We start from the raw sequence: 143,686 nt of genomic DNA, 5'->3' as shown, positions 1-143,686 counted from the left end.
GGTTGTTTGCTTTACCTATCCCAAATCATAATACAATTATTGTTCTAAACTTAACTTTATTAATTAGACATTGAGATATAACATTTTTCAATCTCATCTCAATTCGCAGGGGGCCCATTTTCCTTTTAGGCAGCCCTGTGCGACCATGTGGCATATTTAAAAGTGAGCATGTCAATTGTTCCATTCTGTTACAAAATACACAATCCATCTGTACCTCTGCTTAGCAAACCTATACCATACTTACCTACTTTCTTCAGCTCCCTTCCGGGAGCCAGCCAGTGGAGGGGGGCGTGAAGGGGCGGGGTGGCCGAAATCGCGTCATTTCGGCCCCGCCCCCTGTGACGTCATGACGCAAATTGCGTCATTTGACAGCGGGGGCGGGGCCAAACGCCGCGATTCACCGGGAATCGCGGCGTTTGGGATCTAATTCTGCCCACTTCACTAGGAAGTGGGGCACTTCCTAGTGAAGTGGGCAGAATTCGGGAGATTGCCACACTCGCCCGGGAGTCCGGGAGACTCTCACAAAATGCGGGAGTCTCCCGGACATTCCGGGAGAGTTGGCAAGTATGACCTATACATTTTAGATTACATGCGTTTCCTGGAGAAACGGAGTAGTAATAGCCTGAGCTGATATTAAAAATATGTAAGGTCCAGAAAGAGTTAATGTCCTGGAAGGCAGACAGGAAATGGAAAATGTTGTTTTCTGCTTTTAGATAAATTGTGTGTTTGCATGTGTTTTTTTTATATGTATACAGTATGTAGTATGTCCATACTTGCCAACTTATGGCAAGTATGATCCGGGGGCAGGGCTCCAGATATCACGTTATTTTGACCCCGCCCCTGTGACGTAATGATGCAAATGCGGGGGTGGGGCCAAATGCCGCGATTCCCGGAGAATCGCGGGATTTTGGATTTATTTCTGCCCACTTCACTAAGAAGTGGGAGGATGCGGGAGACTGTCATACTCTCCCGGGAGTCCAGAAGACCCACCCAGAATTCGGGAGTCTCATTTGCCAACTCTCCCGGACATTTCGGGAGAGTTGGCAAGTATGAGTATGTCTTATATGCAAATATTAATATTTAAGAGAAAATTAGAAACCTGAATAACAACTTGAGAACAATATTCATAGAAGAGTTGAGGAAATCTAGAAAGCTCAGTCTTCAATAAATATATTCAAAGCATATTTTCTGGTGTATCATTGCAAGTTTGTATTTGTATGCAAAAAAAAAAAAAAAAAAAAGATTATTTTACTTTTAGACTTAATATACTCAAACAAGCATGCATGACTTATGTCAATGAGGAAATATTCTCTGTAAAGCGATAAATAATTTTTAATAAATAAAATCGGATTAATGAATAATAGTGCGATGTCAGAAGTGAAATCAAATGCAATTGTTTAGTGCAAAACAACTAAAGAGCAATATTGCCACCTGGTGGCCATAGTCATCTTTGTGCAACAAATTAAACTTCCACTATTATGTACATTGATAACAGGCTGAAGTAAAGGCATTTTTGGTTAACAAAACAATCACTTGTTTAAAGCAAACAGTATTTTTTACTTAGGCAATTCAATATCAGTATTTTGAAATAAATGGCCTCCTAATAACACCTGCATTATGGGACACTGACCTACTGTGGAAAAGTCTGTCTGCTACTGTGATAACTTTAAGGCTTTAACAGCCTAAAGGCCCATACCCACTGGCATTTTAAATTCATTTTACATTTGGGGAAAAAGGATCATCAAGCCCCACCACCTCAGAAGACTGTAAAACTCATTGTTGGACTGGGGCATGAAGGGCCCACCAGGGGAATGCAATGGTAGGGGCCCATGAAATATAGTGTGCACCATAGCAAAGCCTGAAGGGTGTGTTCAGCCAAAAGATGGGTGGAAGGAAAGTAATATAACTGCCCCAGTCACCTTACCTGAGTGATTCTTCTCCTTCTGGCACAGTGTCAGAAAGCAAAGATCATCACTCAGGTGACTGGGACATGATTCTTATTTCCTTCCAATGCATGGGACTCATGGCGAGTTGGAGGAAGGCCAGTGGAAAGTGCAGGATTTTTACAGGGGATTTCCATGCCATACTACCAGAGTCGACATGACCTAGCATCGCTGGATATCATCCCGAGCCAGGTACAGTGGACAGAGAGAGAGTTGTCTTTCTGGAATCCCCCAACAAACAATTTTGCAGCATTGACTCACTAGGGGAAGGTAGCAGTATGTGTGGAGTACATGTCAGTTGAATTACTGTATACAAAATATATAATATTTAAAATTTGCTTTTGGTTAAAGCATCGTTACCAGCAGGAGAGACTAAAATCCCGGGTCTAAAAACCCGGGTCTTCAACCCAGGATTTATCGAGGGGTAATACCCGGGTCGGACCTGGGTTGCCTGCACTATGAATGGTGCAACCCGGGTTTTTCAACCCGGGTTGCACAGAAAACAAGCTGATTGGCTGTCTGCCCGTCTCTGGAGGATGATGTCATCGGTGGGAGCCCATGGAAGATTCAAGAAGGAGTTTAGGAGAAATGGTGGAGTGCAGATCAAGCTGAAGCAGAATCGGAGTTTGTTGGAGAAAATTGCTTTTATTTCACTGAAAAAGTGTGTATTAACAGCAATTATGACACACTGGATGGAGGAAGAGGTGCGTGAGCTGCTGAATGTCAGAGGGGAGGAAGAAATTTGAAGGCAAGTGACTGGGACTGCCACAGTGTACTACAACATCGCCAAAATACTCACACAACGTGGCATAAAGAGGACACAGCAACAAGTCCTGAACAAATTGAAGTCCCTGAGGAAGCAGTACACTAAAGTCCATGACCACAACAGGCGCAAAAGTGGCGCTGCAAGAATGGACTGGCCCTTTTATGACCAGTGCAATATGGTCTTTGGACATTCTCCTCTGACAAATCCAATTGCACTGTCATCTTCTAGCAATGTGGATGCGGCTATACCAACACCACCAGAGAGCACACAGACAAGCGAGGCCGCAACGGTAATAATAGAAGATTCTATAGAAGACACCCCAGAACTGGAGTGCTCTGCCACAACAGATGACACCAACATTTCTTTGGAGGAACTGAACGATTCACAGCCATTCCCTGCTGCGCAAGTCGTTACAGATACTTTGCAAGAAACGCAGCCAGAACCAGTGCCGGTGTCAAAGTCTACGCCAGGTCCCAGTTTACGCTCCAACAGTAAGTATCTTTAATAATCTCACATAATAACCAACTATATATACATACCAATATCTACTATATAAATGCCTAGTGGCGTGTGTGAAAAAAAAACAACAAGCTGCAGCGCCACCTGCTGGGCAGAGTTATACACTGACCTATATATTTCTTGAAGGAGAAGTGACAGTTGGGAGTGGTTGGTGGTTGCCGGGGGTGACAGTGGGGAGTTTTTAACAACTTAAGTAGCTTGATGAAGGATGTGGCGATGAAGATGAAGGATGAGGTGATGGAGAAAAATGACGTTAAAAAAGGGCGCTTGCGTCGGGAAGTAACGCTTTCCCCTGAGGAGGCCTGGGCTAGGCCCAAATGCATGACAAGAACCTTTTTAACACCTTAAGTAGCTTGATTTGACTATAATGCATGAGTATCATGCACGGGTTAACTTGTATCTACATAATTGACAAAAAAAAATTATAAACTATATCAACAGAAATGCAAGCTAAATACCAATATATCTACATAACTTAAAAAAGAGAACTATATCAACAAAAAGCCCAAAAGACAAATATAATACACTCCAAAGTATTAAAACATTAACACGCATATGTTGCAGTGCAAAACTACTGGGCAAGAGGGAGGAGGCCTCAAGCACATATCAGCTTACAACACTGCTTTTTTGTTCTGCCACATTATATATATTCTAATGTATGTTTTACTGTGTTTTTTTTCTACGTACAGTTTGTAACGTTCCTAAAAAACGCAAAAGGCCCAACAAAATGGAGCAAGCAACTAAAACAATGACAACTGTCATGATGAATCAACTGCGGGAGATGGACAGCACCATGAGGGAACACGAGAATACACAACTGCAGCGTTTCATGGACAATGAGCGGGATCTCCAGGACTCTTTCCTCATGCAAATCATGAACATGCAGGAACGCGTGTTACGCGAAAATCGTGACTGTATGATGGGATTCATGGACAGACTCCTCTCACGGGTGCAGGCACCTCCTCCAAGTCCTTACTATTATGACGGACATTATCCTATGTACCAGCGGGGGCAACCCATGTTAGGCAACAATAACCCTCCAAACCCGGTACAGAATACATAACATGCTCAACCTATGGGTAACCCCAACATAGAATACCCACCTGGTAACCAAACCACTCCACAACCAGAAATGCCACAATATCGGCAATTGTAATAATCATGTTTTATGGACAAATGTTTAACAGTTAATTGTTATCATGTATGTTATGTGTGATCTGGAATCACGCCGTTAGCTTCACATATTACGTGAAAAGCAAATTTGCACTTACTGTTTGGGCACATTTGTGTTTTCTGTTTACTACTTGTGTATATATTATTTTTTTTTCTACATGCAAGTAAGCACTTTTGTATTGTGTCATTTTATATTTTTGTGAAGAGACATATGAGGAAATATGTACAAAACAAAATACAATATGTGAAATAAACATTTTTTTTTTTACTTTTACATTTGTGTGGTACATTCAAACAATTGAGGTCAAATTGGCAGTGAGGGTGGTCCTAATAAGTTCAGCAGAGGTATTGGTGCGCTCTCCTTCAAAAGTACTGGAGTCCACTGACAGCACTGGCATTTCAGATTCCTGCACATTCCACTCAGGTAGAAATTGGTCTTTTTGTATTTCGCAAATGTTATGTAAAATACAGCAAGCAGCAACCACGTGGGGCACAAGCTTGGTGTCAATGTCATTGCGCTTCAATAGACAGCGCCAACGTCCTTTCAAGCGCCCAAAAGCATTTTCCACCACCATCCGAGCCGAGCTGAGGGTATGTGTAAACCGGGTCTGTTCCTGAGACAGGTGATGTTGCTGAGTGAACCCCTTCATCAGCCAGCGCCTCAAAGGGTAAGCAGCATCCCCAATGATGTGTACCGGTATCTCCACACCATCAACAAACGTAGATTTCTGTAAATAAAAACATGCAGTTTCACGTCACCATGTTAAAAATATTGGTCACATAACGCAGTACACTTGGTACTATATGGTGAAAATGCATTTTGCAAGTGGTACATCTATATATAAAAAGGGGCAGTAAATACATACAATATTGATAGCAAACAATAGTATATAAGCTTCAATTACAAAAACATCATACAACATTACACCTCTATTTACCTCTCTAGGGAACAGCCAGCCATCTTGTCTTTCCTCAGCAATTTGGTAAAGGTCTGAATTTGCTAGAACTCTGGCGTCATGGGAACGTCCAGGCCAGCCGATGAAAACATCTGTGAAACTGACATAAAAAAATACATATAGCAATGTTTTACAATACGCATTACACATGGCACAGTCACATAAAAAAACCCATAAAAAATGCTTACCAATAGTTGTGGTCAACCACAGCCTGCAGAATGATGGAATGCCAGCCTTTGCGGTTGTAGTAATCCGCATGGTTGTCTGTGGGGGCAATGATGGGGATGTGTGTCCCGTCTATGGCTCCAGCACACTGTGGAAACCCACGCTTCAGGAATCCTGCAATTGTATCATCCAGGCGCTGACCTTGCGGTAAGGAGATGAAGCGATGATACAGGGCTTCCAGCAATGCCGTGGTGACTTCATGCACTAGAGTGCACACCGTGGATATCCCCACTCCAAACAAGCAGGAGATTGTCCGGTATTCTCCAGGGGTAGCATACCACCACAACACAATATAAAGGCGCCTACATGGTGGAATAGGTTTCCCAAAGTTAGTGGCCTTCATTTGCTGCATAAAACAGCAAAAACACACTAGTAAACATGAACTCTGGGCTACACAAAAGTGAGTCGTCGGCCATGATGAAAAGTAATGTGGTAAACAATCACCACCCACTTTTGCATCATCTTTATGCGTCAAAGAAACAGTCACCTTTCAATGACATCACCATTTTTCAGCCAATGAAAACTGCTCTGGTGATGACTCCCACAAATTGCCAGGGCACAGACTTGTGCAGTATGAATGGGGTCAACCTGGGAAATTCCCGGGTCCGAGGTGCAGTATGAATGGTGTTTCTGAGCTGGGATGCTCCGAGCCCCGGCAAAAACCCGGCTTGAAAAACCCGGGATATTGCCGGGGCGGCAGTATGAAAGCGGTATGACTGAGAGAGTGAACGAGAGACATCCTGAGAGAGTGACCGTGAGAGCAGTAGCACAGAGTGAGAAATAGACTGAGAGAGACACTTCCACATGTTGAGAAATCCTCAGATTGACAAAAATTCTGAGAGAGACAGCAGCCGTAAATTGAGAAACTTTTGCCTCAGATATACTAAAGGACAGCAGCAGGATAGACAGTGACCACAGGCTCACAGTCATCCTGAGAGAGACAGTGGCCACAGGCTCACGGTCATCCTGAGAGAGACAGTGGCCACAGGCTCACAGTCATCCTGAGAGAGACAGTGGCCACAGGCTCACAGTCATCCTGAGAGGGACCGATCCTGAGAGAGAGACAGTGGACACAGGTTGAGATATAGTCGGAGAGGCTTTGGGTCCAGAATGTGGGACATCCTGTGAGACAGCAGCAGAAGAGACAATGGCCACAGACTGAGTCATCCTGGGAGAGAGAGAGTGGCCATAGGGTGAGAGCGACAGATTGCTTGTGTTGTATACAACCTGAGACTGTCTAAGGCACCATACACAGACTGCTTTAGATACTGTTCCGTGGAGATATCCGTGAGGATGTCCATCTGATTGCAGACTATTGAAGGTACAGTAAGAGGGAATGGAGAGAACCTGAGGAGTTGACGAATCTACTATATGGTGAACATTTAACATGCTGTTTCCAGTTATCACTACACTGCCACCCCCACCCTCAGTGTCTCTCTCTAATAGCAGAGTTAGTTTACTTACTTGTCAGCTTCATCTCTGCTCTGCTGATACACATGTGACCCATCGAATCACACTGCCGCACCGTCGCGGTTAGAATTAAGGGTGCAGGAAGCAATACACAGTCTGTTTCCCACTCACAATGGGCAGGTGAGGGACCCTCAGGAACTGGGGCCATCTGGGATTTCCCGGGCACCCCAGTGGGCCAGTCCGACACTGTGTAAAACTCAGTGTTTCCTGAGGTGGTTGGACTGAGAGTGCAATTCTCATCATGTTGCAGCAGGTAAATACATCACTAGGAGAATTGCCTGCTCTCTCGGTTGTCTGGGAGGTCTCTGGCAAATATAGTACTCTCCCAGTCATTGCAGAATAGTAGACAACTATAACTGCACCTTTCCAGAAATTTTAATTCAACATGTCTCCATGTTAAATTAAACTAATTAAGCAAATTAAGCAACATTGTAGCTAATAGAAACCTGCCACATACATTTTCAAGTTATGTTAACCTTTCAGTCTACCAGCTCTTTTATATCCACTACATGATTCGCTGCCTACCCAGGGTTGCATTTGCCTTGTGTGTAGAAAGAAGGGTGTGTGCGTGCCTAGCATGGGCGCTACAGAGGCTGGCACCAAAAGCAGGCGTTTTATATTTTTTGGTAGTATTGTATTTTTAATATATGTTGCCCATCTCCCAAGTAACTAGTGAGGAAGGTGGTTAACTCAGGATGCTGCATCCTAAAACAGAGAGCTGAGCTCTGCAGTGTATGGCTGTTAGGACTCTGTCCTTCATTCTGTACTAGGTTTTGTTATTGAAACAAAATGTGTTTATTATAGGGGGAAATCAATAGGTGCAGTCAATTGGTAAACAGCAACTCAGTCCATGGAAGCAGCAGGTTCTAACAGCAAAAATAACAAGTATGCACAGTTTACATAGAAAGCTACCAATGCAGTGAATGGTTATTGGGAAACTTAGTTCATAGAGGCAGCAGATTCACAATAGCAGAAATAGGTATAATAGTAAATGCAGATTCCTAGACAAGGGGTGAACTGCAGCACAGGGAAGCAGGATTACCAGGTTTGGCTCTGAGGCTGGAGATGCAGGGTCCCAGGCACAATGAATGAACAGGTTTAGTCAGTGGATCAGGTAAGAATGGTGTCCACTGGAGGATCAGGTAAAAGAAGGGTCAGACAAGCCAGGGATCAGAAGCCGGAAATCCACAAAGGAAATCCACCAGGAAAATAGGCAGGAACAAGGTCAAAACAAATCCGGGATCTGGGTCACAAGAGGAGATGCAAAACGTAGAAGAAGCAGGAGTCTGTTACCAAGGAGTCAGTCAGGATCAGAACACAGGAGTACACTGAGGAACCAGACACAGGTGAGAATGATCCAGCTCAGATAATAAGGGCTTAACCCCTAGCAGGCAAAGAGAACTGTCCAGGTACAACAGCAGCACCTCTGGAAGCACAGAGGCACTGCAGGCTTAATACAGACTGAAGGACAGAGTCATAACAATGGCCACAATATATCTGAGACCTGCATTGTAAAACCACCAGATATTTGGAGGTGCTAATGCCTCCATGAACTGCTTTCAACTGAAACTGAACCCTGCCAGGCAGCATGCCGCCTATGGTGAGCCGACTTTTACCCAATCAGTAATGATAGATATGTAGACTCTCTGTATTTTGGTAAACACCAATAATACTGTCATCCACTGTCATGACAGCTTCCCAGCCAGCCACAGGAAGATAGACCAGGATCTCAGTAGTATACTATTGGGATCTGGTTCTGAAGTGTAAAGTTTCCAGGGGCAAACACAGGATTATTAATGGTGGGAAGGGGGATTCCGAATTTTCCCCAAAACAATGATGTATGTATGATGAACATGTGGTTTGTGTATTTTTATATATATATATATATATATATATATATATATATATATATATATATATATATATATATATATAAAAATGTGTGTGTATATATATATATATATATATATATATATATATATATGTGTTTGTGTGTATATATATATATATATATATATATATATATATATATATACACATACACATGAGATACATTTTAATAAGGATTGTTCTATTAATGAGAGAGAGAGAGAGATGGATGCAATCAGTTATTGACCGCTAACAAAAACAGAAAGAAACTGTGCTTACTGCATAAGACAGATAATATATCAATAGTTGTTTAAGGGAAATGAAGAGACCAGCACCAGCACCATCATATAAAAGGTCAAAATTTTAATAGAAACCTACATAAAAGAAAAAGAGTAGTACATTGCTAAACATTTCCTGCCCAACAATCGTTTCAGTTCCCATTGCTTTCATTAGGAGCAATGGTTCACCACTACTACTAACAATTTATACAGTTCTCAGCCCCTCATTGCTTAGTGCCCATCACACTGTGCCCCTCATGTAAAAAATATATAATTTATTGCATGTCCAGTGTCATATCCAAGCCTCTCTTTCACTTTTAAATACATATAAGTCCTGAAAGAGTGCTCTTCACCACCACATACCATTAAATTGAATCAGATTAGTAGACTATAAATGTAATGTTGCAGCTGCTCCCTTCTTATTCCTCAACATGTTTTTTGTATTGTCATGCCTTAGTTTGTAATAGCCATCTGTACGTTATAAATACATTTGTACAGCTCAAATACATACTATCACATCTCACACACACCGTGTAATAGGGTACCTCTAGATAAGATAAGGAGACTTACCATTACTTGCCATACATTTGTCTTATAACTACAGTCTTTACCTTTGTTACCTCTGTTCAATGGGCATATTTTTGCTTGATAAAGGTACATTTTGAGCATGGTTTCTTTTTGCAAGTTGTGTCTTTCCATAATATAAGACTGGGACTCCTCTTGACCTGCTCCCCTTGTTATGAATGATCTTATTACAGATGAGCAACTCCCTATTTGGTTGGCAAGTAAAGATAAGTATACTTGCTGGACTCTGACATCGCCATTTTTGTTTACCGCTTGACAAAAAGTTTATAGTTAACTTCCTAGCAAAACACTGTCCTTTGAAGTTGAATAGGAAATTGTTAAATTGGGCAGTGGTTAGCACTTCTGCCTCACAGCACTCGGGTCATCAGTTTAATTACCGTACATGACCTTGTTGTGGGGAGTTTGTATGTTCTCTCCGTGTTTGCGTGGGTTTCCTCCGGGTGCTCCGGTTTCCTTCCACACTCCAAAAACATACTATCATCATCATTTATTTATATAGCGCCGCTAATATTGCAAGGCTGTACAGAGAACTCATTCACATCAGTCCCTGCCTCATTGGAGCTTACAGTCTAAATTCCTTAATATAGACACACACTCACACAGACAGACAGAGAGGGAGAGACTAGGGTCAGTTAGATAGCAGCCAATTAACCTACCAGTATGTTTTTGGATTGTGGGAGGAAACCCGAAGCACCCGGAGGAAACCCATGCAAACACGGGGAGAACATACAAACTCCACACAGATAAGGCCATGGTCGGGAATTGAAATCATTACCCCAGTGCTGTGAAGCAGAAGTGCTAACCACTAGGCCACTGTGCTGCCCTATACTAGTAGGTTAATTGGCTGCTATCAAATTGACCTTTGTCAGTGTGTGTGTGTGTCTAGAGAATTTAGACTGGGGTAGGGACTGATGTGAGTGAGCACTGCAGAATTATTGGCGCTATATTAATAGATGATGATGATGAAACCTCAAATAGCTAAAGGCCATATCTTCTGATTCAACACACTTTTTTTTTAACTCAAAAGAATTTTTATAACATTTTCCAGAGAAAATTGTGTATACAGACAGTCACAGTGCAAATGACAGGTAAACACATCAGGTATCAAATACAAATACACATCAAACCAAAAATACAAAGACAAGGGTAATTACAACCTACAGGGAAGAAGAATGTAGGGGATGGAGAGGGAAAAAGGGGGAGATGTCACCGGGAGCTGCTCTGTATACGGAGTCAATGGAGTACACGGAGGAGCCTGTAAGTGTGGAGTGTGGAAAGTCATTTCAGAGATTGTTGACAAAGGACAGGTATTGTTTCCAACATCCGCTCTTTCACCTCAAGTGGCAGCGGTCAGTTAACATTTTATATTTTGATGCCTGATTAATAAACAGATGGGAAGGCTGTTTTCCCAAGTACTATCAGGATGCTTTCAGCATATAGACTCCCCTCTACAAATTTGATGGAGTTTCCCAAGAGTGCAAACTATGGAGAATGACTCATAGGCTTTATTATTCTTTCCTGGATCCTATACACCCTCTTCATCTTTTATTTCGTCTGTCCTTGTTGAACCTATTTGATAATAGACCAAAACCCGACTGCATTCCTGTATCTTTACAGTATACCTCATTCTAAGTGGAATCACTTATTTAGTCCTTGTCTGCTGTCTTCCAGAGAACTAATCATTTTGTGTTATGATGTGCCTGGTAGTCCAGGATGCTGTCGTCAAGCAAAGATGAATATATGACTTTGTTATACCCTGATTACAGTGTTCAAAACTCATCAAAGCCTATTTGTTTTCTATGGGAATAATAACACATTTGTTTTTAAAAATATATTTTGTTGAAGTTTTTCCAAGGTAGGAGGTACTGAAAGAAAAAGAAGGGACCAAATCCTAGCATCTAAGATAAGTATATTGGACACATTACAGATAAGTAATAATAACAACTTTTACTGACCAACATCAAGAATGTCTACCACCTTATCGTTAGCAATGTGCCACTCAATGTGGGCAATCACTTTTCATTCCACATGGGATCATGACATAGTTGCATGTCTTATAGTATCTACTTTTTTAATGCAGTTTTGATTACAATGATCCCACTGTTAATAAACATTGATGAAAACAGTCTCTGTTGCAACAATAGCCAGTTATCAAACAATACTGGGCCTCTTTGGAGTTGCACCTCGATTCATGCAAATGTTTCTAGACTTCTGGCAAAATATATGGGTTTACTAAGTAAGATTATGCTATTTGCAGAGGAGCAGCAGCTTGCACCAGCCGAAGGGATTAGTTGGTCGTAGTGAGGCTGTTTCTTGCAAAGTAAACGTTTCGTGTCTGGTTTTATGGAGTAGTACAAAAACATAACTTCAGTTTAAGTAATAAAATCACTGAAATGAGTTAAAGAGGCAGAAGGAGTGTTTTTAGGGGCATTCCTTGCTGTTCAGAGGGATGCACTGCACTTTGGTGCAAAAGCACAATTCCAGGAACATTTTAACCACTGTAAAACAGAGCTTCACACACTTCAGTGCCGCATGTAAGAAGACCGTCTTATTGTCCACTCACTCTCATGATTGATTTAACTTAAAAATAAGGCTAACTCCAGCAGTATTTGTTCAGAAAACCACAATTTTTAATTTACGGAAGTGGTGGTTCTAAGGTGATAGGAGGTTGTACTTCTGGGGGTAAATGTATCAAGCTGAGAGTTTTCCGGCAGATTTGAAAAGTAGAGATGTTGCCTATAGCAACCAATCAGATTCTAGCTATCATTTTGTAGAATGTAGTAAATGATAGCTAGAATCTGATTGGTTTTTCAAACCCGCCGGAAAACTCTCAGCTTGATACATTTACCCCCCTGATGTGATTATTACACTTTTGCACAATGCGACTCCTGAGATTTTTCCACCCCTCCGCACACCTAGATGCACGTTTGTGGAAGCATGTTCCGAGAGCAGCGAGTAGGCGTGCATCTTGATATGAGCAGGGAGGACTATATAGGCACACAAGTACAAAAGCGCTTTCCACTGCACATCATAAATGAGGTCTACTGACTTTGATCTTAGTCTGTTTTATCATCTCTTTCGTCTGAACATATCTGAACATATCATATCATCCCAGTGAAATTCATTTTCACATCCAAACCCGAATGAAACGAAATACATATTAATTTCCCCTTTACTGTCCTCCCATGTAAATCTCCCACAATGTATTTGCATAATTTTTTGCTTTGTAGACAATTACATATTTCCTTGGCCATAGTCCATCCCCAACTCTACCCTGAAAACCTCTGTATGGGATTAATGGATTCCTTCAGCGGTGGAAGAAGGAATGACTTCACAGCAAGATCATTTGTCCAGTCACTATTATATGATTAAGCGTTTAACTCCTCCAATGCAAGGAATACTTAAATGGCAACTCTAAGACAGGCAAATAATGGTACAGATCTATCCTTCATGTAGAAGAGCATGTATTGTGCTTATACCTGGGTTACTGTGCAGTATACTTGAATGTAATGTATTGTATATTCTTTGTATCTTTATACAAAATAAAGATACTTTTTCAATCAGAAATGCAGAATGGTTTAAAAATCTAAATCATTTAAAAGTATTATATGGCAAAATTGGACCAAGGATCAGCTGTTGCATTTTAATTCAGTGCTATTAGACAGCAGGTTCTGCCTGGCAACATAAACTGAAATTAAATAGAACTAATGCAATTTAAAACTGTAGCTTCAAATATTTAATATTAATAAAAGAAAAGTGATTCCTCTTTTTGTCAATAATCTACTAAAGAATAGGCCACCATAACTTCCATATCTGGATATTATGGAGCTGTCTTTGGACTTTTCTTACCTAATTACCATTAGGGCTTTTCCATACTAATGGCTAAATGTATCAAGCATTCTAAAAAGAAAAAGCGGAGATGTTGCAACCAATCAGATTCTATCATTTCCTCGAATGTACTAAATAAAGGGTAGCTAGAATCTGATTGGTTGACAACTATCATCTTTGCAACGTCCACTTAGATGCCTGTGTACTATTTCAATTCCTAAAGGTTAAGTTATGGTGTTACAAATATGTTTTGAATTTTATTTCAATACCATTTTACCATTTTTATTTGCACAGGTTCAATAGCATATGCTGTGTTTTTACAAACTATTGTATTAGAGGAACAGTTTAAATTTTGATATTAACTCCTTGGCTTTCTTTCCAAAATGTTTGTTATACCTGGGAACATTCCCTACTGATAAACACTGGTGACCAGGCTCTTCCCCCATAGCAGCCATATTTGCCTTACAGTGAGATGTATCTACTGGTACTCAATTGCCCCCAGTACTAATGCATGAGTTAGAAGGGTCAGTAAAGGAGGATACCTGACAAAATGAGACAAAAGTCTAAATCATAGTTGCCTACTCTCCTGGAATGTCCAGGAGACTCCCAAATTCTAGAAGTCCTCCTGCATTACCAAGAGAGCAGGGCAAGCTCCAGGATTCTGGCCATTTCGTTAGTGAAGTGGGTGGGGACGGGGCTTAGTGACGCAAGTCAAGCGTCATAGTGGCCTCACCATCTGTTGTAATAGGCTAACATGGTGATGCCATTTTAGTGGGTGAGGCCAAAATGATGCGATTCTTCAAGCCACGCCTCCACACACCCACCTCCCCCGGGATCTACAGGAGGCCAGCACACAAAAGTTGGTAAGGATGGTCGATGAAGAGACAAAGAAAGCAATGTCAAGGACAGCTTGGCGTCAGCAGCAATCATACAGATGCAGTTCAAAATCAATATACAGAAGCAAGGTTTGGGTCAAGCCACTGTCGGCAACAGTCAAAGAAATACACTACTGATGCAAAATCCACAAGGAATATATATCACCAGTAAGGATTACCTTCTCAGTGTCTGGGTTATGTTCGACGGTTGTAATATGCTTAGCTATCAGAATGGCCTCTCCCTTCCTCTTATGGTTGAGATCACAAAAGTGGTGGGTGATAGGAAGCAGTGAAATGTGTCTGTTATAAAACATTCTACAAGCACCCTTTAATTTGTTTTAGGGTATAGAGATGTTTGGACCACTTTTGGGACAGTTCAGGACTTTCATATTTAACCAAATAAAGAAAATGGAGATTCAGGAAAGGTTTGAAATGTGAAACCTTGAATATAAATCTGTTTCACTGGCTAGGGAGTCACCTACAGGAGATGCCTTTAACTAAAATGACTAAAGAAAACCCCCCACCTGTCATGACAGGGATAAAATCTGCTAGCCCTCTCTATAAATTCTAGAGTTTTTTTGATCAATAAGAATTGTAATAAAGTTTACTGTACCCTCCAGTCATTATCTCCATTCATCAGTTGCTAATTTTATTGAGTTATCAATGTTACAATTGGCTTTAACTGGAGAAAATATATGCAACAATATATATTATTGGACGCAGACTAACCTTGTGAACAAATTGCTTCCACTTCTGAGGAATCAAATTATACAATAAAGGGCATTTGGGGAGGTATATGAACACGAATTGGAGCTAAAATAAAGGCCTCTTTTAGTGTCTGAAATGTCTTAACAGCTTCACAAGACAAATTTCTAGGACTTGCTCCCTTTTAGCTATGATTAAATGACAATAATTATTAAAAAACCTAGAAATCTGTAAATTGATTTAAAATTCACTAGGAGAGTCCAGTCTAGGATAGCTTGCACATACATAGAAAACCCATCCTTTGAAATATTGTAACCAAGAATTTGGAAGTTATCAACCTCAAAAATATATTTTTCCAGCTTGGCATATAAACAGTTTACTCTGATTTTTTAAGAACTAAATAGACATGCTGTTACGGCTCCCACTGGAAACCCGATAAACTCTTAGAACACGGCAAGAGTGAGGTCATCACCTATAACAATCCACCTTTCCCATAGAGAGCGAGGAAGTACTCAGATGCCCCTAAAACATATGCAGAGTAGTAAGAGTTTATTTAGACACCAGATTAACAGGTAGTGATGAGAATGGAAGTTGTAGTTCACCAGGGGGTATACAGAAGGAAAGTCACAAAAGATGGTCAGGGGCAGGCAGCGAGCAGGTATAACCAGATACAAGCCAAAAGGTCAAGGTGGGCAGCAAACAGTGATTGTCCAGAAACAAACCAATGGTCAAGACGGGCAGCAGACAAAGAATATCCAGAAACGGGGAGAAGGTCAGCAATAGGTAATCAATATGCAAAACAGCAGGTAAACGAGGTGCAAACGCATTGCTATAAACAGCAGGGAGGCTAAGCCCTCATTGCTATTTAAAGGAATGAAACCCAATAAGAACGCCTCCCCTCCGCCCGCAATCTAACTGCCAGTTACAGTCATGTGGCCATCAAACTAAAGCTAAGCAACAGCCGGTACTGAGAATCAATGTGTGAGTAGCTTGGCAGCTCACAACACATGCTTCCTATCACCAGTGATTAGAAGAAACAATTAGGAGCTAATTCAGGTAAACTATGATAAATTTGCCTAAATATAAATAAGATGTCTATAACAATATCTTGAAAGACAGCTGTAGTGTTACATGACCCAAAGGGCATCACTATATATTCATAATGCTCATTGGAAGTGTTGAATGGTATCTTCCATTCATCTTTTCACAGATTTCTATTCAAATATAAGCTTATCAGATGTCCAGTTATGTAAAGCTAATGCACCTTTTAAGGTAAAGGATATTTGTTTCTAAATTTTAATTTATTGAATCCCTTGTAGTAGCTTGCACCTAGTTGTCTAGGTGAGTCTGTTAGAGCTCACCTAGGCACTGAGGTTCCCAGGCTTCTTATTGCAAATGCAAGAAAAGTGTTAGAGACAGAGACGCAGAGTTCGCTGCATATTATTTTTCTCCAGAGACAATTTTGAAGGACCACTTTGTATTGGCTCGTTAGTGCCTCCTGAAAATCATGCAGGTATCCAGAAGCCCAGAGAAATAAACTATTAATGGTTTCAGACGACCAAAAGTGAGATTGGCATCTCAGAACTGCATTGGTTCCGTACAGTATCATCTGACCAGTGACCAGTGATTTCTGAGAGGTGCTCTTCAATTCATCTATACCCTTGTCTAAGCAATCATTCTCAGTGACAATCAGAACCATTGTAATGAAGATCAAGGAAATCAAAAAAGTCTGTCACTGATGCCTGGTCTGTAGTTTGCAGATCTAGACCAAAAGCCCATGTTTGCAGATTTACACATAATATAATTATGGAAAACATTTGTTCTCCATAAAAACATTCAGTCAGATTAATTTTTATTCAGGCTCATCACTGGGGTGGGGCCAAATGATGCGATTCGCTGAGCCCCGCCCAACCATTGTCACACTAATCTAGAATTTTGAGCATGCTGTAAGTAGGTAAAAGTGAGAGCCAGAGTAGAATAGGGCATAGTACACTGCCCTGATCTATGCTAATCCCTCCCATTGTGGGTGTATCTGTATCCCCTCTGTTCCATTCTTTCTACACCTTTTTGTATCTCTGTTTCATGTGTGTTTCACACTACCTGCGCCCCCCATGCGCCTCAGTCTTGGAATCGTTATTTCTCCCGCTTTGTGTGTATGTCTGTATACCTTTGTCCTCTCATCCACCCATGTGGATGTACTTCTAGTTGACCAACCCCCTCCCTACACTTCACCCTCTCCTGATATCACCAACTGCACAAGTGCAGATTACATTTCTTTATTATTTTTTTAAAACTATTTAGAAGACTTCATCATAAAATAAATGATTCAAATAATAAAAGTATATTTTTAATTAAATTAATGTGTTACTGCCATCCAGAGACGGCAGTATTAGGACAGTGCATGAAACTTGTTAAATAGGCTTCCCAATGCAAGTATTTGGAAACCCCTCTCTATAATTACTGCATTCAGCACTGGAGCCATTTGAGTTAAGATTTCAAGCTGGTGTGCCAAAGTTTGCGTCGGGGGCAGATCTACGGGGAGGGGGAGCAATTGGTGCAATCGTCCCCGCTAGCACACTCCAGTGCAATGGCACAGCGCCTTCTGGATTCTAAAGTCGGAACGGAAAAGAACCGGAAGTGACGTCAATCTAAAACTCCTCTATACAACTAATAGAGGTCTGTTACAAATTTGAGATGATTGGTTTCTGCTGAAAAATTAAAAAAAGAAACATGAATAAGAAAAAGATCTATAATCTAATAAACAATAAGAAAGGGAATAAGAGAAAAAGAATATAAGAGAAGAAACAGATAAATAGAATAAAAAAAATAAAATATAAAAGATAAAAAGAATAAGAGACAATAAATAAAGAATAAATAAATAGAACACATATTAGTGCTATTTAATTATACAATAAGGATTATATTTTACATTACTCTACATTACATTACTTTAATAAACTGGTCACTATATAATTTGCACTAGCTCACAACTGGTCCATATGTTTCAAGATTTCATTTATTTATTTATTTATCTATTCACCATTAATATTTTTAGATTAATTTCCAACACTTTTTATCTCCATTTCTTCACCTTATATTTTATACTTCTATATACCAAGATCCTAGGTTCACAATAATTGACACACAAGGATCACTTATACAATGACTTTTGGTCCATCACACACGACCATATATTGATTGTCAGTCACGTAAAGAAGGTTATATTGATTAAATACAGATCACAAAACGTTATTATTTTTTTCATGTTGTATAATTAATATCATATAATTTAATAATTTTTTTTTTTTTTTTTTTAAATATAACTAATTAATTTTTAAGTAAGTTTAAATATTGTAGAGATTAATAATATTTTGAGGTAACATATAAATACATAGGAAGGTTATTTTAATATATGAGTTCACACAAGTGATAGTGTATAGATCAGGGGTCAGGGAACTTTTTTGCCTTTTACCCCCAAATATATTTAAATACGCCGACGTTACCCCCTTGATTTGAAAGGAAGGAAATCATATATTATTAATTATTGGAATTCAACATTTTATTGAATCTATTCAAAATTTCTTTGAAAGCTTCAACTTCAAAACTTCAGGTTTTGGAGAAATAATGTTGCTTCATTTTTGACACGAGAGCATCAATATTGGGGCATTTTGATGTCAGAGCAATTTGGATACAGTCTTCAGCGTCCAATCGATTTTTCTGCTTTGTTTTTATGTTCGTTAGAGTGCAAAATCCTTGTTCGCAAAGGTAGGTTATTGCAAAAGGCAGCAGCTTTTTGACTGCCTCATGTGCAATTTTGATGCCTTTGCAGCTGTTGACATCCAAAAATATAACAGATCTACATTGTTTTCAAATGCAACACGTGCTTCATTATTACATCGAAGCTCAAGAAGTGCCTCTGCCAACCCTTGAGGTTCTGGTACAACAGCAATTTCACATTTAAAGGGATTTACAATCCAAATGACAGCATGTGCATTGGCAGCATTACCCCCAGGAATTTCATTTTTACCCCATTTGGGGTAATTTACCCCTGTTCCCTGACCACTGGTATAGATTAAACAAACTGTGCCATGGTCCCTGGGTTGCTGCGGCGATCTCACAGGGGTGTCGCGGCCAGGGCTGGTGATAAGCAAGGCGAGGGCTACTTAAAATTATTTTGGCTTAGGAGTGCCTTGAAAAAATTATGGAGACCCTAAGGGTGCCTGGAACTGTAAAAGTTTGGGATCCACTGGTTTAGTCCCTAGAATGGTGGAGTAATTCTAAGTTATTATTATTGTTGTTTTATTCATTCTTTCACCCTTCTTTTATGGTGATTTACAATTAAATGGTTATTTACAGTAGTGATCAATGAGATACAAATCCATCTTTAGTATCATATACTGTTCTGGGAGTGCAGCTTCATAATATAGATTGAGGTACATATACCAGTATCAGTGAAATAATGACAAAAAGACATATTTGGTGCTGATATCTTTATTATTAGACTAAACATAAGGTGCAAGCATCTTTCTTTACCTTCCCAACTGCACACTAGGCATTTAGTAGCAATGCTACCATAAACAGACAATCCCATCATTCACAATTTTGGTTGAATGACTTGACATTAAAATATGAGACAGCTGTGACAGGAAGGTGTGGGCAGTGATGTAGTACTTCTCATTGGTTTATGGACTGTCTGGGTCACATTGTCAGAGGAACATTTACTGATCAATGCGCAGAGACTACATCTGGCTCTTGCCCCAAGAAGCGCAGTCATCCCAACCTCATATTCCAATGAATACAATAGCTAGGAACATTTTTTTTTCAAGGGATTGGTGGGGAGGGTTATAATGATATGGCATGTGATCTACCTTGCCTACAGGGGATGACTGGGCTGAGCGGCAGGGGACATCAGGCCTATAGTGTGCTACTTTGGAATGATAGGGACCCAGTGTGATGAAAGGGACCAAGTGTGAAGAGAGGCACAGTGGGAAAAGGGGCACAGTGTTATAAGAGGGTCCAGTGGGATAAAAAGGGAGCAGTGTGATGAAAATTCTGTAGTGTGATGAAGGGGGAGCAGTGTGATGATGAAAGGGGTGCAATGTGAAATAGGCCCAGTGTGATGAAAAGGGAGAGTGTGATGAGGGGGGGGGGGCAACAGTGTGTTGAAGGGGGAGCAGTGTGATGAAACTTGCATAGAGTGATGAAACGGGCGCTGTGGGATGAAAATGGCTCAGTGTGATGAAGATGGCGCAATGTGATGATGAGGCAGACATATCTGTTTGTTGCTCTTATTATTGTGATTTTATAGCTATATAGTGTTTTACAGAAGCAAAGAACAAGCCTGACCGACTTGTATATCTAAAATACATGAATTTGTGAGACACATAGTAGTAAGGCTTAGGACCTAAAGGAGTCTGGACTGCAGAGGGGGAGGAGCTGTGACTTGAGAGGGGGTGGGGCCAGGGTTAATCTATAAACTGCCCCCCTCAAAAGCAAAGTCTAGATCCGCCCCTGGTTTGTGCAAAACTGTGATCCATATTGTTTAATTTTATGAGCCTGCGATTATGTAATATCTGGAGAAACAACAGTGACCAGGCTAGCATGCACTTCGCCTGTAGTAGCCCCCTTTCTATTAAAGTCAGTTTTGTTTACTGGTGCTCTGCTGCCCCTGGACTTATGCACAAGTCAGAGGTGTACCAGTCAACAATCAGATGGCAAATTAAACAGTCCAAGATTATCAACAATCAACAGATTCAAGGGTCTATGCAGCAACCTTTTTTGATACTTAAAAGATGCGGAAACTACTGTTTTTGCATCTTTTAAGTATAGTTGCAATACATTAACTGCCTATCGGAGGAAACTTCTGTGAAATCTCCTCTGTGTAGGCAAATACTAGATTTGGGACGGCGATGTTCTGCAATGCATCAAGCTCTGATAAACTTTGCATTGCGCAGACAGGTAATGCCATCTCAGGATGGCGTTACCTGTCTTTTCCTATGGGATTCTGCTGAAGCCTCTCTGGCTTTGCAGAATCCGATATAGTGAAAGTGCTGTGCGCATGCGCACAACACTTCCTCCTGTCACTGCCAGCGCTAAACTGCCGGTGATAAGATCACAGGAGAAGGGTCACTTTGCCGGGGCTCCCAGAGTAGCCCTGGCATAGTTCATCTTAGCGTTGCATAAAAATGCAGGTTTGCAGCGAGGAACACCAGCACTGGAATGGGACAGTTGACGTTCTATTTAACAGAAGAAGGGGAGTTAAAATGCCTTATGTTTGCACTTCATATAACAGCAGAACGTGAAGTGACTGCAAAATGTATGGCAGGTTTTATGTTTCTTTTTATAAATATTAAACTATCAATAATCTGTTTCAGAAGAGTAACCTGTCGTTACTGAGCTTGAGGCAAAGGTTGCCTAGAAACACTGTTTTACTTTTGCATTGACTGTGAACAATGGTATTGTCTTATTTTAGAAAACATGTTTTCAAATGAGTCAGTTGACCTTTATTATTGGATACACAGATAGCATAACTGAAACACACACTTTCTTTCATGTTTGGCTTCATTTACAAGGGCTCAAGTTGTAGAACATTGGACATATCTTTTAACAATGTCAGGGTTGGGTCTTCCTATAGTTCCATCGACTAGTTAAATAAGTAAGGGGGATTATAGTTTTGCTATTTTACCTTGTCATTTTGATTGACATGCTTCAATAAAATGTTTTACCTGACTCTACTGCACTTTATGACTCATTAACTCATGTTTACGGTGGTAATTGCTCCCCACATCTTCTACATACTTGCCCACTCTACTGGAGTGTCTGGGTATGTCTCCTGGACTCTATGGAGAGCAGGCAATTTTTCCACATTCTGCCCACTTCATAGTGAAGAGGATAGGATAGGATAGGGGCCTTGGTGGCACAATTCCTAGCTAAACAAGTCATTTTTGCCCCTCCTCATGACAAAATTACCACTTCAAATTGCAGCTATTCACGCTGCCTTCCACACTGCCAATTCATATCTTACAAACTTACAAGCCTGCTCTCCTCTCTTGAGAGACATCTCCACAAACTAGAAGTTCAGTCCAGCGTAGTACCAAGCTCTAAACCACATTAATCACAGTATACTTTTCAAAAATCAAACACTGATACACTAGCCTGCGCCTGTAGTAAAGTGGATGTATGCTAATATGATTGGCTGAATATTGCAGGTGTTGCGGCCAAGGATAAATAGCAGTACACCATTATACAGTTTGTACTTTATAATATAAATTGTATTTCATATACAATTTTCCCTATGAAACGTAATTTGCGCAATATATTTCACTGCAACGTCACTCACCTCTAGAAAACACTAAAATAGTTTATATGGCTTGTACATATTCCTCAGTCCCACTTTTTATAAATTTCTTCCACCACCTACTTTTTCACTATATGGACTGTTGCAGTTTTTCACATTCATACTAGAATTTCCTTTTAAGGTACATGATGCACAATGGAGTTTGAGCCATTCATACCTCTCTGCTTTTCTTGTGCTGTTCACACTGGAATAAATGCATGAAAAGTGCAATGTCTATTCTGCATTCTTCCTCCTCCAGGAAGATATAACTGTAACTTATCAAGAACTGACACCAACATTTGTGCGAATGCAACTTGGCCCCAGCATTTATTGATGACATAAGTGGAGAAAGCAACTAGCATCACCGTAATTGTAGATCAATAAATATAGTACTCTGCAACTCTATAAATAGCAATAACTCTGACTTACATAAACACTTTTTAACATAATTTAAATATTTTTCTCTCAGTGCTATTTGCAACTACCCCAAGGAAAGGGCCAGAAGAAACCCCAGAACACGGCTCTGAATGCGGTACAGAGCTTGTAGGGGTAGGAGGAGTGTGGTGATGACGGACTAAGAAGTACCGGCAGCCTTGATTGCTGGGAACATTCTGAGGGATCAGGACTGTCCCAAGATCTTTTTTAAAAATTGGTGAAAAAAAAAAAAAAAGAGGCAATGACTATATTCACCATTGCGTCATAAATATTCCAATTTTAAAATTTTACAACCTATTTGACATGCAATAACATGTGCTGCAGGTACAATATATTTTTTGGTAAAAGAGCAACATATGAAAAGAAAAAGCTCCTGTAAAACCATTAACATCATCATTGTTTATTCATAAGGTGCAGGTCTGCTGTGTCTACTTCCCAAGACATTGCATGATACGTCCAATACCTATGTTGATTATAAACTCTCACAGGAAATTAAAACAAATAAAGAATTAATGTCACTTGCTAAGAATAAAGGCATTAATGATAAATAACAGTGAAAAAAAATAGAGTGTTTTTTTGTAACTTTTTTCCCATGAAATACATTTATTAGAATGCTGTTAATGTCTACTGAACATAAAAATAAATTTTACAGTTGCTTGTGATTGCAAAATCACGTTACAGCATTGTAACCGGTCACACAAAATGACGGCTGAAACTCCATTTTGACTTTTCTACTTCTTATGTGTGTATTACTTTAAATGTTTTAGTAAACAAGGCAGAGTCGAGGCAATGCCAACATATCTTGCCAGGGCGCTGTCTCAGGGCTTATCAGCACCTGTGCTTATCTCTATTTTACCAATTCATTTATATAATCAGTGATTTCGCAATGCTGATATAATCAAGGCCTTTCTAGAAACGTCTTCACATATTCTAGTTAGGGGGTTGCCTCTGTGCCTACTGCACATGCTCAAGCTTCTTATCAGTATTAAACCAATAGAAAGTCCAAAAATCATGTTTATACTTTATATGCAAATGATTTCAGGGTCCTGGTCAATAAAAGCAAAATAACTGTGACATAACCCCTCCTCAGCTTCAATCACTTTAGGGATGCCAAGTACTCTGTTTGTTACTAGTTTGTTCATCCTAGCTTTCGAGACAACTTGCCGTCAGAAGCACAGAGAAAGATGAGGTCCTAGGATAATCTGTGATTAAACATATTTACTGGGATAATCTATTTTCAGCAGATAAGTAACAGTTTTATTTACTTTTTGTACTAATTTCACTTTCTTTTTGTATTATACTTACTCTTTTTACTATATTTTTTCTCAAAATAAACAATACACTTGTTTGACAGCTTTAGTGGTCGTGTGATTTTTAATTCATTGTCTGCTTTTTCTATTGGAAACAAGGATGTATACGAGACTGTCATCACTACTGATCGGGACTAAGACTAGCCCCAGAGCTGATGCAAGTTATACGGCAGAAAATCAAGTAACAATCACGGCCATACAGCTTGATACGGCCATGGCTGCGTGCGCTCAAGTTTAGCACGCCCCTTTTGAGGATGGAATTTCACTCCCCAAAGTTGGAAGTTGTAGTAAGTGCTCCTTCCGCTCATGATCGCATGAACATTGCTTACGTGCACATCCGTGTCTCTCTGTTTCTTGTCCGTATCTGTCGGCTCTCCAGTCTGGGAGTGTGGAGCTTGGCTGCAGCATCATAGCCAAGTGCCCCACACCCAGTGAGACACTGAGATGGAAAAGCAGCAGCCAGTAGCTTTACATGTAAAAAGCTGCTGGCTTCTTCTCCTTCATGTCATTCTCCTTTATGTTTCATGGCACCATGGGGGCAGTGAAACCATCGGATAAGTGACATGATGTCATTCAGTGCCCCCTAACCTTTGGTGTCCTGATTAAAAATGCTTCATTTAAGTATGTGTTCACGTTTTCGCATTTTTAACCATTTTCCCATATATGTGATCAAACCCTCTGCTCAGTGTCACTGTTTGTCCAGCAGGAGGTAGCATCTTTTTTTGGGCAGAGTAAGAATATATTTATTTTCTGCTCACTGTAATAAGATTACTATAGGACTTTATTTATTAGCTAAATTCTCTGTGAGTTTTGCTCAACTCTACTATTACAGTTTGCATATTTCATTAATGTTTTTTTTGTTAAGTAAAACAAGCAAAACATACACACGTGGCTTTTCTTTAATTCAATTCTACGCTATGAGAACAGAATTTATTTCTAGATTGGATCAATCTGTGTTTTAAACCTGTATTAATCATTTATCTTGAACAAGCATAGCAACTCCTTGGGGTAAACGCATCAATTGGTGGTTATTTAAAACCGCAGATTCTCTGCAGTTTGCTGTCATTATTTAAAAAGGAAATCTTATTCAAGGTAAAACCAGATGGGCTTTGTTTTTAATAAAATTATCATAAATTTACCCCCTTATGTGCGTGGACTGTAAATGCACTGAACACTGTCAGATTCTAAATAAAACCTTCATCATTTATAGGAAACAAAACATTAACAACTGATAATCACACAGGCCACTTGTGTCCCATCACTAATATTAATGTTTTGTTACATAACAAAATGTACAACAACATTTTTGGATGTGAAATACCGAACTACAATAATAAACTTATGAAAACAGGTGTAACTCAATTTGTGTAGAGTAGGAGAGCCACTCTCTTTGATGATAACGGGCCTGAATGTCTAAGGAAAGCAAAGCAAAAAGGATGGGTAACTTTGCATCTTGGCAAAACCATGTTGCTTTTCAGTGCAGATAAATGTAAACTGTGAAGACAAATATAAAGTTGGAGTAGGGCATGTCCTAGTTCCACTTCAAATTTCAGTGTAAAAATAAAGTTATCAAGTATTTGTGTGTTACATGAAAAAGCAATCAGTATTTTCTTTCCATGCAAAATAAGAAACTAAGTTGCAGCTCTTGTCCTGGATAAAAGTTACTCCTTTTTTTTTTCTTTGTAGCCCTTAATGACTCAGGCCCAACATCTGTTGAAATATATCAAAATGTAATTGATAGAGGATGAGATTACACATAGCCAACAAATTGTCATCTACACTGATTAATATATTGCATATGCACAGATCGAGAGTTGTGAAAAAATATTACATTGGTAAGAGATTGTTACAATTCTGTTCCACAAACTAGCTCCTTGTAATTACAGCCAAGGAGCCAGACATATGTTGAAAACATTAAACTGTTTATTGCAATGAAAACACAGTTCAGATGATGCAATATAAACACAGACCAGGTCAGAGAATAATTAGACTTCCAGGTATTGCAGAATAATAGGTGTAATGCAGATATCAGGTTTACCTCCAGGAGACAAGGATTTCCACAGGAATACAGAAAGCAAGGCAGTTAGTACAAGGGTAACAACAATTAACAGGCACAGAAACAGCAATGACCAGCAAAGGATACTAGGAGAGGCAAACTTATATAGGAGACAATCAGGTGCGGATGCTTAACTAGCTTTGCTAGTTAACGCCTGGTAGTGGGAAAAGACTGAATAACAGCATCTGGTGGTTCAAAGGTACTGCAGGGTAACATAAACAATAGTGTCCAAAATAGTCTCAGAGGCAAGAGCTGCTGAGATGAAACATTTTCCTGAGGTAATGCTGCAAATGACGAGAGGCAGATCCTGACAGAGATATAAAGGAGATGCACTCTATTGACAGGATCATTAGTTTAATTCCAAATAAATGAAGCAGAACTTTATTTTATAGAAGGATCTTTTGTTTACATGTTATGTTCTAGTTTCTATAGAAAGCCACCTATGGGTGTCTGAAAACACTCATTAAATTACTGATGAGATTGAGGGGATGTTGGGACTGTATTTACCTTATGCGCCAGTATCATACATTTGAAGGATTTAGTATATTACTAGAACTGCATTTTCCTGTATAAAGTTTGTCAAAGATGAGGAGGGTGTCTCACCAAGCAATTCCTTTTGCTGGGGAAAAGGCATATAAATGTACGTATTGTAGAAACAAATGGCTTAATATTAGCAGTGTTGGTGACTGAATTTCTTATAAAAAAAATAATAATATATAGTTTACTTTGTTATAGATTCTGAAGTTACTCATGTTCTAGACAGGAAAATATCAAATTACATGACAGTCAAAAGACATAACCTGTCTATAAATTATTCTACTGCCTAAAGGCAACATGGTTAATAAGTTAATGTATGTCTAGTTGTTCTTGGAAGTGCTAAGACCACGCCTGGGTTCCTGCCGAGAATGATTACTGGATGACTTCCCTGTGTATTTCCTGGCAGAGATTTGCAAGATTCTCATTAGAACATTAAGCTACATTGATCAGTTTGCTCAGTCTCGTTCAGCAGCTCCCTGCTGTTCTAGATCTACCTCCTGCTACACTGCCCTCCAGCACATTAATGGCTTCTGCCCAGCTCTACAGAACTTGTTCGCTTGTGCTGTTTATCTAGGGTACAATGAAAGACATGCAATGCACCCGCTAAGTGTCTTCTAGATGTGATCAAGCAGTGGAACTGGCAGAGCAGGTAACAACATGTAGCCACAGGTCTGCTATTCATGCTGGTGACTAATAGATTTTGATTATACAAGAAGGAAAATAAGCATAGCACAAAAACTGCAGATCACGGTCCTGGTGACCCCTCTAATCTGCTCATTTACACAAAGAAAGTTCACACAGTATTTACACTTGTATTATCATTCATATGGTAACACCAGGGGGTAAATGTATCAAGCTGAGAGTTTTCCGGCGGGTTTGCAAAGTGGAGATGTTGCCTATAGCAACCAATCAGATTCTATCTATCATTTTGTAGAATGTTCTAAATAAATGATAGCTAGAATCTGATTGATTTTTCAAAGCCACCGGAAAACTCTCAGCTTGATACATTTACCCCCAGATCTACTACTTTATCAGCAATACAGTATTTTCTAACAGTACACATCTAAACTCCACATTACGTTCTTAAATTGATCTTATATTGTTAAATAGTATCCTCTGTGTCTCCATAATAGTCTTTTTTAACTATTATTCCATTTTAGTTCAATATATTGCTTTAAGATGTACTTCTCAAGTTGGGCTTCATTCATTAAGGAAAATAAGGCAAAAAAATAAGTAAGTTTTCTCCTGGACATAACCATGTTACAATGCAAGGGGTGCAGATTTGTTTATTATTTTGCACATAAGTTAAATACTGCCTGATTTTTCATGTAGCACACAAATACTTGATAGCTTTATTTGTACACTGAAATTTAAAGTTGTTCTAGGACACATCCTACCACAACTATAAATCTGCCTGTTAGGCTGCCGGTCTGATAATAAACTTGCGGAAGAGGTCTTCGCCTGTAGCAGCCGCCTTTCCCATAGAGCTTTATGCGCTCATAGGTGCTCGGATGCCCCCAGGACTTAACTCTAGACTTAGTGCAAGTTTATTAACAACACCGCAGCGGCAGGGCTGGAGGAGGCTGCACAGACAGTAATGGATGGTCAGACGTAAGCCAAGGTCAGGGGTCTGAAGCAAACAGGGTAGTCAAATAACACAACAAAAGGTCAGGGTCACCAGCACAGAAGCAGAGTCCAGAAACAGAGTAAATGGTCACAACAGGAGGTCCAATAGCAGAGGGGCAGAGTATCCACAGGAACACTGGGACAAACAGAAACAGAACAGGGGCAGGTCAGCAACAGACAGTATCCACACTATAACCAGCAGGGAGGCTAAGCTCTCCTTGCCTTAAATACTTAAGACAGCCAATTAGGAGCTGAGAATGAAATGGCCTAATAAGCTTCCGTTGTGTGGCTTAATGAATGTAGTAATTGGTTAATAGCCCACAGGCTTAGTAGAGGTCTTGGCACACGCGCCCGGCTGCCCTGTGTTGCCGGGACTTGAAAATCTGACATCTCTGCGTCTGGCTGTTGCCCTAGCAATGGTCAGGCAGAGAACCAGAAGTGACGTCTCAGTCGTCATGGAGATGGCCGGGACGCTAGGAACAGAGGAGAGTGAGTCGCGTCGGTGCAAGTTGCGCAGTTACTCCTTTTTTTGCTTTCCTTTCCTTTCTGTGTCCAAGAAGTATGTAAATTCCCTACTGGAGAACTAAATGAATATTTTATTGGCTATTTTAGGTCATGATGAATAGTCACAAGCACTAACAAAATTCTACAGAGTGTGCAGGTAATTAAGAATAACCTTTCTTTGATTTTTAAAGTAATTAATCATACCTGTTTGGACTGTGATTGTTTCCTTGTATTGATTCATAATAGTTATTAGATAGTATTAGTGAAAACCAGCCGCACTGATCAATCCCAGTGCTGAAAGACAGCATCAGTGTCCCAGCTTGCTACATATGGCTGAGCTGGCAGGTCACATTATTGCAGTGGACCGGTGACTGTGTGGACAAATAAAATAGCAGTCATCCTAATTTACGAATATGTCTGAGAGTGATGCAATCAATTTCAATTGGGTAATTTTTGACTATGCAGACTGTTTGAGGAGCAAAAATGCACAGATATCATACCAAATTGACCTGCTCTTACAGAGGATGCACAGAACTTCCAGGCTATCTGCCCGAGATCACATGACCGCCCCTAGAGGCGGTATTTTCATCATGTCTGGCTATTCACCTGGCTGCTATCTAGTGGTTGAGTTCCCAGCAGCGAAACCCATCCCGCTTTGCTGCAGTTCTTGGTGAAAACCAGGGGGCTCATTAGACTCCGCACCTCGAGTATTTTGTGACAGTTTACTCTGAACCCCCTATGGATTCCGCTGACAAACCCTGGCCTAGGGACCTTCTACAACATCTTGTGGGAGAATTGAAAAGGAGGAGATGAATCGGTCATGTATACTCATTGTCCATTCCTGAGACCAATGCCATGGCAGAATACATTCAAGAAAATCTGAAGCGGGGCTTCATTCTGAAGTCATCATTACATGTCGAGGCTGACTTCTTCTTTGTCAAAAAGAAAGACAATGGGCTTTGCCCCCTGCATTTACTATGGGGCTTAAATGTCATCATCGTGAAGAACAGACACCTGTTACTTTTTATCACTGAGCCTTTTGACTGTATTAAGGGAGCCACCATTTCTATAAGCCTTCGAGGAGCATATAATCTCATCTGTATCAAAGAGGGGGATGATTGGAAAACTGCCTTTAACACCCATCAAATATCTGTTTATGCAATGCACCTGCAGTTTTTCAGAGTTTTATCAACAAGATAAAATGGAACATACTTTGTCAGTTTGTGGTAATATACCTGAACGATATCCTCATCTTCTCCCAAGATCTGAAATCCCATTGGAGACATGTAATAGACGTCCTCACCCACCTCAGGTCTGATCATTTATTTTGCAAATTAGAAAATTGCATAGTTGAGCAAACTCAGTTGCCGTCTCTAGGTTATATTATTCCCTGTACTGGACTTCTAAAGGATCCTGCAAAAAACTCAAAGCCATCACCGAGTGGCCTCAACTCTCTGGACCAAAGGTTACCCAGCGTTTTTTAGGGATTGCTAATTATTATCGCCAGTTTATTAAAAATGAGTCTACTGTGGTCACTCCCATCAGGTTCTTGATGTGGAAGATGGTGCATTCTCCCTTGCGCCCATCTTATCTATCTCCTTTCTTCCTGGAAGTAGATGCATCTTCTTATGGAACTGGAGCCATTCTGTCTCAACGGGCCTTCAGTGGAAAGCTTCATACTTATGGCTTTTTCTCTCACAAGCTGCTACCTGCAGAGAGGAGTTATGGAATAGGGAAAAAGAAACTGTTGCCCATCAAGTTAGCTCATGCAGAATAGAGGCATCTTCTGGAGGGAGCCTTATTTCCCATGACAGTTTATACCGACCACAATAATTTTTTTCTCTCAGTTCAATCTTATTATTACTTAGGGCTACCAGGCTCCATAAACAAAAGGGCTGATCCCCTTTCACAAGATTTTGATTCTTCTGACATGGAACCCCTACAAGGAGAATAAATTAATCTTAAATTCCAAATGCATTATGGCAACTACTCCTGCTTTGTTTACTAATTGTCAAAACTTTTATCCTTCCAAAGTTACATGTCAAGTTATTACATTGGGCTCATGGTCCCAAATATCTTGAAGGATTTCATTACTGATCTACCATTTTCCAATGTTTGCACTGTCATCTGGGTCATCACAGATTGCTTTTCCATGGTTTCTCTACTTTAATAAATTCTTTATTTTCAAACCATATAAAAGATGCATTACAACATAAGATCCCATTGTAAAAAAGAAAACATTTTCCACATCGTATGTGGTTCAGATACATAAACAACAGGTATACATTCTATGGTGAATAGGATGGATAAGCAGTGTCCCGTTGTCACAATGTATATGCAACAACTGATGGCTACTTGCTGGTATTGACACAACTCTAAATGGAAGTGCGGAGTCTAATGCTCTTCTGGTCTTCGCCTGGGACCCCCGCAAGGGATTTTGCTGTGAGAGACGCGCAGGTTGTGGTCATCCTAAAGAGTTGCCAGTGAAGCAACTAGATGGTAGAGAGTGGTCAGGCAAGCCGGGTTGATACCGTCAGAGCACACAGGAATGATCCAAAAGAGAAGTCAGGCAGCTAAAGACAAGAAACAAGCCGAAGGGAGAATCCAAAAGCCAGGTCAAAAAGAAGCCAAGGTCATACACAGGAGAGTAAGAATAGAGTTTGCTGGGGCATTGGGGACCTAATACTTTGGCACCCTCATGGTGCTAGAGTCTGCTTAGTATAGAAGAGACAAAGGACAAAGACCTTAACTACCGGCAGCATGGCATCACAGAACGCCATTGGAACTTTGCAATAAATTCTCGCTGCCTAGCAATGGGACACGCATGAGCCATATGGTCGGTGCTGAGACCGGAAGAGACGCTTCTGGTTGCTAAGTGACCAGACGCATCAGAGCCTCTCCCTACGTGGAGGAGGAAAAGCAGGGACGACTTCTGTCCAGATGGGTCTTTATGTGTTGGTTATAAAATCTCTCCAGAAGCTGAGGAGCATGAAGGTCTTGCTTGTTCACCCATGATCTTTTCTCAGGACCGAATCCCTTCCAATGAACTAGGTATTGAAGATGTACATGAAAGTTGCGAGAGTCCAGAATCTGACTAATCTCATATTTGTTGCCTGAAGATGTCTGGGTGGGAGCAGAATGAGGAGGAAGATGAAAAAACTCATTGCATACAAACGGTTTCAAGAGAGAGATATGAAAGGTGTCTTGAAACTTAAGGGAAGAAGGCAAACAGAGGTTGCAGGTGACGGGATTAATGACGTGAACAATGCTGAATGGCCCAATGAAGCATGGGGCCAACTTCATAGAAGGGACTCTGAGTCTCAGATATCGGATAGACAGCCAGATTTTGTTACAAACGTGAAGAATGGGAAAAAACTTCCGATGTCGATCTGTGAAGCGTTTGTAATGTTGGGAGGATTCCAAAAGTCTAGTCTTGGTCTGAGTCCAGATACAGGAAAAATTCTATACCAAAGAATCTGCAACAGGAACAGAAGAACCTGTACTGGAAGAAAAGTCTGGTAGGATGGGATGAGCACCTAAAACATTGAAAAATGGGTAGAGCCCGGTAGATTCGTGGATATAATAGTATAGAAGATTACACCAGTCTGTTTGTTTTTTTGAAAAGAAACAATGTAGAAAAACCTCAAGATATTGATATACGCCTCCGTTTTACCGTTGGTTTGAGGATGGTAACCCAAAGAAGATTTTAGATCCAGACCCAAATTTTTGCAAAAGCATCTCCAAAAACGGGACCCAAACTGTAAACCACGGTTAGAAAAGATTTCCAGAGGAAATCCATGGAGTCTAAAAATTTCCTTAATGAAAATGAGAGCTAACTGAGAGGCAGTAGGTAGACCATCTGGAGGAACCTGATGAGCCATCTTCGAAAATCGGTCAACAACAACCCAAATAGTATTAAACCCACCACTGAAGGGAAGATCCGTGACAAAATTCATAGATATGCTAATCCACGGAGAATCAGGAACAGGATGAGGGTGACCTAAAGGTGCATGTCTGGGGCTCTTGTGCGGAGCACAAACCAAACACAAATTTGCAGATGTCCAGAAGGCCACCAATAGCATTGGCTCAGGAGAGCATAGGTCTTTTTGACTCCAGCATGACCTATTTGATGCTATTTTGGAAGAGTGAGCCCATTGTATGGCTTTAGGCCGTAAATGTGGTTCCACATAAGAGCATCCCAGGGTTAGAGTTCTGGAGTCGGTCTTGGTCAAGGCCACAATGTTGGTTTGGTCAACCATGGGTCGTGGCTCAAAAACGAAGGAAGGTCTGAATTATCAAATAAGTTAGATACTGCATCAGCCGGGAAATTCTTAGACCCTGAAGTGTAGGTGAGTATTAGATCAAAGCGAGAGTAAAATGATACCCAGCGAGCCTGGCGTGGGTTTAAGCAGCAGGCCTCTCGTATGAAAATTAGGTTTTTATGGTTGGTAAAAACTCTTAACTGAATGAATAGCTCCCTCAAGAAGATGATGCCATTCTTCTAAGGCAGATTTAATGGCTAGGAGCTCTTTGTCACAGATTCAATATTTTTTTTTGCTGGGAGAGAATCTCCTAGAAAAAAATCCACAGGGAAGACGACTACCGGAAGAAGAAATTTGGAATAGTTATGCCCCTATTCCAACAGAGGAGGCGTTAACCCCTAAGAAAATTGCTCTTTGCTGATCAGATTGTAAGAGAACAGGGGCAGAGAAGAAAGTCTCTTTCACGGCATCGAAAGCTGCCACAGCCTCTAGAGGCCAATTCTTGGGATTAGTTGATATCTGAGTGATGACAGTGATGGGCACTATGATGGTGGCGAACCCCTTGATAAACTACCAATAGAAATTGGCAAAGCCTATAAATCTCGGGATAGCTTTTAGACCCTGGAGCTGTGGCCAATTAGTAATTGAGGTACCTTCTCAGGGTCCATCTGTAACCCGGAACCGGACACCAGATAGCCAAGAAACGGAAATTGACCTCGAAAATACACTTCTCCAGCTTGCAGTACAACCGATGTCTATGAATACAAGCGAGTACATCCTTGACATGAACACGATGGGAAGAAAGTTCCTGAGAAAAGATCAAAATGTTGTTCAGGTAATCAACCACTGAGACATACAGAAGATCCTGAAAAATCTTGTTGATAAAAGATTGAAAAACCACTGGGGCATTACAAATTCCAAAAGGCATTAGAAGTATTCGTAATGTCCATCACGGGTGTTAAAGGGGGTCTTCAATTCATCCTCTTCTCGCATACGGATTAAGTTAAAGGCCCCACAAGGGTCCAATTTGGTAAAGACTTGGAGCTGAGGGGTACAAGGTAACTTTTTTTTTGTTGTTGTTTTTCTTTCATTCTAGGATGGTTTCTGTCAGCGAAATTAATTACCTATGACCACAAATGCAATGAGAGAAAATGATTAATAAAATGTACAGAAATTATCTTTAAAACTTCAAAAACTGGACTCTTCGCAGAAAGACTGCAGGACTGGTCAAACGTTCGTTCTATAAAAGGTAAAATCTATAGTGAAGGTTTTCTAGGAGGAATAAAACCACATTTCATAATTTGCCCGCTGGTATGATCTACTGTGGAATAAATTAGCACAAAAATGGAAGAGGTGGAGTCTTATAACTATTCACTGTTGCAGACATAATCCACAAGATCAGTTACTCTCAATAGTTCATCCTCATCTTCCTCTGGTACTACCACTTCCTGACTGCTCCCTGTCCCATTGGAAGCCTGGCTGACTGTGGCTGAAGTGTCCTTAGATGTTTGAGTCTTTTCACTTGGTTTCCCAAATAAATTTTTAATAGTTTCCTCTGAGCTTTTTCCGGTAGTGGAAGGCAAATCCACCAAGCTGTAGTCCAATGGGCTCCCATCTTTTGTAACATTTTCAAAGTAATCATCATCGTCACTCTCTATCCGATAACAAGACTTTTTAGGGCTTTCTGGTATGGTGATCATTGCCAGTGGCTTATCCTCTGTGCAAGGCTTTTTGCTGCTGTAATCCTTGGCGTCTCCTTCCTCATCTTCATCTGCCTCAATGTGATTCAACCGCTTTCTGACATGTTTCTCCTCTTCCTCCAAAATTTGATCATCTGAACTTCGAATGCGTTTCCTCAGCAAAGGTGTCATAGTTTTAACACCGTAGGAGCCACTGGCTGGTGTTTTCGCAACTAAACAGGGAGGCATAGAGTCTAACGCACCCCAGTCTTTGCCAGGGACCCCCACTATGAGGTATAGACATCACTGCGTAGGATGCGCAGGTCACGGCTCTCTAAGTTATTCACCAGCGCAGTGGGACGTTGAACAGGAATTATCAAAGAATCCGGGTCAAAGCCAAGCAGTAGCGCAGTACACAGGGATTATCAGAAGGAGCGTCAGGAACAAGCAGACGGTCAAACCAAAAAGACTGTGCAGTAAATCGTAATCCAGCAGAATAAGCCAAGGAACAAGCCAAAAGTCAGCAAACACTAGGATACAGGTGAATCAATGGAAGTGCTGGAGTGAACCAATACTCTGACACCCTAATGGTGCCAGTGTTCCTTATATAGGGGAGAGTAGGAGCTGATACGGCAGTCAGAAGACAGCTTACCAACGACAGGAAGCCACAGAAGAGCATCCCGCATTCGTCACTGTGCATGTGCAAGCAGCGAGCCGACACAGGGCTGGAAGAGCGTCCTGTTGCTAGGCATCGGACATGAAAAGCAGGGCAAGAGAGGCAACTGTCCCCTGTACCTAGGGGATGTGCGGGGACAGCGCCTGACAAAAGGCTACCTTGCATTCCGAGGTTTTTCATCATCACTGTCTTTGCATTAAGAGCTGGAGAATCTACATTTGAGTACACGTGTCATCTCTTTCCTACATCGCCTCTTCATTTGCCTGCTTTACCTCATCGGCCTCCTGTAGTGTCGTTATGGGCGGCGAGCGCCAAAGTCACTGTTATTAGACTGCTGGTTATTGTTTTCATATTGATTTTCTTCAGATACAACAAATTCATCCTGAGAGCCTTCACTAATCTGGAACTCATCTTCACTCTCCTCTCCATCCACATTGCTGTCACTTCCCAGGTAATTTAATTGCCTGCGTTTTGCCTGCCATGTGACAGCCCTTTGAGGCTGTTTTCCCTCTGTTCTTTCTCCTTCCAAGATTGTGGATACGTCTTTCCCACTGTGGTCAGTGATGTTGGCCATGTCGTTTCCTCGGCTGCCACCTCCACCTCCATCTGCATCTCTGATGATATCTTCTATTGCTTCATTGATCGCATTGTCAAATCCATCAAACCTGTAACTGATTAATTTTCTGGTCCTCGTTGAACGCCTTTCCAATGGCTTAGGCTTTTTCTTCTTCTCTTCCTCCGTTTCTTAAACTTCTGGCACATCCTCGGCTTCTTGAGTAGGAATAATGTTCTCAATACTGATTCCAACCTAAACCAATCATTCTTTCCTTGCTCCGCCCACACTTTCTTCTTCAAAACAAATCTAAATTCTGTAACTGCTCCTCAAGCTTCTCGCATAGTAATTTATGTTGGCAAGGAGGACAAAACCATTCTAAATCAGGAATCAACATCAGTGATGATCGGAGACAGGCTGTATGATATCTACTATCACACGAGTCACACAGCAAAATCAGCTCCGGGTGGTTGGGGAGGCTACACTTCTTGAACGGTTTATCATCTTCCCCTGAGGCATCGTCCTCTTTTTCCTCCTTTTCCGAACCCTCCTCTGAATCCTCACTATCTGACTCCTCCGTTTCCTGCTCACTAGATGATTTAAGCCTACTTCGCGATCGGAAGTTGGTCCAGCGTTTAGCTTTCACATTTGCATGGGTTTCTTCTTTATTTTCTGACATGGCCCCCTTTCAGATTTCCTCTCTTTTTCCAGTTTTGGTGGAGCAGACATTTCCTCTTCATCACTCTCCTTATTCTCAGGCTTACATTCTTTGATTTCCGCTACTTTCGCTGAAGGTGTGGAAATTCAAGGAGATTGCCTCAGTCTCCGTCCAATGTTTTCCTCTGTCTTCGCATCCTCTGCATCCTCCTCAGTGGTATTCTCCACAGGCAATTCAGGGCTTTTCCTCTTGCTGGAGATTCAGATTGTCAGTTTAATGCCATCTTTCTTTCTCTCAGAGGTCATCTACTTGCTCTCTGGTCCGCTATTCTCGTCTTCTGGGGCCAACTTTAATTTGTGTTTATTTTTGGAAACTAGAGATGGCTTTTTTGAAGTCTTCTCCTATTGTATTCCCATCAACTTTGTAATCTTTCACCCTTTTAGAGTCAGACGTCACACTGATGTCACCTTCCATTGCAGATGACTTATCCTTACGTTTGCACCTTAAACTAAAGCCTTTCTTCCCCAATACATCTCTTGCAGGTTATTCATTTTCCACAACTTTATCAGTAAACGCCTCAGGCTCCTCTTTTCCTTCATTTTCTTCTCTTTCTTTATCTTCAATGGGTTTTTCAGGCTTCAGTGTTGAGTTCTTTGTGGAAGTTGTTTTAGAGAGAAGTAATTTTCTTCTTGCAATTGCATTTCCTTTAGCTTTTACATATTATGTCTTTGATTCAGACTCCTCTTTCCTCCTTGCTCTTCAGTGTTACAGTGTTTTTCAGTGATGCACTCCTCTGGTTTTCCTGATACTTTCTCAACGTCAATGCTTTCTGTGGGTGATACCTTGGCAGGCTTCTTTGCAGACTCTGAACTACTAACATTTTTCTTAGAGTCTCCCTTGACCTGAATCTGCTTTTCTTTACCACAGTCTGAAACAGATTCTTCTTTTTTCTTTTCTCCTACATTGACTTCTGCACTATTTTTCTCTTAATTCAGCCTCGCAAGGACGGACCTTCACAGAGGCCTTCAGAGAAGATTCTTCTAACGATGTGGTGGTGAGATTACTGCTTAGTCCCATTACACCTTCCTTGATGTTCTCTTTAAGCTCTTGTAAACTTTTTTTTTTTTTTAACTTTTTATTTGTAACAGCAGATAGATATCAATATAAGGCACAACCGTACATGTCATTGACATTAAACAAGAACCAAGGTTCCACAGTATAAAAATTGGAGAGAAAGCAAAAATACAAATGAGTATATAAATATAGATTATACATTATGGTACATTCCAAGTGGTAGTTGGGAATTAAAGGCCTACGTGGTGAGTATACAAGTAAGGATTTTTCCTGTATCAAAGATAGACCATGTAAGGTTGGATATATATATAACGAATAGAGCAAACTGCTGGGTTTTTTAAAAAAAATTATGTTGAGGGGAAGAAAGGAGAGGGACTGGGGTGGAGGGAGAGGGATTTTCCAAATTGGAAATACATCTCTAGCCTAGAATCCTATACGCCAGGATGCTAGTGAAAAAGAAAGGGGTAGACAGAAGGGGGTAAACAGAGAATAGAGAAAGTAGAGAGACTCAGAAACAGGTAGATAGTAAATTAAAAAAGAAAAGAAATAGAGAAAGAGACAGAAGGGGTGAGCATTTAAGGCTTACAAAAAGCCTGGCATAGTGCTATTATTAAAACTGTACCAAGGACCCCACACTTTGTGGAAATTGGGAACTGTGTCATAAAGAAGACTTGTCACATATTCCATGGAAGCAGTATGCAAAGTTCTATTTATAACAGCTTCTCTAGAGGGTTGTGAAGCTTTCTTCCACTCACTAGCTATCTGTATTTTAGCTGCATTATATATATATATATCAAACAAGTTTATCCGATGACTTAGAGATCCCTTTGATAGGCTGATACAGTAGCACCGATAGCGGGTTCTTAGGCACGTTGATTGAGGTAACCTGTCGTATAAGTAACATTACTTCGTCCCAAAATCTAGGTACTAGAGGACAGTCCCACCAAATATGGAGGAAAGAACCCACATAACCACAATTGCACCAACAAAGATCTGAGGTGTGGGGGAAGATAGAGTGTAATCTCGCAGGGACCATGAACCATCTAGTGTAAATCTTGTATGAGTTTTCTCGAATAGCTGTATTAATGGAAGACCTTGATATCTTTTCTCGAATGAGCGACCATCTCTCCTCGTCCACAGTTATTCCAAGATCCTGTTCCCATGCCCATTCAAACGGTTCCGTGGAAGGGGATGAGGAGGACACGAGAGAACTGTACAGGATCGATATATAGCTACGACGACCCAGGTTATAACTGCAATGATTTTTAAAGGGTGTTGGGGAGCGCGGCTTAGACGTTTGTGTCTGGGCTTGTATAAAGCTTTTTATTTGCATATAGTGAAAATATAAATTGCTTGGAAGCGCATGTCTCTCACTCAGGTCTGTGAAGGAACGTGGTGCATGCTCACCCATCAGGTGGAAGAATCAATCTAGTCCCACTTTCCTCCAAGGGTAAGCAAAAGCCTTAATGCAACACTGTGGGAAACGAGGTTGTCTCCACAGCTGGGTGAGAGGCGAGGGGTAGGGGGATAGTGCGTATTTTTTATTAATTTTGTTCCCTATCTCCAATGGATGGAGGGGGTAACAGAGGCTGAGGCTGGTCTGATACTCCCAGGGATCCAGGGTAAAAAGCACACTCCTACATCTGGGGACAACAATTCTTCAATATCCACCCATTTTTTAAATCCTACAGACGAAAGCCAATAAATGAGATGAGTCAATTTTGTGGCCTGATAATATTTGTCAAATAAGGGAAGGCCCAGGCCACCTGTCACACGCTGCTCATTCGGCTTCCATAGACAAAGGCTGAGACATTCACCTGTGTCTCATTAGCAGGCCTCAAACCTCTGAGTTCTGATCTGCGCATTACCTGTCTACTTCTAATTAAAATTCCTATTGGTTCCTGTTTTGGCTCCAGACTTGAAAAGGCACTTCCTCCCTTTCCTCTGGGCCTGTGTGGTTACCTGTAGTTACCTGTCTGGTTAGGTTTCTACCCATTTTATGAGCTCTCACCTGCTCGTCAGTGCCTCTGCTGTGTCGCTACTCCACGGGCTATACCGCTCAAGCTGCACCTGCCTCTGCTGTGTCGCTACTCCACGGACTATACCGCTCAAGCTGCACCTTCCTCTGCTGTGCCGCTACTCCAAGGGCTATACTGCTCAAGCTGCAACTGCCTCTGCTGTGTCACTACTCCACGGGCTATACCGCTCAAGCTGCACCTGCCTCTGCTGTGTCGCTACTCCACGGGCTATACCGTTAAAGTTGCACCTGCCTCTGCTGTGTTGCTACTCCACAGGCTATGCCGCTCAAGCTGCACCTGCCGCTGCTGTGTTGCTACTCCACAGGCTATGCCGCTCAAGCTGCACCTGCCGCTGCTGTGTGCTACTCCACAGGCTGTACCGCTCAAGCTGCACCTGTCTCCGCTGTGTGCTACTCCACGGGCTATACCACTCAAGCTGCACCTGTCTCCGCTGTGTGCTATTCCACAGGCTATTCCGCTCAAGCTGCACCTGCCGCTGCTGTGTGCTACACCACGGGCTATACCGCTCAAGCTGCACCTGTCTCCGCTGTGTACTACTCCACGGGCTATACCGCTCAAGCTGCACCTGTCTCCACTGTGTGCTACTCCACAGGCTACACCGCTCAAGCTGCACCTGCCTCCGCTGTGTCGCTGATCCTAGGACTGGACTGCCTAAGCCACACCTGACTCGTCAAGCTGCTGTCCCACTTTCTCAAGTAATCTCTCTGAGCTGTCCTGTTCAAGCTTCATATACTCCGCATTTGCCTCTGTGGCTTAGTGGCACTACAGGTCGTATCATCAAACCGCATGTTGTTACCTTTTCTGGCTGAACTGTTCCTGTAGCTACTAAAGCACATTAAGGCATTGTATAGTACCTCGTTCCTGCCGCATCTGACTATAATACTGCCTGGACTGTTACTCTCTCCTCTGATGTGCACTGCCCTATTGTGATACCATATACCTGCTGCCTTATCTTCTCCACCCTATTGCTGGACTGTTCATTCTATGCCATATTCAATTACATGCTGATTGTTCACATTGCATGTGATATTGCCGGTGGCTCTGCTCACCATGTACTACACTCTTAGTGTATATATATATATATATATATATATATATATATATATATATATATATTGAGACTTTCTTGTTATATTCATCCAGTCATCATTAAACCGCTGATTGTACTTTTATCCTGCATCTGTCATCTATTTACCCTCTGGATACTACTACCACTTGCCAGTGTGTTACAATACTCTCACTCCCCAAGGATCCGTTCCTATAACATCTATTGAACGGATCCAGAGTCCAGAATACCAAACCGTGACACCACCGTTATATTTGGATTTAGCTAGACAAACTTTACTACGTCTGGGTCTCCCCTGCCACACAAACTTGCCACAGAGAGTTTGAATAGAGCTCAGGAAAGAATCTGGTACTTTGACCGGGAGAGTTTGAAATAAGTATAACAACCTAGGTAAGATATTCATTTTAATAGTATTGATTCTCCCAAACCACGAGATGCAAAGAGAGCTCCAGGTCAATAAATCCTGCTTTATTATAGATAGCAAAGGGGGATAGTTAGCCTGAAACAAAGTTTCATAAGAAGTTGTGATAAAGACTCCCAGATAACGAATTGCTCGGGGCGCCACTGAAACTCAAAGTTAAGTTCCAGTAACTTCTTTGTGTGTGGTGAAAGATGTAATGCGAGCGCCTCCGATCTGGAGTTATTCACTTTATATCCAGAGAGAGAACCAAAATTCTGCAACTCTAGGAATAGATTAGGAAGGGAGGTTTGAGGTGAGGATAGAGTGAGGAGGACATTGTCTGCAAACAACAAAATCTTATATTGTCTACTATTAACCTGAATTCCCTTCACATCTGGGTTCAGTCGGATCAGAGCAGCAAGTGGTTCAATACATAGCGCGTAAATAAGAGTGGAGAGAGGGCATCCTTGTCTTCTCCCATTGTTAATACCAAACACGGATGAACTCAAGCCATTTGTCGACACAGAGGAGGACGGGTTATAATATAGAGCTTGAATACCTTGCAGAACATGACCAAAGAATCCAAAGAATTGAAGGGTTTGAAACATAAATGGCCAAGATAGCCTATCGAAGGCTTTCTCTGCATGTAACGCTAATATTACAGAAGGAAGTTTGGTTTGATTTATTTAGGAGATCAAGTCTATGGTCCTCCTGGTGTTGCCCAAGGCATGTCTGTTAGGGACAAACCCGACTTGATCTGGGTCTATAAGCTGTTACAGGTGGTTGTTCAACCTGTTTTCCAGGATCTTAGCAAATAGCTTAATATCCGTGTTTAGCAGAGAAATGGGTCGATAATTGGCGCAAATTGTGGGATCTTTGTTGCGCTTGGGTATAACTATAATATTGGAGCGTGTGGTTTCTCTATGAAACTGCTCCCTTCGGAGGATCGAGTTGAAAGTAGAAAGTAAGTGCGGGGTCAGAATATGTGCAAAAGTTTTATAATATGAAGTGGTAAATCCATCAGGACCAGGAGCCTTAGATGCCTTTTGAGACTTAAGGGCTACTTTAATCTGCTCCCCACTGATATCCTCATTCAATTTAGAAGCTGTAGTCCTATCTAATTTTGGTAGGTTACAGGTCTTTAAAAATTGTTGGATAATAGACGGTGAGGGAGGTAAAGGGACCCCCAATTTGTTTAGGTTATATAAGGATTCATAAAACCTATGAAAAGAGTCGTTGATGACTTTTGGGTCATAATTCAACGTACCCTTTTTGTCTCTTATTGCCATAATTGCCCATGCTGCTCGTTTGGCTTTTAGTTTATTTGCTAACATAATGTCAGCCTTGTTGCTTTTCTCATAAAATTTTTGGTTGAGCCAGTGAAGGGCTCGTTCAGTCCTTTCCACTAGCAAAGATTGAATTTCACCCCTAGTGGATACCCTCGAGCCATTTCAATTGGGCAGTAAGAGAGTTTAGTTTTAGAGTTTGTTGTTTTTTGCGAAAGGAAGCAAACTTAATAATAGCCCCTCTAATGACTGATTTGTGCGCCTCCCACACCGTGGAAAGAGAGGAATCAGGAGTCAGATTAAGGTCAAAATATTCTTGACGGTGAGAGCCCATCTGCTCTTTAAACAAGGACAGTTTAAGCAAAGATTTGTTTAAACTCCAAGCCGAGCTACTTTTAGATCTGTTCATGAGATCAAACGAAGCTGTAACTACTGAGTGATCGGACCAAGGATTGGGGAGTATTTCAGTATGAGTGAGAAGTTGTATAACCTTACTACAACCCATTATCATGTCAATTCTGGAGTAGGAATTGTGTGGATGTGAGTAGAAGGTATAGTCATGAGAGGAGAGATTGTGGGCCCTCCAGGAGTCAAACAGACCAGCCCCAGCCATATGTTTAATTAACGTTTTTGATTAAATAGTAGGTGGGGAGGGGGGGGGGCGTGTCACACACCAGACCTGTCCAGTTCCTCTGACAGAATAGTGTTAAAGTCCCCTCCTATCAAAAGAAAGCCCCTATGTATTTTACTTAGCTCAAGAAAAAAATTGTTAAAGAAGCTAGTCTGCCCTGTATTGGGAGCATACAAATTCACCACAGTAATAGTTTGGTGTCCTACGTGACCCACCAATATAATGAAGCGGCCCTCACAATCTAGACTAGACACTGTAAGCTGAAAAGGCACGGAGTTTCTGATTATGACGGGAGCTCCACATCTCTGGACGGGCAGGGAGGCATATTTCACGGTGGGGAATCTACGAGAGGACAAGGAGGGATGGTCGCCTTTTTTAAAATGCGTTTCCTGTAGAAATACAAAATCTGCTTTCAAATCCTTTACAGTTCTGTGTAGAAGTGACTTCTTTTGTAGGGTGTTAAGCCCTTTAACATTAATGGATACAAAAGTAAGAGACATGGTCCTCTGCGGGAGCACTGAGAGACGTACTAGAGTGAGAGAAGAGAGCAAGGGGAAACAAGAAAAGCTTAAGTAACAGAGAAAAAAGAAAAAGAAAGGAGAAGGGGAGTGGGTAGTGGTAAGGGGGTAAGGATAAGTAGTGGTCGACCACTCCTCCCAAAAAAGAATGGGGGGGAGAAGTGAGTACTGAGGTTGAGCCCATGGAAAGGTGTGAATTCAAACCATCTTGGATGGGATGGGCTCAGGGATTGGGTTTCAAGTATTTAAAATTAAAGTACTGTAAATAAGGAAATTATGAGGACTCTACTGTCCGCACACTCCTAAGACCCAAAATGTATGGGGTACAAGGTTGGGCAGACAACCCCAGCCCGACCCACCCAGAAACACACAATATAATTATAGATATAAATCCTATAGAATGTAACAATAGAACTACGCAATAAATGTAAGAACATTTTAAACACTATTAAAGACCTAAAATATAAACAGTAATTCTAGGGAACCTTAGGTTTCCACATAACTCTTGGTGTTGAGAGGCGATCACGTCCTGTGAGCAATCCACCAGAGCCCCAGGTCCTGCATCTAAACAGGACTACAGAGACCATCGACCCACGGTAACCAAGCTGGGTGGAGCAACAGGAGGGGCCAGAGGACGCGGCCACCGCTCAAGCTGTAAATGGTTATCCCAGGGAACAAGTTAAAAAACAAAATGTAAACAAAGCATGGAGACACTAGATATGCGGCAACGAAAATAACTAGTGGATATGTGACCGGCATATTATGCATGTCAAACTTATAATACTAATTAACTGGTTTGTAACATGTAAGATTAGACTCTGCAAGTTAACTACAAAGATTTCCTCGCAACGAAAGTACTAGGTCCAAAAGTACTTGCCCGGGATGTCACAGTGCGGGTGAAGGAACCGCAACAGGTACCAGGAAATCGCAGAAGCTCGGGCCCCACTCCAGGGGGCTGAGGTTTAGAAAGGTCTCCTAAGCTCTTGTAAACTTTTGATGATGCTAGGATTTCTCTCAATTGTTATACGATGTTCATCCTTGGTTGAACCGATAACCGATTTTCTCATGGAGGTGGAACATTTCTCTGCATGATTGTCACTCACCGGACCGTGAGTGCCTCTTCCCGGACATTTAGGAACCGTGGCCGTCCACCATCCTGAGGGTCTGCGCATGCGCAGCCCTTTTCTATACTTCAGTGTATACCCCTTTAACTTAATTGGCAGATCAGGCAACCTCCCTATATTAAGCACCTGTGGTCACTACCACGTTGCCTGATCTTGGAGTCTCATTCCTCATGAGTCTCTGAAGGTGTTCCTGTATTACTTGTGTATTCAGTGCTGCTGATTCCTGTGGTTTCCAAACCACTTCTACTACTGTGGTTCCATACCACTTCTACCATCAACTGTATCATCATGACTGTTTGCTGATTCCTATCCGCTGCCTCCGTGCACTACAGTCTTCTACACCACTTCAACGTTATTTTATATCAATGTGACTGTTTGCTCATTGTTATCCGCTGCCTCCGTGCACTCCAGCTTTACCTCACTCACCTGCTTCTCATCAAGTCTGTTTGCTGATTACTATCCGCTGCCTCTGTGCACTACAGTCTCCTGCTTGCAACTCGCCTGTGTTCAACATCGTGACTGCCAGCTGACTACTATCCGCTGCCTCTGTGCACTACAGTCTCCTGCTTGCAACTCGCCTGTGTTCAACATCGTGACTGCCAGCTGACTACTATCCGCTGCCTCTGTGCACTACAGTCTCCTGCTTGCAACTCGCCTGTGTTTAACATCGTGACTGCCAGCTGATTACTATCCGCTGCCTCCGTGCACTACACTCTCATCTCATCTTTGCTGTGACTTCCTCGAGACTGCCGCTTTTCATTACCATCTGCTACACTTCGTGATCTACAGCTCCTGCCCTGCGCTGCACTCCTGTTTCCCATCGCTGTTGGTTCCTGTGGTTGCTACTGGTTACCTCCGTGTGCCGCTGAGTCCTGCCGCTGTGGTCAGCGCTATCGTCCATCTCCTGCTGATCCACTCTCCACGCCTTCACGTGTTCCACTGGCCTCTACCCTCCTGTCAGCATTGGATTTGTATCTCTTCTACTACCCTCTGCTGGATCATCTCCATTCTCCTGGGTTTCCTATGAGTCCAGTTCCACGTGTTGCTGACTCCTGTGGATTCGTGTCCCTGTCGGTCTACTCACCTGTGCGCTGCACCTGCTAGACCGCTGCTTCTCCTATCCAGGGACTTCCTATCCAGTCGGCCTCCAGCCGCTCAGGTACCGCTGCAATCCCATCTGACTGCTACTGCTGAACCACGGTATGCATACTTCTCATTGACTGTGCTGTGTATTGCATATCTTGCTGGACTGTGTTTGGTTCTCTCTGGAGTCTGCTATCCGCTGAGTCTATTGCCATCATTGACTGTGTTATCATTGTGCTGGACTACTTCAAGAGACTTTCTAGATTGCAGACCTGATCAGTCATTTACATATATATATACCTATATTGTGCATATTACTGTGGATCGTGTATAAGGTGCCTGTGTATATCCTGTGTTGCAGTCTTCCCCCGTGCACCTCCTCACATATATATGCAGTGGTACAACTTGCTGATGTCAGACCACTGATCCCTGTTTCCGGTATCACCTGTTCCATTATCCTCTCACATAGCAGTGGTACAACTTGCTACCGCAGACCACTGACTACCTGGATACCTCCACTTGGATTCCATTCCTTCACTCAGACAGCGGTACAACTTGCTACCCGCAGACCGCTGACTCTCATCACCTCCTTGTTTCTGTTGGACATTCCTCCTCACTATAGCAGTGGTACAACTTGCTATCGCAGACCACTGACTACCTTCACGTGTCCTTGTCCATACAGTTCCTTGTGTATCATTACCTCAGTATTACCAGTGTTGCTAGTCATAGACTTTCCTGAGCATCTCATCGGTCATCATTTCATGTTCCGTGATCACCCAGCTACCAGAGTACCCTATTACCATCTACATTGCTCTGGTAAGCCTAAGATCTGGTGATCCCTGGGTAAAGACTCCTAGTGCCCGTGACAGTAAGATCAGGCCATGACAGACCCAGATGTGGAACCTACCGCCAAAGAGATGCTGCAACATCTGGTTAGCCGTGTGGAGCAACAGGATGCCCGCCAACAGCTGTTACTTCAGTGTTATCAGTCATTAACCTCCCAAGGAACATCTGGACAGACTGTGACAGCTACTACTGAAGCTCCTGTGCTTTCCTCCGTTTCCCCATTGCCATCCCAGGTGTCTATAGCTTCCACGCTTCACCTGCCTACTCCGTCAAAGTACGATGGAGACCCCAAAACTTGTAGGGGTTTCCTTAACCAATGTTCAGTCCATTTTGAGCTCCAACCTCAAAATTTTTCTACCCATCGTTCCAGAGTGGCCTATCTTATCTCTTTGTTTTCAGGACAAGCCCTGGCTTGGGCCTCCCCTCTGTGGGAGAGGAACGATCCAATATTACAAGATAGTGCCAAATTCATTTCTACATTCCGAAGTGTGTTCGATGAACCAGGTCGTGTGACCTCCGCTGCTTCCAGCATCCTCCGTCTGCGACAAGGATCTCATACTGTAGGCCAGTACGTCATTCAATTTAGGATCTTAGCCTCTGAACTTCAGTGGAACACTGAAGCCCTAGTTGCCGCCTTCTGGCAGGGGCTTTCCGATAAAATTAAAGATGCACTGACTACCCAAGAGCTTCCTTCGTCACTTGAAGATTTGATCTCTCTATGCCATCGTGTTGATATGAGATTTCGTGAAAGAGAGGCTGAGAAAACGACTTCTGCTAAAGCACCTTTTCGCTCTAACCCTCAATTTCGTCCAGTGTCACCCGCTGTGATTCCCATGGAGATTGGACGTTCCAAGTTATCTTCTGAGGAGAGGAAACGAAGAGTCAAGAATAGACTCTGTATCTATTGTGCTGATTCCACTCATGTCCTCAGCTCCTGCCCTAAGAGATCGGGAAATGCCAGGCCCTAACTAGTTCTGGAGAGGTGAAGTTAGGGTCCCTGGAGTCCTCTCCATCGTCTATGAAATCTAAAGTCTGCGCTTTTGATGTGACTATTTCCTTTGCTACCAAGACCTTTGAGTCACAGGCATTGATTGATTCCGGAGCAGCAGGAAATTTTATTTCCAAATCGTTAGTTAATCAATGGTCTCTACCAATGATTACCTTAAAAACTCCCATTACTGTGACAGCTATCGATGGATCACGTCTCATCAACGGTCTCATCACCCAGAGTACGTCTCCAGTAACCCTTCAGATTGGTGCTCTGCATCATGAAGAGATATCGTTTTTAATTCTTCCTGTTACGACAAGTCCGATTGTCCTAGGCCTTCCATGGCTTCAGTGTCACTCTCCCCAGATTGACTGGCGCACCCCTCAAGTCACGTCTTGGGGGCCTGAATGTCACCATCATTGCCTTTCCCAAGTCATTCCTCTCAAGGTACAGCAAGCTTCCATTTCAGCTATTTCACCGGGACTCCCTCCTCAATATGCTTCATTTACCGATGTTTTTGATAAAGCTCAGTCTGAACGTCTTCCTCCTCATCGTTCTTGGGATTGTCCGATTGATCTTCTTCCTGGCAAGACTCCTCCCAGAGGCCGGGTCTATCCACTCTCGTTACCTGAAACTCAAGCTACATCTGAATATATACGGGAGAACCTCCAGCGTGGGTTCATTCGACCTTCCACCTCGCCCGCTGGAGCTGGGTTCTTCTTTGTCAAAAAGAAGGATGGATCATTACGCCCTTGTATAGATTTTCGTGGACTCAATGCCATTACTATCAAGAACCGGTATCCCATTCCGTTGATCACTGAGCTATTTGACCGCATTAAGGGAGCCCGTATTTTTACTAAGTTGGATCTTCGTGGTGCTTACAATTTAATCAGAATCCGTTCCGGTGACGAATGGAAGACGGCGTTTAACACCAGAGACGGGCATTACGAATATCTGGTAATGCCTTTCGGGCTATGTAATGCCCCCGCTGTTTTTCAGGGCTTCATCAATGAGATTTTTCGGGACTTATTATATGTATGTGTCGTCGTCTACCTGGACGACATATTGATTTTTTCACAGGACCTGCCTTCTCACCACCAACATGTGGCAGAAGTCCTCTCCAGGCTACGGAAAAATTCATTGTTCTGTAAATTAGAAAAATGTTCATTCGAATTACCCCAGATTCCATTCTTGGGGTATATTGTTTCCGGAGTTGGTCTGAAGATGGATCCTGACAAAGTAAATGCTGTACTACATTGGCCCCAGCCAACTACTCTTCGTGCTATCCAGCGTTTTTTAGGTTTTGCCAATTACTATAGACGCTTCATTCAAGACTTTTCTTCCATTGCATCTCCTATTGTGGCCCTGACTCGTAAAGGGGCTAATCCTAAGCAATGGTCTACTGAGGCTATTCAAGCCTTTCAAACATTAAAAGAGTCCTTCTCTTCGGCTCCAATCCTTCGTCAGCCTGATGTGACACTCCCTTTTTTCCTAGAAGTAGATGCCTCTAATGTGGGCTTAGGAGCTATTCTCTCCCAACGCTCGGAACAGCAAAAATTCCACCCTTGTGCCTTCTATTCTCGGGGTCTCCTACCCGCAGAGGAAAATTATACCATCGGAGACAAGGAATTACTGGCTATCAAAGCCGCATTAGAGGAATGGAGATACTTGTTGGAGGGAGCTCGCCATCCGGTGACGATCTTCACGGATCATAAGAACTTGTCATATCTCCAGTCTGCCCAATGCTTGAACCCTCGTCAAGCAAGATGGTCTCTTTTCTTTTCCCGTTTTGAATTAATAATTACCTTCAAACCAGCTGCCAAGAACAAAAAAGCTGATGCCTTATCTAGAGCCTTTGCTACGTCCTCTGATATAGAAGAGGTTTCCAACCATACCATTCTAGACCCCAAATGTATCTCACTGGCTGCTTCATCCACCAAAACGCTACCATTTGGGAAGACCCTCGTGCCTCCTACTCTAAGGAGGAAAATCCTTTCGTGGTTCCATGCCTCTCGTTTTTCTGGACACGCCGGTGAACACAAGACTTTTGAGATCCTCTCTCGAAGTTACTGGTGGCCTTCAATGAGGAGAGACGTCAAAGAGTTCATTGCTTCCTGTGAATTATGTTCGCAATTCAAATCCTCCCGCAGAACCCCAGCAGGGTTGCTGCGACCACTACCCATTCCGTCCAAACCATGGACCCATATTAGTATGGATTTCGTTACTGACTTACCACCTAGTAAGAACCATAACACTATTTGGGTCGTAGTGGACAGATTTTCGAAGATGGCTCATTTCATCCCTCTGTCTGGTTTGCCTTCCTCGTCTATCCTGGCTGAACATTTCATTAAAGAGATCTTCCGTATCCATGGATGTCCATCTGAGATTGTGTCTGATAGAGGAGTACAATTCGTGTCCAGATTCTGGCGAGCCCTTTGTAAAACCTTGGGCATACGATTAGCACTCTCATCTTCTTACCATCCACAATCCAATGGACAAACCGAACGTGTCAATCAAGATCTTGAGACTTTTATAAGGATATTTTCATCAGCCAATCAAGACAACTGGGTAGAGTTACTCCCTTGGGCTGAGTTCGCCCATAACAACATGTACCATGAGTCATCATCCAAAACTCCATTCTTTGTGGTCTACGGTCACCATCCGTCTTTTCCGGAATTTCCTGCCCTCCCGCCCACCCAAGTTCCTGCGGTGGAGACTGTTTGTCAGACCTTTAAAAATATCTGGTCTCAGGTTAGAACCTGTTTGAAGAAGACATCTGTCAAATATAAATCTTTCGCTGATAAGAAGAGGCGGGCTATTCCACCACTAAAAATTGGAGATCGTGTCTGGTTATCCACAAAAAATATTCGTTTGAAGGTTCCATCCATGAAATTCGCCCCTCGTTTTATTGGTCCATATAGGATCATTCAAGTTATCAATCCAGTATGTGTGAAACTCCTTCTTCCTAAGAGTCTTCGGATTTCTAATGCCTTCCATGTATCTTTGCTCAAACCTCTTATTATCAACCGTTTTTCAACTCCTCCCTCAGCTCCGCAGCCAGTTCAAGTCCATCAGGAGGAGGATTTTGAGATTACCGAGGTACTAGATGCAAAAATTTCGCGAGGAGTCCTCCACTTCCTCGTTCATTGGAAGGGCTTTGGTCCTGAGGAGCGCTCTTGGATCAAAGCTGAAGATCTTAATGCTCCTGCCCTTTTGAAGAAGTTTTACTCCAAAAATCCGGACAAGCCCGGTTCCAGGCGTTCTGTGCCCACCTTTAAAAGGGGGGGTACTGTCACTCACCGGACCGTGAGTGCCTCTTCCCGGACATTTAGGAACCGTGGCCGTCCACCATCCTGAGGGTCTGCGCATGCGCAGCCCTTTTCTATACTTCAGTGTATACCCCTTTAACTTAATTGGCAGATCAGGCAACCTCCCTATATTAAGCACCTGTGGTCACTACCACGTTGCCTGATCTTGGAGTCTCATTCCTCATGAGTCTCTGAAGGTGTTCCTGTATTACTTGTGTATTCAGTGCTGCTGATTCCTGTGGTTTCCAAACCACTTCTACTACTGTGGTTCCATACCACTTCTACCATCAACTGTATCATCATGACTGTTTGCTGATTCCTATCCGCTGCCTCCGTGCACTACAGTCTTCTACACCACTTCAACGTTATTTTATATCAATGTGACTGTTTGCTCATTGTTATCCGCTGCCTCCGTGCACTCCAGCTTTACCTCACTCACCTGCTTCTCATCAAGTCTGTTTGCTGATTACTATCCGCTGCCTCTGTGCACTACAGTCTCCTGCTTGCAACTCGCCTGTGTTCAACATCGTGACTGCCAGCTGACTACTATCCGCTGCCTCTGTGCACTACAGTCTCCTGCTTGCAACTCGCCTGTGTTCAACATCGTGACTGCCAGCTGACTACTATCCGCTGCCTCTGTGCACTACAGTCTCCTGCTTGCAACTCGCCTGTGTTTAACATCGTGACTGCCAGCTGATTACTATCCGCTGCCTCCGTGCACTACACTCTCATCTCATCTTTGCTGTGACTTCCTCGAGACTGCCGCTTTTCATTACCATCTGCTACACTTCGTGATCTACAGCTCCTGCCCTGCGCTGCACTCCTGTTTCCCATCGCTGTTGGTTCCTGTGGTTGCTACTGGTTACCTCCGTGTGCCGCTGAGTCCTGCCGCTGTGGTCAGCGCTATCGTCCATCTCCTGCTGATCCACTCTCCACGCCTTCACGTGTTCCACTGGCCTCTACCCTCCTGTCAGCATTGGATTTGTATCTCTTCTACTACCCTCTGCTGGATCATCTCCATTCTCCTGGGTTTCCTATGAGTCCAGTTCCACGTGTTGCTGACTCCTGTGGATTCGTGTCCCTGTCGGTCTACTCACCTGTGCGCTGCACCTGCTAGACCGCTGCTTCTCCTATCCAGGGACTTCCTATCCAGTCGGCCTCCAGCCGCTCAGGTACCGCTGCAATCCCATCTGACTGCTACTGCTGAACCACGGTATGCATACTTCTCATTGACTGTGCTGTGTATTGCATATCTTGCTGGACTGTGTTTGGTTCTCTCTGGAGTCTGCTATCCGCTGAGTCTATTGCCATCATTGACTGTGTTATCATTGTGCTGGACTACTTCAAGAGACTTTCTAGATTGCAGACCTGATCAGTCATTTACATATATATATACCTATATTGTGCATATTACTGTGGATCGTGTATAAGGTGCCTGTGTATATCCTGTGTTGCAGTCTTCCCCCGTGCACCTCCTCACATATATATGCAGTGGTACAACTTGCTGATGTCAGACCACTGATCCCTGTTTCCGGTATCACCTGTTCCATTATCCTCTCACATAGCAGTGGTACAACTTGCTACCGCAGACCACTGACTACCTGGATACCTCCACTTGGATTCCATTCCTTCACTCAGACAGCGGTACAACTTGCTACCCGCAGACCGCTGACTCTCATCACCTCCTTGTTTCTGTTGGACATTCCTCCTCACTATAGCAGTGGTACAACTTGCTATCGCAGACCACTGACTACCTTCACGTGTCCTTGTCCATACAGTTCCTTGTGTATCATTACCTCAGTATTACCAGTGTTGCTAGTCATAGACTTTCCTGAGCATCTCATCGGTCATCATTTCATGTTCCGTGATCACCCAGCTACCAGAGTACCCTATTACCATCTACATTGCTCTGGTAAGCCTAAGATCTGGTGATCCCTGGGTAAAGACTCCTAGTGCCCGTGACAATGATCCACTTTTGCTTTGTGTGTTGTTTTGTCACTGTTCAAATCACCATTCTCCAGCTGCTTCCCATCAGCGGTAGTGCAGGGCCCTACAGCAGTGTTTGTATTTCCATCTTCTACTTTTGTAGCAGCTCTTTTGTGGAGGTCTTGGACTTGCAAAGAGATGCTTTAACTTGGCTGTCAAAAGCATCCGTCAGCTTGAGCTCCCATTTTTTCCATGAAATCATAGCCTGCTGGTCAGTCTTCATTTTCCTGGTGTCCTCTATAGATTATTCTACATGTTCTTCAGTGCGTTTGACAGTGACTGAAATCTCTGAGCGTTTTGGCTCTGGCGGTGGAAGGGTCTTATCAGAGGTACCTTTTGATTCCTTTTTCATCTTTAATCTCTGCTATTGCTGGCTTTACATTCTCCTTGAAGGAGCCATTTTCTTATTTGGCAGTTTGTTTCTCTTCCTTTACATCTGAGGGAGGTTGATTTTTTATTTCACTGCAGGTTTTTAAAGGTTTCTCATCATCCGTTTTAAAGCTATTGCCATTTTCTGCTGGACAAGTGCTTGAGGGCGTTTCTACCATGTCTGGCTTCTCTATTGTATCATTATCATCTGCAGGCTTCTCTCCATTTGCTTATTTCTTGATGTCTTCGTCCTCTGAATTGGGACTTTCACAAGGTGAACTTTCCTGTGGCTCAGATTTCTCCATCGCAGGGTCTATTTGTGCTTTCAGAAGTACCAGGGTTTCTGCCAGCTCATTCCTGGTCCCTGAGTAGTCCCACTTTACACTCCAAGCTCATCTCCTAGTACCCCTTCTTCTCCATCTCCCAGGCCCATGTGCTGTTGTAGTCCTGGCAGATCTTGATTAATTATTTTCCCATCTGTCAAGTGTGACTGACTTTCTAATTTTCCTCCTAAACTAAACTAAAGTGGAGCTCAACTAATGCTGTTGACACTGCTCCGCTCTCCTCCAGTACCTCTTCTAGCTCCGGGAACGTGAGTTCAGGCAGGTCCAGCACAGCACCACAGCGGTCCAATACCGAACACACCACAGCAAAATCCGGCCATGCTCCCACAGGATTGGTGGCTGGCGGGGCAACTACCAAGGGTGCCGGAGCCAACCTCCACCATGTTGGAGCTTGAAGAGGGCGGGAGCATGAGGAGCGGAGGGTGCATGCACCCCCCAGCTGTCAGCACAAGCTCAGTCATCCTCGTGGAGCGCCACATGTACGGGTCGCGGTCAGGGGGGTAAGCGAGACAGAGAGATGAAGCCCCCAGGTGAATTACACAACCTCCTCCTCCTCCTGAGTGGAGCCCATATCCCGTAATGCACAGGAGAGGGAGCACTTGTTACCTTCCCTTTCTCTCTTTAGCCACACCCCCAATGTAAAATTTTTTTATAGTAATCTTTTTCAACAGGTGGTAGTCAATGTAGGGACATAGTAATCCATCTTTCTTCTTCACAAAGAAGAATCCTGCTCCAGCAGGAGAAGTGGATTTCCTGATGAACCCGTGCTGAAGGTTCTCGATAATATATTGAGACATTGGCCTGGTCTCGGGGAGTGAAAGAGGATAAACTCTTCCTCTGGGAATTTGTTTGGCAGGTATCAAAACTATAAACCAGTCCCATGGATGGTGAGGATTCGTTTTGCTGAAGACATCTCAGAAGGATACGTAGTGTGGGCTTGGGTAGTGTGGGCTCGGGAGAGATGAAGTGGTAAGTGGTATTAGGTTCCACAGGATGTATCGGGGTGAGACAACGCTGGGGGTTATGGATTTGAACCCATGGTAAACCCAATATGAGAGATTTAACAGATTGGGGCAAAATTAGAAACTGGATCCACTCTTGATCCAAAACTTCTACCGATAGCTGAATGGGAGAGGTGACATTGAAACTGGAACCATTGCTGACATGCTTACCATCCACAGAGGTAAGCAAAATCTAATGTGACAATGTCAGGATGGGCAGATGGAGTTGTGATGCAAAAGCGGCCGAGATAAAGTTTCCAGCAAAGCCAGAATCCACAAAAGCTGAAGTCAAATAAGGCCCATTAGGAGCGTCCGGCACGACTGACATCAAAAACTCAGCATTAGGGGATGAACAGGGAATGGACGTGAGATCTCCTAGGGCGGCCTCCCTCTTACTGACTAACAGGGGGTGTTTCCCAGTCTCTTAGGGCAAGAATTTAAGAGGTGTCCAAGATCATCGCAATAGAGACAGAGCTTTTGTTTAAAACTTCTCTCCCGTTCCACAGGAGACAAGCGAGAGCAACCACTTTGCATTGGCTCCACCAGGAGAGAGACTGGATTCTGGAAATGAGGAGCTAGAATGGGAGCGATGTCTCTTGCTGAGGTCCTTTCCTGAGTACGTTCGCTAAAGTGGAGGTTAATTCTGATGCACAAAGAGATCAGAGTATCCAAGTAATACAGTAGCTCCCTGGAGACAAGTTCATCTTGCTCACACATTGCTGTTCAGGCAATACAAGGTACAGGAACTTGAAACGTTTTGGTGTACATATAAATATATTACGGCCGATCAAGACAATTGGGTTGAATTTCTCCCCTGAGCTGAGTTCGCTCATAATAACCATTTCCATGAAGCAATTTCCAACTCTCCATTCTTTATACTTTATGGTTACCATCCTAAATTACCCACCTTGACCAATCTTCCACCCTGCGAAGTACCAGCAGTGAACTCTCTTCTTCCCGACTTTGCAACTATTTGGACTCAAGTAATAGGAGACTTGATCAAAACATTTTCTCGTTACAAGGATGGCACAGATAAAAAGAGACGCTCTGTGCCCAAATTGGAACCTGGAGACAAAGTCTGGTTGTAAACCCGCAATCTTCGTCTATGGTTGCAAAGTATGAAGCTATCCCCAGGATGAGAGATTAGTTGGTCCCTTCAAGATTTAAGAGACCATCAATCCAGTAGTATTTAGATTGGATCAACCTCCTTCTTTATGGGTGCCTAATGTATCCCTTGCTTCTGTTTGTCACAAACCACCACCTGTTCTGGTTCAAGATCAGCAAGAGTATGAGATTGAACAAATCCTTGATTCTCGCATCTCTAGTGGTACTCTGCATGTTCTTGTAGATTGGAAAGGTTATGGTCCTGAGGAACGCTCTTGGGTCAAAATTGTTGATGCTATGTAAACTCTTCTATAAAAGATTTCCTGATAAATCTTTCTAGGGTGCCTAGTGTCCACCCCTTTGAAGGGGGAGGGGGGGGGGGTACTATCATGCTGCACTTTTTCCCTGATCCAGCATGGTCTTCCAATCACACCTGCTCTGACAGCGGGCGCACAACACTTTTGACTGTTTACCCGCGGTCATCTGACCGCCCCTAGAGGTGGTCTTTTTGAATCTCTTGTGTATTTAAACCTGCTCTGACTCTGCAGCAGTGTCAGAGCAACAGGTTTCTATCTCACATCTGGCTGTTCATCTTGGCTATTATCTAGTGTTTGTACCTTGGCTTATTCCAGTGACCTCCCTTTGGATCCTGATACTTCGCTGATCGTCTGTGTACAAGTTCCCACCTTGTCCGACCTTTCCCTGGATTTCAACATTGTACTTCTTGACCTCTCAGTGTACCAGTTCTAGCTTGCCTAACTATCCATTATGTGATGACTACCTCAGCTACATCTCCATGTTGTGCCAAAGGGCAGTCCAGAGAACTGTGAGCTGTGAGTTTTTGGCAACGAAGCCCATCCCGGCTTGAGGCGGGTCTTTGCGAAAACCGGGGGGCTCATTAGACTCTGCACATCTGGTCGGCCAGTGCAAATCTTGGCTGGAACTTGGAATTCATTTTCTTCGGAGTATTTTGTGACATAGTTAAATCAATCCCAAAGTTTATTTTAGCTAAAGATTATAGGTCTGTTTCCTAAAACTGTTTTAGTTTGGCAAGCTGCACTATACCACTTTTTTTGTTCTGACCTACCGCTCACACCCTCCTGGTCTCCCCCATTTAACAACACCCAATGCTTTTCCAATAAGCAGCCAGCAGAAGCAGGGTAAGAGGTGGTGATGGTCTTCTTCACTCTTCTACTAGATCATGTATGTACATTATTTACTTACTAGATTAGTGAGCGGAGAATAGACTTGAGGAAAAACAATAACAAGCCACAACTAGTGGCCACACATGTGTGGAATAGTCTAATAAACGTTTATTACACCAATGGTTAAAATCCATTACAATAAATTGAAGGTAATATCGCTTATCTGGTCCATAAATGGATGCTGAGAACAGTCTCACTTTGGAACTCCACGCCGAGTCCAGTCTGGAAGTGACACCACAGGAAGTTTGACAAGTAGACATTCTATGCAATGAATGGATACAGTGTGCAAGAGACCCCCATGTTTTTTAGACTATTCCACACATGTTCGGCCACTTGTTGTCGCTTGTTATTGTTTTTCCTCAGGTCTATCTCCATTCCACATTGGATTTGAGTTTAAGTGATATCACTCAAGCAGACTGAAGAGGGATAAGTGAGAATTTTATACAGATAAACATCGTTGCAAGGTACTGTGTTCATTCTATATGGTATTCACGGGATTTTATACTGACACTTTCGAACTGCACAGCAGACGGAGTTGTGCTATTTAGTGGATGTGATTTGAATCCATGCGGATCGGCTCTTTAATACAGCTACCAAATGCATGCATAGCGGTGCGTGTACATACTCATGAACAGTTGATCACGCTAATACAATACACTATCAGAAGATAATTGTTTGCAGGAAACTGTAACTACCTTTCGGCTGTACATTCTGGTTGAATTCCATGAGACATCTCGATTGGCTTCATTTTCAGCTGATAAAATATTTAAGGGTCTTGTCCCTACCGCGAGGCGGTTGTCATCTCAACATCTATGTGATTCAGCATACCTATAGTAACACATTACCTCTTTCACACATTATGCTAAGAATACAGAGGTGATACAAATGTGTTAAGACTGTATCTATTCACCAGCGCTTAAATTTCAATTGATACCCGGAATAAGGTGTATTTGTTGTTTTATATTTATGCAGTGAATGCTTTTTTATATATATGCCCTGTGGGGGTGTTTACGGCCATAACCACTGTGTATGTAATTGTGCATATTATTGTTATTAAATCTATACTGTGTGTTTTACCTAGCGCTTTACCATTTTTTCTTTTTGTATATCTACCTTATGGGTCTGTAGCCCATCTAAAGCTGCTGGTACTCACCTTATAGGTCGCATTAGCGCCCGGTTGTGCTTGTTTTTAATAGTTTATACAGATAAGCCCTGTTTAATTTGCCATTTGTACACAGTTTACATTTGAGATTTTTGGCTCTATTGTTTCTTTATCTCTAGATTTCTCCCTTACTGGTTGGGGTGATTGAGCTGAAGTAGCTGCCATCAAACTTGCGGATTCAGTATTTTGGAGTGCTTATTACAGAACCCTTGCTATATATATTTAAATTAGTGTTAAGTTCATTTCTACTTATTTGTTGGAAATATCAGTATGAGCTGATACTAATTCGTCCATATTCGCTATGATACCACAAGGCAAGCAGCCACAACTACTAAATTTGTTGAAACAATATTGTTGCACTCTGCAATACATTGGTGCTGCAGATAAAATATTATAGGGGAAGTTCACTATTCTAGTACCACCCCTCTCAATAACAATAACCTGTCCAAGCCCCCCCCACCTCCCCATCTATAAATAGGGTAGTCACACCCACTTGGTAGAAGGACCTTATTTTGAGGTCTATAGAAAAAGCATGGACACACTCTCCCTGTTTCTGTGAAGTCAGCTTTAGGTAACAGAGACAGTGGGGTCCAGAGAAGTGCCTCATGGGGCTGTCAGACGCCGTCTCCGTGCTATGCCTGCCGCACAGAGACAGACGTCTGCTTCTGTGACAGAGCGCTCGGTTGCCAGGCGTACTTCCGGGTCAGCGGTCGCGCGTTCCGTTGCTAGGCAACGGAACGCTTCCTAGTAACTCCGGCGGTGGTGTTTAGCGTCACCCCGCCAGTGATTGGACTGCACCTGTATAAAAGCCTCACTCTGGCACATGGAGAGTGCCAGAGTATTAGGTCTCATCCTAGCTCCAGCGTTCCTGTGTACCGTTTCCAGCGCTTCCTGTGTATTACCCGGCTTGTTACTTACTACCCCTGTTCTGTGCTCCCTGTGAACTTGACCTCGGCTTGATATTTGACTCTTCCTCCTGTGCTTCTGACCTCGACCCGGCTTTCCTGACTACGGCTTTGAACTTCCCCTTGGACATCTCCTGAATTCACGGTTTGGACTGGGCCTGTACGACACCGCTTTCATCTACTGCTTCACTGATTACTCCCTTAGAGGACCGCGACCTGCGTGTTCCCGCAGCTAAGACCACACTTCCTTGCGGGGGTCCCTGGTGAAAACCAGGAACACGTTAGACTCCGCACCTCTTGGGTGAGTAGTGCAAAAATCAGTAAGCAAATACCCTAAATCTGTGACAGGGGCCAGGTTAGAAAGTGAGGATTTTTGAAAAATTAGCTACTCCCTTAAGTTGAATTATTTTGAGCAACAGAAGATAGGTTAATAACCTGTTTGTAAATTATCTTATTAAGAATTGGGGAATATAAAATTTAGAAAAGAATGGAAGTTCCCCCTGCCTTATATGTTTTATTTTGCAGAATAAAAGATTATTTGCATCATGGTAGAGCTGACTGTATGGTCCACAACTCCAGAGACAGGTAATTCATGCTTGAGTGCTATAGTTCAGCAACAGCTATATATTTGTTTTTTTACTATGCAGTTACAGTATGAATAGTTGATTATTTTGCTAAGGATTAAGAATTTTTGTCATCTGTTCATGTTATTAGTTTATTTAGATTTTTTTTATTTTATTTATAAATTGGCAGCATATTCTGCAGGACTGAATTGGTCACATATGGACATGGCTATTGCCTGGGCTGGTTACCGCTATAGCAGAGTGAGAATGAGCGTGTCTTCCTACAAAACTGTTTATTGGGTTCAGGCTTTGATACGGTAGGCTGGTCCTTATATAACAGAGAGATCTGCACCATGGGGTCCCCGTGTCATAATATGAACCAGCCCATTCAGTGTGGGATTAAAGCCCCTAGTGGAATTTGGCCCACAAAAATTTGGCGTCCCCCCACGCTAGTACCAACCAGCCTGTGCTGATTAGTGGTGCACTTAGTGCCAGGGTAACGGAAATAGGTAATGGAAAATAAAAAAACCAAAATGCAATAGGTGGACACAACTTGCTCCTAATGGAGCTGCAAAAAGAACAAAATAACACTATTGTACTTTACCACTACTACTACTACTAATTCTACACTTAAGGGTCAATATGCGCTGAGACAATTGGAGCTGCTATCTCCACTCTAGCTGCTCTGATTGGTTGGGTGGGTATTGACCATACTAACCAACTTTTACTCTTTCCCTCTGGGAGATCCTGGAGTGGAGGTGAAGTGTGAGGGGGGCATGGGGCAGTAAATCGCTTCATTTTAGCCCTGCTCCTGTGATGCAGCTACGCAAAAGAGTAATTTTGGGGCAAAAAGGATTTACCACATATCGCGTCATGGAGGCTCCCATCCTGCACATTTCACTAGGAAGTGGGCAGGATGCGGGAGAATGGCCTGCTCTCTCAGGAGTGCGGAAGACCTACCAGGAATTTTTTTATAGACTTGATTCCACTAGGGGCTACAGTCTCAGACTGAGCGGACTAGTTCACATATGGCAGGAGAACCCCACACTGTGAGTCTCCTTGTGACCAGCCAAGCCTGGAGTTGGCTGTTGTTTTTTCTGGAGGACACTAGGTCCTAGGGATGTTTAATGGATACACCTCTTAAAAGTCATACCTGGAGATGCAAACTAATGCATGTACTTACTGTAAGGAAGGTGAGGCCACGAGAGCAAGTTACATTTACCTGTAAATTCCAACATTTTTTTGCGCATGTACAGCATGGTAAAGTGTATCTACGTCTAACTCTAAATCAGGCCCATAGTTTTATGTTTGGAATCCATTTTTCCTTCTTGTTTCAGTGGCTTGGTGGCTGAAATATTTGCTATATAGATTGATTTTGACTTTATGCAATTATTTTATCACAGTTCGTGATTCCATTCGGTATAATTTTATAAGCATACGTATACTGTATATAAAATGTATGTTTTGCAACATAAAATTGTAACTGTATAGTGAATGTACTACTCTGTTGGCCACATCTTGAGAGCCACAGATTTCTTAAGTCTGCTGTGAAGCATTATGTTTTCAAAACATTGATGGACATTTATGACAATATAGTACAGTCCACCTGGTATAAGAAGTGGATTTATTTGAGAATTCCATATTGATACACTGTTATATTTTCCTTGTTATTTATTCCGTACTGTGTTTTTATTGTTTTACCATATATGATTGCATCTTTAAACGATTTCAGAGGAATATTGTCCATGTACCAGTAGTTCACTTCCCATGTACCCAGTTCATTCAGGATCTGCCTATCCTGGCCACTGGCAATCTATTCTGCCATGGGGCAGCCGCCGTCAGGCTAATTAGAGGCCTGGATTTGGCCAGCGGGTGGCTGGGAGGAAGCCTGATGTTCCCACTGACCAGAGTGGATCGTTTCATGTAATTATCTCATTTCCAGGCCCATGTACTATAAATAACAAGGCTGAGAGAGGTGGCTATATTTAAAGTAATTTTTTATGATGTCTTCTGGTGTGTGGTCAGAATTGGGAGGAAGAGAAGAGAGATGGATGCAGACAGACAGCTAAACAGAGACTCTGCACCTACAGGGATCTTGCTTAGCCACATGAGCATCCTTAACTCATTCCACACCAGGAAAATTGTACAACTCTGTAAAACAAGCTGAGCTGTGAGTCTGGAAAAAAACACATATTTCTGCATCTGATTTCCGATTGCAAACTGAATCTTTATGCCTGCGATACATACCAGCTTTCCCTCAATGGAATGTCTCATCTATGAGATAAGCAGGATTGTACTTACCAAATACGCATACTAGTAATGTGCCTAGGGCAGCACAGCTTAGAGTGAATATCATAATTACTTTATATTAGTTTATTTGTTTTATTTTTTTATATCTTTTAATATTTTTTTTGCCTCTTGCCATTTACTAACAACTCATTTCAAGGTAAGAATAATGGAGGAGGTGCTCACTAGCGTGTAAAAAGTATATGGTGTCCGTGATTGCTAACTTTTGGGGTTTTCACTCATAGGGCTAGATTTACTAAACTGCGGGTTTGAAGAAGTGATGTTGCCTATAGCAACCAATCAGATTCTTTGTAGAATGCACTAAATAAATGACATCTAGAATCTGATTGGTTGCTATAGGCAACATCTCCCCTTTTTCAATCCCGCCATTTAGTAAACATACCCCATAATGTCTATAGCAGCACCAACTTAAAATATAGCCCTGGGGGTAAGATACATTGCCTGCACCGGTTTTAACAATCTATTCAAAACTACTCATGTGCCTGTGTAAGCTCCTTTTTCAGTGCTATAGGTGTCTGCAGTACATACTTACATCAACTACCTAAGCCCAACCCACTTCACAGGCTCCATCCATCTTTAGCTCGGTAATTTTGCCAGTATCTATCAATCTATCATCACTTTGCTGTGAATTGTGGCATTAAGCCCCTCCCACAACCACTTAACTTGGGAAGAATGCAGGATGCATGAGGCTGCGCTGCCCTCAGGGGAGTCCAGGAGAACACCTACAAATTTGGGAATCTCCCATACATTCTGTGGAAGAGGCAACTACGATATATATTGCAAATGTATATATATTTATACATGATATGGATCTCTGAGATGACTTATAATATATGTAATAATTTACACAGAGTTCCTTATATTACATACATACTCCTAATGTAAAGTAAAATGATGACACCAGAACTCACTCATTATAAGTATGTATATATATATATATATATATATATATATATATATATATAATTTACAGGAGTTTATACATTACATCACATGATTATTATATTATACTATGTTATGATAGTATTTATGATCATGTCAAAAAGACTTCGCTATCTGAGAAAATGAAAAATTATGGAAATAATACAATAAACCTTAACTAAAGTAAGGAAAATAAACAGAGGACAAATTGTAATTGAACATGGTGGTTTATTGTGTTAAATGGTTTAGTCCAGCATGTAAAATGTCTACACATGGTGGACTTTAAATAATACATCTGTACATTAAAGTAAAATGGAAACTCGAGGAAAAAACTAATTTATCCTAATGTTCGTAGATATATCCGGTACTCTTATGGTATGTGCTGTATTGTGTAACCTTTACATTACTAGAATACAACTAGTGTACTCACCAATTGCAGCAATAATCAAGAAAAAAACACCATACTGGACTATGACAATTCATAATAGTGGCAAACAGGGACAAATATTAAAACTGAGGCTTCAGCAGGGACGTAACTAGAAATGTCTGGGTCCCATAGCAAAATTGTGATGTGGTTCCCAATACACCATCATAATATCATACCAACCATATGTTGGCTCAATAAGAGCCTTGCATGATGTGCATCTGCACACACTCCTGGGTATCACAGTAAGCAAATACCAGTGATGTTGTGCTGCTGAAACACTCCACAGACGCCTTGTGCGAAGCTCTGACGGGACCTTGTATTGAATTGAAGTCCCCCCATTTTCCTCAATATTTTCCACATCATATAAATGTCTGCATACATTTGTTCTGAAGCCATACTAACTGTGTCGTTAAGTTTGTACAGTTTTTCCTCTGGGACAATCCATGGCAGTTGCATAGATTCTATGTCTATAGTTAGTTACTCTCTTGTGTCCCTGGGAAACTGGTGGGGATGGATACCATTGATACCCTGCTCTTCTGAATAGGGTATTACAGTTCTTCTAGGCCAGAGATGGAAACAAAACCTTCATTAAATGAAAAGCAGGGAAAAATTATAACTGTAAATATATCTAAATCCAGCTTCCTTTGCCCAAACAAGGCACATGCTGGCTGTGTACCTGATACTATTGTAAAACAAATATAATACAATATATTTGTTAATAGAGATACTTCTTTATTCAGGTGTAAATGGAAATTTGGGGCTATATGCTAATTGTGCATGTATATATATTTATATAGGACCATGAATAAATTAAAGGTCTTACAAGATTACAAGGTCACAGACAAGGAGGGTAATGCATAATGCAAATTTGCGTAACAGTACCACGAGGAATTCCCTGCTCTGGAGAGCTTACAATCTAAACGGGAAAGCATACAGAAACATGCATGGGGCCGATAACACTGGGAAGTGCCTTATTGCCATATAAGGGAGCCAAAGGATATGCAAACAGAAGCAAATATCTCCCCTCTTATAGCCTGACCACAGCACTCAGAACTCAATCTAATTGCAGGCTCCTCTCCCAGGCGTCCCTGAGCCACATGAGTAAAGCCGGCACCAGGGTTACAGCTTGGAGAAGGGGGGTAGGCACACTTGAATTATCTTGTGGGTCGGTTTCCCCCTTCTTACGGAGCCGTCATATGGCTTTGATTGAGTCTGTGGCCAGGAGGCTCATTAAAGTAGTGGTAAGGCAGAGAGCAGGCCACAGGGATGGCTGCTTGTGAGGGGTTAATGAGGCCTCCCCCCTCTTTCTCATACACTGCACCTCCTGCTCCCTACATTGGCGTCTGTCTGCATTAAAGGAGCAGTAGGCAAAGAGGACAATCAATCAGTCATATACCATATTTAATTCTGTTTCCTAACACCAAGCAGTCCTTTAAGAGAAAGAGTTAGTACTCACACATCCACTTAATTTCCCCGAAGCACACAACATTGCCCATTAGTGATAATGCACAATTTAGTATAAATTATATAGATATTGGAAGTAACTCATCAAAGCGTTCCACCACCATAAAAGTCATGAGGGTTGTTACATGAAATGCATATATGTATAAACTTCTGGAAATTAAATGGTAATTTGATTCTTAATACACATTTTTTACATTTGATGTCCGCCTGGAGCAAATGCTACTGTTTTTGCGCTGGAAACATTTTGAGATGTCTCTGAATTAAAATATTCACATTTGTACGCGCTTTTAGTTGCATGCGTAGTTTTCTACCTACGTTCAAGCGCATATGCGTCCAACTCTAATGAGTCACCTTGTGTAATATACTCTTAATTTAATCAATATTTCAGATTATTTTGCTTAACACAAAATAATAATAACACAATTCTAGCACACAATGTAAGAACACTATGATCTATAGCTAGCAGCTTTAGACAGTCCTAAGTTTTAATATTTTTGGGTTAAAACACAGTGCATTCTCATAGTGTAGGATATAGCCATAGGGGGCCTGATTCATTAAGAAAAGTAAGGCAAAAAAAGAAGTACATTTTCTCCAGGGACAAACCATGTTACAATGCAAGGGGTGCAAATTAGTTTACTATTTTCCACACAAGTTAATACTGACTGTTTTTACATGTAGCATACAAGTAAATGAGAGCTTTATTTTTACACTGAAATTAAAAGTTGATCTAGGACATGCCCTTCCCCAACTATAAATTTATCCCCACATTTTAAATTTACCTCCCCTCCAATGCAACATGGTTTTGCCAAGGTACAAAGTTACTCCTTCTTTTTGCTTTACTTTCCTTAATGACTCAGGCATAGGATGTCTGGTTTATAGTAAGAGATAGCTGAATGTGTCACAGTGTTCTATGGCATTTCATCAGTACTACTAACAAAAGTGTAGAAGACCATGATATGTTGCTAATTTGTTTACTTATACTGATTTGTACAAGAATGGTAATTTGGCAATTTCTAATCCACTTCCTACAGGCATTGATAACTTTAGAGAAAATAAATCTTGGACTCTCGGTTTCGATGTTATACCTTACAATATATAGTCGACTGGAAGGGCTATGGATCAAAGCTTCTGATGTTCACGCTCCATCTCTCATCAACAAATTTTGCTGCAGGTTTCCAGCTAAGCTCCAATCTAAGTGTCCAGTGGGCACTAGTAAGGGAGGGGCTACTGTCACACATTGGGGTCTTAGCCGCACTTACCTCATCCGCCGCTGTCCTATCACGACTACCATGGGGAGGGCTGACAAATTTTAGCCTGGGGGGGGCAAGACTCGACTCAGCAGCCTATTATGAACATTTTAGAGGAAAAAAATGCAGGTTACCCAGTGACCCAGCCCAAGGTAGCCCACTATAGGACCGGCCAGAATGCCCCCAGCCCAGCCTGCCCCTGCGGCTACCTGGGTCTCTCCTGGTCACCTGCAGCATTCCTGTCCATCACATCTCCATTTGTAAACAAACACATACTCTTTGTTCTGCTGCATGGGCACGGCCATCTTGGATGTAGTCAGATGATCATTCCAGACCAACCAGATTCAGCAGCTGTGATAACATGAACTGTGCAGCCAATAGTTGTTTGGGACACCCTATTTAAACCTGCTGCTGAGATCTGTTCATTGCCAGAACAACACACTTCTCTTCTGAGGATAGTTCTTGACTCCAGGTTCCAGTTGTTCCTGCACTGTTCCTGACTCCCTGTGTTTACAAAGTGAGTCTTCAGTGTACATCCTGCTTTACCAACTACATATCACTTTGCAAGTATCCTGCATTCTAAAGAGCATATATTCTTCCAAGCATCCTGCATTATCCGGAGTTCATCATTCTGCAAGTACTTTGACTTTCAAGCTGCTCATCTTCCTGCAATATCCTACATTAGCAAGAGTGCTTACCTCAGTAAGAACTTTGCACCATTCAGTATCTTTTCTGCAGTACCAGTGGCTTTACCGTTATCACTTGTTCTGTTGCTACGGCTGGTTCTGAGTCTCTAGGGCTTATTTCCAGTTCTGTGTATCTGTCTGTGGGTTCCAAGTCTGTGCCTGCCACTCAGTCCTGAGTTCGCCATCCCGTGTTATGGTTCTAAATTCCTAGTCCCTGTCTCTAATTCCAGTTCGCTCTGTTCTAAGTTTCCGTGTGTTTCCTATCTGAGTTTTTATTAGTGGGTTCCATTCTCGTGTGCCTGGCTACAGGAGCCAGGATTGAGTTCCCACGAACAGTTCCAGTCAGGTATAACGCCAGATTCCAGATCAGTGCTCAGGCACAGACTCCAGTCCTCCTTATACTCCTTTATTGCTTGTGCTACTCTGAGGACTCTACAAAATCATCCAGGCCTCTAGGTTCTGTTTCAGTCCTGCTCCAGCTAGGCCCAAGGGTCCCGAATCGGATCAAGAAATACAGACGACCGTGACAGTCAGTTCTTGTCACAGTGATAACTTGTTATGTCCAGTACCATTTTTGGTACTGAAGTACCAAGGCTTTTGCAAGCAGTATTTACTTTAACCTGCACATCTTAGGCCTCATTTAGAATTAGGAGCAAAGCAAAAAAAAAGGAGCAAATTTGGTCCTGGACAAACCATGGTGCAATGCAAGGAGTGCACATGCACTTATTTGTTTTGCATGAATGGAAAATACTGGCTGCTTTTGCATGTAGCAAACAACTACTGGGCAGCTTTATTTTACACTGCACCGCTGAGCTAGGACAACCCCTCCCAACTCTAAATCTGTCCTCACATTTTTACATTTTAAATTTTCAGCCCCCCCTGCAGTTCTACATGGTTTGCAAGGTGCAAATTTGCTCCATAGGTCCCTTTTGTTTATGTATTATGATATAAGATTATGATGAGGGACAGCACGGTGGCTCAGTGGTTAGCACTTCTGCCTTGGGTCATGAGTTCAATTCCCAACCATGACCTTATCTGTGAGGAGTTTGTATGTTCTCCCCGTGTTTGCGTGGGTTTCTTCCGTGTACTCGGGTTTCCTCCCACACTCTAAAACATACTAGTAGGTTAATTGGCTGCTATCACAATTCACCCTAGTCTATTAGTCTATATCTGTCTGTCTGTGTGTGTGTGTATGTTAGGGAATTTAGACTGTAAGCTCCAATGGGGCAGGAACTGAAGTGAATGAGTTCTCTGTACAACGCTGCGGAATCAGTAGCGCTATATAAATAAATGGTGATGTTGATGTAACAACCGATTATTTGATTACTATTCATACAGAGATGCATCAAGTGACTTTTGTTATCAAACTACATGCTTATAATCCAAGTGCATTATTCATGGTAATAGTGTTTTGGATAAATGTATAGTATTGTATTTTGCCAGTGCCTCTAGTAATTTTCATTTTGCATACCTCTCTCTTTGCAGAGTGGGACACACGTAAAAGAGGACATGATCATGTCACAATGGGCATGATGAGGCGCAGACACACCACCGGATAGGCTGCCCTTTAACACCCCCCACCTTCCTCAAAACACTGATTGATTGCCGTGGGCACCAAAGGCAGATGTGTGTGCGGCACTTGTTCACCTCTCCTGTGCTATGCAGTGCAGCAGTGAACATACCTCCCAACTGTCCAATCCACAGGACAAAGGTGTCTGTGGTCGGGATCAAGGAAAAAGCACCTTCAAATCTGGACTGTCCTGCCTAAATTGTGACAGTTTTGAGGTATATTATTGCTTTCAGCTACTGGGGCATAAAAGTAGCCTTTTTCTCTAGTGCTAATGACAGCTATGGTTGAGAACACAGTTTATGTTACATGCACTTACAATCAATGAGAAATGGCTTATACATATAATAAATAAAGCAAATGAATGTCCTGTGCGGCCGACCAACTGGTTTTTTGTTACAGTAAGAATGATGTTAACCAATATTCACAGGAATACAGCTAATGAATTAACTAGGTACAAATGCGTCTACTCAGACACTTCCCGACATTATTGGTTCTTTGGAAATTCATGATATTTACTCTTATGAACATCGGATCAGCACACAAAAATAAATGATTCTACCAGGCTTAACTAAGTTAAGTTAACTTACAAAGTGTAAAATGGCCAAAGTGCAGCATGAACTCCTCTTTGGTGATGACATATGCCTTGAATTGTGCTAGTGCGCCTAGATCTCAAAGTGCATTGGTTTACATGGCAAGATGGCAGAAGTTTACATTGACCAATTGGAGTAACATCGCACCTATTTTTCAGAGCAGTGAAAAATAAAATAGATTTATTTTATGGCGTGAGATTATTGAAATAATCAGATTATTGAAATAATAATAATAATAAAAAGGGGTGGGGAAAGCGCATGTTTAGTGGTTTTGCTTAGTTTACTGAAAAGCACATAACCATTTTTACTATACAAAGACACATTATTAACAGGTGAAATTTAATTTAATGAAATTGTGATTCTAACTTGGTAGGAAGTTGGAATTTGATGTGCTGTTTAAAATGAACCACATTGCCCCCATTTAGATTTTTCTCAGTATCCATAAGCATATCTGCACTTCTACTTTGCAAACGCCAGATACCACAACGCAGATGTGCACCTTCAAGAGCACTGGGCGGACCATATAGACGCATAAGTGTAAAACCAAATTGATTTGCTGTCCGCTATGTAAAAGAGGTCCACTGTGTGTAGAAGAAGGTGTACTGAAGTAACTGCAAGACATAAAGGGGCTATATAATTCCAGAATTGGAGCTAGTTTATAAATATAACATTTTCTGCTAAATATACGATGTTGTCTCTGTTAGGTTGTATTATTAATAAAGCTCTGGTTGTTACAAGATTATATATAGCGTGATACAAGTTGAAGTTGAAATTGTCATCCTGCTTAAATATCATCTTTAGATTTGTATTAAAAGAAATATTTTACATATAACGTTCCTTTAAAATATTCCAGAATCCCAAAACAGCAGAACTGCAGTTAATTTTATGCTACTCATTGTTAGGAACCCCTCCAGCCAGTACAACAACACCCGGGGGTAAATGTATTAACATTCGGGTTTCCCTTTACAATGCAGCGCCGCTTTAAATTTAATCGCCGAAGACGCTGAACTCGCGGGTGTTGAAGAACCCGCATGTTAATACATTTACCCCCCGGAATCTACTCCGAAAGTCTGGTGTTCACTGTTGCCCCTAGTGGTGGGGACAGGCTTGGCTGCAGACAAACGGAGGGTCGTGTGATGTGTACCGGCTGTGGAGAACCCAGGAGCAGAGAGTTATGGCAGACAGCGTATCCAGAGAACAGGCCAAGGTCAGGGGTCACTTGCTTGGTAGAATAGTCAGAAAACACGCCAGGGGTCGGGGTCACCAGCAAATCAGCAGTATCCAAGGTTCAAGCCAGAAGGTCAAGGGCACAGGCAAACAGACAAATCCAAGGTACAGGCAGGGGTCATACACTGCAAACGAATGTCCAGAGGTTTAACACCGACAGCACAACAGCAGGCAGCAACACAGTAGTCTGGAAGCTATAACCGGCAGGGAGGCTTAGCCCTCCCTGCCTTAAATACAGAAAAGAACCAATGAGAGCCTAGCTCTCTAATTGCAGTCAGACTGGCCACTGTTTAAATAATTAATTAGCCCGCAGGCTTGCTCGCATACTGTGCACACGCCAAGGCTGCCCCATAGAGCCAGGACGCGGCGCTGAGCTACTTAGCGTCCGACCGTTGCTACGGCAACGGTCGGGCTGGCCCCTGGAGTGACGTCCCGGTCTCCATAGCGGCGGCCGGGACGCAGATGAGAGAGTCGCGGCGGTGCCCTCATAACACTCCCGTGTAAAAGAAATTCACAAATAAAATGACGTAGCACTGGTACTGCTGGTACTGCTTCTTACCCTTGCTGGCTGTTAGACCGAGTAAAAATACACAGATAAAGGTTCAGGAAAGGCCACCAAACGATGGCTGACTCTACATTACACAGTAATCGATACTCACAGATCAAATAGATTGAAAATCACATAACACAATTACCATCTTTTCAGGATTATTTATGAATTGTTTTTATTGCAGTGTAAGAGATGAAAGAGAAGGAAGGAAGGAGAAATAATAGGAGGAGGACTGTTTATTTTAGGGTTTCTCTGATTGTCTGCGGCAGCGTGCTTACAGAGTCAGTGAAGGGTAATTATATCAATCTCACCAGCTAAAGGATGGTGAATAATTGTTCTGCAAAACCACTTAGCAATGGATGGGTTAAATCCCAGCCCTTCGACCACATAAGAGCATAAGAATGAACTGCCTCCTCAACACATATGAAGATTGTGGTTATAGTTATATGACTGTGAATATATTAAAGGCAGCATTGCCCACCACGAACTCCAGCTGCAGCATGCCACATTCCATAGTGTGGGAGCCTGCAACAGAACAAGCAGTTCCCTCGACCACCACTGGGTGTCCCTAATCCCTTGCAGTCTGCAAACTTTATAAACTACAAAGGAATTAAAGTTATAATGCTAAAACTACTTATTTGTGATAATCAACTTGTCACATTTTATTTCAAGGATCACACGCCTATTAGCTATGCTCTATGAAAGACACATTGAGAGACATGTATACACAGTTATTAGGATGCAGCTCTGTTCCTGAGGAGTGCCTTTTGTTTTTCCTATAATCGATAACTGGATTTTTTTTATAATTGTTGTGTTTGCACAATTGTATTAAATAGTGGAATGTGCAAATTGGAAAAATTAATTCATGTTGGCACTTTGGTGTTAAAAATAAGGATGCAAAACATCCAGCATTAAGTTTGGAATTCGGCTGAATCATCATCAACATTTATTTATATAACGCCAGCAAATTCCATAGTGCTTTACAATTGTGAACAAACATTAATAAGACAATACAGGGTAATACATATAGACAGAGAGGTAAGAGAACCCTGCTTTTTTTGCGTGTAAAATTTGATCATTTATTACCTCCGGCTTCATTTTGTCATGCGAATCAGAGTTAGAATCGAGTTTGGTAATTCAATAATTGTTTAGGAAAAGAAATCTCTATTTGGTCAAATCCTAAAATACGGATTCAGCACATCAGTAATTACTATGTAAGTCTTACAATGAGTGATTAGCTTCCGTTTCTCATTATGTTCAATAAAAATTAGTCCAGTCCAAAACTTTTTTCTGAAAATTTACATGATATCATTTCTATACGAAGTTTGTTCACAATATTTAATATTTTTATTTTTAAATTGTCTTGAATCCATTTACATTATTTATTTGGCTATGTATTAATATCTCGAAAAATAGAGAATCAGATTATAAAGTAAAGAGTGTCAAGATCCTTCGTTAGAAAAGGGAAGGAGCGGGCACTGAATAGGAAACCGTGAAATAAAAGTGACCAAAAGAGAGACAGCAATGTCTGAGAGTTATGGAACAGGATGGAGAGGTTTATTGAGTGGGATCCAGATAAAGATGTGGGAGGGTGGAGTAATGAAGACAGACACTGAGGCACCAGGGTCAGAACCATTTCATATCTGGGGTGCCTTCCAGGTTTTGGGGTCTGTGGTCAGTGCTGCGTGGCCGGTTCTGCTTTCAGGGAGACCTCAGTGTCTGAGTCAGACTGTAAATAGACAGGAACACACAGAGGGAGACAACAGGGCAGGACCATGGAGCTTACTGTTACAGGACACTGGCATGGCACAGGAGAATGGGCTGGGTAAACTCATAAAGTCACAGAGCACCTCTATCATTTTGGAAGTTTAGCATACACAATAAAATAAAAACAAAATCACTAGATGGATTACACTGACTATACTACAGCAATGCTAGTTGTAAGCGTACTAACATCCAAAACATTAGATGGTCAGTGTTGCTGTAAGCTAGCTGTATTGTGGACTTGCTGCATTCATCATATGTTATAGCTGACACCTAGGGGTAAATGTATCAAGCTGAGAGTTTTTTACGACGGGTTTGAAAAACCAATCAGATTCTAGCTATCATTTATTTAGTACATTCTACAAAATGACAGCTAGAATCTGATTGGTTGCTATAGGCAACATCTCCACTTTTCAAACCCGCTGGAAAACTCTCAGCTTGATACATTTACCCCCTGGTGTTCTTTCAGTCCTTCAATTGTGTTTACTCATGTTTGCACGCATTGTGGACACGGAAGAAGCTGGTGATTGGCAGATAATAGTAAGTGAACATAATAATATTGGCGTCAAAATTGATAGAACAGTTTGGATCATAATTTTCTTGAGTACCAAATATCTCAACTGCTGGGATGTAGCCATGAGAGAGTAACAGAGAGTACAGACCTATTTATCAATATCATCATCATCTTCACCATTTATTTATATAGCGCCACTGATTCTGCAGCGCTGTACAGAGAACTCACTCACATCAGACCCTGCCCCATTGGGGCTTACAGTCTAAATTTCCTAACACATACACAGACAGAGGGAGAGAGACTAGGGTCAATTTTGATAGCAGCCAATTAACCTACCAGTATGTTTTTAGAGTGTGGGAGGAAACCGGACCCCTTGGATGAAACCCACGCAAACACGGGGAGAACATACAAACTCCACATGTGGCGATAACAATTATTTTCCATTGCCACTTACAGCAGCAAGAGAAAATGAGTGATCGCCACAATCTGCTATAAGAATATTTCCGCAGCTAAGTGATAGTTGCCCGGTGATACTGCCTGGCAGCTTTGCCAGTCATTTCTGGGTGCCACTGCAAATACCTAAACCAGCTTTGCTGGTTCACACATGCACAGACCTGATTTTCAAAATAAAATGTTTAAAAAACAGAAAAAAATTATGCTGTAATTTTTATTAGATAAAAGATTTACTTTAATAAATAAAGCATTTTCTATGGATTATAACATTATTAGCAATATGAAGCTTGCAGCTGTACACCAGTTTACGCTAGAAAAATGGGGTGTCTCCTGTTGTAAATAGACCCCCTAGTCTGAATTAATATTGACAGTGCGAGAACTCATGATATAGCAGAGTATTAGTGGTGCATTATGCACATATGGTCCAATGAAAGCTCTCACATTTTTGTTCAATAATAGAGCTCATTTTGCTGCACGGTGCAGTGCAGTTCATCTGTATTCAGTGCTGTCTAGGGTGGCCATAATATCGGGGCCCCCAGCATTTCTTTTGTCCTGCACAGTCATGTTCTTTAACATATCTGCCAGCATCTAAATGGCAGTGTAAATAGATGCACTTTTGCTTGTGTTCCAGCTTTATAAATACAGGCTCACATAGGACTAAAACTACAATTCTGTTTACTATAGAAAACCACAAACGCCATAAAGCACTAAAACCACAATAAAACATAGGGTTAGTGTGATTATATTGATCTGAGCCAGACAGACCCTTTTTCTGGGAGCCATTGAAGTGGTATCTAAATCTATAAATGAGGCCAAAATGAGGGGCATTTTGGAAGTAAAAGAGAGCAGAGTAATTTGGGTCCAAGAAAGCATGGAGGCTACTGAGTTTCTCGAAAGAGGATACCGCTTACTGTAGATGGTGGAGGTGAGCGGAGCGGACGTGTTTTCTCTGCAGTTATCTACTCACTTTAGGAAATTGCCAAAAGGACCTTACAATACTCAACTGACTTTCAGGCTTATAGTAACTCCTTAATTATTTCTTGTTTTACCAGTTTACTTATTGTGAGGTCAACAGTGCAATACAATGGCACATCTTCAGACTATCCTAGTAAACAATGAATATAGTATCAGGTCGATATTAAGCTGTGTAGAACAAGCAATGTAAAATAGACAAAGCCTACTAGGTTCTTGTATGGGGTTAAAGCAACAAACAACCTCCCACTGGTGCACTGTATGTCGGAATATAAAATCTACAAAATATATATTAATAAATCATAACATTCAATACAATTTTATTTGCTGGGCATATCTGTTGCTGCACAGGGGAAATGTGAACTACCCAAAAAAATAACAATGAAAAAGATAGATGTTCAACGCTGAGAGATGTCACTAACCCTAATTACAAATGTGACACAAACACAGATACTGGAAATGTAAAAAATAATAATTTATTACACAACTTTAGATATATCATACATGAAAACAATCAATGCTGTCCTAAGAACAACACATTCCACTCATAGATCTATATTAAAATGAAACTATGTGTATGTAACATATATAAAGTAGAGATGTTCACTGACTCCCGTGTTTTGCTTTTGGTTATGGATCTGGATTAAGTTCGTGTTTTGGTTTTGGCAAAACCACCCTCGTGTGTTTTGGTTTTGGCTTTGGTTTTGGATCTGTGTTTTTTTAGAAAAGTAGCTAAAATATGCTAAAATCACATAATTAAATTTTTTTTTTGTTTCTACATTATTATTAACCTAAATAACACTAATTTCCAGTCATTTCCAGTCAATTTTGACCACCTCACAAGTCACAATATTAATTTCATCCACTTTCGGACAAAGACTGCAGCAACTTGGCTGGATGCTAAGCGACAGAGCAACGACACAAACAAACGGCCGTTCATAGCACATCTAGGAAACATTGCCACACAGCAGTGGCAGAAAAGAAAAGTGGTGCAAGATGGAATTGTCCTTGGGCCCTCCTTATGTAAGTTATTGAAAAGGATATGTACAGTTTAACAAAGCATGCACTCCAGCGACAAGGATTGCCACTTTTGTAGCTGAAGTGCTTGGTTTGTTTGGGTCCCTATAAAACAAGCTACCAGTATTTTAGTTGCCTTAAGCCTAACAGTGCTGTCAATGAACTCTACATTACTAAACCATGTCTGCTCGTGCTGCATCTTTACCTCCTTCTCCTCTCTGGATACCTCCCTCTCATCCCTGAAGAACTGCCAAACTTATGTAGACAAAAGAATGAATATTCCAACTGGAGTGGCATTAGATCTACTTCAGACAGACTGTGACATGGAACATGTGGGCATCATGAAATCTGTCATGTTGGAATATGCTGCATTGAACAGAGATTTAAAACAATATATAAATGAAGTTGAGGAGACCGTACTTATGATAAAACGTGACCTACTGGATGAGATCCTGGATTTAAGAGAGCTTGTACACGAGAGATACACTGCGCTTCAGAAGAATAATAAAGAGAAGGCCCTGAGGCAGGACGATAAATATGTCCAGTTTAAAGAACAGCTAAGAAACCTGAGAAAACAAATGGGTGTGTCATCGGCCCCCGCAGACTAAGCTTTGGAAGATGAAGACGAGGAGATCGCCATCACCCAGAGCACTCCTATAACACAGTTGGAAATGTTGAACCCAGTGAAAAACAAAGTATGAGGTCACATGTATGAGAGAGAAGCAATTGAAAGGCTGATTAAAAACAAACCTCAGAAGCGTAAATTTGATAGGTGTCCAAAAATTGTCTGTGATCACTCTGGCATGAGTATATCGGATCTTGTTCCAGATAGCGCACTAAAAAGAGCCATTGAAATTCACAGCAAAACGCAAGGTCATCACTGAGCTTCAAATCAGCCCCATTTCCCAAAAAATAAAATATAGCTAGATACCTTTGACATAAAGTGCAGATTACAAACATTTTGTGCAATACTGATTAAACAGCAGCAAAGTGGAAGTTTTGAGTAATACATATACATGTCTATTTAAACATCCATACTTACATTACTTCTGAAAGCAAGTTCTTCTTTGTTAATAAAACGGTTGTCTTTATACCGTTCAAAAAAATTAATAATAATCCTCCACCATTCTTTGAATGTTGATAGTTGATAGTAGGATCAGGTGGAGTTACAGCAGAGGTGTCACTAATGTTGGTCAATTCTTTTACTGTAGACCAGGCCAGGGGTAAATGTATTATAGTCCGGTTTTTTCAACTCGAACAGGTTACCACTGGGAGAGCAGCAGATATACTGGAGAGTGTTGGTTCTGTAGTCAGCAGGTTACCACTGGGAAGGAGGTGAAGCGAGGAGTAGATAGTGAGCTCTGCAGACGAACAGGTTACCACTTTGATAGCGGCGGATGCACTGGGAAGTGTCAGTCCTGTAGTCAGCTCTGCAGACAAATAGGTGATCAAAGTGGAATAGAAGGTAAAGTGTCAGCTCTGCAGACGAGCCTGGTACCACACTGGAATGGAGTGGAGAGAGTCAACCCAGCGGACAACTGTAAAGAGTCAGCTCTGCAGACAATAGATAGTCACACAGGAACAGAGGGTCAGCACTGCAGACAAGCCGGTTACCACACTGGAATGGAGTGGAGAGAGTCAGCTCTGCGGACAACTGTAGAGAGTCAGCTCTGCAGACAAATAGGTAAACACACTGGAACAGCGGATAGAGCTTCAGCTCTGTAGACAAGCAGGTACACAGGGAAGGAGCCACATCTAGCACCAGAAGGTAACTCAAAGAACAGGCACCGGGTATCCAGGGGAGGTGCCTTTTAAAGTTTGGAGCCAATTTGTTCGGCCAATAGGAGAGCAGCAGAGGATTCATGCGCAGACCCGAGTCCAAGATGACGGCCACCGGGACAGAGCAGACAGCCGGCGGCAGAAGTTAAGTTTGCCGGGGATTGGGTTCCCCGCCCAATCATTCGGCGGGTGACACCACTTTTGTAGCGGAAGGGCTTGGTTTGTTTTGGCCCCCACAAAACAAGCTAACAATGGACTTAAGGCACCTAAGGTAACAGTGCTGTTAATGAACTCTACTGTGGCAAGATGTTGTTGTCATTATCCTCAGCCTCATCCTCACCCTCATCAGTGTGTACATCCTCCTCACACATTATTAATTAATCACAGCTGGAATCCACCATTAAAGAAGTCTCTGTATTTTGATGTGACTGGCAAGAAATTGTAGTTAATTTTTATGAACGTCATCTTTTCCACATTTTGAGAGGTGTCACGTTTTTTGGTCAATTCTTTTAGACCAGACCAGATGTCAAAATGTTGTGCTGAGTCATCTGCATCCTCCCTGGGTCTCTTGGGAAAGCTAAGTTTTTTCCTAGCAGCAGTTGGCTGAGAAACTGAAGGAGGAGACTCCGTCCTGTCACGCAACACTTGAACTGTCATCTTGCTCACCAGGGCTCCTTGCATCTCTTGAGATCTGGGTCAGTTAGAAACACAGAGAAGACATAGCTCTTAAACCTAGGATCAAGCACAGTCGCCAAAATGTAGTGATCCGATTTCAAGATTTTGATAACTCTTGGATCCTGGCGAGGCAGATAATGTACATGATCTACAAGTCCAACATATTTAGCATAATTGCTTTGTTTTATCTCCTCCTTCAGTATCTCAAGCTGCTTTTTCAAAAGTCTAATTAAGTGAATCAGTTGGCTGAAGCTAGCAGTGTCTGAACTCACTTCACAGGTTACTACTTTGAATGGTTTCAGCACCTTGTACAACACGGAAAGTATTCTCCACTGCACTTAAGTAAAATACATCCCCCTCCTTTCCCAATATCATGGCTTGTGGAATAAGCGTGGATGGCTTTTCGCTATTCCTCCATCCTCAGAAGCATATAGAGGGTAGAATTCCACTTTGTTACCACCTCTTGCTTCAGTTAGTGGCGGGGCAAATTAAATTGCACTTGTAGCTGCTGCAATTTCTTACATGTTGTTGCCGAATGCCGGAATTGTGAAGATATTTTACAGGCCACAGACAGCATCTCCTGCACGTCCCTGTCATTTTAAAAAAAAACTCTGCACCGCCAAGTTTATTGTGTGAGCAAAACAGGGAGTGTGATGGAATTCACCCAGCTGTAATGCTCTCACATTATTGGTGGCATGATCAGAAATGACATATCCTGAGGAAAGTTCAAGTGGGATAAGCTATGTTGCAATGACATCCCTTAGTTTTTGTAACAGATTGTCAGCTGTATTCCTCTTCGTGAAGCTTGTGATACATAGAGTAGCCTACCTCTGAAAAATGAGACGTACTTGGGTACATGCTGCTGCTGTTCCTGCTGGTGAAGGCGAATCATCAACCCAGTGGGCTGTCAGAATCATATAATCGTTAGTTTGCCCAGTTACGCTTGTTCACATATCTGTGGTTAAGTGTACAGTGGGTAGAATGGCATTTTGTAGCCCAATAATTACATTTTTACGAACCTTCTGGTAGCGGTGAGGAATAGCTGTTCTAGTAAAATAGTGTTGCGTTGGAATTTGGTAACGGGGACACAAGGCCTCAATTAACTGTCTAAAACCAGCAGCATTAATAGTGGATATTGGATGCAGATCTAATACTATCATAGTTGCCATGGTGTCTGTGATTCGTTTTGCGACTGGATGACAGCTTACATACTTGTTTCCTCTTGCAAAGGATTGTTTAGCAGTCAATTGGTCTTCTTGCAGAAATAGAATAGAAAGGGGTCTTCTTGGTCTGCTTCTGGAATAAAGATGCACTCCGAGCAGCAGCAGCAGCAGTGGGACTAACGCTCAAGAATTCTTCTGAGGAATCCTGGATAGTGGAGGAGTCATCTAGCCTTAGCAACTTGGATGCAGGACTAACTCCGATCGCTACCGAGGATATTGTTGAGGAAGGTGTTGTGGGTGTAGATTACAGGTGCCAGGATCTAGCTGATAGAAGGGACCTAGCTGATGCTGGACTGCTTGTTGTTATTTTTTTAGTATTTTAGCATAAGTTTCAGATTTTCCAAACAGCTTGGCATGAACTCGCTTCAAATGGTGTAACATGGGTGAGGTTCCTAGATGGTTAAGGTCCCTACCTCTATTGACTGTGGTTTTACAAAAGCTAGATATGGCTAGACAACTGTTGGCAGGATTTGGGTTAAAATAATTTCACACATAAGAGGTGAATTTTTTGGTCTTATGCCTAGGCATGACAATGGCCTTCTTCTTATCACGTGCAAGATCTGCTTCCACTGGTGCAGGACTTACACAAACAACATCATCCTCATCAACATCCTCATTAGCACCCTTGTCAGCTACATAAATAACCCCCTCAACCTGTTGCAATTCCAAAGTGGCATCCTCAATTTGTGTATCACTGGCTACACTTGGGCTGCTCATCCACACATCTGCAGAAATGCTGAAAGGAGGCTTCTTTCTGGGTACAGTATCAGAAAGGTCAGGGATTTGTGTCATTTCTGAATCTGAACATATATTTTCTTCTAATGCCTTACTGTTTTCTTCTAGTTCGGCTTTTACACGTAAAAGTATTTGGGTACCACTTTTTCAGTCAAAATGACAAGGTCTTGCTTGGTCATGACTGAGCTCACAAGAAGATGCCTCAGTGATAGTTGCAGAACTAGCACTCATAGAGAAAGGAGAAGGCCTGATTTTTCCTTGCCACTGCGTGTGTAGAATGGCATGTTAGCAATTTTATTTTTTTCTGCAGTTAACTTTGCCTGGATTACAGATCTTTTTAGCTTTACCAACGTAAAAGGTGTTTTTTTTACATTTTTGCTTCCCTGACTTAAAAACACTATGCACTTTAACATCTGCTTTAGCAGATGACGTAGATGGATTACTATCATCATGACTGGTTCCAGCAGCTGCTTGGTGCTCCTGGTCTACTGTGTACTGCTGTGAATCCATTTTGATAACACAGTACAATGTGACTGCAGATTTTGAAGAACACTGACAGCCCTATTATTAGACTGTAGACTGGCATCAACACTGGGACCTCTCCTGTTTCTGTGTGATCTATAGCTCAGTAGAATGCCACTGGAGACTTTTAAGAAAACTTCCACCCCTCCTCTTTCTGTTTTGCATGTGACGTTGCCCAGCTGCAGTAGAGCCAAGAACCGTGCTACCCTTTCTGTGTCTCTCTGTGAAATGGCGCCGAATTGCCGTGGAGGACGCTACTTATAGAATCCAACAATGACGTTTTGCCTCGTTTTCATTTCCAAGGGTGTGTGAAAGTTCCGAGCCCGAGATTCTCTAATATAAAGTGGTCCAGTTCTATCAACCTATAAATCTGGTTTGTGATAATAAGAAAAACATTGCACAATATACTAGCCACAGCAGTATTAGCAGCTGGATGTGCATAAAGTATAGATGTGTGAATATACAGACAAACAATGTTCAGAAAGTCATCTGCTGAGAAACACCGGCATAAGGGAGGATATGCCTATCCATTGGCATCCAGCAGGAAAAACCCTTTTACTGAAATAGAAACGCACAGGCTGGGGTTGGCATAATTAACGGTCACAGTTTTATTTAGAATCAACGACAAATGAAACTAAGCAGGTTGCAAGGTTCTTTACCATTTTCCAATTCCTCACAATTTATGGGGCATGTTTTGCCCACCAAGTGGGCACCACAAGTCCCCTGGAGCCCGCATCTGGTGCCCACACGTTCTTGCTCTCACCGTGGTCCTCAGCAAGTTTCCGACAACTCACCCAAAAAGAAGATGATATCCATAGATACTGTAAGTGCCTTTTGCGGTGTATACAGAGGCTCCAATTAGTAATACTTTAATTAATATACCAATTAAGTGATGTCTCCGATGGAGAAAAGGCTACAACTGAATAAGTAGGAGTGATCAAATCAGAAGCTGTAAAGTCACATTTCCAGCGTGGTAGTCTGTATAGCGGAATCAATAGCAGGCATGATTTAACTTAGCACAATATATATAGTATTAAAATCACAATCTCTTAGATAGGAAAATCATTGATCACTTGGAAATCTAATATGTAAGCAAATATATTTCAGTGCAGACACGTGGTTTTGTTCTAAAACGTCTTTGTGTTTTGGTTTTGTTATTGGTTATGCCCAAAAGTCATGGGTTTTGGACTGGATTTAATAAAAGTTTGTGAAAAATAGGTAAAATTATGTGATTTTTAGCTGTTTTTGCTCCTATCTTTTTATTTATAGCATTAACATTCATTTCCAGTGAGCTGTTTTAACGAAAAATTTTGGAACTTTGCTATTGTTCCATTTGCTTCTCCGATAAAAATAACCAGTCTATAAAGTTCCTTATCTGCATCACATAGCATAAATTGTCAGCCTTCATATCTCCATCTATACATGTATTCTTTGCCAGTGCCAAATTCTGTCCTCTTTATTTCTCAGAATGTGGATTTGCGCAATACCTTTTCCCCCGGGTTGTGCAAGGTGAGCATTCCAGTCCCACCACCACTGCATTTTCAGGTCACCTCTGGGCCCTGTCCCACAGAGGCACAGGCACCTCAAGCTCCAAACACCAATGGCCTTCTGGCATCTAACCAAGGAGACCCGCCCATTCAGGGCATCCTGACCCAATTGTACTAGGTCAGATTCTACACTTGAGCTTAGCCAAAAGGACGAATCGAGATTGACATTTTGATCTCCAACTGGACATGGTAACTGGATGTAGATATACATGGTAACTGGCAAATATATCATAGTTCCCTTTTTTGATTCACAAGGGCAGCATTACAGCACAGATCTACCTTGCTCATAGCATAAACAACCAGTTATAACTAAAACAAGGTATTTGAAACATCTGCTCTTGGCTATCAATGAATTCTGTATAGTATGGGTGCAGATCACCTTCATCTATTTACTTTTATAAATTGTCTAGCTCTATTCATTGCCTGTCACTGTACCATCAGTGTCTATGATGATGCCCTATTATGTTTCCAATTTATTGTTTGCGTAGTCTCTGAAGTTTTGTTTGTATGAGTGCGGGACACCTTCGTCTATCATAAACTCCACCTTGTGAAGATGGGACTCCCAGTCCTCATTGTAAATAACTATGTCATCAAGGTAAGCGGTGGGATATTCCCAGTGAGGCTTTAGAAGTTTGTCCATTGCCTGCTGGAACATGGCTTGTTCCCCATGCATTTCAAATTGCAACACTCTGTACTGGAACAGCCTGTCACAGGCACTAGGAGTTGCTTACCCGAGTTTCACCAGATGGAACTCTGCTAGAGAGGCGGGGTTATGGCACGCACCTCAAAGCAGGCAGGTGAATGATTGGAGCGACACAACAGCAGGAGAGTAGAGAAAGTCTGAGGAAGTCAGCGACTTGCAGCTATGGTTAGAGGAAGCAGGGTAGTCGGTGGTCTGCGTTCAGCAAGTTGTACCACCGCTATGGTGAGGAGTCTGGTCCAGAAGTAGGTAGGTAATAGGAGAGTCAGTGATCTGCGTATAGCAAGTTGTACCACCGCTGTGATAGGAGGACTTGTCCAGGTGCGGGTAGGTAGCAGGGAAGTCAGTGGTCTGCGTGCAGCAAGTTGTACCACTGCTGTGAGAAGGAATGAGGACTTGTCCAGGTGCAGGAGAGTGAAGTTGAAAGGCAAACTGTGGCTGTATGGAAACAGCGCGAGTAGAGCAATGTCTTGTGAGGCAGAGATGGAAGGCACAATGAATAGTCTGTATGGAGTAGATGCCTTGCAGGGAGGAGAAGCTGGTCACGGCAGATATGCACAATAACGCTAAGTAGTAGCGTGAGGAGATATCGTAGCTTGAGTGAAAGCTTGTCCTAAATGAAGCAATGCAGTAACACAGTCTATATGGGTACTTGTACACTGTGCAGCAAATAACAATGGATACAACTGGTATGCGAGCAATAGGCAATAGTCAATAGTCAGTAGAGCATACCCAGTTGTGTAGATCCGGAATCAGCTGAGAAGTGAAGCGTTGTAGCGGTATGGGAACCGCCGCTGAGTTGAGCAGGGAGCAGCGTGGAAGCTGAAGCACGAGTAGAGCTGGAAGCAGTTTGGAAACTGTACACACGAGTAGAGCTGGAAGCAGTTTGGAAACTGCACACAGGAGTAGAGCTGGAAGCAGTTTGGAAACTGCACACAGGAGTAGAGCTGGAAGCAGTTTGGAAACTGCACACAGGAGTAGAGCTGGAAGCAGTTTGGAAACTGCACACAGGAGTAGAGCTGGAAGCAGTTTGTAAACTGCACACACCTATAGAAGTTCACTGGGAGTGAGACTTCAAGATCAGGCCACTACCTAAGGCTGCAGGTGCCTTAAGTAGGGAGGGGTGATTGATCCATCAATCACATTAGTGGTCAGGTGTAGTTGTTAAAGAGACCTGCGCATGCCCAGTGCGACAGGATGGCGGACGGCCGCGGTTCCACACAGGTGTGAGCGGGAAAGATGGAGAACCACGTACCAGAGTGGAGGCACTCACACTCCAGTGAGTGACAGTACCCCCCCTTTTAAAGGTGGGCACAGAACACTTGGAACCGGGTTTAGCCGGAAATTTTTGTTAGAATTTTTTAAGCAGGGCTGGAGCGTTGAGGTCCTCAGCGCGAATCCAGGAGCGTTCTTCTGGACCGAAGCCCTTCCAATGAACGAGGAATCGGAGAGTTCCTCGCGAAATTTTAGCATCCAGGATCTGAGAGATCTCGAACTCCTCTTCTTGATGAATCTGTACTGGTTTAGGTACAGAAGGAGGAGCAGAAAAACAATTGATAACAAGAGGTTTGAGCAGAGAGACATGGAAGGCATTGGAGATCCGGAGGTTCTTTGGTAATAGTAGTTAGAAGCATACCGGATTTATGACTTGAGTGATCTTGTATGGTCCGATGAAGCGTGGCGCAAACTTCATGGACGGAAACTTCAAGCGGATGTTTTTTTGTAGAAAGCCATACACGGTCTCCAAGCTTGAGTGGTGGAATGGCTCGCCTCTTTTTTTCTGCGAAGAATTTGTATCTGGCTGATGCTTTCCTCAGGGATGATCTCACCTGAGACCAGATGGTTTTAAAGTTTTGACAAAGTCTCTCCACCGCAGGGACTTGGGTGGGAGGGAGGGCAGGAAACTCTGGGAGAGACAGATGGTGACCGTAAACCACGAAAAAAAGGAGTTTTTGTTGAAGACTCATGGTACATGTTATTGTGGGCAAACTCAGCCCACGGGAGTAAATCTACCCAATTATCTTGATTGGCTGAGGAAAAGATTCTTATGAAGGTCTCGAGATCTTGATTGACCCTTTCGGTCTGGCCGTTTGATTGGGGATGGTAAGACGATGATAGAGACAGTCGGATACCCAAGTTCTTAAAAAGGGCTCGCCAGAATCTGGAGACGAACTGCACTCCTCTATCGGACACAATCTCGGACGGACAGGCGTGAATTCGAAAAATCTCTTTAATAAAATGGTCAGCCAAGGTAGAAGATGATGGTAATCCGGTGAGAGGGATGAAGTGAACCATCTTGGAGAATCTATCCACCACTACCCAGATGGTATTACATCTCTTGCTAAGAGGAAGTTCGGTGACAAAGTCCATACTTATGTGGGTCCAAGGTTTGGTAGGGATAGGTAGTGGTTGGAGCAATCCCGCTGGTGTTCTGCGGGAAGACTTAAATTGAGAGCAGATCTCACAAGCGGCCACAAATTCTCTGACATCCTTTCTGATAGAAGGCCACCAATAACTCCGGGAAAGGATCTCAAAAGTCTTTCGTTCACCAGAATGTCCAGAGAAGCGTGAAGAATGGTACCATGACAATATTCTCTTGCGTAGAGATGGCGGAACAAGAGTTCTCCCAAAAGGTAGCACATTGGTGGACGAAGTGGCCATCCAGTATAGGATGATCGGAAGAATCCAAGATGTCAAAAGGAGGAGCAAATGCCCGGGATAAAGCATCTGCTTTCCTGTTCTTTGAAGCAGGTTTGAACGTTATAATGAGTTTGAAGCGAGAAAAGAAAAGTGACCACCTCGCCTGTCGAGGGTTTAGACATTGGGCTGTTTGTAAATAGAGGAGATTTTTGTGGTCGGTGAAGATGGTAACCGGATAATGAGCCCCCTACAGTAGATCTCTCCAGTCCTCCAATGTGACTTTTATTGCCAACAGTTCTTTGTCACCGATGGTGTAGTTCTTTTCCGCGGGTAGAAGACCCCGGGAGTAGAAGGCACAAGGATGGAATTTCTGTTGCTCAGATCTTTGGGAGAGAATAGCTCCTAGTCCAACATTGGAGGCGTCCACCTCGAGAAAGAAGGGAAGGTTTACGTCAGGCTGCCGAAGAACAGGGGCAGTAGAAAATGCTTCTTTAAGGCTTTGGAAAGCGTGAAGGGCCTCGGAGGACCAGTGTTTAGTATTGGCGCCCTTCTTGGTCAGGGCCACAATAGGAGAAGCAATAGATGAGAAGTTCAGGATAAAACGTCTGTAATAATTTGCAAACCCCAGGAAGCGTTGTATAGCCCTGAGGGTAGTTGGCTGGGGCCAAAGTAGAACGGCATTAACTTTGTCTGGGTCCATCTCCAGACCTACTCCGGACACGATGTATCCCAAGAATGGAATTTGGGATAATTCGAAGGAGCATTTTTCTAATTTGCAGAATAGGAGGTTCTTCCGCAATCTGGAGAGAACTTCTGCCACATGTTGATGGTGGGAGACAAGATCTTGAGAGAAGATTAAAATGTCGTCCAGATAAACTACAACGCACACGTATAATAGGTCCCGGAAGATCTCGTTCACAAATCCTTGGAAGACAGCTGGGGCATTACACAGTCCAAAGGGCATAACTAGGTATTCGTAATGCCCATCCCTGGTGTTGAATGCTGTCTTCCATTCGTCGCCTGACTTGATCCGGATTAGGTTGTAAGCGCCACGGAGATCAAGTTTGGTAAAAATCCGAGCACCTTTTATACGATCAAAGAGTTCGGTGATAAGAGGAATCGGGTACCGATTTTTTACGGTTATGGCATTGAGCCCCCGATAATCAATGCAGGGTCTTAAGGTCCCATCTTTCTTTTTCACGAAAAAGAAGCCCGCTCCAGCGGGAGAGCTGGAAGGTCGAATGAATCCGCGATGAAAGTTGTCCTTGATATACTCTGACATAGCATGTGTCTCTGGTAGCGAGAGAGGGTATACACGGCCCCTAGGAGGGTTTTTGCCAGGTAGTAACTCTATGGGACAATCCCATGCCGATGAGGTGGCAGGCATTCAGATTGCGCCTTATCGAACACGTCAGCGAACGGGGCATACTGTGGAGGAAGGCCCGGAGGACCAGGTGTTATAGATGATCTGTTGATTTTGAGTGGTACCACTCGGGTTAGGCATCTATGATGACAATCCGGGCCCCAGGATGTGACTTGGGGAGTACTCCAATCAACTTGTGGTGAATGAAGCTGAAGCCATGGAAGGCCAAGAACGATGGGACTAGTAGTAGCAGGAAGGACCAGCAAAAAGATTTTCTCTCGGTGTAAGGCTCCAATTTGAAGGGTCAAAGGAGTCGTACAGTGGGTGATAAGTCCATTAATGATGCGAGAGCCTTCTATAGCGGTGACCGCTATGGCGGTTTTTAATGGGGCCACTGGTAGGGACCACTGGTTAACAAGAGCACTGGAGATAAAGTTGCCGGCAGCGCCGGAATCCAGAAGTGCTTGAGAGATAAAAGATTTGGTGGCTGAGAAGATGGTAACATCAAATGCACACACTTTGGAATCCATAGAAGATGGAGAGGAGTCCAGGGACCCTAACCTTACCTCTCCAGAACTGGTTAGGGCCTGGCATTTCCCGACTTCTCAGGGCATGAGTTCAGGCTGTGAGTAGGGTCAGCACAATAGATGCAGAGTTTATTTTGTATTCGTCGATCCCTCTCTCTAGATGTTAACTTAGAACGTCCTACCTCCATGGGTTCCACTGGAGGAGGAAGGTGACGAACTTGAGGTGATGGGTGAGTGAACCCCTTAGAGGTGCTTGTTCTTTCAGACTCCCTCTCACGGAATCTCATGTCTACCCTATGACATAGGGAAATTAGATCGTCCAAGGAGGAGGGTAACTCTTGTGTGGTCAGTGCGTCTTTGATCTTATCCGTCAGACCCTGCCAGAAGGCAGCTATCAGGGCCTCGGTGTTCCACTGTAGTTCAGAGGCGAGTATCCGAAACTGAATGACGTACTGGGCCACAGAGAGTGATCCTTGGCGTAGTCGGAGAATGCTGGAAGCCGCAGAGACAACGCGGCCAGGTTCATCGAAAATTTTGCTGAACGTGGAAATGAAGAGTGCACTATCCTCCAATAGGGGGTCATTTCTATCCCACAGAAGGGAAGGCCCACGCAAGAGCCTGTCCGGAAAACAGAGAAATGAGGTAGGCAATCTTGGCACGGTGAGTGGCAAAATGGTGAGGTTGAAGCCCGAAATGGAGAGAGCACTGATTCAAAAAACCTCTACACGTCTTGGGATCTCCATCATATTTTGAGGGAGTAGGCAGGTGTAGCGTGGAAGCAGTAGACACCTGGGATGGCACTGGGGAAGGAGAAGGCGCTTGAGGTTCAACAGTCGCTGAAACAGTTTGTAGAGGAACTCCTCGGGTGGCCAGAGTCTGGAAACACTGGAACAGATGTTGCTGCCGAACATCCTGTTGTTCTACCCGAGTGATCAGATGCTGCAGCATCTCCTTAGCTGTTGGTTCCAATCCTGGGTCTGTCATGGCCTGATCTTACTGTCACGGGCACTAGGAGTTGCTTACCCGAGTTTCACCAGATGGAACTCTGCTAGAGAGGCGGGGTTATGGCACGCACCTCAAAGCAGGCAGGTGAATGATTGGAGCGACACAACAGCAGTAGAGTAGAGAAAGTCTGAGGAAGTCAGCGACTTGCAGCTATGGTTAGAGGAAAGTCAGCGACTTGGAGCAGTAAACTGGAGGCTGAAGATAATGTAGACACGAGGAGTGGACGTTGATAGGTGATGGTAGGTAGAGGAGGAGTCAGTGGTCTGCATACAGCAAGTTGTACCACTGCAGTGATGAGAAGAATAGTACTGGTGCAGGTAGGAAGCAGGGTAGTCGGTGATCTGCGTTCAGCAAGTTGTACCACCGCTATGGTGAGGAGTCTGGTCCAGGTGTAGGTAGGTAATAGGAGAGTCAGTGGTCTGCGTATAGCAAGTTGTACCACTGCTGTGATAGGAGGACTTGTCCAGGTGCGGGTAGGTAGCAGGGAAGTCAGTGGTCTGCGTGCAGCAAGTTGTACCACTTCTGTGAGAAGGAATGAGGACTTGTCCAGGTGCAGGAGAGTGAAGTTGAAAGGCAAACTGTGGCTGTATGGAAACAGCGCGAGTAGAGCAATGTCTTGTGAGGCAGAGATGGAAGGCACAATGAATAGTCTGTATGGAGTAGATGCCTTGCAGGGAGGAGAAGCTGGTCACGGCAGATATGCACAATAACGCTAAGTAGTAGCGTGAGGAGATCTCGTAGCTTGAGTGAAAGCTTGTCCTAAATGAAGCAATGCAGTAACACAGTCTATATGGGTACTTGTACCCTGTGCAGCAAACAACAATGGATACAACTGGTATGCGAGCAATAGTCAATAGTCAGTAGAGCATACCCAGTTGTGTAGATCCGGAATCAGCTGAGAAGTGAAGCGTTGTAGCGGTATGGGAACGGCCGGTGAGTTGAGCAGGGAGCAGCGTGGAAGCTGAAGCACGAGTAGAGCTGGAAGCAGTTTGGAAACTGTACACAGGAGTAGAGCTGGAAGCAGTTTGGAAACTGCACACAGGAGTAGAGCTGGAAGCAGTTTGGAAACTGCACACAGGAGTAGAGCTGGAAGCAGTTTGGAAACTGCACACAGGAGTAGAGCTGGAAGCAGTTTGGAAACTGCACACAGGAGTGTGACCTGTTGCTACTGCCGGTGTTATAAACTCAGTTGCTGCATGGCGGGAACTGAAATATTGGTGGTCTGTTTGGAAAAGAGTTAAATTAACAGTGTTTATGACTATTAAATAGGACTTCTTCCACCCAACCAGCCCCAATATTTAATGAATATCATTCACATTTAATAAAAAGACCCGTTGCCCCCACCCAGCCTCAAGATTAAATTAATACCATTCACATTTACTAAATACACACAGATATGCACTGTAAAGGATAAGCGCTGACAACTGTCTTTTTTGTTTTGTATACATTTACTATATAGACCTATTTTGCCCAACAGTTAATAGCATTCACATTTTACATTTCCCTCAATGATCCCCAACATTAATTTATTAGCTACCATATTATAAGAATACCCCCCAGCCCCATATGTTATTAATAACCCCACCAGCACACATATAACCCTTATACCCCCAACAGAACCACTTGGTCTTCAGTTGTTAGGTTCCGGCAGAGAAGTGTGACTGCATCATCAGTCCATGCAGCATTGATGAGTATCAGTCGCATCAGTAATGTGGCTTCAAATTGTTTGCTTGGTGATTAGTTAGTTTCATCACTGGGTGCAGCAACCATGTTGGAATCAGCTGTTTAATGTGTTCAATCATTGCATCTTAGACACAGCTGTCAATCATTCATTAGGTTTCTGCTATTGGATAATGCTGTAAAAAGCTTCCTTTTTCTATTTCCTCTGTTGGTTGAAGTTTATATCCGTTAGTATGTGCTTGTGTCTATAGTTCTCTGGATATTTTGTATTTTGACCTTGGCTTGGATTTTTGTTTTTGCTCATACACTGCTTGCTCCAACCTTTAGCTTGAATTTAGACATTGATGGAACTCAGTCTGCTCTGACTTTGATTTGGATTTGACCTCTGGTGTACACCATTATTTCTGGACGTGTGCTTGACACTGGTGTTAGATCTCATTACCTGCTTCATTTGCTCATGACACTGGTGCTAGCAGGGACATGCTCCCTGTGGCTCCACACTATGTGCTGGTCAGTGTCACTATCAACACAAACAGGCAGACAGAGTACCCTTTCCAGCTGCTCTGATTGTGAGACACAGTCAGAGCAGTGTGAATTGCCAAATACATAAAGGGCTCCAGAGAATCAGGAGCTGCATATTGCACCAATAGTTCTGAAAGGCCCAAATGAAACTGACTGCAGAGAGTTGGATTATTCCATTCACAATCTGAGGCTCACCTGCAAAATTCAGTACAATATTCTTCAGCAGAACGACGTCCCTGTTTCAAAGATCTAAGTTTAGACTCTGCAGTAGTGACTTTGTCAGGATCATCATACAGGAGACCCAAGGCTTGGAAAAAGGAATCTACAGATAACAATTCGGGACTGTGAGGGCACAATCCAAATGCCAAGGTTTGTGGATCTCCTTGCAACAGTGAGAAAACAAAACCCACTCTCTGCTGTTCAGAACCAGAAGACCGAGGACGTAGCTTGAAATATAATTTGCAACTTTCCCTAAAGTTGTGGAAATCCCTTCGGTTGCCAGAAAATCTGTCTGGAAGATGAAGCTTGGGTTCCTGAACTTCAACTTCCTGAGAAGAGGTAATCCTGGAGGCTTGTTCGTGAACAGACAATCTGGTAGAAATGTCTTGAACAATCTGATATTGAGCATGCAGTTGATTAGCCAGCACTTGAACAAGGGAAAGAGGAGTAGGATCCATGGGAGTAAATCCCAAATATGTGGGCCAGTTTTAATGTCACGAATCACCCTACAAGTTGAGTTATCAGAACCTGTTGTTGACGAGAGCTTCACCTATAGCAACCCCCTTTTCCATAGAACCAGATATGTTCGCCGGTACTCGGTTGTCCCCAGGACTTATTCTCAAGTATTATTATTATTATTATTATTTATTCATTTATAAGGCACCACAAGGATTCGCAGCGCCGAACACAGTACAAACAATGGACAGTACAGGGAATAACAGTATAGAACAATAAATGAGTAATACCAAGACTTCAGAGGCTGCAGGCAAAGCAAATATATTGAAGTTGGAGCAGAAGAGAAGGTAGAGAGACAGGAGGGAGAAGGGCCCTGCTCATAAGTGCTTACATCCTAAAGGGAGGGGGAACAGACGGCCGGCACAAAGGGAGTCAGAGGAGGGGAGCAAGCGCACCCCTCTTCATAGGAGGAGCCATGAGATGAGAGTGAGCATGGAGAGAGGGCTAAGTGGAAGGCTGATAGGCTTTGAGGAAGAGATGAGTTTTGAGTGCCCGTTTGAAGGAGCACAAGTTAGGGGTCAAACAGAGTGGGAGGTCATTCCAGTGCAGGGGGGCAGCTCAGGAGAAGTCTTGAATTCTGGAGTGGAATGAGGTGATCAGAGTGGAGGAGAGGCGACAGTCATTTGTCGAACGCAAGGACCGGGCGGGAGGGTGGATGGAGAGGAGGTTGGAGATATAGGGAGCAGTAGAGTGGGAGAGGGCCTTGTAGGTGAGGGTAAGAAGTTTGAAAAGGATTCGGTAGGGTAAGGGGAGCCAGTGTAGGGCAAGGCAGAGAGGGGAGGCAGAAGAGGAGCGACAAGAAAGGAAGATAAGCCTCGCAGTCGCATTGAGTATAGAACAAAGGGGGGCGAAGCGAGAGCGTAGGAGGCCGGTCAGGAGAAGGTTACAGTAGTCCAGCCGGGAAAGTAGTGATAACTCAACTCTTGTAGGTAGGCACCACAGAGGACTAGACAGTGGGATGCTGAACAGGGATAATCCTGGACCAGATAAAAGCAGAAACACTGGGTTAGCAACAGGGTGCAATACCAACCTCCACCAGTATAACAGATTGGCAGTGTGGAGTAGAGGTGTAGTACCAGCCCTGGCCTGAGTGAGATGGAGCTAGAGAGCAGCAAGGTGACAGGGAAAATGCTGGAGCAAGATAGAGCTGTAAATTTGTACTGTGAAACACTGCAGACACTGATGGAGTGAATAGCTGGCACCACGATCCTGCAGATGGGAGGAGATCTCTCAGATGAAAAGGCAGAGTCAGAATCCAAGTAGAAGTCAGGGCCCCGAGCAAACAAGCAAGGTCAGTATTCAGGCAGAGGTCAGGGTTACGAGCAAACAAGCAAGGTCGGTATCCAGGCAGAGGTCAGAATGGGTATCAATCAGGAAACTGGCAGACAAATCACAGAACCAGGAGTACAGAGAAGCAAACGTGTGAACGCTATAACCGGCAAAGGCAGAATGAAGCCGACAGGTATTTAAACCAGTAGTAGCAAACCAGGGCAGGTGTCAGATAGAGCTGCAGGTGAGAGGGTTGTAGGTGATCACACTAAGGCTAAAAATAACACTGCAGCAGCCAAAAAGAAAACAGCAGTTACCTGCTGTTCCTAACAGTTGAAATTTATATTTTTGCCTGCGGCCACATTCCTCAAGCACTGAGCAACAGAGAATGGGAATAGTAATCTCACTCCTCCAGGGAGATCCCCAAACTTGGTCTTTCAGTTTCCCTACTGATAACCCCTTGCAGTCGGTGAATGCGTTCTTTAATGCATTAGGTCTCTTGTATGATGACCCAGACTGTGTGGCTTCTGCTGAGTCCCACCTGTGATCCTTAAAGCAAGGCCGGCGCTCCGCTAAAGAATACTCAGCTGAGTTCTGGTGATGGTCCACTGACAGCGAGTGGAATGACCCTGCATTGCATAGTCAGTTCAGCCTAGGTTTGTCCAACCAGATTAAGGACTCTTTGGTTCAATATACTTCATCCACTTCTCTGGAAGGACTTATGCAGCTGGCTATCAAGATTGCTAGACCCAACAAGGAGTGAAGAGCTGAGAGAGAAACTCCTTCATCCGTTACACCTCTTTTCTCATCTCCCCCTACAATGGAACCTATGGAGCCTATGCAGTTAGAGGTTTATCGTCTGTCTCAGGAGGAGAGAACAAGGTCACCTTCTCTGCTCCTGTCCTAACAAGTTGGGAAAAGGGTAGACCTAGAGAACGAGGAATAAGTTTGCCTAGGTCTGCAGATCATATCTTCCAAAAATGCTCTTTTGGTTCCAGCTTCCATTTCTTTGGGTGCACATTCCATCACCATCTCTGCCTTCCTGGACAGTGGTGCTGCTGGGAACTTTTTGGACACTGAATTTGCCAGTACCGTGGGAATAACTCCCATAAAGATTGTTCCAGTCATTACTGCATGTGGGCTTGATGGTGGCCCATTACCTGGAGGCAAAATTTTCTCTTAAACACCTCCTTTGTAACTCACTGTAGGGGCTCTGCATTCTGAGTATTTGTCTTTCTATATCATCAAGTGTCCTTCTGTTCCTTTAATCCTGGGGCACCCCTGGCTCCAGCTTCATAACCCAGTCATTAATTGGCACAAAGGAGAGATTGTTCAGTGGGCTTCTACTTGTTCATCATCTTGTTTGTCTCTGCCCGTTCAGTTGATCCAACCTCTGCCGGACCAGTTATCTGGACGTAACCCTTCCAATGGACCAGGAACTGAACCTGACCTTGAACTTTCCTTGAGTACAGAATTTTTTTAACGATGAACTCGCGGTCTCCATTTACAAGCAGAGGTCAAAGTTTTTTAGAGGAAGATTGAGTAAACTTGCTAGGGGTAACAGCCTTTTTCAAAAGAGAACAATGGAAAGTACAGGGAATTTTTAAAGAAGGTGGTAGTTTGAGTCGGAATGCCACTGGATTCACTTTCCTTTCAATCAAAAATGGTCCGATGAATCGGGGACCAAGTTTCTTGCAGGGTTGCCTCAATTTGATGTTTCGTGTGGACAACCATACACAATCTCCTGCTTTTAATACACACAGTGACGATCGACGAAGGTTTTAGACCTGAGAGAGGATTAACACAGTGCGGAATGTACTTTCTTCCAAACGGATTTAATCGGGATACAACAGTAGGCGTCCTGGAATCTCCAAGGGTAATGGCAGAAGAGGGAGAGTTCGCTTTCGGGTGGAAACCAAGATTGCAGAAGAACGGGGAGGTACGTGTTGCAGCATGGCAAGAATTGTTATAGGCAAACTCTGCCCAAGATAAGAGAGAGGACCAGTTGTCACGGAACTTGGAAACGTAGATGCGTAGAAATTTTTCCAGGGATTGGTTGGTTCTTTCCGTCTGACCATTCGACTGAGGGTGGTAGGCTGAGGACAAACTAACTTTGTTTCTGAGGGAATTGCAGAAAGATTTCCAAAATTGTGCAATGAACTGGGACCCTCGGTCCGAGACGATGTCTTCTGGAAGGCCATGGAGACGGAAGATATGGGTAATGAATAAGGTGCCCAAACTTCTGGCATCTGGCAATTTGAGTAAGGGTATAAAGTGTGCCATCTTGCTGAATCGATCAACGACTACCCAAATGGTGTTATGACCCGAGGACAAAGGGAGGTCGACAATAAAGTCCATGGAAAGATGGGTCCAAGGCCTGTTTGGAATTGGCAAGGGTGGAAGTTGCCCCAGAGGACGGATTCTGGATGATTTGTTCCTGGCACATTCTGGGCAGGCGCGGACATAGTTTTCCGCATCAGAAGACAAGGTGGGTCACCACAGCCAGCGGGAAAGTATTTCTATGGTCCTCTGGATACCGGGATGACCTGCTGAACGATTGTCATGGTATTCGATGAGGACCGACTCCCTCAGATGAACTGGGACAAACAATTTATCAGCGGGTGTCTGAGCTGGAGCAATTTTCTGGAAGTGCCGGAGTGTAGCCCCAAGATCCTGAGTTAGACCGACATGAATGGACGTCGAGGAAATTATTGGTTTGCGGGTCAGGAGGCTGAGGATGGGATGCCATAAAACTCTGAGACAAAGAATCAGCCTTGGTATTTTTTGATCCTGGACGGTATGTGATGAGGAAGTTGAACCGGGTGAAAAACAAAGCCCAGCGGGCCTGACAAGGATTTAGAGTTTTGGCGGTCTGAATATACTGAAGGTTTTTGTGGTCAGTTAAGATGGTAATAATGTGAGATGCTTCTTCTAACCAATGCCGCCATTCTTCGAGGGCCCACTTGGTGACCAATACCTCTCGATTCCCAACATCGTAGTTACCGTATTTCCCCATGTATAAGGCGCTGCCATGTACAAGACGCACCTTAATTTTGGCCCCGAAATTTGAAAAAAAATATTACGGTAGCTGTCAAAAAAGGCAGGGAGAGTGTAATGGCCGGCTGCTCTGATTGCGATCAGAGCAGCCGGGCAGCACACTCTCCCTGCAATCGCCACCGCTCCCCCCCCCCTCCGCGCTGCCACTGTGCCTCTGTCCCCCTCCTCCTGGATCCCCGCTGCCACTGTGCCTGTCCCCCTCCTCCTGGATCCCCGCTGCCCCTCTGCCTGTCCCCTTCCTCCTGGATCCCCGCTGCCACTCTGCCTGTCCCCGTCCTCCTGGATCCCCTACCACTGCCCCTGTAATGCTGCCCCACTCCCCCTTGATCCCCCCGCTGCCCCGCTCCCCCTGCTGCCCCTCTAATGCTACACCCCCCCTGCATCTCTGCTACCCCTGTATAAGACGCACTCAGGTTTTGGACACAAAATTTTTGGGGAAAAGGTGCGTCTTATACATGGGGAAATACGGTGATTCGGCAGATGAGAATTTCCTGGACAGATATGCACATGGGTGCAATTTTTTGCTCTGAGGATCTCTTTGAGAGAGAATGGCGCCTCCTCCTACATCTGAGGTGTCTACTTCAACAATGAACGGAAGCTCAGGGTCTGGGTGCCTGAGAATAGGTGCAGATGTGAAGGCGGCTTTAGGGGAAGAAAAGCTCGCCAACGCCTCTGAAGACCAATTAGCCGGGTCTGCACCCTTCCGGGTAAGAGCAGTAATAGGTGCCACCAAGGAAGAAAACAATCGATAGTAGTTGGAGAAGCCAAGGAACCTTTGGATCACCTTGAGGTTAGTAGGAAGAACCCAGTCTTGGATTGCTTGGACCTTACTGGGGTCCATGGAGAAGCCAGACGAGGAGATGATGTATCCTAAGAAGGCCACCCTGGGAACTTCGAACTTGCACATCTCCAATTTCGCATAAAGGTGGTGTTGACGTAACTTCCCCAGAACTTCCCGAACCTGTTGGTGGTGCTGGGACAAGGACTGAGAATAAATTAAAATATCATCTAAATAAACCACCACGGTCTAAACCACCACGGTCTTCCCAAGAATTCTCACAAGATGTCATTGATTAGATCTTGGAAGACTGCCGGGGCGTTACACAATCCAAACGGCATCACCAAATATTCAAAATGCCCAGAGAGGGTATTAAAGGCCGTCTTCTATTCGTCTCCCTGTCTGATGCCGATGAGATTATAAGCACCCCGCAGGTCAATTTTAGAGAAAATGGTGGCAGACTTGAGCTGGCCGGACAAAACAGAACTCAAGGGCAGCGGGTAAGTATTTTTGACCGTGATTTTATTCAGGCCACGATAGTCGATGCAGGGTCTCAGACTGCCGTCTTTTTTGGCCACGAAGAAACATCCAGCACCTACAGGAGATTTGGAGGGACGGATGAATCCTTTCTTTAGGTTCTCCTCCACATACTGTTCCATAGCTTGCATTTCTGGGGCAGACAAAGAATACAGACGCCCTTTGGGCAATTTTGAACCCGGTACAAGATCGATAGCGCAGTCATAGTCCTGATGAGGTGCAAGAGAGTCAGCCTTCTGTTTACAGAACACATCACTGAAGTCCTGGTACGGTGCAGGCAACAATTCCGGACTAGGCTGCAGAGTTCTGAGAGGCAGGGTCAAACAAGAAGTAGAGCACTTTGGACTCCAATGGATGATCTCACCTCTTTTACAATCAATAAGGGGATTATGACTTTGCAGCCATGGATACCCCAGAATCAAAGGAGCGGAGGGACAGGTGATCAGGAAGAATGTGAGTTCTTCAGTATGAAGAGCGCCTACTAATAAGCGAACCAATGGAGTCTTGGCGAGTATTCGGCCCCCAACCAGGGGATTACCATCCAATCCGCAAGCGGTAATGCTAGATTCCAGTTTGACTTCAGGAATTCCAAGAGTTTGAGCCAAGAGAATGTCCAGAAAGTTACCTACTGCACCGCTATCGAGGAAGGCCGACAACTCAGTGGAACGATGTCTGAAGGCTAAACGTGCAGGGACTAACAGAGAGTTTTCTGAAGTGATTACTTGAAGACCCAAACGCACCTCTTCACCAGCGTTTAGGTCTAAGCGTTTCCCGACTTGCTGGGACAGGAACGAACTAGGTGGCCCGATTGGCTAAAATACAAGCAGAGACCTAGAGAGCATCATCTGGAACGTTCCTCTGGAGGTAAACGGTAAGCGCCCAACTGCATGGGTTCAGGGGAATCCAGAAGAGTAGGACTGGACTTGGGTGGTGAGCAAGGAAGTATAGATGTTTCCCGTTCAGTTTTTCTCTCTCTGATTCGACGATCAATTTTGATGACAAGCTGCATCAAGTCTTCAAGCAAGGGAGTTACAAGATACTGAACTAGGGAGTGCTTAATTTGCTCAGTGAGCTCCAAGCGGAACTGACTCCGGAGCGCCGGATCATTCCAGGCACTGTCAGTTGCCGGAATTCTGAGCAATACTCCGCCGCAGAACGACGTCCTTGCCTTAATGCCCGAGGATGAGACTCAGCTGAGGCTACTCTGTCTGGGTTGTCATATAGCAGACCCAAGGCCGGAAGAAGGCATCCACGGTTTGTAAGGAAGGACTCGTTGGTGGAAGGGAGAAGGCTCAGGACTGGGGATCACCCTGGAGTAGAAACATTACAATCCCGACTCTTTGCTGTTCAGAGCCAGAGCAGTGTGGTCTCAGGCGAAAGTATAAACTGCAACTCTCCTTAAAGTTGCAGAAGGCGGACCTGTTTCCCGAGAATCGATCAGGCAAATTCAACTTCGGCTCTGGAGAGATGCCAGAGGAGGCTTGCTGAGGCTGCAGGTTCCTAGAGGCCTCTTCTTGTGCTGACAAGCAATGAGATAGACCTTGTACCACTTGAAAAATAGCCTGGATCTGATTAGCCAGGACCTGGGCTGGAGAAAGGTTCAGGTCACTGTTGTCCATGGCGGAATTACCTACAATCTTCACTGGCCGGTTATAATGTTATGGCCACCAGTGCAGCATAAACTCATAGAACAGATAGAAGAGGTCTTCACCTTTAGCAGCCGCCTTTCCCGTAGAGACTGGTTATGCTCACAGGTACTCGGATGCCCCCAGGTCTTATGCTAAGAGTAGTATGAGTTTATGCTAAAACGGCAGAGCACAAGTACAGGAGGTAGCGCATGGTATAGTGGTAGGCCAGGGGTCAGCAGACTGAACAGAGCACCAGAGAGGATGTCAGGTACAGGCGAAAGGGTCAAGGTCACAGGCACAGGTTCAGAATCCAGGGACAGGCGATAGGTCAGGGTCACTAGAACAGGTTCAGAATCCAGGGACAGGCGATAGGTCAGAGTCATTAGCTCAGATTCAGAATCCAAGGACAGGCAAAAGGTCATACACGGTTCCACACCAAGCAATAGAACAGGAGCAGGCAGCAGTACTGGAGACAGGACGCTATAACCGGCAGTGAGGCTCAGTCCTCACTGCCTTAAATAATACCAACAGCCAATCAGGGCAAAGCCCTGATAGTAGCCCCAGGACCTGACTAAGCAATGATGGCAGTGGGGGCCAATGAGATCTAATGCGCCCAGGCTGCACTAATGAGAAAAGCTGCAGCCTAATTAGAATCAGCCAAGTATGGCTGTGTCTGAACAGAACTGTGCGCGCACGCCCGGCTGTTTGGTAGCTGGCTGGGCGCGGTGGCAGGGAGCCTGAAGCGTCACGGTTGTCTAGGCAACAACCTAGACTGTCTGAAACCAGAAGTGACGCCCTGGTCGTCACGAGCAATGCAGGAAGAGTCGCAGCGGCCGCGGGCACCGCCGCAACTGCTGACACATGGACATCATGAATATATTGTGTAGAAGATCCTTGATTCTAAGTTTAACAAAGTCCAGGGACCAACCCATTTTTTGGTTGATTGGAAAGGCTATGGCCCAGAAGAACACTCTTGGGTCCCTCAAAGATGCCTGCACGATGATAAACTTCTTAGAGAATTCTTTAAACAGTTCCCTGGGAAACCTGGATATAGGGGTTCCTTGACCACTTCTCAAGGAGGGGGGGTACTGTCACAAGCCGCGGCGGTGCCAAGCCTCCGCAATTCGCTTCTGCCTCTGGGTTGCGTCCCGGCCGTTGTCATGATGACTGGGAAGTCATTTCCGGTTTTCGTCCCAGCCCTCCCTATGGCAACAGACGAGGCGCTCTGTAACTCACCGCCGCGACCTTCCCTCTCACTCAATCCCCTTGACCATGTCCTCTCCCAGCACCTCCATTCCCTTTCCCAATGATTACCGATATTTAGCTGACCTTTTCAACTTGTCCCTCTCCACTATCCCTATAGCTTCCATCTTCAAACATGCGCATATCTCTCCTATCCTCAAGAAACCATCTCTTAACTCTACATCTTTTTTTAAATTACCGCCTGTTTTTCTACTTCCATTTGCTTTAACAGTACTTGAGAGGCTTGTGTACAACAGATTAACCCACTCACTCCCCTATCACTCACTCTTTGACCCTCTGCAATCGACCTTCCAAAGGGTTGTTCCTTCATCCTCTTTGACCTATCTGCTGCTTTCAATACAGTCAAACACCCTCTTCCCCAAAAACTTTTCACTCCATTGGCCTTTTCAGCACTGTGCTCTCCTGGTCCACCTCCTACTTTTCTGAACATTCCTTCAGTGTCTCTACATCTGGCACATCGTCCCCTCCACTCCAATGGAGTCCCTCAAACACTGTTCCTGACCATTTCTATCTTTAAAACTGTTCTCTTGGTGAACTAATACATGCCTTCAGCCTCCACTTCTAAGCAGATAACCTTCCTCTACAGCCCGGACCTTTCTCTTTATCTTCCTCCCAGTATCACTACCTCTATCTAGTCTCACTCACCATTGACAACATCATGCACTCCCCAATCCTACATGCCTGCTGCATTGGTTTAATCCTCGACTCACACTCTCCTTCATAATACACTCTTTTCTCACTCAGGATGTTTCCAAGATCCTTTTCCAGTCTCTCATTATCTCCCACCTTGACTACTGCAACTCCTTCCTATCTTGCCTTCCCCTCCTATCTTTCTAAACACTCCTTCAGGGTCTCCCCTTCCACTCCAAAGCCCTCACCAACACCAGGCACAGGTATGACAGTCCCCTCCATCTTCACATCTTCATCATCAGAAGCATTCATATATGCCTCCGTTCTGCTATACGGTGATTTTTATGAAAAGGAAATGAGTGACAAAAATTGCTCTGACCCTTTTAAAAGCTAAGTGGAGCTAAGTTTCTAAAACATGGGAACATAAACATTAGCAGGGGTGAAGGAGCCGGAATTTAAATTAAAGATGAGTTTGTATTTACCTACTGTGTATTAGCCTGACGTAGAAAGTAAAGGGGTGCTACAAGTGTATTAATCTGAACCCTTAATCCGGCCATGGTTGGGGATCCTGAGAGAGGGAACACATGCCCCCTATTGTCTCCATTAATCTGGTTCTGGTCTTCTTAGATCTGTCTCTCACCTGTACCTCAACTTCTCTCTATTGTCATCTCTCACTCCTCCTCCAAGACTACTCCCGTGTTCCTCCCCTCTTATGGAACTCTATCCCCTCTCCTGAAAAGACTCTCCCCTAACCTTCAGTCTCTTAAGCATTCTCAAAACCAACCTCTCCACTATAGCCTACTCTACCCCCACCTGATAGTAGTACCTATGTGGACTAGCATCTACCATCCCATACCTGTAGCTCCTATTGTCTCAGAAGTATGCTCTCCCTCTGGATTATAAGATCTCATTAGCAGGGCCCTCTCTACTTTCTGTCTCATTTCTGCACCTTCTCCACCAACCTAATATGTCCTTTTTCTGTTTCTATTTTTATTCTAATTTTTTGTATTGTTTTTTTGTATGATTTGTTATACTGGCTGTCCAGAGCTGTATTTTGTGCGCCTTATAAATAAACAGTGATTGTAATATGGGTTTTTTGTGATTTTATTTATGTAGATAATAAGAAAGTACACTTTTTGTAACTAGATGGACCATTATGTCAAATAAACATTTGACCATATTTGTTGACACTAATTTTATCTAATTTAATTTTAATATATATTTCTAGTGATTATTTATGAAAAAACATTGAGGTTAATCCATTTTGCACAACACATACTATTTATGACCTGTTAAATGGGTTCTTCACTTGTGGATAATCCCTATCCATAATTACTGTTTCCCCACATGTAGTACACCATTGGCATATACACCATTATCTTAAATAAGACAGCAGCAGATTCCCCAAATCACTTTGGGTATAAGCAACTGTGGTTTAAACCTTTGGTCTCACAAGAGTTTTTGCACATGGAATACACAAGTGATGTAGCTGTGATAACAGAGTTGCGACTTAAACTGCATTCCAGAAATTATGGAAATTCTCTTACTATACTATAATGTAAACTTCATTTTCTAACAATGTTAGATTGAAAAGCATGTAGCTTCTGCTGAATATTGTTTTATCAGCATTTTTCACTTGCATACAATGGCATGCAGACTTCAATTCAGATGCAGAAGTCAAAACACATAAGAAAGAATATTACACTGCACTGCACCGGCTTGTACTTAAAGGTAAATACAAGTTTGTAATGACAGGCTATGCTTAAGTAGTTTCCCACAAAACCAGTCATCCTTTTGAGATGGGATATCCGTAACATGAAATACTCCAGGAATAGCGAAATGGTTACTATTACTAGATTTGTAGAATGAAGCAAATTCTAATGGACAAAAAAAACAACTATTTATTATTGTATGTGTGCAATAAGAGGGAAGATAGGCAATCTGCCCATTGCTGCTGTTTTGATTTAAGAGGTTAGTAGTATTATTTTTGGATCTAAACCAGCCTGTACAATAATTGCACATTGCAAACGTACATTAAACTGCTTACAACGAGCAAAAGGAAAAATTTTGCATTTCTCAAATATAATATAAAGTTTACCTATTGTTGTCTTAAGCAGTTGGAGTTTCTGTCCTGCAAACTATAGTAATATATTTAAATATTATATATTTGGGGCACAAATGGGTGGTCTTGTTTGTGAGATGCTGGACCCCTAATATATTTTGTTGTGGGTTGAAGTTGATTATGTTAAATATATAAAATTGTTCCAAAATCATGAAAAGGGGGAAAATCAAGTATACATTTTTGATTGTGCTACATGACTTAACATATAATGAGGTTGCAAGATGAACATATATTTCCACCCTATGTAAAAAGTCCATTAAAAGTACTCATAAAAATGGGACAGTCCATTTCACGGCTGCCATCAGAAATTGCTGGGCCCAGTATAATTGAACAGGCTGGGCCCTACCCCTTCTGGTCCATCAATACCACCCCACTGCCGTCTGGTGAATGCAGAGATGTAAGGAGGAACTATTGCACCAGGAACAACAGAATGCCCTCCAGATCTCCCCACGTGTCCATTACACGTCAATCAGACCTCCTCACATGCCAACAGACCTATACACATGCCTTTACATGCCAGTCATAGCTCCCCATATGCCATCAGTCCTTCCCATATCATTTACATGCCCGCCAGACCTTCCCACATGACAACTTCGCACATAATATATGTACTGTTGAGCCTGCATTTTTCATCAAGATGGAAAAAGGCACAGTACCAGAAACCCCTGTAGTTAGTAAATTAGTTATTCCAGAATTTGAGCAAAACTTCCCTTATCCCTATCAGCAGTAACATAATGAAGGAAGCTGTTCTCTGGTTGTCTTAACTAGTCATAGAGGAGCAGAATGGCAAGAACAAGGTAGGAAGAGGAAGAAAAATATTTCACCAGAATTACAGAAGTGCTACATAGAAAATAGATAGTGGAGGAGTAGGTGCGGAAGGTGAGGGATTAGGGAAATGTATTGAAGCTGGTGTTTCACTTCTTACTGTCCCAACTGTATACCCAATTGTAGTTCAGTTTCAGCAAAATGGTTATCATTCGATTCCCCCTTTTCCGCACCCCCCGGGTTCTCTCCAACCCTCTTCCAATAGTCTACTTAATTTAGGCCTGCTGACAACTTCTTCTTCGGCTCATTCTGGCTCCTCTGCGCTGACAGTGTCGCAACATCATTAGATCAAGTCTGCAATGCTTCAAGGTGCAGGGAACGGCAAACTCTTTAAGCTGCTGCTCGCACCTGGTAAGACAGTGTTTTCAGCAGGTGTCCATTGCATTAGATGGCTTGCTGCTGCTGGGATCGTCATGGTGAATCCAGGCCATTGTCACACATCGGGATCTTAGACGCACACAGAAACATGGTGGCTCTAGCAGGCGGGTGGCATACTACAGTGCACAATTGGACACTGTGGCAAGATCACTCCCAACGTGTCTAAGAAGTGTAGCAGCAACTGCTTTCCTGGTAAGTAAGAGCGAGGACGTAGTACTAGGACATGATTCAACTATCTATACACCTCATGTGGTATCTGCCCTGTTGAATTCAGCTCAAACCAGACATGTCATTTCAGCAAGGTTCACAAAGTAGGAACTAGCTCTGGTGGCACCTGCAAACATCACCATCAAACTGTGCAGTACTTTAAATCCAGCTACATACCTACTATCTGTGCCTCAAGATGTACAAAGAGTGGAAGGAGAAGAGACTCTGGTTGGGGTGAGTTTTTCATTTATACTGATACACATGATTGTACAGAATATCTGAACCAGACTTTTACTGCAGGACCGGACATACGTGACACACCCTTAGAAAATGTAGATTTTATGTTTTACAGACAGACACAGGAGAACTATGCACCAGTTACACTTTTTTAGAGATGAGGATGTTATAGAAGCTGAACCCCTTGGCCTACCGCACTCAGCCCAAGTGGCCAAACTAGGGGCACTAAGGAGAGTGTGAGAGTTGGCAGAGGGTAAATCAGCTAATATATGCACTGACACTAGGTACACCTTCGGGCTAGTACATGATTTTGGGGCCCTTTGGCATCTTAGGAACTTTATGACAGCGGCAGGCACACCAGTAGCACATTCACAAAACATAAAAAAACTCCTGGCAGCGATACATTTGCTATGAGCCTATGAATTGATTGAGCAACTTCCACTTCTGTATATGTCTGAGAGGCATGTTGGTGTCAGTAGCTGTGGGGGAGTACTGGTGCTGAATTGCTGTTTGGAGGCTTCTGGGGTACGTCTTTGGTAAGTTAGCTCTCAATTTAAAAACACATATATGTATGGCCCAAAATTTTTTTATCTACTGTAGAAATAGCAGGTCTTTTGCTGGCTATAGCAGTGTGCTGAGGGAATTTTCTGTGTGTTTGTTCCTTTTAGGATAACCCCAACCTTTCAAGCACCTTTTATGAGCCTATAAATTTATTGAGCAACTTCCACTTCTATATATAGCGATACATTTACCTAAGGCAATAGCCATCATAAAATGCAAAGCCCACACATACGAAGAAGACCCAGTGATGGTGGGCAATAGCAGGGCGGATGAAGCTGCCAAATGGGCAGCAGGGTTACTTGTAAATATATCAACTGACAAAATGATGGTTTTTCAGACAATAGACACACAGAAATTAATTGTAATGCAAGATTTGTGTTCCCTACAGGAAAAGACGGTCTGGAAGGCGAAAGGATGTGGTCAAGAGTCCTCTGGACTCTGGAGAGATGGACAAGGTAGGCCTGTGGCTCCCAGGGCATATTACCCAGGCCTGGCTGAAGCAGCACATGGTCTGACTCATCCGGGTAACGAAGGTATGTGTAAGCTGGTTATAGCATGCTGGTGTGTACCAGGCTTTTCTTCTCAAGCCAGTAAGAAGGCTGTCACGAACAGCACTCACCTGAGTCTGCGTGACACTTATGTGACACAGGGTTAACCACACAACAACCACTTAGTATGTCTAAAATGATTAAATACTTCCCTATCTATGCCACACACTAGCTTTGCGATACTAATTACCACCACCAAGGTTTTTTCGGATAAGAGCTGACACTCTTATTTAGGAAGCCTTCGGTTCTCCCTAGCATTAATCCAACACAATTTACTTTAATCAGAGTTCACTTAAACCACAAGGTTTGCACAGTTTCAATTAGGTAGCGTCTGGACCAAACTGTCGCGTGAATTCATAAGAACACAGAGACTAGAACTTATTAAGTGTAATTTAATATGGAAGATACATCCACAATGCTTAAGATAAAAAGATAATAAAATGACATACAAATATAGTGCAATTGTTTCTTATAAAATAAAAAGGATAAAACACAGAATTGATACCTCACTTAGAATCAAGTTTGTGGTGCCGGGAGGAGCAGGAAAAATGGGACCTCTTCAATATCGAATTGACTCCCTCAGAAGAACCCAGAGTTACATTTTCAATACAGTTTTAAAGTCAAGCTACAGGGCCCCCCAGCCCCCTTCCCTGTGAGGTCAGAACCAACAGGAGGGAAGAATGCAAATTAGGGTCTTATGACTTTGCGGTTTGAATACCTCTAAGTCAAGTTTTCTTTACACCGTCCTAACTTTTCAACAGTATGGTTTACGAACATGATTTTACCTTCACACAACAGGTCCTAAGTTTCCCTTCATCTGCATACCACACATGCCTCTGGTATGTATGATATTGGAGAAAATGATATGATCTTTTCCTGTGCCCTTATTCAGCTTGAATCTGTCATTAACATACAACCCAGTCTCTGCAGTCGGCCTGTCTGGGGCCTCCCAAACATGTGTGAGATTTCATTGTCTTGCAAGAGATCTCCTCAAAGGCATTCACATTTGCCATCCTGCCATAAATGGTATAAGGTGCTATCCTTATCTACCAGCCCCCCTGGGTGGTTTAACATCCACAAAACCCATTGATCTAACAGCTTCTAAGAGAACCAGGTCACACTATTTCTAGGAAGTAATTCACAAACATATATTTGCAGATTTATGCCTAAACATTAGCTTGCACATGACAAAGGCAATGTCTTGTTTGAGAAAAAATGTTGGCAAGACAATACCAATTGAGCCATCCCATAGCCCTCCTACAGACAGACCTTTTCAGGTAATAGAAATTGACTTCATCCAATTACAACCTTGCAGGAACCTCAAATATGTATTCGTTTGTACTGATGTGTTTTCTAATTGGGTAGAGGCATTTCCTGCAGCCACTAATACTGCTGTTTTTACTGCTAAGAAAATTGTTCAGGAATTTGTATGCAGATATGGTATCCCTAGAATCATATAAAGTGATAGGGGTACTCATTTTACATGTGATATCTTTCAGAACATGTGTAAACTTATGGGAATCAATAGCAGACTTCATGCACCTTACCAACCACAAGCCAGTGGTAAGGTAGAAAGGGTTAACGGTACCATTAAGAACAAACTGAGTAAGATAATGGATAAAACTGAATTGGCGTGACCAGAGGCTTTGCCACTAGTCCTCCATAGCATCAGAACCAATTCCAGACCTCCTCTTAATCTGTCCCACTTAGAGATACTTTTTGGCAGACAACCTCATTTGATCATAGGTCCACAGGACGATTTGAAGTGCAATAATGAAGTGACTGTGCAATATCTCATAAAAAGCAAACGGCTAAAACAACAGCACTCAAAATGCTGTCACCTGGTATGCCAGAAACAAACTGTCATGATGTTGAACCTGCGGAATATGTTATGATCCGCAATTTCTTACGCTCAGGTTGTTTAACAGACCATTGGGAAGGCCCGTACCAAGTGTTGATGACCAGTACCACTTGGGTCCATTCTACTCACTGCATGAAAGTCAACCACCTGGAGAAGTTAGAAGACAAATTCGAGACTGACAACACAGATCAGTCAATTGCAAACCTGTTCCAGGAGACCCAAAGACTGCAAATAAGATACCTGAGCCAAAGACGTTGAACAGATTATTATCCCAGCAATGGAGTGGCGGTTTATATATTTTTCTTGTTCCAGGATTTTTCTCATTTTTATTCTTTTTAGGACATTCTATTTTTGTGATGGAGGACAGATGACGGAGAGAGGGTCTGGTAGTGATATTGATGCAGTGGAGTTGGAGGAAAGGTTGATAGAACAATCAGTACAGCCCATTGTCAAACTCAATTCAGGGGTCATGAAAAGATCTGCTAGCTCTGGAACTTGGAGACAGTGTGAGGGGCTATTGGCTGAGGAATATTGTATGTGTGAGTACTGTGACTCCCTAGTTGAAGAGAAGTGCATCCAGTGATGCCAGTCCAATAGTAATCTGGATTTTGGCGGTCATCCTCTAGAGGATTATCATTCCCTAGTGGGTAAGGTCTTAAACCAAACTGAGTGCTGGGTGGGCTCTCACTGGCTCAGGGACAACATAATGTAGGACTAGTACTATTCCCATTAAACATCTCTGAGGTCCTCTAATTACGGGGAGGGAGGTCCATAGACGGGAGGTATAATATCACTAGGTTCCCTAGTCTAAAGCTTCGCCAATACTCCTTAGATCGGTCTTTGTTGTTTCTAAATATCTCACATGTAAATAGACTGGAGAATTGGGAAGCTGACCTATCTGATCAGACAATGGCTCGCCACACCAGTATTGATGGGAGGCTCTCAAGATCACCAATAACCAGGAATAGTGATGGACATCATAGACGAGGACGTATTAACAAACATAGGAGAGTATTCATTGGAAAAGTTCCTCTAGGTTATTGTCAAAATGTTATCCATGCCGAAACTTGTCTTGAACAGATGAAGACGATAGGCATGGGTAGATTCGTCAAAACTTTATGTAATATTATCAATGATTGTACTGTACCTTATGTTCTCCCAAATGATGTGTATTATGTTTGTGGAAGAAAAGCTTATTCCTGGTTAACTCCGAGTTCCATGGGTTTATGTTTTCTAGGTAAATTGGTTCCAGAAGTTATGACCCTTACACATGATGAAACGATTGATATCCATAGAACTACATCACCATCATACATACACACACAGTATGAACATTGTGGCAAAAGAAATAGGATTCCTGGTGAAGAACATGTAGCTACAAAGTTAATTAGTGAAACCAATGGTTTCCAAATTATGGTTGCATTAGATCCAACCAGGATGGCTCTGGGAACTTTAAATTTTAGGTATATTCAAGACCTGGCTAAATTGATAGACAATATCACAGAGATGTATGATGATACTTTCAGGTATACGGGTAAGGAGCTACAAGCTTATAAAAAGGAGTTAGTGTAACATAGACTGGTGTTGAATTATGTCACAACTATTACTGGTGGATATTGTGTGACTTTGGCCACCCAATTTGGTGTCAAATGTTGCACATACATTACCAATAATACTGACGACCACAAAGAAGTTATTGACCAGAAAATGGACCAAATCTTACAATTAAAATGGGACTTTCAGAAGAATCATAATTCTTCACTGTACTCGGATGGTTCTCGTGGCTGAATACTGCAAAATGGTTCTCAGGTCTAGGGGAGTGGGTACAGGAAATGGTTTCTAGTATAGGTAAACTCCTTATTCTTATACTTGGTGTCATCTTAGTAATTGGCTTATGTGTCAGATGTGTTCCTACTGTGTTGAAGTGTGGAAAATGTTCTACTGAGGTAAACACTATAAATGAAACTGTAATGGTGATGAGAAGTACAGGTATCAAAATTAACAAAGAACTGCATTATAATCCTGAAATCGAAAGCATAATTAGGTGATAGTTTTGTGCACTATCAAAGGGTGGAGCTGTCGAAGTCAAATAATTGGATGTAGTCGTTTCAAATTAATATGCATCAATACTGTTGGCTTTGTCTGAAAATATGCGAATAGTATGCTACGGAGTGGAAGGGCGTATTTAACCTCACTTCCACACACATGTACAGGTACACATTCATTATGTAAATAGTTCACCTTAATAAAGTTCCAACACACAGTCATTTAAATTCAAATGTAATAGATTTAATAGTTAATATAATAATGTTAAATGCACTTTAGTGAGATCTAGGGTTCAAGATACAGGGAACATATCATGTTTGGTATCATTCTAATCCCCTATTTATCCTCAGAGATCCGTTCCTATCGGCCAAGAGATCGCACCTTGCATATGCGAGTTATGGATGATAGAAAATTAATGATCAGAATGGTATTGTATGTGTTATGTAAATAGACCAGTTTGAACTAGCTTTTCAGTGGGAAGATAAGTATGCAGCTGTTGGAGAGCATTGTTTGAACTGACCTATGTCCTGCATTATATCAGACTGTCCTGAAGCCTGAACCAATAGAAACATGCCAAATCATCTCTACTGTTTTCAATGTAACACCAACTGTATATAAACTGAGCTCTGGGACTAGCATACAGTCTTCTTGACCACAGACTTCAGGATTGAATGACTGTATGCTGGATCCAGAGCGCCTGCGTATGTAATCGGCTGTACTTATTTTATTAATTGTTACTCTGTTATTTTTTGCAATTAAATCGCTTTGTGAGTTGGAACCACACTATTCAAATTGGACAATTTTCATTGAATAGCGACTAGACGGACATAACAAATACTACAGTATTGTCAACCATAATAAAATTGTGTTTCTTATTATTATTATTATTATTATGGTTTAATTTTACAGCACCACAGATTCTATAGCACCTGCCATAGTAGCACAAATATGACATACATGAAAACAGTAGACATTAAAAGTACATAGTTACAGAGAAGAATAATAAATGCATGGTGCAATTAACAGAGCAAATCGCATGAGATACAGAAACAATTCAGCATCAGACATGACTGGAACAAACAAGGAAGACAAACTGGACGTACGCGACGCATTGGGTAGAGGACCCTACCTGCGAGTGTTTACATTCTAGAGGCAGGGGATAGTGAGAAACAATAGAGACTAAAGGAACTTTAAAGTTTAGCAGTCCAGAAGGGAAACAGGAGGTGGAGGCAGCTCAGTCAAACTGGCAGGAGGGTGGGTTGAAGTGGTGATAGAGTAGGTTGAAATAGGTAAGCATATCGGGCTTGGAGAATGGGGAAAAGGGGAACAAGGGAGGAAAGATAGGAGAGGAGGGGGGAGAGGATGATGGTTCGGTGTGGATAAACATGAAAAGCAGATCATCAGGTTGGACATACTGAGAATTTAAATGAGAGACCAGCTTTGCAAGTGGCTCATTAAATCAGAAGTAATCTTATCACCAATGCTAACAAATCAAGGCTAGGTACACACTGGAGCTTTTTCTTCCAACCATCGTGCAAAACAGTCGACATACGATCGTTTGTTCGGATGTTGACCCAGTGTGTATAAATACACGATTGACGAAAGTCACTCCAAAGTGCCGATTGTCTGTTCATATGGTTGGTCATACTGTTTAATAATATCTTTCCAATCACCTTACGCTCATGTAATGTGTATACATTTCCAATCGATTCATGACCAACTGCCGATAGTTCCTCGAGCTGCGACTGCTTTGGGGTCATGTCTATATAAATTTATGATGTAAATTACTCTCAAGTATTATCAAACCCAGAGCTTGAGGTGAAATTGCTGTGCTGTATTTGAGATCTGCCAGTGTCCTTCCTGTGGCCAAAAATATCAGGGTAACAACCAGTCTCTGCTCTGCATATATGGGTCTCCTTAAACAGGTATTCTCCTTCTGGATGAGGGGGGTTATTGAAGCTGTTCCTGGAATGTGGGTTCATTCATTCGCAGGAAATTCCTGAAGTCATCAGGGTTGTTGTCACGTTTCCCCTGCAGCAGGGGAATATGAAAGAATGAGTCTCTCCTCTGGAAACACTCTTTGGTCCAACAAGACTGATTCGTTCTTCTTCTTCAGGTCTGTACTTGCAGTCTTCTTGCCATAGCGAGTAGCATAAGAGCAGTGGCTTGCTGTTCTTCAACAGTATCCATAATAGTAAAAGAATTTGCTGCTGTGCGAACGAACATGCACTGTAAACAAGTATATGTTACAGCATGAATGAAGAAGACGTGTTTCCTTCTAATGAACATGCTCAGCCCATTATTTAAATTTCATGGGGATATCGCTACAGGGACCACATATGTCGTTTTAGTGTGTACGAAATCCAAATCTTTTAACAATATTGCTGTTAAAAGTTGCTGCCCGGCCAGTCTGTCTTTCGTTAATCGTTAAAAATGTGTCTAGTATGTACGCATGAATGGCCCAAGTGATCGGACCATCAGTCGTTAGTAAAATCGTTGTTGATAACACATTGGTCGGAAAATTCTTCAGTGTGTACCTAGCCTAAGGAGTGTTCAAAGCAGATGCTTGAGGTGAAGGTAACAGGACTCACTGGAGTGTTGGGTTTTGCCCTCCTGTAGCAGTGATGTCAGGAGAGTGTTCTCCTACATTTTATCTCCTGTTGAACTCCAGTAGAATTATGCTATATTAATCCTAATAACACACTTTGAACTAAACACACTAGCTATGCTGTCAACACTGGCTTGCAGCCATTATACACGGATTAGAAATGGTTACAAAACACATGTGATCAGTGACTTAAATCAGCTTCCAATAAATGCCCACAACAAAGACCAGCAATAAGTCTTAAAGTCTTAAACAAATAAGCAGAGAAATAACAGCATAGCATGTATTAAAAAAGCACTTTCTTAAATTTAGTTCTGACTTTTTTTTGTCTTAAAATATTTATGTAATTTAAAGAGCTGTGGACCTGAATGTCCATCAAAGATGGTCATGTGATTCTTCTCAAGCAGCAATTAATGCCTTATATGCTGCCTGTCCTGAACCCTAACCTGTTCTAAACTATACTTTGTGTTCTGTCCCATGTGTCGCCTTGTAAGTCTGATTTGGATGCAGCAATCTGTAAAATCCTGCAAAATTCTTATTCCTTTGCAGGGGTTCCTGTTAAAAACTGGGGCAGCCATTATAGCATACTTGCCAACTCTCCCGGAAAGTCCGGGAGACTCCCGAAATTCGGGTCAGTCTCCTGGGCTCCCGCGAGAGCTGGCATTTCTCCCGCATCCCGGAATTCACAGAGAATCGCGTCATTTGACGCGATTCTCGGTGAATAACGCCATTTTGGAGGATGGGAGGGGCGGACGAGGCCAATCGCGTCATTTTGGCCCCTGCCCCCGCGACTGAAATTACGTGTCCTTGGGGGGCGGGGCCAAAATGCCGCAATTGGCCTCGTCCCGCCCCCTCCCACTCTCCAGACACGCCCCCTCTCCCGGAAAAAGGTTTCCAGAAGTAGGCAAGTATGCATTATACATGCCACCCAAAATTAAAATTTTCTATTTTGGGACAGCATCTAAAAAGGGGAGTAGCTACGTAATGCTGGTACCACGATTTTTGTCCTTATTTAATGAAAGCTCTTTACCTGACACTTAAAAGATGCGGAAATTACTGTTTCCGCATCTATTAAGTTTAGTTATTATGCATGAACTGCCTAACAGAGGAGATTTCACAGAAATCTCATCCGTTTAGGCAAATACCGTGCAGCATCGCAGTCCCCATAGATTACTATTACTCAATGCATGAAGCTTTGCATTGCGCAAACAGGTAACACCATCTCAGGATGGCGTTACCTGTCATTTCCTATTGGATTCTGCTGAAGCCTCTTACGCTTCGCAGAATCCGCTACAGTGTTAGTTTCTCCTAGGAAAATTTGGTCGCAGGAGAGCCGTTACTTCGCCGGGGCTCCCAAAGTATCCCCGGCATGATGCATTCAAGCGGTGCATAAATATGCATCACTGCAATATGCAGCGCTGCATAATTAGTTGCACCGCCTCTTCTTGATGCATAGATCCCTAAATGACTGAAACATTATATGTGGGAGAGAAGTGCTACTATTGTCTTGTATATGGGGAAGCTGCATATTTGCCCTTCCTTTTAGAAATATGATAAGCCTGCGACCAAGAAGGATGTCTCTGATCTATCATGTGAACAGTGAGTATTGCCTGGACTTTATGCCAGAGTAAAAGGTGTCTAGAGAATGCATTGCAAAAAGAGAGCCATCTGCCTGAGCACCTGTTTGTAAAAGGATATATAATAATTTTAAATCTAGCCAGGTGGTAAGCTTCACCAAGACCACATTCTAGGTATGGAAACATTCAGGGCCTGATTATCCAATAGGCAGACTAGGCTGCAGCCTAGTACGTGAGGCTTTGGGGGGGCGCAGTGTTTTTTGGAAGTGCAGAATTGTGAAAGGGAAAGGTCTGAACTGAAATTTATTTTAAAATATAAGAGAATAGTTGTTCTCCAAAGTAAAAAGAAAAAATGAATGAGATTTTAATCTTGACATATTGCCATGGTAAAGGCTACATACAATGAGTCATCCTTGTGTGGGCGCTTGAGGAGAAGCAAGTAGTAAGACAAGGACGGCGACAGGCGCTGGTATGATAGCACCATACCACTTCAACCTCAGTAGCACTACTACATGCGTTCTTTCTGCTATAGAGTTCTAATTTGAATGAACACACACAGGGGCGCACGGAGGATTGTCAGGGGGGGGGGGTTCTCCCCGCCGACCCCAAAAAAACAGAGAGAGAGCTGCTGCACATGCGCAGCAGCTCCGTTTCGCCAGCGCTGTCCAATACAGCAGCCGCGGCGCTGTCTAAGAAGCGTCTGCGGCAGGGCTGTATACAATACAGCACTGCCACGGATGCTTCTTTGACAGCGCCGCGGCTGCTGTATAGGACAGTGGTCACTTAGTTAGCGCAGGGGGGGGTTTCTAGAGACTCAGAAACCCCCCCTGCGTGCGCCACTGACACAATGGGCCTGAGTGTTGCATTGGAGGGGGGGGTAAATTTAAAATGGAATGCTAGATTTATAGTTGGGGTAGGGCATTTCCTAGATCAACTTTAAATTTCAGTGTAAAAATAAAATGTCACAACCACGAGGATGAAGATGGTGGCACCTACCAGCAGTTGGCACTACTGAGTACTGAGGCACGGAGTCTAACACGCCTCTGGTTTTCACCAGGAACCCGTGTAAGAAAATATGAAATCGGCTGCAAGAGGCGTTTTTTTGTGTAGACAACCACACTCTGTCTCCAACTTGAAGACTAGGAACCAGTCTACAGTGACGATCAGCGCTGGACTTGTAGCATTGGGAGGATTCCAATAACTTAAATCTAGCCTGAGACCATATTTGTGAGAAATCCTGAATCATACTCTGCACAGCCGGGAGAGAAGAACTAGGCCGAGACAGTTCAGGGAGGAGAAGGTAAAGCCCATAGGTGAGAAAGAATGAAGACGAGACAGTGGAGTCATGCACATAATTATTATGGGCAAATTTTGCCCAACAGAGAAAACAAATCTATTCAGACTGATTGCTCAAGGAATAAGTCCTGAGAAAATGCTAAACGTCTTGGTTGACCCTTTCGGTCTGGCCGTTGGTCTGAGGATGGTCTACAAAACTTGGAAAGAAATTGAACTGCTCTATAAGAGATTATGTCCCGAGGGCAACAAAGAAGGCACAAAATCTCCTTGATAAAAAGATTGTCAAGAACAGAGGGTGAAGGGTGTCCCTTAAGAGGGATGAAATGAGACCATTTTCAAAATCTATCCACTACCACCCAGATGGTATCAAATCCATGACTGGATGGTAGATTGGTGACAAAATCCATAGAAATACTAGTCCATGCTTTCTCACGAATAGCAAGTGGAAACAGAGGTCCTGATGCTGACTGCCTAGGTGTCTTATGTTGGGCACAGACTCCAGAAGCAGAACCATCTGCCTGGATAGAAAGCCACCAATAATGCCCAGAGATGAGTGAGAGGGTCTTCTTGCCACTGGCATGACCGGCGAACAGGGAGTGATGGGTCCATTTGAGAGTCTTAAGACGTAGCCTCGGAGCAAGGAATTAATGGCCAATGGGAGGAACTTTGGAAGTGGTTCTGGTGAGGGCCACAATACTCACAGGTTCTAAGATAGTTCTGGGGGGAGGATGAGGTTGGACATTGTTATCATCAAAAGAACGGGAGAAAGGGTCAGCCCTAATATTCTTAAGCCTAGGTCTAAAGGTTAATATGAGGTTAAAACGGGCAAAAAACAAGGACCAGGTGCGGGTTTAAACATTGAGCTAATTGAAGATAAGTGAGATTTTTATGGTTGGTGTAAACAGTAACAGCATGCTCAGCCCCCTCTAACTAGTGTCTCCACTCCTCTAAGGCGATCATAATGGCCAGTAAGTCCTTATTCCCAATGCTGTAGTTTTGTTCACTAGAGGAGAATCTTGAACAAAAGTCACAGGGATGAAACTTCCCAGTAGAACCTTTCTGTGTAAGAATGGATCTTATAGAGGAGACATCAACTTCAATGTAGAAAGGATGAGACAAAGCAGGTTGTTGCAAAATTGGGGCAGAGGAGAATGCCCTCTTTAAGGACTGAAAGACGCTGAAAACCTTGAAAGACCATGAATTGGACGCCCCCTTACGGGTGAGAGCAGTAATTCTTGAAATAAGAGAAGAGAAATCTTTGATAAAATGCTGAAAATAATTGGCAAACCCAATAAAGTGTTGAATCGTCTTAAGGCCCAAAGGTAGTGGACAATTGAGTATGGTGGCGACTTTCCCTGGATTCATGGATAGACTGGAACCAGACACGATATAACCCAGAAAAGAGTCCGAAAGAACCTCAAAAACACACTTTTCCAGTTTGCAATACAGATGGTTGAGGCGGAGGAGGAGTCGAGAGAGGACCTCCTTGATGTGATATCAGTGAGACTCTAAATCTTTGGAGAATATCAAAAAAGTCATCTAAGTAAACAACAACCAGAAGATATGAGATCTTGGAAAATCCCATTAACGAACTCCTGGAAGACCGCTGGGGCATTGCACAGCCCAACGGGCATCACTAGATATTCATAGTGGCCATCCCAGGTGTTAAAAGCAGTCTTCCATTCATCGCCCTTACGGTCCTAATCAAGTTTTACGCCCCTCTGATGTCTAATTTGGTGAAAACAGTGGCTCCTGTGATTCGGTCGAATAACTCAGAAATGAGAGGTATAGGGTACCTATTCTTCACGTTAATGGCATTAAGTTGCCTATAATCAATACAAAGAACTGTCTTTTTTCTTAACAAAGAAGAATCCTGCACCAGCGGGTGAGGAAGACTTCCAGATGAATTCAAAGGTTTTCTGAGAAATACTTAGTCACGGCTTGAGTCTCAGGAAGGTAGTGAGAGTAGGTTCTGCCTGGCGAGTGGTCCCTTAGGAAGGGTAACCCTAAAATTATCGGGTTAATGGTCTGTGGAAGAACCAGAAAAGAGATCCATTCAAAATGGAGGAGACCAAACTGTAATTGAATAGGATGAGCGGTCTTTGAAATAAATCCATTGGCTACCCGGTTTCCATTCACCACCATCAGAAGGAGAGGTTGTGAAAATGGTTCCAGAGATAAGTGGAGGTTGGGTGCCAGGGACGCGGAATTAAAGTTCCCCACAGAACCCGAGTCCAAAAAGGCCTGGAGAGAGACCAGACCCTTGGAAGAATGGATGGTGATAGGCACCAAGAAATCAGTCTTATTTCGAGGATAGGAGGAAGACGTTCACCACCCTAGAGTGGCCTTCCCGGCACCGACTAGAAGCTACGTTTCCTAGTCTCTTAGGGCACTGAGACAGGATGTGACCAGGGTCAGCGCAGTAAAGGCATAGATGATTCTTAAACCTTCGTTCCCGCTCCTCAAGAGTCAGACGAGAATGCTCAATTTGCATGGGCTCCTCAGGAGGTATAGTCAAATTTTGAAAGGTGGGAGCCAAGCATGGAGTAGCCCGGCGATACTGTTCCGGTTCCTGAGTCTGTTCGAGAAATCAGATATTAACTTTAACACACAAAAAGGTGAGGTCATATAGGTTAGCAGGTAAATCCCTAGAGGTCAGTTCTTCCTTAATTCGATCTTGCCAGACATTTAGACCTTGCCAGAAAGCTGCTACAAGTGCCTCATTATTGCATTTTAATTCTGAGGTGAGAGTCCTGAACTGAACCACGTACTGACCCACAGTGTGACTTCCCTGACGTAGCTTCAGAATACTGGATGCCGCAGACGTGACCTGTCCTGGCTCATCTAATACTTTTCTGAAAGTTTCAATAAAGGAAGAGGACTTCTGCAAAAGGGGGTCAACCAGCTCCCAGAGAGGGGAAGCCCATGCCAGAGTTTGATCCGTGAGCAGCGAAATAATGTATGCCACCTTGGCTCGTTCAGAAGAAAAATTTCCAGGTGATAATTCAAACTGGATGGCACACTGGTTGAGGAACCCTATACATCTCTTCGGATCACTACCAAATTTGTTGGGAGGTGGAATGCAAATCCCACTGAAATGGAGGTAACTGAAGAAGACATGCTGGCAAAAGAGGATGTGGGACCAGCAGATATTTCTGGAGAAGTCAGATTTCTCTGTAGGGAATTCAGACGTGTAGCCAGTCCCTGTAAATGCTGCAGGAGTTACGTCTGATTGATCTCCTGTTGACTGACAAAGCGTGCCAGCTGTTGGAGAAGGTCAGAGGTGGAGAGATCACCGGTTCCTTCGGTATTTGACATGGCCAGAGTATACTGTCACAACCACGAGGATGAAGATGGTGGCACCTACCAACAGTTTGCACTACTGAGTACTGAGGCGCAAAGTCTAACACGCCTCTGGTTTTCACCAAGGACCCCCGCAAGGAAGTATGGACAGAATACCGGTGGATTCGCCTGGATGCAGCAATGCACACTTGAAGGATAGTCAGCAGAACCGGGTCAATACCAGTGTACAGAAAAATCAGAAGCAGGAGAATGGTCAGGAAGCCGAATCAGAGCCAGAGTATGGTCACTAAGCCAGAATCAGGAGCCAAAGGAGAAGTCAGGAGCAAGCCGGGGTCAGAATCCAAATGAGCAAACAGGAAGGAGGAACAAATGCTGGAGTAAGGCAAAAGACCAAATACTCTGGCACCCTACTGGTGTCAGAGTGATCTTAATATAGAGGGAAGTACTCCTTGATTAGTGCTGCGGTTTCCGGCGGTAAGAACGCAACCAACCGCTAAGCAGGGAGAGAGTGTGTCTTGTCGCTATACGTCGGAATGCGATGCACTGTGCATGCGTGCGGATCAGACCAGAGAATGTCCCGTAGCTATGCAACAGGACGCGGACATCGCAAGGGGGCTGGCATCCGTCTTGAAGCAGAAGCAGGACGGCGCCTGATAAAGCTAGCAAGTATTTGTGTGCTACAAGAAAAAAAGCCAGCGTTTAACTTATGTGCAAAATAATAAACTAATTTGCACCCCTTGCATTGCAACATGGTTTGTCCAGGAGAAAACTTACACCTTTTTGCTTTACTTTCCTTAATGAATCAGGCCCAATGAGTAAAAAATATTGTTGTGACCGTCTTAAAAAGTCACGTAAAGCTGAGTTTTGAAAAAACTATGACATAAACTTTTGTGGTGAGCTGAGAGGTTGGAGGAAACCAGATTTAAAATTAAGGAGGAGTTCATTTTTACCTACTGAGTATTAGCCTGGTTTGGAAGGTGAAGGGGGGCTACAAACATATTAGCCTAGGGTGGCCTGAATCCTTAATCAGGCCCTAAAAACATTGCCTAATGCAGTGTCCCATAGTGTAAATCTCTCTGTAATCCAAGGAAAGCCCCCACTGCTAATATTGAGCACCCTGTGTGGTTTTTTTAGAAAATAAGGATAATAGACTTTGTCTCCTCCTGGACGAGATAAAGACCTGTGTTATATGTTCAATAAAACAAAAACAGAAGGAGGGTAATCAACAGAGTCCTCTACACCTGCTGGTAAAGTATCTACCCCAAGTAAAGTATTTCCCATGACCCAGATACCAGACACACACGAGCTGATCCTGCCACTCAGCCCAAGCAATTGGCATCAGGATCAATGTTTAAATAACAAACTGATGGATTTATTCCTGCACATACATACCTATACCAGTCAGCTTCTGATTGCATTTACCAACATGACATTTAATGATCCAATTGGGACCTTTTTTACCAAGAGCAAAAGAAAATTGATGTGCGGAAGCAAATCCTCTTTCAAAGTGCAATATGTTTCACAAGAATGCCTAGACTTCCATCAAAACAGAGGAATACAGGTTTGCACCAGACAATGGGGGGAGGCCTAGCATCCTTCTATGTTTGTGTGCAGGGGGGCATCTGCCCTCCCGGGCTGGTCCCATAGTGGGCTACCTTGGGCTGTGTCACTGGGCCACCTGCATTTTTTTGTCCTTTAAAATGTTTCTATTAGGCTGCTGAGTCGAGTCTTGCCCCTGGCTAAAATTTACCAGCCCTCCCCTGTTTGTGTGTATGAATTTTAACTTTTCAACAAAGACTTTATATCCTCTAACCAGCGTAGTACTTTTAGTTGCCTTTGGATACCACACAGCTCAGCTCTGTACATTGCAAATAGTTGTACTTACAAAATAGTTCTGTGTCATATCCAAAGACAATGACAGTAAACAATTCTACTTAGATTATTTAAATATTTGGTGAAAAACACACATAGAAACAAGAAATATAAAGCAATACATTTAGTTAAAGTTCCAGGAAGACATATTTAATACAATGCATATGAAGGTAGATAAACCCAAACAATGTTGTGTCCATAAACAACAATTATACTTTTATTATTGGTGTAGTACTCCAGAGGCTCTTCTTGTAATACAAGAGTGAATTTTAGGTGGATTTGTTGTGGTGTAGAGGGGAACATGACTATTCCCACTCCACAAATGGACCTGAATCTTGCACCAGCTCACAGCTAAAGGTCTTTGAGTCTCTTCCTATAATTTTAATGGATGCATCTTGTGCCTTCCTGATGCACTTTTGGCATATAAGTGCACTTTACCAATTGTAAAAAGCTTCAAATACACAAATGTGCCACATGTAACACAGACAGTCCAGATGCCCCCTCAATCTCTAGATTAATGTAACCCACAAATAAGGAGAAAGAGTATTTGAGGAGAAAAACTAAACATTTTATTTCATGAAAAGAGTGCTTGTAACATGGTAGGAGGTTTGACCTTTCATGTGACGCTTATACTTGTGCACATTTTCAGATCCCTGTGCCTCTCTAGACTTCTTGGTGTATTTCTTCTTTGCAAAGTATAATATACTTTTATTATCAGAGTAATAATCCAGAGGGTCTTCACATTACTGGAAAAAGTCAGTTAACCGTCATTTACACTTTGTGTTCCTTCCTGTTGTTTGTTGGGGGGGGGGGGGATTCCAAATCTGATACTATCCTCCGAGTTTTGCAGCTGGATCTTGCTTACACTTAGTGTTACACTTTTTTCTTTTCATTTTTTAAATACCTACCTGGTTGTTTTTATGTTGCATTGTATGGGATCTCCATTCTTCCACCAAAATGTATCTATATAAATATGTAACATGTATGTTAACCTTTGGTTTCATATGCCTCAGTCTCCCTGTCATAAACAGCAGCACACTGCATAGTCTGGTATGGCAGCAGTTAAAAACCCCTTACTCCCTATAAAGTCGCTGGAGGAGACCAAATGCCCTTCTAGTCCTTGAACTTTCTGCCCCCGCACCTCCCTGTCTCTAGTGCCAACCACATCAAGCATTGCCACGCAGATGCCCAACATCTACTGCAACTAAACTCCCTGCCTAATCCCACATGTGACCCTCCCTGTCCCTATATAAAGCTCTTCTAAAAATAAGAGCCCCCCTCCCCATCACCACACTGAAACCCACACACCTCTCTTCCTCCGCCCCCAAACCCTCAGAGCTTGGGGTGGTCCCCACAGCTCCAGATATTTAGGGAATGTAATATTTGGAGTTTCCGTGGCTTTGCTTTGTATGAAACAGGGAGGAGGTGGCAGGGGAACCTGTGGCTTATCATTTTATTATTTTATGCTAGAAGATGGAATATGAAGAACTGTTATGCATCGTTTATGCAAACTGGGATATGCTTTTGCATTTCTACAACAGATAAACAAAATGCTTTTTTCCATGTTGCTGTTACAACATATTGCAATAATTAGAGTGGAAGCTATAAATTTGTATAATAACTGCAAGTGTAAAGTATTTTTTTTATTAAGTTCTGGTGCTGCTGTTCACTTATTCTTGAATTATAGGAACCTAACTACTGAAATCCACATCTATAGGTTTAGCTAATCAAAAGTGCTCACAGTACTCCCAATACGAAGCACCAGTCAAGACTGTGTCACTTGTTCTGTGTGTCCATCAGCTGCTTTGCTGAACCACAACTAGGCAAACACATGAAATAAAAATACTTATATTAAAGCTCCTTGTATTATATCTTTTTTTTATGCTGATAAAGGAGTAATATGTAGCAACTTACATCATGTATTTGCTAACTGATAGCTGTCATAATAATCTCTGTCAAAGTAGCCTATACTGCTATACTGAAAACTAAGCCAGTATTGGATGATGCAAATGTTCTGCGTTGTAGACAAGTTAAAAAAAAATAGAATAAAAAATACCACACGGCAGTTGAGATCCAGCACACGGCGGAGCTCACCATGCAAGGGCGCCATGGGTACATGGTCATTGATGGCTTCGTATCACATGTTGAAATGATCCATAACCCTTACCTTTCTAAGTACTATTATTGTTGGATTTCCTATTCAATTCCTGTGTACATTTGTAGTCGATAATGTTAATAGACAGTATTTTAAAAAAAAAAATTGGTTCCAAAAAATGCCATGCATTTTGATAACCAATGAAAGGCTACATAAGACAGTATATTTTCTGTTATAATATTGTATTAGGTTGTCTGATGACAGGCAAATGTTTGTATATTAGGGCAGAAGTTAATAGTAATAATAAAAAAAAAAAGAAAGTGTTTTTCCTGCAATTTCTCTCCTTATTTCTTACAATGTGTATTCCACTAACAGCTTGGACTGCTCTCTGCACCTCTATACACAATAACTATGCATTTATGCATCCAGCTTCTGGTTTACAATACACAAAAAGCACAACAAAAACAATAGAAGTTGCATTATGCATGGAAGAGCTGTTAATAGTGTGCCTATATGTTCATACCAATATGTTGAGATGCCAGATTGGATTTCTAGATTTAAATCTGGGCACTTATGAAATACACACAGGGCCTGATTTATTAAAGGCATGTAGATGCCGTACGTGCCGTATTTTGTGCAAAACCGCTCTGCCCATGCCTAGAAACAAGCCATACGCCAGAGAATGCAGTACCGTTCAATTCATCGAGCGCAAAGGACTCTTACTATAGCCTACGAATTCAGGAGCGGAACAGGGTGGGGACTGATCGTATGCATATAGTCAATTTACAGTAAGGGTGTGCCAAGCTTGAGCGCAAGCAGCAGCATCTGCTTCAAACTTTAGGCATCTCAAAGGCATGTGTTTTTCAATTACATCACTTGCACTAGCTACAGGTCTGGTGTAAGTGCCTATGACAAGTGATCGCAGGCGTGTATACATGCTAGAACATGTGTTTGCAATCAGAAGCAACTGTAAAAATGCATTTTACGTACAGTAGACATTCATAACACCCTAATAAATAATTTTTTTAAATTATTTTTTAATATTTTGTCATTAATGCTTATATTATTAAAAAGTAACATTAAATTAATATTTTTTTTCTGTGCATTCCTTTGCGACTTTATATTCCACATATTTATTGGACGTATCCTGTAGTGTATTGTCTGTTGGAGCAGAGCGGACCTATACCCAAATTCATTAGCGGACGTTTCTTCCGATCCGCTCCTTGTATATGGACGTGTGTATGTCCGGTGTATGTGCGTTTTTTTAAAAACGCACATTACATTTGTTTTGCATTAATGAATCAGGCCCACAGTGTCTGGCTACTGTGCAGTTAGTAAGTTAGTATCAAATATAGGCATTTAAGGGCTTATGTTAAATTTAACGCAAATTGTGTTTTTGACGTATATTACGCTTTTTTACTTCTGGGCAACTGCACAAAGCACTAATTCTGCAATTAGTGGCTTGTGCACATGCTCAGATGTTAAAAATCATATTATATGGCAAGACTGCAATTTGCGTTAAATTTAACATGAGCCCCTCAGAATGCATCTGAATTGATTGTAAGGTAGCTATCAATATGTGTCCAGCTTTACATGGCAATAATATAGTTCAATGCATTCTCCAGTGTTAAAAGACCCCTAAACTAAAAAAAACAACTGGTAGTAGTTATTTTTTTTAAGGCACCTTCAAATTAAAGTTTAACTAAGTAATCTTTATACTGTTAGGAAACCTGGATAATATTGGTGAATGAGTAGAGTACGGCTTGATAGTGGCTCCCATGTTACATTCAGCGCTGATCCCCAGTTCTGCAGGTAGTGTGTATGAGGAGAGTAGAGTACAGTGCACTACAAAGCTAATCCTCTCTCCTCTTTGTCATCAGCTAATCTTCTGTGTGTGTCCTTTTCCTTTCTGTATTTCCCCTCAGGACAGTTTTGCCTCTCCCTCCCCCCTATCTAATTTGGGGCAGTGCAGGGACACACCTCACTGATAAATAAATGATAAGCTGTGTGACCAATTGGACATTGTGCGTAGAGGCATGGAATAAGGTTTGACAATCACACACTAAACTAGTCTCTCTTTTTATCAGTTTTGTTTTGATGTTAGGAAGCAATCTCTACCAAAAGGTCAGCAGTAACAGGGAAATCACCATAATTAATAAACATAGATTATTTACATTGGTTTAAATATACTGAAATATTCAGAGGGAATTGTTTATATTGTATATGATTCCACTTCTCTTGGGAGGTGCCAGAGTAAGGATCTGAAAATTATGAAGGGCCTATTTTTGAAGGGGGCCTGGAGCTGCACCTCCATCACCCCCTGCTCTTGAGTAATACAGTGGTAGCCACTATTGGTTGATCAAGCTACTTGACAAGGCACATTTACATTTAGACCCTAATCTCTAACATCCAGTAATTTGGCGCTTAGGCATAGTTACCAGATCACATGAGGGTCTGTTGGTGAGGTTTTGAGGGACTGCATGAACAAGTTTTGTGGTTACCTGACAACTGGATTTACAAGTATGCCTAGAAGTGATCCAACCTATTGCAATTGGTTTACTCTCGAGCGTCACATTTGGGACCACACGCACAGCAATATTGGGCCAATATATGCCGATATCACTGCATGTGTTGCCAGCATTAACCCCATCCAACACGCCATATTGCCTCAAGAATGTTTCACAGGCAGTAATATGTTTTTATATGAGAAGGGTTATGTAAGGAGGTCAGATGTATTACTAGGTGCAAAACACTGGAGAGTTCTGAATGCTTTGGAGATAAAATACTTGATAGGACAGGGGTTCATATATAGGAATAGCTGTATTTTGTATACTTGAGAGGTCCGTCATGAAAAAGAAAATTATTTTTGTATTAACTATTATTACCATTTATTTATAAAACAACCCATATTCTTTAACAATTTACAACTGAAGAGATTGTACACATTGAAAGACTTACATTTAAAGTGAGCTCATTACATTTAAAATGGTAGGAACAAATAAAAGAAACAAGAACTGATTGGGGAAGTTGGGAAAACATTTAATGGGCACAAAGTTGAGAGAGAGTCTGAGGGAGCGATGTAGGATGTTTTGGTAATTAGGTTCAGTAGAGGTTACATATTAGAGAGGAGTAGACCATATTGTTAAGCAGAGATTGTGCTGGAGTCATTCATATAAGGAGGTGCAAAATAATGGAGGGATTGGCACAGGGGCGGATCTAGACAATAACTTTACCCGGGGCGATTTTAAGGGGGGGCGATTTAGGCCCCGCCCCCTTTCTGATTTCTAAGGCTGCCGGTGGCTGCACAGCAGTATGTGCAGGTCCGTTCAGCAGTGACAGTGTGTTGTCCCGCTGCTCTGATTGTGTTTAAAACACAATCAGAGCAGCCGGGCAGCACACTGTCACTGCTGAACGGACCTGCACAGTGTGCGGCTGTCGGCAGCCCAGGGGCCCCAGGCATCCAGGGGGCCCTTGAAAGTGCTCAGCAGCAGTATTGATCGGTCGATAAATGCTGCTGAGCACTTTAAATGCGGTCCTTCCCCGGCGCGCTGTAGACTCCTTACTGAGGAGATCTCGTGAGTCTCACTCTCACGAGATCTCCTCAGTAAAGAGCGTACAGTGCGCCGGGGAAGGACTGCAATGCCAGGAAAAGGAGGTAAGTGCCTTGGGGGCGGCTCAGCTCACCGGGGGGGTGGCTCAGATAACGGGGGGGGGGGCCCTCACGGGGGAATGGAGGTCCCCTTATCCCAGGGGCCTCCATTCCCTTAATCCGGCCCTGGATACACACCACTAGAGAGTATATCTAAACAATGAATAAAGCTAGGTACTGAGTTTTGTTTCTAAAATAGATCCTCTGGTCTATTACAAGTAAATTTGCTGGAATTTTTTTTTTTATTTATTTTTTACACAGAGATGGTCTTTCCCAATAAGTGCTATTTATCCAAATGTAAAATAAACACATTGCGCTTGAGTCATTAAGGAGAGTAAGGCAAATAAAGGAGTAAATGTGAACCTGGACAAACCATGTTACAATACAGGGGGTGCAAATTAATTTATTATTTTCCATGTAAGTTATATTCTGGCTGTTTTTTCATGTAGCACACAAATACGCGATAGCTTTATTTTTACGTTGGAATTTAAAGTTGATCTAGGACATGTCCTATCCCAGCTACAAATCTGTCCCCACATTTTAAATTTACCTCCTGCTCCAATTCAACATGGTTTTGCCAAGGTGCAAAGTTACTCATTTTATATGCTTTGCTCTCCTTAATGACTCAGGCCCATTAGGTTTTGCTGCATATTCTATTACAACTCATTATGGATTTGTACTTTGGTGTTAAAATATAAGATGACAGGCTGAGCATGTCTGAATATTTTTGGCAACTTCCAAACTTCCCCATTACAATGTTATTAAACGAATTAAAAGGAATCATTATACAATAGTCATCATTATAAATGTAATATATCCCCCAGAGGGCACAGCCTGCAAGCAATATAATGAATTATGCACTTTTTAGTAATACTCAGAAGAAAAAGGAGGTCAGTCCCTCACATTAGTGTTGCAGGAGGCAGCTCAGCCCTATAAGATGTTGTGTTTAGGTGGATGTCTTCATGTAGGCACAAATGTCACCAGTGCTCTCCAAGCTGCTAGAATAATATTGAATTTATTACAATTAATAAAAACATAAATCAGAAATAAATACATAAAAAAAGAACTCAGAGATTAATCCCAATTGTTAAAAAGGTTTGTCACACAACACTCAGGTTGTTTATATCGGGGAGTAGAAAAATTGATGACTGTGCACAATGATTACTCCACTTGATAGTAGTTAATATCAAATTACAACCAGGTGCTCCTATAATTATTCCTCTGCAGGTATAGCTCTAGTAGATAGATAGATTCTGGAACATGAACTTTAATTCAGCACAACTTTGTGTGCAATTAATCAATTAAATCATCCACGATCTCTGTGTAACTCTGCTTGATTAATCAAAAAAAGCTAGATGAACAACGGTGGTACAAACTCCGGAAACTACAATTACCAAGAATCACAGTTCTGAACGTGAGTTGGTAAGAGCACAGCTTTGTGTGCATCCAGGGCCGGATTAAGGGAATGGAGGCCCCTGGGCTAAGGGGGCCTCCATTCCCCCGTGAGGCCCCCAATGTGAGCCGCCCGCCGCCCCCCGTGAGGCCCCCCCAAGCACTTACCTGTCAGTGCAGTCCTCCTTCCGCAGCGTGCTGTAAGCTCCTTACTGAGGATATCTCGCGAGAGTTTGTGAACTCTCGCGAGATCTCCTCAGTAAGCAGATTACTGAGCGGGGACAGAGGACTGCACTGACAGTGCTCAGCAGCATTGATCGGGATGGGGGCGCCCCCGCCCCCGGACCGATCAATAATGATGCTGAGGACTTTGAAGGGCCCCCTGGATGCCCGAGGCCCCTGGGCTATAGCCCAGTTAGCCCTAGGGTTAATCCAGCCCTGTGTGCATCTAATACTGGTATGAAATCCAGAATATGTTGTTTGTGTACATCACAGCTCCATGTGACACCGATGGTGCGTGTCAAAGTAAGCAGGCAGAGTTCAACCATGGAAAAAAACGGTACTGTTTTTGATGATAAACTAATTAAATAATCCAATCCTCCGTGACACCTGGGAATGCTGTAGATAATGGAGACCTCGGGATATTAAGCTCAAAAGTTCACCAACCAGCCTGACGCGTTTCTCTGCAAATCCAAAGCCATCAGAGGCAGAGGGTAAAGCAATCAAGTCCACTATTTTAAAGATCAGAGCTCAAGGCATATGATCTATTTTAAGAGTTAATGTGAGGGGAATATAGCATCTATCTAAAATGGGCCTATACAAAATAGCAGCTAGTGACAGTGCTAAGAATGAGATTACAATGAAACTGGAGTCACAATCAACATCGCTCATAACAGCAGTGATGCAATTATATATAATTTCTAAGGAAGATTAATCCTCCCTATTGGCTGCGAACCTATAAATCCATGTTCTCTTTGGCGATGCCAGGGCATAGTCTGCATGGTGCGAATTTGCTGCGGTTGGTAAATACCTAACTACATGTATAAAATATGTTACATTTAACAGTAGCATTGCAGGTTATTAGGAATGACAATGTGCACACAATCTATTGCCAATTACTGTACAAATTATTGTGCACCATTTCTTGCCCATGATTGCGCACTAATGTTGCAGGGCATTTTTTTTAATATTTCTTGTTCCGTTTCACTGCCGGATGCAGTTGAAGACTTACATTCATCTCAATGGGGGCTCATTCTAAATGCTAGGATGTGCGGTTAAAAGGCGTCTTCATATAAGTTTTCATATGCGTTTGGCATGTACAAAATAACCTCTTGTTTTGTCAAAGACACATGTTTAAAAAACACAAATGGAACATGTTTGAAAATGCATATAAAATGCATTTTGAGCACATACCGTACATAAATGCAATACAAGTTATATGTGTTTTTAATTGCATTGTAACATGCAATAAAAAAAAAATGTCATTTAAACACGCTCTGTGTGTTCATAGCCATAAACTGTCCAAAGGTCTGCATTGCGAACAACAGGTCCAAGTAAACTCGATAAATGGGATTTCTAAGAGATGTGCTGATACTCAGTACAACAATGAAGAATCATTTCTAGCTAGTTCACCAGGGTTTAACCTGCAAGACCCCAGGCTGTTCCTCACACCTGTGAAGATCTGTTCTGCTGCAGGGCTGGATTGCAGGAAGAAGCTGAAACAATGCAAAGAAGACCCCAGCATGACAACAGAAGCACACACCTAGTACAGCCTCCTGTCCACTACCTGCCACACTGCCTCATTAATCACTGTCCTCCCAACTGCTGCTTCGTAACCACAGCTACAAGGCTAATGCAGAGCAACTGAAAAACAAACATGGTACTAAGAGTAAATCCCATTACATCTTTTCTCATTGTGAATGTCATGCAAAACTCACAAATATACACTATAGAGCTACAGCTATCCTCACCTAAAAATAACTGTGCCTCATTTACCAAGCGCAAGACAGCGAGATGCAGTGTAAAATACTCTTTGGTGGCTCTGTACGCCTTGCTTTGTGCCATGGCACATAGATTTCCACTGTGGTGCCAGATGGCGGTGTCTGAGAGTATGGTTACACTGAGAGAGGGCATTCACTGCTAAGTACAGTTTGGCACAAAAATGCAATAATGATATTTAATTTTGCTGAGAGTTTATTAACATCAGAGTTGTGTTAGGTGTGTCCCTTACTTTGCAGAAGGGCGCACAACCATTTTCACTCCATCGTCATCATCATCATTTATTTATATAGCGCCAGCAGATTCCGTAGCGCTTTACAATTGGGAACAAAAAGTAATAAAACAATACTGGGTAATACATACATACAGAGAGGTATGAGGGCCCAGCTCGCAAGCTTCATTTTTGCACCAGATCTGAGGTGGCGCAGATGGAGTCCTATACATTTAATGGGACACATTTGCACCTTCAAGTTGGGCAATAGGCATATTTCTTGTTTCACTTTGCCAAATGTAAAAGAAAAAAATATCTTCACACACGCACATGTGTCACATGTAATAAAGGCAACTCTAAGGTCCTCTCACTCTCATGATTAATCATTTACGGTTTAAGTAAATGAGGCTGATCTGAGCTGTATTCTAAGAGGAAGAGAAAAAAGATTAATTTAATAAAAGGGGTTGTTGTAAAGTAGACGAAGGTTGGACTTTAATATGGCAGATTTGTCCACCTCCCCACATACCTAGGTGCATTTCTAGTTTGTCCAAACGTCTCCAAAATATTTCTAGCACTTCATTTAACATAATCTAAAAATTTAAATATTGGAATTGTTGCGCTTCCCTTAATGTGCAATAAATTATAATTAACATCAGCCTCACTATCACATTATCAGCGTACGTCATTAGTCCTGCATTATTACCTAAACCAATAAATATAAGGATTATATTAATGATATTTTTGAGCATCAATCTGTGCCAGTTGCTTGAAATCCCTCATGGATGCTACATATTGCTGACTTATGGTAACCCCATAATACAAAGAAATATTTATATATACAATATGAACAAAATGGGCATTCACAATATGAAAACTTCAGGTCTAGTGTTCTAGTCATAGAGAAAGTATTAGACAGCACCCAAGACTTGCAAAGGAAATGAATGCTGTCCATTTCTTTCCATCTCTCTCTCTCTCTCTCTCTCTCTCTCTCTCTCTCTTTCTATCCACACAAATGATGAACACTACATTAAAACTTTTCTTGCAGAAAAATAATGTGTGTGTGTGCATATATATATATATATACACACACACACACATACGTATATACACACGCACACACACAATATACATACATATATATATCTATATATACACATACACACACACAAGGGTGTACAGTCCTATTTCCCTGAGCATGTACATTTTTACAAATAACTACAGTTGCTCATTACAGGTACAGTATACCTTAAATTCACACTATATTGTCCAGAATGCCATGGGGCAGATTCTCACCTGGAAATCTACTGCTGAGTCCAATTATCCTCTCTTGTTCTCTGCTTTATTAGGTTTTTTTCAGACATCAAAGAGTCCTTCTAACCTATTTAGTCTCCCGCTGCCTTTTAGGGATGACTCCCATGCTCGACAAACAAGCTAAGTGGGGGTCTGCAGAACGACCCCATTATACTTATTAGCTTTGCTGTTGTCATCTGCCAAAAACTGGAGAATGCAAGTTGCCGTGTAAGTCAGAAATGAACCCAGCTGGCTGTATTACTCACATTCCCGCAGGTTAATATTTATTGAATTAAATGGTCAATAATCTTCTTGCTATAGAAATCAACATTTTTTACTCTAATCAAATTTGATCGTAGATATCGCGCACCAAATAACTGTACTGTCTACCCGAAGAATCATCATGCAGTCACTGTGTTATATGAGATTATAATAATAAAAGAGCTTTCTTTTAATTTCCTGAACTGTGTGTTAAGGGGGCAGAAGTATCGATGTTTTCGCAGCTCAGACATTGCATATAAAGCTAGATACATTACATTCAATGTGGCTTTATTTTATACTGGAAAATGATGTGGCCTCTATACCCTTTTCATAGAATTTGTCTACAGAGAATACTTTGTCTCAGGTGCTGTCTAGATGAAACCCCATAAACTAGCTGCAATAGACTCCAACTATTCTATACACTCAGGAAAGAAAAGAAGAGTCCTCAGAAATGTCCCTGCAGGTTGGTTTGGTAGAATAATATATCTGATATCTCCAAATCAGGGAAGGATTTAAAATTAGGCATAAGGCAAGTGCATATAGATTCCTTTAGGTCAGTGGGGCTTCAGAGCATTTTGACCAATCCAACCATATCTGTCAGCAGACTCATTTTTTGTGGGACATTTCTGGAGTTACTATGGGTAAAAAGGCGTGACCTTATAAATTGGGGGCATGGCCAGTAGTTGCCCTGGTAAATTGCTGTTCTGGACAAATATGTCCCAGTCTTTAAATCAGAACTGTTGAGAGATATACCAAACTGGTAACTAACCACAGCCATTCCTAGCTCAAATGGAGCAATTTCCAAAATGTAAGCCGGCTTAACATGTTCTGTTTTAGTCTGTGCTCTGTTTTAAATTGAGGGTCATGTAAAGGGTACACGTGTTTTCCATAAGCAGGGACAAGTGCAGGATTTTGACAGTGGGGATTACAGCTTTATCTTCTACCAAATTATTATTATTCTATGTATATACATACTGTACAAATGTTACATATAGTACAAATAGAAACATATATATGTCCTGCACTAAAAATGTCTATATCACATTGTTCTGTCAATGTAAATACTTGGGCAGAGATTGAAATGGCTGAAAAACAACTTTTCTTTATATATTAAACCATACTTGCCAACATAGGCAAGTTGTTTCCCAGGAGGTTCGGGGGGCAGGTGGGTGTGTGGGGGCGGGGCTCAATGAATCACCTCATTAGCCCTGCCCCCAAAATGGTCATCACTAGTTTGGACCAATAAAAACAGGAGCAGGGCCACGATGATGTGTGCATGACATCACTAACCCCGCCCTCCCCATTTAATTTACAGAGGCGGACGGGATTCGGGAGAATTGCCTACTCTCTCGGGAGCACGGGAGTCTCCCGGACAATCCTGCAGAGTGGGCATCTATGTACAAAACACTGGTCTAGAGGATGAATTCTAGGCACATGTAATCTCCTGGTCTTGCCTTTAATAAACCTAGTTTTGTTTACTGGTATTTCACTTACTGAGGCCAAGGTCAGGTCCATCTGCAATGTAAATCCAGCCCTGCTATCAATGTTGGCATGTACAGAGTTTTTTTTCCATAGTGAACACCATAAGATCCTAAGTGGGAAATAATGACTGTAGGTTAAATTCACAAGGGCTTTTCATTTGCTACAAAGTCATAATAACTAATAATTTGACACTTTAACCTTATAACACACAATAACACCCACATGACAAGTTTATGATGACTATTTTACCAGACATTTAACCTTGTAGAAATCTGGTAGCCTAGTTGTGACCAAGGCCCATATAAAGCAGTCTTTTGGATCACAGTTGTGATTGCCTATGCCTTGAACTGCCAAGGTGTAGTGGTAAAATTAAGCAGCATCTTTAGTAGTTTGCAGTTGATATATAATTTTATATATATATTGTTCTTAATTTTCTTGTAAGATATGCAGAATTGTGTTCTGCCGTGGAGGTCATGGATGGGTTCTGCTTGCTAAGCTGTGTGTTACCAAGCGGAGCAGCATGCCAGGTCACTTGGACACCCGAGAGCAGCAGGAGGAATGGGGAAGAGCGGAGGGGTGATGTCAGACCAGCAATTTGCAGCTGCAATTTAGGAGGTACAGTGATCCTGTATGACGGGCCTGGCCAACCTGTGGCTCTCCAGGTGTTGTGAAACTACAAGTCCCATCATGCCCTGCCAGTTATGAGCTGGTTATCTACTGGCAAGGCATGCTGGGGCTTGTAGTTTCACAACGTCTGGAGAGCCACAGGTTGGCCAGGCCTGCCATATGACAATGACCTGTACTTCACGTAGGTTACTCTGACTGCAGAAAGCTGCAATTTTGTGAGTGGAAGAAACACAATATTTATTTCTTTATTTAATTCTGTATTTTGAACAGTCAATCAAGAGACTACAGGAAGCAAAAAAAAACAAAAGATATAATAATAAGAAGAAACCATGGTACAATGAGTTTGTCAAATAGTATCCAAACTGTAACATTGGATGGAGGATGACCAATTTTTACGTTTTAATGAGGGTTATTGAAAAGTGGACTTAATTTAACAGCCTAGGGGTGGGGGAAAGGTAGTGGGGGAGGGACCGCAAAGTTGGGTAGAGTGTGGACTCAGAGGACGTACAGGATATATAGAGCCTAGAGGAGTGGGGAGAGTATATGTTGAGGGAAGCAATATTCACCAGAAATGCAATATTTAAACTCACTTCTGACATCACTGTAAAGTAGTATATTATTTCCGCTTATTTGCACAATGTTTTCATATTTCCTCAGGCAAGAGAATTTCCCGCACCTGTTTGATTCTGGGGTTCTGTAAAAGAACGAGACAAGGTAAAAAGCAGGGCATACAGCGTCTATTGTGGGGCACCTGCACACTGGATGGTGAAGTTTGCTATAGTTTAGTCATCCAATATATTTGCCTGTTTTGTTATTCTGATTCTTTTCCACACTCAGGGCCTGATTCATTAAGGATTTTAACTTAACAAACTTCTTATTTAAGTCTCCTGGACAAAACCATGTTACAATACAAGGGGTGCAAATTAGCATTCTGTTTTGCACATAAGTTAAATACTGACTGTTTTTTCATGTAGCACACAAATACTTGATAGCTTATTTGTACACTGAAGTTTAAAGTTGATATCTGTGTGCTACATGAAAAAACAGTCAGTATTTAACTTGTGTGCAAAACAGAATACTAATTTTCACCCCTTGCATTGTAATATGGTTTTGTCCAGGAGACTTAAATAAGAAGTTTCTTAAGTTAAGATCCTTAATGAATCAGGCCCGCAGTGTTAAATGTGATTAACATGTTTTGAAGGGTTGCAACTTCTAGCAAAGCATGGTCTACTGGTACATTTAGACCTATCTCTCATTGATTTGAACTATTGGGAGATTTTTCCAAACGTACATGTGTCACCCATTAAGGTGTTACCGTAGATAGATTCAATAATTCATGTCAGTAACTGAACAAAGAGACTCTTTAATTCTAGTGTCATATGTATTATTTTGTGTTTTTACTACATTGGTATCTGGCAGATAACAGCATGTTTACTTTATTGTATACTTATTGAATGAGCAAATTGTGTCCAATTTATGTATTAATAGAGTCTCCTCTGACCTGTCAGTAAAATCAGGGTCTATAGCACATTGCAAAACCTCTGAGCATGTTCACAAAGGAGGGAACACCTTCCAGTTTGGTCCCTCCCTATTTAGCCGTTGCAGATCATTTACATATATTATTATATCTTGGTTTAGTGTGAATTGGTAATATTGTAAACAGTAAGAAAGTTCCAATATTTAACTGTCTGTCACCAAGAGCAAAAAACTGCTCTCTCATAAAAAAGACTCTTGATAGTAAAAAATCATGTAGTCTTAAAAACATGTGGTCTTTTTATATGTTGCTGCTTAAATGAACCCATACCGTTACTATTGTTACACATTACAGCCAAGTCCAATCCTACAGCCAAGGCTACACATAAGGGGCTCATTAAGTAACACAAATGTGCTGCAACCCATACCAACAAATCAGTGGTTTGCCTCTACTAACCAAACAGCAATACTGTCTGAAACCTGTCAGGTTACTATGTACCATTTTGTTAAATAAGCCCCAATGTTTCACCAAGGAGCATTATGTCAAATATCATTACAAAAACATGTGACACATCAAAGCCATTGCCCAACCCAAAATACTTTTTTCCAATAGATAAATACATCAGTAAATAAAAATACAATGGTATTCCACACCAACACCTCCCCTAATGTCTCCATTGTAAAACTATACGAGAGAGATGTAATATATATACACATTATATATATATATATATATATATATTTATGCCAGTGCAATGCAACATGGTGCAATTTACTTTAGAGAAAAATTGTATATGTAGCCTTGTACTACACCTCTGTAGAAAGTCGTACGTGTATTTGGCTACAGAGGACAAAGTGACAAGACAGTGGCGACCCATTTTGCTGCTCTCCACATACAGAGCCTCCAACTTATAGTGGTGTAATTATTTACAATGCCCAATGCTGTGTGTGTATACTTCAACAGAATTAAGCACACTCTAATTCAACACATTACCAATCCCTCTTGACATGTGAAAATCGTTAAGTACACGTATAGCATTCAGTCACCGACATTCCTGCAGTGCCTCGGTGTTACAAGCACATAAATGTATCCCCTGGATCCAAATAGGATAATAACGTTCTACTAATAAGACACACACCCTACCCCTTACTGCTTTCACGAGGGAGGGGCATTTAATAAACACAAGTGGATAGAAGAGGTGCAGCCGAATGAGCCTTGGGGCAGTGGGTGGATCATAAGCTCCTCTCAGGACCACAAGAGCTCCCTGCACTCAGAGCTCCAGGAGCGGCGACATCAGTACGGCAAGGAGGGAATGGCATCACCCATGTTAGAGGTAACTCTAGGCAGGCACTGAACGGCATTCTAAGGTTATTATTTACAGAACCATGACGGGCTACAATGTTGGTATATTATAGCATGTAGTAATTATATGAAAGTGTAAAGTGTGTTTCAGATGGGGTTTTGCGTCATGACGCACGATAGCGCAGAGCCTTAGAAGTCCACAGTACTGTGTGAGCAGTTTATTGCGTATAGCAGGTGAATAGTGTGTGTGTGTGTGTGTGTGTGTATATATATATATATATATATATATATATATTACACATGGTTTTGTCTGATAGTGGAAACTACGTGACTGGTGACATCAGAACGTTGAGTAGTAACATCAATAATGGGCATAGAATAACAACCTTAAAATTTTATATATATATATATATATATATATATATATATATATATATATATATAGTGAACAAAACGCTTAATATTGCCAGACGTTATCTAACAGTTGGTGTAATAGTTCTTAAGCTGTTATGTCATTAATAACAATAAGGAAATTAGTATGTTTTCCCTTGTAACACATTATAAAGCAGTAATATTGGGTTAGTTATTTCCTTCTTACTAAATACACTACTACAGTGTCACATGTTTATTCAAAGCTTTACCAATTTTATTTTGTTTTTCTCCTCAAAATAAGCTGTCTAACATTGACATATATATAGGAGGCTGGGTGTTTGCATTGGACTCCTTGACAGGAATCCAGCTTCAGTAGGGTTAAAGTATCAAAGTAATCACCCTCTGAGAATCCTGTCTCTCCTCTCAACCAGAAATGAGGACTCAGTTTGCGGATTTAACCAAAATGGGAGTTTGGGTCCGGAAACAACAAAGTTTATTTTTTTTTCCCCCCCAAATCCTCCAAGGGGAATATATATTCCTAACTGTGGTTAGGGAGAGTTTTCAAAGGGAAGCACAAGGAAGAAGCCAGTTTTAACCCAAATGTTCCCAGAGATGAGAAGTGCTGAATTAACCACTTTCAATTCTAATTTCAGAATGCCACAATAACTGTTATGTTGCCAGAACGACTGCTACAAAGATCTGGCCACAATGCTTAGGCATTTATTTATCTTGTACAGCCTCATTGTTTGCGTTAGCTCTGTTGGTTCTGGACACGTGTGGATCTGCCATAAATTGTGATGCCTTTTATTGGACTTGGTGTCATAAATACAGTGTACAATCCACTTCAATGCAAGAGAAGCTGTAGCCTGTACTGACGCTATCTGAGGTTGCTGCTGATGTTACATTAAAGCTATTCTCTAAATTTATTAATTGAGAAAAAATTGACTATACTCCCAAAATGTTAGGTAACTCTCTTGTAGCAGTCAGGGCAGTTATTCTCACTGTCGCCTGGCGTAAGATAGGTCAGTAACTGGTGTGCAACCGCACACTGCAAATACAAAGTTATTGGTTGTGAATATGTCCTACTGAAAAGTCTTCATCTCTTTCTGGAGAGGTAACAAGATTATGTATTTTTTTACGTATTTTTGCTACAGCTCAGAATATTTTGCTGAAGAAACTATTTAAAATAAAGTTGACTGCAAAGCTGCAGCACTTTAAAAATTGCCTGTTCACTACTACGAGTGGCTATAGAAACAGTTTTCACAGAATACACGGTGACAGTTCAGTCTTAAAAGCAAACTGTTTTATTATTGTCCTTTGCTAAGAAAACAGCCATCATATCAGTGTCCAGACATTGTTAGCTGCTTTTTATGGATAATAGGGGAAAATATGAAGAAAATAAGCAGGAAATCATTATTATATATAATTTTATTTTTGTAAATGGCTACAAATATGTTTTCGGTAATAATGAAATGAAAATGATGCCTTTTATGATTTGTTTTTTGTTTTTAAATAGTTTTAATAGACCTCCATACTTTCTCGACATTATTTAGCATTCTCTACAACACCATTGTTGGAGTGCCACTGTTAAGGCCCGTGTTTAACTGAATATGAAAAAAGACTTGTATACAGTAGAAGACTTACAAGTATATTTCTCTGTAAATGTTAGTGCTAAAAATCACTGTGTAAAATGGCCAAATTTTGATCGGGAGCCAATTTACATTTTTATCGTCACATTGAGTATGGTTCAGTTCTATAAAATTAAAAAGAACCTATATTTTTTTTTTTTTTTTTTTATAAATTTAAATGTTGTAGAACGTAAACATTTTATACTATAACCTTTCTTTACATGCATTTCTGACTACTGTTTCACATTTTAATACAGTGTTAATGTGCATTAATCCAGTATTTATGTACGAATGCTTATTTGTACTTGGCGTAATATGCAAGTATGCAAGCAGCTATGAATATGGTGTTTATGGACACCTGGCAACAAGACCCTATTTGGCATCGCCTGTTTTTAAATAATGTGCATTTTTTTATTTAATCACAAGAATCAATAGTGTTAGTCATACGTGCTGTGATACACTTACGCACAGTACAAGAGCTGTACATCACCCTTCATCCCTGTGATAAGTCAGAACAATAGTTAATCAAAGAACACCTGTCTGTACTAAAGCTGGGTACACACTACACTGTTTTCGTCCAATCCTCGGCTGAAACAGCCGACATACGACCGCTCATTCAAAAGTCTGGTCAGAGTGTGCAGTGACACGATGGTCGAAAGTCTGCCCAAATGGACGATTGTCGCCTCATTTGGTTGGTCGTACCGTTAAATATTTTCGTTCCAATCTCGTTTCCGCTGTGTAGTGTGTATAAACTTCCGACCGATCCACAACAGTGAGGACGAAATTACAGTCATTGCTCAGGACAACATGGCTGTAAAAAGTCGCTAAAGGGACATCCGCTCTTCCCTTTATCGTCCTAAACAAGGCTAGTGTGTATGCAGTCCATGGACCGAGCGATCGGACCATCGATCGCATGTAAAATCGCTCGGCATAAAAAGTTGGTCGAAATTTCTGTAGTGTGTACCCAGCTTTACATATCAGCAGGCACTTTTATTTAAGATAAAGGAGCGTTATGAGCTATCGCAAACAAATCTGATATCAAAGCAGAAAAGAGTGATCTGGAGACACGTGACCATTTGTGGCGCCATATAAATAAGTTTAATAATGTGGCCCATCACTGATCTATAACATTTTAATTTTAGCGCAATAAATCTATATTATGCGTAAATGTTACAGATGGGTCTGGTGGACAGTTTGAGTTTAGACTGCTGTCCACCTCAGACTGCATTGAATGAAGTCTGGACCCAATCACCTGCAGTGAAACTCAACTGAAGAGAGCATTTTCAGGGTAAGAAATGAATGCCATTTGTCCAAAGTTTCCTGGATAATTTTAAGATTATGTAGTTTATTCATGACCTAGGCACCTCTTAATGGGAGTGGCCTAATATGAAACCCAATTTTGCATGTAAGATCCCAAAATAAGTAACTCCAACAAAAAGAGATTTAGTTCAAAGAAAGTGTATGTACCCCATGCAGGACCAGTGCATGAATGGTATAAATCATCAACGTTTATTTATATAGCGCCAGCAAATTCGGTAGTGCTTTACAATTGAGAACAAACGCTGTAATAAAACCATACTGGGTAATACATACAGACAGAGGTAAGCAGGTCCTGCTTGCAAGCTTACAATCTATGGGGCAATGACAGTTTGATACATGATGTTCATATTGGTCCTGCTCTGGAAACCATTCTCCAATGTTATTTTAGGACTACTAGTACCATAGCACACCGATCATTAAGCAACTGTAATTCTACATTCCAGCATATAAATTTATTAATTTGTAGACAGAACATTTCTCAGACTTTAGGAAACCAAATCTAAGCTTTCAATGCATGTGGTCCTCTGTCACCAGATATCTCTGCATATATATATAATTGAAAGGTCTATCTGTGTGCAAGCAGGGGACCTTATTTAATGACAGTGGATTCATAGTGCAAAATATTCCGATGTGCACCTAGATTTCGGTATGCCCTGGCAGATGTGGGGAGTTGGGTGGAATGAGGAGGTGGTCCTTGGCAGGGCTGTGCAAATACAAGGTAACATTTTATTGAAATTAGACAAAGGGGAGGAAATGGCAAATATTTGGGGGCATTTCTTGCATACTCCACAAAATGAATAGAATTTTGCACCCGCTCAGAACTGCTGCACATCGGGCCATGGGTTCTATACTTATAATGGAACGCGCTTTACACTATTCTTTTACACTTGTCACTTCAAGGGTCTTTCCAAGCTAAATAATAGGAATCTTTAAACTAAAGACATCCCTGGTGCCCCTCACTGGTGATTTATTTAAGCCATAAACTAAGCAGTATTTTAGGAGAAAAAAATGTGAAGTCTTGTTTTAATGAGGGATGATTTTTAAGTGCCAGGAGATTGGACTTTGATAGTGCGTCTCTTCAGATTATTATTTTATTATTATTATTATTATTATTATTATTATTATATATATTTTTTTGGCCTTCTTGCAAAACTGGGCTCACTTCTAGTTTTGTTTAGGTGTTTCCCAAGAGCAGAGGGTAGGTGTGCATACAGATATACACTCATCCAGTGTGAGTTGTAGACAAACAATATCCAGAGAACTTGCAAATATATTTAATGAGAACAAGCTTACTAACCTTTGTGACAAGCTTAGGCAGCATGTGGCTTTTCAGCTTTGGAGGCAGTTCAAATTACAGCATGTAGGCTGTCGGGGCATACTGGGACTTGTAGTTCATCCACTATTGCAGCAACTCCGCTTGGCTACATCTAAAGTACAGTATAATAAATCCTTGTAGCATGACTAAGGAACAACTTAAGAAAAAAGCTGAAGAATTGAACACAGCATCTTGATGGTTAAACAGGCCCTGTTCTCCGTTTATTTGTAGGGGATATTTTTAAATTCACACTTTGAGACGAAGGTGGAGATACATTTGGGTGGGATCATAAAATATTAAAAATAAATTGTATAAACCCAGCAGGGACATGCTTCACATTCTGTGGATAATAAGCAGCCTCAGACGCTAGCTTAGCAAATATTAGCCAGCACTTTGAGGTCAATAAACCCCAGAATTTTCTTTGCAAACGTTATTTGTGGAAGCCTATATATAGGTTGGTATTCTTCTACTTGTAAACACCTTGTAAAGCATGCACCCTGATAGAAGAACATCTAACTGTCCTAACAGGATTACATACTGAAGGGATCCTCACACCGCCGTACAATGTGTGTTTATACTAGAGCATGCTCTGTGGTGATGTTGCATGCTGTTTTATTTAGTCATTTACGCAGAGTTTATCATTTTTGCTGAATCTTCAATTAACTGTAGGTGTTGACTGCTTGGAATTACACTCTACAGCTTTTACCTTCATATTACCCACCACTGGCTATAGACATCCCAACATTCCAGTTTCATAAGTTACTGAGCTATTCAAAGGTCAGCACACCACTATTAGGAGAATACCTTTGCTCTCCCCTTTAATATTGATTTCCCCCCAAACTAAAGTAGAACAATGCAATTGCTCTAAATCACCACAAAACTATCGCCCCTTCCTCAATTTAACATTTAACACCAAATACTAAAAATTGTATAATTACGCCATGATGAATAGTGCAAATATAACCAAAGTATTAAAATAAACCCAAACTAATAGAAATCCCGCAAAGCTAACATGAAGCTTATACTTACTATAACAGCATAAAATAATAACTCCATATAATATAGGTTCTTTTAAAACGGCATTACCACTTACTCATGAACCTTTCACTGAGCTGCCCTTGTCTCCTAGTGGAGCCCCAGGAACTGTAGATGGAAACAGCTTTTTCTAGGGCTGTTTTGGTGGTCTATTTTGCTAACCATTTTATAAATGGTTGTGTGACTGGGAGAATCAATAAAAATCAGCAGTCTCTGTGACTTGTCTTCTTGTTGGTCCATTTGGCTAAATCCACCTCCAACAGCGGCATGTAGACCCCAGCTTTAGAGATTCACGTGGTTGCTGTTCAGGATAATTGCCTGTGCCATTCTCAAAAATCTACATTTTGCTCGTGTTCTGCAGAGGAAAGTGAGGATTTTCTGCTGACCTAGGACAGCAATAATCTTATGGGGAGAGTGCACAGAGGAACCTAAAACTATGATCATTATTTTGGTTCTTGGAAGGACGATTTAATACTTTTTTAAGTATAGATATGGGGGTATTAACTTGGTCTCATATATTTCTCCACGATGACTTAGGAGCATGGCTTTCTAAACATGTAAGTTGGCACTACTGTGCTATGTCCCATTGTATTTGTTATCTATGTCAATAACTTCCATATCAATAATTTCCAACATTACCCTACAACCATATATGGATGTTCAGGTATGCATAGCTGCCAGCTGTCCCCCAATTTCCAGTCCCAGATTTCGGCCCCTGGTTTCATTATTTACCAAATACAAGGTACAATTGTTTTTATTTTGTATACTAAATGCAAATATTCTACTATATGAGCATTGAAAATGCAAATAAATGTTATTATAATCAAGTTCAGCACACATAGCATGATGAGAATTGTAGTTCATGAATTTGTAACTGTCCTAGACTGTATCACACATGACGTGCCCTTGCTCGGCACCAGTGTCCCTGAAAGTCTCTGTAAAATGCTGGTAACTATGGGTGTTCGTTCTCTTACAAGGAAATCTGGTTATCTAGAAAAGAATAGTGAATAATTACTACTGTTTGGTGAGAATATCATACACTTATGTCTAATGCTTCAATAGAAACCTGTGTGTGTGTGTGGTGGGGGTATAGATGATGGGGCTTGTTTTTCCTACTTTACAAATATACATGTGTGGTCCTTTTGTGGCAGGGACTGTATGACACAAATAATTATAAACAGCTAGACAGTGACTATACATAGCCATAAATCTCTAAATAGTATAGCATAAAATAATGTACATGATGAATACAATTGCATGAAATGTCTAACATACAGTAACGGTATGTGTAATAGACCAAGTGAGGGATGGGTCCAAAAAGAGGCATGGTTGGAGGAATGGGATAACCACTGCAAAACTTCTGAAAACTGATAACGTAACTGTGTGGGAGAGGCCCTGCAACCCATAGCTAGGGCTACCATATTTTTTAATGGGGGGGAGGGAGAATACCATGTGCCATGCATTTAAAATTCAAGACCCCCCCTACAGTTTAAATATCAAATGGTGGCAAAATCATTCTATATATCTGTACAGTACATACCCCTCTGTGCAGTTTCTCCAGTTATGTCAGGCTCTCCCTAGAGAGGGGCGCAGCAGCCATGACCCGATCACGCAAGTGAGTGAAGTGGAGACACGCATGCAGATGTTTCCAGTTTGACCACACAACCTCTCTGTACGGCCCTTGACCCAATTGGCCAGATCTCGGTGACCTTTTAGTTAACGGACAGCCACACAAATGCTGACCCTACCCAAGCAACCAATTTGTTTTTGTTTCTGTAGAACAATGACCATTATAATCTGCTAGCTGTGGGTCATTACACTTTTTGTTGTGCAGTTAAATTTGTGTTCATGCCCCACCACCACTTTCATTGTTCTATGTGCTGTGACACCACCTGAGACAACAGGAGGCAATAACTTTGTGACACTAGCTTCCATGTTTTTGTTGTTACGATAATAGTGCGCGAAACTACTGTTATTACGGTAGTTCTAACGCCGGCTTTTTGCTTGCAGCTCAGAAAGCCGGGTTAATACCGTAATAACGGTAATATCAATAACACGGCGGTACTTCGGGGGGGGGGGGGGGGATTGAATTCCCCATTAGGGTAGGTACACACTAGACACTTTCTCTCTGTGTTATCTATAACTATTTTACCAACGACTCATTTACCCTCAGATCTGTGCTCTTTATCTGTCATAACCATTGGCTGAAAAGATCGTGACTCTGTAAACTCTATGGAGATCCTGATCATGAGTGCATACACCCTGCAGGATTGGAAGGACATTGTTACATTACTGAACGAGATTTGCAAGCCAGTTGAAAATTCAAGAAATCAATTATTTAATGTGCTTTGGGACGACAATCGTTCATTGTGTACACACTAGTGCAATATCGGACCAACTGGTTGTTTATCGTCTGATTGACACAATAATCGGCTGATAACGCTGTA

General features: G+C 42.3%; 1 pseudogene; it reads right to left on the bottom strand.

Moving 5' to 3' along the window:
* Positions 1-34,625: 34,625 nt before the first annotated feature.
* LOC142139824 (remodeling and spacing factor 1-like) lies at positions 34,626-98,448 on the bottom strand (annotated as a pseudogene).
* Positions 98,449-143,686: the final 45,238 nt, after the last annotated feature.

This window comes from Mixophyes fleayi, chromosome 2 (genome assembly GCF_038048845.1).
Source record: "Mixophyes fleayi isolate aMixFle1 chromosome 2, aMixFle1.hap1, whole genome shotgun sequence".
Taxonomy (NCBI): Eukaryota; Metazoa; Chordata; class Amphibia; order Anura; family Limnodynastidae; genus Mixophyes; species Mixophyes fleayi.
The sequence above is the reverse complement of the archived record's forward strand: the minus strand, read 5'-3'. Positions and strand labels throughout refer to the sequence as shown.